The sequence below is a fragment of the Vombatus ursinus genome, unplaced genomic scaffold (genome assembly GCF_900497805.2).
Source record: "Vombatus ursinus unplaced genomic scaffold, bare-nosed wombat genome assembly UNPS02014770.1, whole genome shotgun sequence".
NCBI classification, from domain to species: domain Eukaryota; kingdom Metazoa; phylum Chordata; class Mammalia; order Diprotodontia; family Vombatidae; genus Vombatus; species Vombatus ursinus.
This window is the reverse complement of record NW_020954548.1, coordinates 34379609-34522144: the sequence shown is the minus strand read 5'-3', so window position 1 is coordinate 34522144 and position 142536 is coordinate 34379609. Positions and strand designations below refer to the sequence as shown.

The 142536-nt window shown below is 41.3% G+C and overlaps 6 protein-coding genes and 1 long non-coding RNA gene across 24 annotated transcripts in view; 4 read left to right on the top strand and 3 right to left on the bottom strand.

Annotated features, from left to right (window-relative positions):
* The window catches only part of CRAMP1 (cramped chromatin regulator homolog 1), a 108846-nt gene extending 101606 nt beyond the window's left edge, over positions 1 to 7240 (top strand). For both annotated transcript variants that reach the window (XM_027862955.1, XM_027862954.1), the window contains exons 17-21: positions 824 to 904; positions 1764 to 1995; positions 2902 to 3066; positions 4446 to 4591; positions 6937 to 7240. In XM_027862955.1, coding sequence (XP_027718756.1) covers positions 824 to 904; positions 1764 to 1995; positions 2902 to 3066; positions 4446 to 4591; positions 6937 to 7101 — 789 coding nt within the window. In that variant the 3' untranslated portion in view covers positions 7102 to 7240. The remainder of the gene's footprint in view (positions 1 to 823; positions 905 to 1763; positions 1996 to 2901; positions 3067 to 4445; positions 4592 to 6936) is intronic.
* Positions 7241 to 14006: 6766 nt separating this feature from the next.
* JPT2 (Jupiter microtubule associated homolog 2) lies at positions 14007 to 28350 on the top strand. Its single transcript, XM_027862670.1, has 5 exons — positions 14007 to 14114; positions 20147 to 20295; positions 22813 to 22955; positions 24287 to 24335; positions 25089 to 28350. Exons 1-5 carry the CDS (start codon positions 14071 to 14073, stop codon positions 25277 to 25279), a joined length of 576 nt encoding a protein of 191 aa, XP_027718471.1. The 5' UTR covers positions 14007 to 14070; the 3' UTR covers positions 25280 to 28350.
* A 6855-nt stretch (positions 28351 to 35205) lies between these two features.
* On the top strand, positions 35206 to 119995 carry MAPK8IP3 (mitogen-activated protein kinase 8 interacting protein 3). Of its 14 annotated transcripts, none has more exons than XM_027862656.1 (32): positions 35206 to 35816; positions 54123 to 54243; positions 57789 to 57859; positions 58229 to 58320; positions 65144 to 65167; positions 71022 to 71070; positions 75765 to 76011; positions 76809 to 76911; positions 77318 to 77436; positions 86606 to 86617; positions 89865 to 89922; positions 90363 to 90515; positions 91594 to 91675; positions 93784 to 93935; positions 96056 to 96112; positions 96399 to 96569; positions 97801 to 97927; positions 98782 to 98877; positions 112424 to 112582; positions 113050 to 113215; positions 113832 to 114014; positions 114342 to 114531; positions 114949 to 115068; positions 115212 to 115292; positions 115541 to 115608; positions 115921 to 116069; positions 116253 to 116424; positions 116518 to 116631; positions 116994 to 117032; positions 117373 to 117552; positions 117716 to 117859; positions 118012 to 119995. In XM_027862656.1, exons 1-32 carry the CDS (start codon positions 35499 to 35501, stop codon positions 118131 to 118133), a joined length of 3939 nt encoding a protein of 1312 aa, XP_027718457.1. In that variant the 5' UTR covers positions 35206 to 35498; the 3' UTR covers positions 118134 to 119995. The 14 variants fall into 14 exon arrangements, with proteins under 14 accessions (XP_027718457.1, XP_027718465.1, XP_027718463.1 ...); XM_027862664.1 differs by having other exon boundaries at positions 71019 to 71070; positions 91594 to 91648; positions 93805 to 93935; XM_027862662.1 differs by having other exon boundaries at positions 71019 to 71070; positions 91594 to 91648; positions 93787 to 93935.
* A 102-nt stretch (positions 119996 to 120097) lies between these two features.
* Positions 120098 to 122096, bottom strand: NME3 (NME/NM23 nucleoside diphosphate kinase 3). The gene is made up of 5 exons (XM_027862953.1): positions 121950 to 122096; positions 121704 to 121834; positions 121480 to 121581; positions 121228 to 121340; positions 120098 to 121037 (listed from the first exon to the last, which is right to left on the bottom strand). The coding sequence occupies exons 1-5, from the start codon at positions 121993 to 121995 to the stop codon at positions 120920 to 120922; spliced, it is 510 nt and encodes a 169-aa protein (XP_027718754.1). The 5' UTR covers positions 121996 to 122096; the 3' UTR covers positions 120098 to 120919.
* Positions 122097 to 128317: 6221 nt separating this feature from the next.
* Positions 128318 to 130528, bottom strand: MRPS34 (mitochondrial ribosomal protein S34). Its single transcript, XM_027863028.1, has 3 exons — positions 130120 to 130528; positions 129215 to 129257; positions 128318 to 129072 (listed from the first exon to the last, which is right to left on the bottom strand). Exons 1-3 carry the CDS (start codon positions 130438 to 130440, stop codon positions 128795 to 128797), a joined length of 642 nt encoding a protein of 213 aa, XP_027718829.1. The 5' UTR covers positions 130441 to 130528; the 3' UTR covers positions 128318 to 128794.
* Positions 130529 to 130990: 462 nt separating this feature from the next.
* On the top strand, positions 130991 to 135769 carry LOC114043933. 3 transcript variants are annotated; one of them, XR_003569156.1, is made up of 3 exons: positions 130991 to 131374; positions 133666 to 133888; positions 135534 to 135769. It is a non-coding gene; the product is annotated as an uncharacterized LOC114043933 (long non-coding RNA). The 3 variants fall into 3 exon arrangements; XR_003569155.1 differs by having other exon boundaries at positions 130991 to 131895; XR_003569154.1 differs by having other exon boundaries at positions 130991 to 133888.
* Positions 135770 to 137201: 1432 nt separating this feature from the next.
* SPSB3 (splA/ryanodine receptor domain and SOCS box containing 3) overlaps positions 137202 to 142536 on the bottom strand; it is a 14891-nt gene continuing 9556 nt past the window's right edge. The window contains exons 3-7 of one of the 2 annotated variants that reach the window (XM_027863190.1): positions 140312 to 140489; positions 139256 to 139443; positions 139031 to 139133; positions 138575 to 138700; positions 137202 to 138165 (exon numbers count right to left, since the gene is read on the bottom strand). In XM_027863190.1, the coding sequence (XP_027718991.1) occupies positions 137831 to 138165; positions 138575 to 138700; positions 139031 to 139133; positions 139256 to 139443; positions 140312 to 140489 (930 nt within the window). In that variant the 3' untranslated portion in view covers positions 137202 to 137830. The remainder of the gene's footprint in view (positions 138166 to 138574; positions 138701 to 139030; positions 139134 to 139255; positions 139444 to 140311; positions 140490 to 142536) is intronic. The other variant, XM_027863191.1, reaches the window with a different exon arrangement.

Sequence of the window (142536 nt, the reverse complement as noted above, 5' to 3'; positions counted from 1 at the left end):
GAACCAGTGCCTTATTAGTACCCTAGTACTTTAAAGTATTAGAGCATAGTCTGAATGAGCACCCATCGAGAATGTTGCAAAATGTATTCTTATGTGGACAGGAAGTTGGACTGGATAACCTTCAAGGTCTCTTCTACTTCCTAAAATTAGATGATTTCCCACCCCTCCCCCTCTTTTGGCGGAGTAGAGCTATAAAACTCCTAAGACTCTCATTGCATACCATACAGGACCCAGGTAGTAGCTTCTGGAAAAGGTAAAACCTTTAAAAGGTGTAGGAGCCCCAACTTCCCTGCAGTCTAAGTCTGAACCCTGCTGTGAATGAGCTGATTTTTGGTGCTGGAAAAGAATTCTTTCATCTAAACAATCAGAGTAAAATATGAAGGAACCTGACAGTGTCTGACTTTGAAAGCAGTTTCAGGAGCTACCCCTCCAGATTGTGGAACTTTATCTTTCTCTGACTTTAGTTTTTAGAAAGCCACTTAAATGGTGAGACAACTTCTGCTATATAGGAATTGGTATATTTACCAGTGTTTCCTTGGAGTTCTGATTTCTGGTATGTAGCAGCCCATAGATCCAACTACGCTTCAAGTCAGAAAGTATTGACTTCATCACTTGCTAGTTCTGTGACTGTGGCTGTGTTGTTTTTTCTCTCAGAATAAGTTCCTTCATCTATAAGATGAGGAGGATACAATATGGACCTCACACAAAGTGGTTATGAAAATACCTCTAGCTTTTTGTGCTTTTCAAGCTATGATGTCCTATATATGTGAGCTGCTATTGAGTATAATTGGGAACCTTTCTGCTATCCCTTTTCTATTTCTAGGGTACAAGCAGTGGATGCCGTGTTCCTTTCATCAGTATCCCCACAAGGCCTGAACAGGAATCCATAACTCAAGGTTTTCAGGTAGAGTCCAAGCATTGTGCAGGTTTTGAACCAATGCCACTAAGCCAGAGTTCATCTCCCCAAGTATGTCAGACCTACAGTCCTTGTCTTCCAAGTACTTCCATGACCTTTGTCTGGCTAATGGTCCTAGTTTTATTGTCTCCTGGATAATTGTAGAACAGAGTTCACACAGTCTATCAGGGTTTGTCTCATTTGAAATTGTCATTTCCTTCTTTTCTCCGAATAGAGTTGTGACTGAATATCTCACCCCCATCTTAGAACCGCCCCTTTGCCAATGAAGTTGCCTCCCTTCTTGGTGACACCGGTAGAAGGCCTAGGTTTGGTTGACATTGGAGCGCTGGTTCCAAAGACCTTTTTATTGGCTCTGCTTTTTGGGAGCCTAAGTGTTCCAGCCTCACCTTTTGACTTCTTTGCTTTCACTGGTGGCTTAAGGCAAAGCAAGCTCTCTCTCAGAAGCTTTGCAATTCTGTAGAAAGATCTACAAGCCCTGAGTCCATATGCTGACTCTGTTGCTTTATTGCCAGTATGAGTGTAGGCAAGTCACTTGGCTTCTCTAGGCCTCAGTTTCTCCATCTGTAAGATTGCTTTGGACAAAAAGACCTTTCACTTCTAGCTCTAGATCCTGTGAACCTAAATTCACTGTAGTAGAGAGAAGCAAGTGAGTCTAGGTATAATTTTACTTTCCTTATGGGTCTTGAAATTAATAAATGAACACAACATAGGCTGGAGGTTTTTTCAGGATGTCTAAAGCATTTTTAGTCTTACAGCTGAGAATTAGGAATTTTTTTCTCCACATTACATATTCTTCAATTCTGTCTGACCCATTTCTGTGATAATTTTTGTATTTTTCTTCTTTCAGGGTTCATCTGTTCTATCCTTGTCTGAAATGTCCAAAGCCCCTCTTCAGAATGGCCTCTCTACTCCCCTTGCTCCATCTGAGGGATCCAGTACCCGGCTTTCTCCACCCAATGTTTCTGCTCTGCTAGACATTTCCCTTCCTGGACCCCCTGAGGATGTGTTATCTCAGGGAGAACCTTCAACTCAGATCAGTGACTCCATCATTGAGATTGCTATCAGTTCTGGCCAATATAGTAAGTAACACTTCTGTTCCTTGAAATCAGGAAAACCCTTGCTCCCTATTAAAAAGGAATATTATTGTTTAACAATAGGTAAGTCTCTGACTTCTTACCTGAGTCTTTCACAGATTTATTGAAAAGATATTTGTTCTTGAGAAGCCAGTAATTTAAATGAGAAAGAGAAAATCCTGCTAGATTCCCTTAGGGAAGCATTACTGTTAGAAAGTAGGGTGACCAGTGTGCTTGTTTTCCAGTGGCAACAGAAGATAGAATTGTCAGCGTTTAGATGTATTTAACCTGATTACTTTGTCTTTACTTGAGGAAGGAATTAGGAGATGGATTTAGAGGCACCTAGGGGGTGCAGTGGATGGAGTGCTGGGCCTGGAGTCAGGAAGACTTGAGTTCAGATTCCATCTCAAACACTTACTAGCTCTGTGGCCCTGGACAAGTCGCTTAATTTCTGTGTGCCCCAGTTTTTTCATCTGTAAAGTGGGGATGATAACAGCACGTACCTCCCAGGGTTATCATAGGGATCAAATGAGATAATAATATTTGTAAAGCTCTTAGCAAAGTGCCTGGCACATAGTAGTTGCTTAATAAATACTTAATCCAATTCATCCCACTGTGGTGTCAGTGGAGATGAAATTAATGCTTGGTGTTCTGCTGGACTTAGGTATTCTCCTAGATGTGTCAGCTAGAGAGTAGTATTTGCTAAAATAACCAAATGATATCTTCTTCTGAGCCTTGCAACTTCGCTTTGAAAGTTTGTACTACTGATTCTGTTAATACTGTTCATCTTGATTTGGAAGTTTATGCTGTTTTACATTATTGGACTTCAGCAAGTATGGCTAGCATAGTAAGGGTTAGATCAGATTTTTTTTCTTCTAACTGAAATTTTAATGATACGATATTCTTTTATAGGTGAAGGAGTCTCTCTTTCTCCAGCAAAATTGAATGGTAGTGACAGCTCCAAAAGTCTTCCATCCCCATCCAGCAGCCCTCAGCAGAATTGGATAGCTTCTCCCACTCATGATCCCCAGTGGTACCCCAATGATTCCACAGACTCTTCTCTCAGCAGCCTATTTGGTGAGTTTCTCTAATAGACTACAGTAAACTCAGGCCCTTGACCCCCACGAGAACATTTTTTCCTAAGAACAAGCATCTGAGCTAGAAGCTTCTCTTGTCTTCCATAGGTCATTTAGTTGATTAATGATCATTTGACATTGATTCTCTAGAAATTTTGAATGGATCAGGATAAATATTTCATGTAATGGCCTTTGCTCTACTCTGTATTTTAAGACCTCTTCCCTAGAACCTAGTGAGCTACTTAGCGCTCTGTGGTTCATGCTTTTACTCCTTAAAGAATTTGTTGTGAAGCAGGTCCCAGAGGTTCCTGTCCTTTCCAAAGACCTTTCCTTGCAGCCCCAGTGATGGCAGCTTTTATGGATAGAGCATGACTTTGGTCTCTTTTTTTGTAATCCTTTTTTTTCTGAATGATTTGTACTTTGTGATTTTTTTTTTTCTGAAATGAGCCTTCTAGTTTGTTTATAAAAGTATCATGTAACAGAATGAGTAGTTCATTTTACTTACAAGTTGTCCTCTGCATAGCTGGAACCCTGTTATTTGTCATCTGTATGCAGTTCTTGGCATGATTTAAATATTCAGTAAATCAGAGCTTGCTCTCCTCTACCCTGGTCTGTCAAACTAGATGATAGGATGTACAATGTTCATATATATATGACTAACAGAACAGAAATGGAATTTCCTGTTCTATTGCTCTACTTTACCTTGAGTTTAAATTGTATAAATATGCTTAGATGGCAGTACTCAACAGCCCCTGCTCCCAAATCAGATCCCAAAATAATCTTAAATTGGCCTCATGAGGTAGTTAGGTGGCATAGTGGATTTGGAGTCAGGAAGATGAAATGGGGACTCAGACACTCTCATTTAACTCTGGGCAAGTCTCTTAACTTCTCTTTGCCTCATTTTCCTCAACTGTAAAATGGGAATATTAATAGCACCTACCTCACAAGGTGGTTTTGACAATCAAATAAAAAAAAATTTGCAAATCTGTTAGCACAATGCTTGGCGCATAGTAGGCCCTTAATAAATGCTTCTTTGTTGGTTCCCACCCTCCCTTTCCCTTCCCTCCCTTCCTTCCTTCTCTCCCCCAAATTGATGAGAATTAGCATCCATGTCAGTCTTTGCTTTACAGTTCTTAAATAGAAAGTTCTGAATGATGAATAGGAACTGCTAGGATTCGAAATTAATTTGGAATTACACCTACCCTTCATTTTCCACTGATTGTACTGAACTGTACTGACCTGTGGTGATGGAAATGGTCCTGAATCTGAGTCAGGAATCAAGTGTACCAGTATATTGTTGCGTCAATATACTCTAATTTTCAGCGTGTTTTGGAAAAAATAGAGTTTAATAATTTTTATTTTCTTCTCTCCACTACGTAGCAAGTTTCATCTCACCGGAGAAAGGTCGGAAAATGCTGCCAACTCCGGTTGGGACTGCCAGTGGTACTTCCCTACTGGGCCCCAGCTTGCTGGATGGAAACTCTCGGGACTCATTTGCTTCCCGATCACTGGCTGATGTTGCAGAGGTATATTTTCATATGGTTGGGCTTTTTTTTTTTTCTTCACTATTTTTATTTAGTAGCCTTGCCTTGATCTTAAATACACCCTTCCCCACGATAGGGATTTATAAGATAAGGGTTTTATCTCTCGCAATCATACCTACGCCTATCATGATGTACTCTGCCCCACCCACTTGAGTCTGTTGTTCCTTCTACTCTGCAAGCTCCTACCCTCCCTGTAATCTGAGTCAGATGGAGTCAACTGGGAGTAGTTACAACTCTTACAAGCACTGACTGGATTATGTGCCGCTGGGAAAATTCCTGCCTCTGCCCTCTAATTTATATTCTCCCTTTCCCTTCAGATCTCCTCTTAGCCTTATCAAGGTGTAGTGCCCAGTGACTAACAGCTTGCCTGCCCCCTTTTTGTTTTGGAAAGGACCCAGGGAGTTGCACAGGATGAGCAGATATAGCAGATCTCATTACACTATCTTTCCCTCCAAACCCACCTTTTTTCCAAACTCTTCTTTATGTGAAAGGCATTATTTTTTCATTCACATAAATTCTCAATCTTGGTGTCATCTTTGACATCTCACTTTTCTTTATCCAACATAGCTGATCAGTTACCAGATTTTATAGTTTCTTCCTCCCAGTCTCTTGCATCTTTACTCTTTTCTTTACTCACACAGTCATCACCCTGGTTCAAATACTCATCATCTCTCTCTTCAAAATGGTGAGCAAAGTGATTTCCCTAAAGTACAGGTCCCATCATACCACTTTCCAACTCAGATTCCAGTGGCTCCTTCTTGACTATAGGAACAAATATAATTTCATCTCTATCTCATCTTTTTTAAATGTCTATTTTTGGCGTAATTTTATATCATGATTATTCATAAAACAACATGTATTTAATTTATAAATAAATACATACTTGGGGCTGCACACTCAAAAATTTTTACTGATGGGATATATGTTCAGAAAAGTTTGGAGACCATTGCTTTAATAGATTTTTTTTTTCCAGTTTGTAGTGGGTTTTATCTACTCTTGAAACTCCTGATATCTTCCTTTGTGGACAGATCCCACAGTTGAGCAACATGAAGGTCCTCACAGATGAAGTAGACTGTTAGAGCTAGATCACCAGTAGAACACCTTTATTTTCCAAATGAGGCAAAAGAGTCTAAGCTGTAAGAAAAACCATTGTTCATTGCCTTTGGAATAATTGAGCAGCATTTTGTTGTAGTGGGGAAAGTCCCTGATTTAATATCTAAAGACCTGGGATCATTTACTGATTCTGCTACTTAAGACTTACCTGAGCTCTTACAAGTCAGTTAATCTGTATTTCAGTCTCCCATCTGTATAAAATGAAGGAAATAGAATAGATGACTGTCAGGATCTCTTTCATCTCTGATCTTATGCTTCCCCTGGCAGGGTGACAGTAGGTTTACCTTATTTAAAAATGCGTCAGGTTTTGCAGAGGTGATAATTCCTGTTGCAGTGCTCTTCTTTGCCATAGAGTTCAGTGGGGCTGAAGCAAGCTATAAAGATATATAAATACTGCACAGATGCCCACTTAGCTCTTGCTGTGAGTTCATATCCTAAAATGATTCTGAATTGGTCTGTTAGAACTCTTGAAGCTTGATGCTCGGTTTTCCAACAAATACTTGGGCCTGTGCTAGGAGTTAGGGTCTTTACAGTAATATAAAGTCCATTCCCTTTCCCTGGAGAGCTTAAACTTAGTTTAAGAGGTAAGACAGACACACAAATAACTATAGTTGCCAATGGTAATATTGAGTAATTTAAACAAGAGTGATGACTTCATTTAGGGTTTATTCTTTCTCTACTCCTTGATAGTCATGTATTGAAACATTTGACAGTCTGGGAATATGTTCACATAACTTCATATGCCAGTTGCCAGGTCACTTTACAGATAATACATCCTAGCTAACTCTGCTTTACAAGAAACTGTGCAGAAGGTTAAAATATATGCAGTGCCTGCCTGGCACATAGTAGGCATTTAATAAATTCTTGTTGACTTGGTAGAGCTTTGAGGGAAGGGGAAATGATATCACTCAGTCTTTTATCATCTCCATATATTGGTAACAAAATAGGACTGAATTCAGTGGGGATATTTGGGACACAATCCTATTTTTCATGTAAGTCACCCAAATCTTGATGTTATTTTCTCCCACCTGACTAGGCCGAAATCTATTTCCATGACTAGATAGGTAAAGAAAGCCATGAAAGAAATTTTCATATTTATCCAGTGCTCCCAGAATTTAGTTGCCCCAGAGCTTAGGAAGGCCCTATATACTTAGAATTAAGTGATTCCCACTTATCTAACTTGCAGTATTTCCCTTCATTTCTGTGTCTTCTAGGTTGTGGATTCCCAACTGGTATGCATGATGAATGAAAACAGCATTGATTATATCTCCCGTTTCAATGACCTTGCCCAGGAATTGTCCATCACCGAGTCAAGTCGTCGGGAGGTCCTTTTTGATGGAGGTGGAGGTGGCCCTCCAGTGGGTGACCTCTCACAGTGATCGTGCTTAGCACAGTGGTGGCCACGATTCGGATGGATTGACGTTACAAATGGACAGAGTATAGTTGTTCCTCTGATTGTTGTGGGGGGAGATCCCAGTGTCCCATTCTCAATAAAGGCAGCATCTTCTAACATTTGAACAGCTGTGCATCCTGGAATCTGTAGTACACCCGGAAGTGATCACTGAACAGTATTAAAGATGAATTCCCATGAGAGGAGCTAGAGCTAGTGATGTGGTTGGAAAGAATCAGCATTAGTTCTCTGGAATGGCATGAGTTAAGACTGTTGGTAAGAGAATCCCCTTCTAAGGCACTTTGTGCCCGTATGTAATATTCTTAGTTCCACATCAAGATTGGGGTCCATAGGAAGATTAGTCTTACGTTAAAGCCTAAATTTGTTGTATTGAACATTCCAGTTGAAGGAGAAACTACAAGTTTTCTTTTTTAAAGAGAAGAAGTTGAGAGTGCCTTGGAATAGCCATTAAGTCCTGGAGAGTTTTAAGCCACGCTCACTGGTGGGAGGGCCCAAGTCATGACTGCCTTCCTCCAATTAATCCTTTGACATTCTGTTACTATGTCTATAAAGTGATGGGAGTTTGATAATCCATGATGCATTCCTTCTTCCCTGGGGAAGACAGCACAGCATCTCTTGGGCTCTCTGTGATTATAATTGCATTGCAGGACAGATGATAGTACAGATAAAGGCCTTATAGTACCTGGGGTAGCAGAGGGAGAAATATTGGTCTTAATAGATGTCAATTTGTTGCAAAGATTTTTCCTATCACCAGCTCTATTGAAATACCAAACCTCTCCTAATCCCTTAATTGTGGGTTTTGGCTGACTTAACAGGACAGGTAAAGAATCATGTCTTATGCCGATAACATTGATTTTTTTTTTTAACTTTTGAGAGAGAAAAAGATCTATCTTTTATTTTATGAATTAGGAACCATTAAGAAAGAAAACCCAATTAAGTTAGACTTTCTTCCCCCTCCCACTTGACTAGTTTCTTTAAGGGTGGTCCAAGGCATCATTTGCTCAGTTATAGATAAAGACCTCTGCCTATAAACTCTTGCACACTTGGTGGAATTGTGTTTGACATCTGAAAAGAAATCAGTGATCCTTAATAATTGGGTAATTTAGATGAAGTAATTTTTCGCTGTTAAAGTTTCTTCTGCTTTTGGTTGGCCTTCAGCATATGTTGTTCCCTTATCATAAACACACTTGGTCCTTCCTTACTTTTCCAGGGCCATTGAGCACCTCTCACTCTTGCCCAGTGTCTCTTTTCAGAGAATTCAAAAACAAGGGCTTATATTCATATAAGGTAGCTCCTTAGTTTATAAAAGCCATGTCCTTTGTAAAGAGAAGTCTTACAAATTTCTAGTCATCTTTACATAACAGGTAAACTTATTAAATCTATCCACAACTATCTTTACAGCCAGTTCTGCTTACACAACCTGTTTAGGCATCCATGTGATGAAGTTCAACATTGGCCACAGTTGTCATCTGTGGCTTTATCCACCTGACATATTTAACTTTAGGTTATTACCTACTTAGCCTATTGTCCAGTATTTTTATCTACTCTGCCATTAATTCTCACCTTTGTTGAAAGTAAGAGCAGCATTTCTTCCTCTCTGTAATATTCTTAGGCAGGGCCAGTAGCCTTCAAGGCTATCGTTAGCTACTTGTTAGGTCTGGTTTCTTCTCTCCCCAGTTGATTTATGACCCAGTTTTTGGACATATATAATCCATAGGTAGTTTGACCTAGATCAGTACCTGATAAGGGAGCACTTAAGGCTTTTTCAGGAGAAATAAAATGTTTGTTTTACTCCATTTAGAGAATTGTGGAATCCTACAAATTGAGATTATTTCATTTCAGCAATAAAAGGAAGACATTCTAATCCATAAGACAAGGATATTCAGGGTTACTAGATGGAGAACATTTCGTTTTCATGTTGTGGTTTCACTTTCTTGTCCCTGAAACACTTTCTCAGAGCTTTTATATGATACCTCATATAGTAGTATTATAGTAGCTTATGATTAAAGCTTTCGCTAGGTCTTAAGTAGCAGCACATAACTAAAAATAAAGGAGGAGGAATATGGCACAGTTAAATCAAGTGATGTGAGCAACTGTGGTTGTATAGTCTTTAAACCAACTTGACCAGTGTTCTGGGTTGATTCATCAGTCCTCCAAATTCATCAGAGCTGAGGAATATCTCCTGCCCTTGATATCTGACTTAGCCATGGGTTAAAACTCTACTGGCTGAGTTTGCATCAATATTAGTCTTCCTGAACTCTCTACTGTAATGCCATAGAAACCAAGGAGTCTTTCAGGAATATTGCTGGGATTAATGATCAAATGTGTCATGACCACATGACCAGCTGATAATACTTCTGACCTAGTTACCCAAAAGGAGCTCTGATATGCTAGGGCAAACAAATGGAAACTAACTAGTTGGTTTTAAATTAAAAGCAAAGAGGAAGAAAAATGTTGCAATAATCTTATTTAAAGACTCTAAAAGTCAGAAGTTCCTCCGTTTTGAGTCTCTGGAACAGACTCTACTTGCCACATGGAATTCAAGTAAATATCTTGTTGCTGCAAGTAATATCTTAGGTAGTTAGGGCAGTTGGAACAGGATGGAAAGAGAAAGCCATTTGTCAAATACCTGCCAAGTCTCCTTACTGGCGACAAACATGAAATACTATGAAGACCTTTGTTTTTTTCCTTTGGCAACAGGTCACGTGGATGCTTTTACTTAACATGATTAAGGGAAATTTCATAGTTTGTAGAAGAAAATCTATTTCTCCTAGCCTTATAAATATGTGTATAAAAATAGAAATCTTTCAGAGAATCAAAAGTAGATCAGGATATGTCAGAAAGTAGGAGAATTCTTTTGTTTCCATTCAAGTGGATTAGCCTTTCAATATGAACTTATGGCTATTTGCTGAAAGCTGATTTGAGCTGAAAGCAGATCAGTTCCTTAAAAGAATTCAGGACTGAGTAAGAAATTCTGGCTTTTACAAGATTGATATTCTTAGCCCCTCATCCATTTGTAGAGTATACAACGATGGGCATCTCCCGTTATATCTTTCAGAGAAACCAGAGGCAACTGAATGCTCATCCTTTAATATAGTGCTTACAATGAATGAGATATGCTGTAAACTGAGTCTGCTAGGTGTAGAATTTATTGTTCAAGGAGAAGAGTTAATTGAAAACAATTAGCTTACCAGTATTTCCTTGGTACCCCAAGTCTCCTGGGCCTAAGTATAGGAATTACCATTGTTTATGAGGCTACCCCATGATATAACTTCCAGATGGATGGTCTTTTAAAAACTACATCTTAAAACCAAATCACATTACTGAGCTCCAACTTGTTTTACAAAGAGATGTCTTTGTGTGCTGATGCTGGAAACCCCTGAGGAAGAAATTTAAATACATACTCGGATGCATTTCTAAGGGAATACTGCACTTTGGTGGTTTTTCTTTTCTTTTTTTTTTTTGTTTTGTTTTGTTTTTTGTTTTTTGTTTTTAAACAGCTACCCAAACCTTTATAGCTCTCCTAATTCCACAGTAATTTGTAAGTAACGTTAAGTAAATTAAACCTTGGAAGCACTACAGCAACCTGTTATCATCCATTACTGGAACAGGATAACTGGCTTTAGAGCTTATGGTTTGGCAGCAGAATTTATTGCTGTTTCTTTGAAAAATAGTTAAGCCATATCATCTAAGGTTTTTGGCTTGTTTGAGATGTGAATTTGTTTTATAGATTATAAATATACATATGCAGTGTATGTATAAAGCAGATTGCCTGTCCTTCCTGATTATTTTTTGTACCATATTGTAAATTATATTATTTATTCTTTACCAATTTTGGAAAAAAAAGGTGTTTTGGCTATTTAATATAATAAAAGCTGTTAAACTTCCTATGTTTAAATTTCCAGTTCAACTTGTAAATCTGTTTTTATTATTGTGCATAAATACATACTAATACTTGATCTAATAAGTGTCCTTTTCTGCTTGATTTTTCTGTTTTGATTTGCATTTTCCACCTGCAATGGATATAAGTTATTGTTATTACTTAAAATTTAGATTTCTGAAAGAGCTAGCTGCTAAAGGAAAATTACACCTAAACTTTTCTTAGGGAGGTAGTGAGGATCAAATGAGATAATATTTGTAAACTGCTTAGCACAGCATTTGACACATAGGCATTTAATAAATCCTCTCTCCCTTTCTTCTTTCCTTCTCCCTCTGTCCACATAGGGAGTCATACCCTTAGGACATTGCCAGTTTTCCTGACCTATGTCACACAGCCTGTGCAAAGTCCTTTCCTTCATTCCTTCCTTTCCTTCCCCCCCCCCCCCCCCGTCCACATGGAGAAATCATATCCTTACATATGGGTGCTCTGTCCAAGGAATATAAATTTTGATTACTTACACTTCACAAGATATCTTGAGATTTGGGGGCTAGATTTTTTTTTCTTTCCTACTTATTCTGTCTTTTTTTTTCCTCCAAAAAGTGGAACAATTTTGTCTCATGTAGTTTTCATTTATGATTTCTTGAAGTACAGTTCTGGAAAATCAATCTTTGATAAAGCCCTTGGGACTCAAATGGAGCTATTTGACTATGCCTTTAAACCCAAATCACTCTGGCTCTCACCGCCTAACAGATCCCAGCTTTGGGATTTGATGGGTGTGTGTGTGTGTGTGTCTGTGTCTGTGTCTGTGTCCAGGGCCATTGCCAGTCCTTACCTGTGTCTTGCTGCTGTACTTTGATGACTCTGAAGGAGAGAGTTAAGGCTGATGACTTTGTATATCCCTGCCTTATTTAAATCCAATTCATTTTTTTATTAATTTATTTTGATTTATCAACAATCACTTCCATATGCTCTCAAGTTCAAAATTTTTCTCCCCCTTCCTCCCCACCACCCTCCCCAAGATGGCAGACAATCTGATATAGGCTGTACATCTACATTAATATTAAACATTTTCACATTAGTGATGTTGTAAGTAAAAATTAAAACCAATAGGAGGAACCATCAGAAAGAGGAAACAAAACTCAACAGAAGAGGAAAAAAAAATAGCAGTTCAACTTCCATAGTTCTTTCTTTGAATATGGATAGCATCTTCCTCCACGAGGCTTCTGGAGATGTCTTAGATCCTTATATTGCCAGGAAGGGTTAAGTTTATCAATTGTCATCACACAACGTGGCTGCTACTGTGCACAACGTTTTCTAGGTTCTGCTCATATTCACCCAGCATATAGAGAACAGAAAGAGAGAGAGAGTGAGAGATTTATTCTAAAACTGTTGAGTCTGAGGCCAGATTTGAACTCAGGTGCCCCGACTCCAAGGCTAGTTCTCTATTCATTGTATCACCTATCTGCCCCCAACATCCTCACTTCTGTACCCTTATTCAAAGTTTTAATACAGGGTAAAATGAAGATCTAAAACAGAAATATAGAATTGAAAGTTGCTTCTAATGTAATTGCATTTTTTATTTTGTAAATAATAGTATGAATGCTTTTTGATCTTTAATCGGCCCAAAAATGTTTACTTAACACTGAAAATCTGTCCCCCTTTCAAAGAAAAACTGAGTGGTGAATAGTTTGTCACCAATTGCTCTGTAGATAAAAACAAAGGAAACAATTTAGTGCTGTGAGGCTGCAGTGAAATGAAATTCTACAATTGTAGCTGAATAGATAATATCTTGGAAAAGCTGACTAAAGATTTTCCTACCTTCCCATTCTCCCTTTCCGTTCTTAACTGGAAATGCCCAGGTGCTGCTACATCTATTAAATGCTTGTGTTGGGAAGAGAGTACCTTATACCTTAGGAACCAGAGGAGATAAGAATTAGGTAAGACCAGGTCTCTGAATTTAAACTTTGTCCAATAATGTAATACAATCACTTATTAAATGCCTATGTAATAATCCCTCCTTTCCAGGGAGTTATGGTTTTACTGGGAGATAAAAGCAAAAGGTAAAAGGGGGAGGGTGTGTGCAGGGAAGGAAAAAGATAATAGAAGCAAAGATCTAGTTGGGCTTTTTTTTTTTAATAGGAAAAAAGATAACAGCTTATGGCACTTCAAGGTTTGCAAAGTACATCACATATGTTCTCATCCTCACAACAGCCCTGAAAGGTAGGTATTATTAGCCCCATTTTACAGATGGGAAAACTGGGGAAAACAAAATTAAGTGATATACCAGGGGGTCACTCGGCAACTGTTTGAGGCAGGATTTGAACCGAAACCTTTCTGATTCCAGGTCCAGCACGGTGCACTTTGCCATCTCACTAGGTGAATTTTTGAGAAAATATTCATATCCTTTGACCAAGTTATCTATCACGTAATGGCTTTTGATCACATATTTCTGACATTTATTTATGTAACCCTTAAAAGATTTTTTTTTTTGGTAGAAATATTGTTTCCCAGTTACCGCTTTCCTTCTTCTAATTTTGTTCATGCAAAAGAAGAGCTTATATTCCAACCCACAGATGCGCATGTACAAGACCCACAGAAGTGTTGCTGGGGAATAATTATGGTGGCCCTCGAACTGAGTCTTGAAACTGATAACCAAGGCTTCCAAGACAAGGAGTTGAAGACAACTCTGGAGAAGGCTGGAAGAAGCCCGTGCTCCCCCGCAGAGCGGCGCTCGCCGCCCCGTCCTTCCTGGACTGGGCTGGGGTGGGCGGGAGCGGAGAGGGGATGTTAGAGATTCCCTCCCGCCGGAGGGAGGCGGGGGCGGGACGAGGGGCGGGGCGCTGAGCGACGATGGGCTCTGAGGCCCTGATTGGCGGCCGCGGCGCCCAATGGGCGGGCGACCAGCGGCCCCCCTCCTGCGGCGGTGGGTGGGAGCGGGAACAGTGCTGGTCCGCAGTGCGAGAGGAGCGCCGTAGCCGCCGCGGCTCCGCCACCACCGCCGCCGCCGCTTCCGCCGCCGCCGCTTCGGCTGCCACTGCCACCGCATCCGTTGTCACCATGTTCCAGGGGCGAGAGAACGAGGGCGGCAAGCCAAGTTCCAGGTGCGGCCGGCCGCGGGACGGGCCGAGGGAGAGACTGAGCCGAGCCGAGCCGAGCCGAGGCGGCGCCTGCCCGGCCAGCCGCCCACCCGGCCCGGGCCACGTTGAGGAAGGAAGCGAGGGGGGCGGGGCAGGCTGGCCCGGGGTGTACGGGGCCGAGAACGGGGTGATCGAACGGAGGGAGCGCTCTCGTGGGCTGAGGCCGGGGCGGGAAGAGGGGCCTGGGCAGGGACCCTTGGGGGTCCGGAGGAGGGAACAATTGGGGGCGGGGGAGAGGGAAACAATTGGAGGGAGCGCGGGGAAAGTGGGGGAGGGGAGATCTGCCGAGGGGAGGGAACGGGAGAGGAGAAGGTGGGTACCAGGGGGTGTGGCATCGGAGGTGTGAGGAGCCGCCGCCGGGCGGGGAGGGGGAGGAGGCGCGGATGGGCTTTGGGGCGTGTTGCGGCGCGTTGGGTGTTCCGAGAAGACTGGGTCAGGGTCTAAGAGGAGTACGGATTGCCCTGAGTGCAAAGGACCTTTACACTAAATGTGCTTATTAACCCATTTGGTTTCACGTACCAGTGTGGTGAAGCCTGTAGACCCTTTCTGAATGTTGCAATAAAATGTGTAAGATTACAAAGGAAGCTAATTATATTGAAATAGTTATTAAAAAAATTTTAAATCACAGAACCCGGGTTATAAACAACTACTTCACACCTAGCGTTGTATGCACCCTTAGATATTATTTAAACTGGGTTTCAGAAGCTTGGAAACCCTCCTTAGAAAGAGTTAACAGGTCAACTTTGGGCCATTCGTTTTAGAGTACAACAGTGATGAGCACCTTAGAAATGATGGCATTTTTTAACTCCTGATCTTAATTGAATTTCATGTTGAAATTAGGTATACAGGCAATGTGACCTAATAAATAGGATGTTGGATGTGATCTGTCTAGCTTAGGACAATAAATATAATAACCCTAAGATCACTTTCATTGTGCTCTAGGAAAATGATGTTTAAAGTTTTCCATCTATAAATTATACAAATGAAAAGCCCAAGGTAACATGAACTAAAAGAATCTTTGTTGAGACCAGAAAATTTCCCCAAGCTGAACATTCAGCTGAATATGCAGGGTTGTGGAAGTTTAGGGAAGAGTTGTGGTGCCAGGAGTCTTGGAAACAATGACAATGTTTGTGTACCAGCAGAGCTTAGGTGGCTTATGACTAAGCTCTTATTTCTCTTTTGTAGTTTCTCTCTTCGTGTATGTGGTATGGGCACATCTGTATAATCATCAATTTAGTTTGCTCTGCACTTATCAAGATGCTATTGAGTGCATAAATCTGGTTTGTAAAACTTTGTTTTGCCCATTTTGTCCTTTTCCTGAATATATGAGAGATGCCCTTATCAAATGTGTCCCATCACTTTGATTTTTGATTCAAAAAATAAAAATCTCTAAAACACTATTTGATAAGTTTTGGAAATAAATGTGTTGGTATTGCCTCATGAAGTCTTCCAGAGCTGCTTAATGGCTGAACTTGTTTGATAAATTTTCAATTATTTAGCTCAAATATGGAAATATTCTTTTATCTGTCTCCAGCGTACCGAGATCTTCTTTGCCCTGTAGCATAGTACATTAGAGTGGTACATTTCACACTTATAGTGGCTTTGTTTCATTTTGTTTTGCAAAAGGAAAATGCCCTCAGTTCATAGTTTCAAGAGAAGGCAAACCAGCATTTCTCTGCAGATTTATATTTGGGAGCAGAAAAGTGTCCTTCCTAAATTGTTATTGTTCTAGCTGAATGGTGAGGTCCCAACTTTAAGGGATTTTTGTAGATACTTGAGACTTGAATGTTTCCACCTTCTTGCTTTGAAGTGAATCAGTTTCCTTTATAATAGGTACTTACCTCTTAATTTTCATTAACATTAGTTGTCATCCTTTGTTTTTTCTAAAGGATTATGTTGCTTAAAGGGATTCTAAAAAGATTTTGTGTGGCATAATGATGTGGCCATCATTAATAATTAATCAAATCTTTCTTAAAGCTATAAAATGTACCTTTTGAAGAATTTGGTTTGGGTCTAGCTTCCTTTGCTGCTACCAGCATAGAGAAGGAAACACAATTTGCAGTCCACACTTGAGCTTAGTTTTCTCCCCAAATGTTGGAAGAGACTTGTGGAATTATAGGTATTGGTTTTTAAAAAGGAAAAAAATTTCTCATTATGAGTTACATTTGGATTTTTTATTCATCTATTTTTGCTCCATAATTTGAGTTGCTTTTTTTTGTTTTTTATTTTATCTTAAAATAAAATTTAAATATTTTATTTTTTAAAAAATGAATTCTACTAAGTATAGTTTTAAAAGTAGTGTATGAGTGAAAACAAAATAGCAAGTGTTTCACCCTTTTACATAAATCCAGAGAGCTTCTTAGCACATGAAAATCCTTTATCACCTTTCCTGCATAATGTCAGAGTGGTAATCTGATGGCAAATCTGATAGAATTAGGAACCTGAAAAGTTAAAAGAACAATTACTATGGATTTTATATTTTTATCTAAGTTTCTATTAGCTCCACAGACTGATTTGAAAACTAGAATTATCTGCTTGTACTAGGTTGCAGGAATTCTGTAATTATATAACATGTGTAGAACTTAAATTATTGGTTCTTCTTTTGCCTATTTGACTGAGTTGGCTTCTATCACTTTCTAGGCATTAGGAATTGACCAAGGATTTTTGAAGCTTGGGATATTTAGGATAATAATCTGTAGCCAAAATATTCTTTTATTTGTCTTTCAGCATTCTTTTTTTTTTTAAACTCAATTGCTTTTTCTACAGTGTTACTTTTTTTCTATGCTCAAGTTTTTAAAATAGGAGAGTCTTTATAAACATCCCTGTGCTTAAAATCAGCCACATTACTAGACTTAGTAACTGACATATAAATTGATGTTTCCTCTCCTTTAAAATTTCTTATTCTCAGTTCATGAAGTGAGCAAACATTTCTTTGAATGGTGGCTTTACCTTATTTTTTAAATGCTAGAGGAAGGAGAATATGCTTCTGTCACTTATTTATCCTTGAGAGAAGTGAATGTAATAATATTAACTTCTATATAGTGCTAAACTTTTACATATATTACCTCATTTGCCTCTTAGCAACCTGATAATGGAGGCAGGGGGTAATATTGTATAATCAGAAACTGAGATTCATAAGTTAAGTAACTTGTCCAGTCATTCAGTCAGTAAGCATTTATTAAGTGCCTTCTGTGTGCCAGACGCTATGCTAAGCACTAGTGATACAAAAGCAAAAAGACAATCCCCATCCTCACAATCAAATGGGGCAGTGAAAACATGCAAACAGCTATCTATGTACAAAGAAGCTATGTACAGCATAAATAAGAAGTAATCAAGGGAAAGAAAGTAAGTCACCATAATATATGACTGGAAACTTGTCTTCTCCCAGCCATCTTAGGGGAAGCATTTCTTGAATTACTGGAATTTTAATGGTTTTCAGTAATTAAGGGAGAGAGATGACTTCATAGGAAGTGGTGGGTTACTCTTGCAGTCAAGAAGAATTTTGAAGAAGAGCTAAAGGAAACCTTAGAGGGTTGGGCTAGAGGGGAACACACACAGACACACACACACATAATATATATATACATATACAAAATCTTTATTTTAATATACATTGTGTGTGTGTGTGTGTCTAAGTCAGTGAACAACAACAGAATGCTTTCATGCCAAGCATCATATAAACAGCATTTGATATGAAAGGCAGTGGGGAACTCCACTGAGTTGAGTTGAGAACAAGTCAGATGGTCCACATAGTGAATAAATATGTGACTTTAATCCCTGATTTTGAGTATTGCTTGAAAAAGAGAAAATTGAAAGTGAAGAGAGCTATAAAAAGATTTCAGTAACTCTGGCATGAGATGAAAGTGCCTGAATAGTTACTTGGTTATAGAGATGAATAAGAAGGGTTAGGTTCAAAAAGTAGTATAAACTTAATTGTTAAGTTTACAAATGGCCTCAATTAATTTAAAATGCACTGAATCCAAACCTGATGCTCTCTATATATAGTGAAATAGTGTTAAATTCGGTTCAACTTGGTGAATTTATTTCCTTTTCCTTTAGAAAGAGAACTGTCTGGGCCTAGGAATGTTAGACTTGCTGCATCTAGCCAAGGAAAATACATAAACTCTAGTTAAAACTAGAACTGTAGTGACTTATAAATGTTTGTTGGATTCAAAATAACGTATCCACCAAAGTACTTTATGTCTTGCAAGCCTTGTTTATAACAGGAAATTAAATCAAACCAAAAGTTTCCCCACTCTCTTAACCCCTTTTCCCCATCCCTTAATGCTTCCATCAAATCTTTCTCCAGGAAATGATAACTGCTAAATTGTAAACTTCAGCTTATGCTTTTGCCTGTTCTTTTACTCAAGCAGTCAGGGATACATTGGCATCATATCAAAAACCCTGGCACTACCAGCTGTTGTACTTGGCTTCTATTGTGTTTACTGACTGACCCATGTATATTGTCAAGTTGTGGTGTCTGGCAACCTTATTTTCTCTTTGCAAAGAAATGAGTCTGCCATACTATGTATCCTTGTTCTACAGATCTGAGAACTTCCTATTCCTTTGAATTAATAGTAAATTAGCTTCCTTTCTGCTGTTTTGTAAACAGAAATAACAAGGATATTAGAGGGGAAAAGTGTGAGGTTTCTCATTTACTTTGTTGTCAACTGCTAGATTGCATGAGAAAATAATTATGTTGCAGTGACCTAGTTCCTTAAAGTTATAATAAATGTGAAGCAATATCTAGATTTTACCCTTATAAAAATATATTGAGCTATTCTAAATATCATGTGAGGGGTTTAAAACCAGAATTGGCAAAGACATAGTGAAGAGAACATTGGATTTGGGAGTCCTAGGCACTACGTTCCAATTCAGCTCTACTTATTAACTGAGTGACCTTCAGTATTTAAACAAGCATATAAAAGGGCAAAAACCAATCTTTACCCTCGAGGATTGTACATTCTAATGGGGAGAGACAGCATGTAAATAACTAGGTAAAGAGAACTTTCAAGATATATACAGAATAGAAGAAGGTATCTGAAAGAAGAAAGCATAGACGGGAAGGGGAGTTAGGTTGTGGAGTGAGTCTTGAGGGAAGTCAGGGAAACAAAGGCATAAAGATGAGGATGCAGACCCTTCCAAGAATGGGACACTACTGTTGCAAAGGCCAAGAAAATGAGAGATGGAATGTGGTGTTTGAGAAACTGCAAGTGGAGGGGCAGCTCGGTGGTGCAGTGGATAGAGCTCCAGCCTTGGAGTCAGGAGGACCTAAGTTCAAATATGGCCTCAGAAACTTGACACTTACTAGCTGTGTGACCCTGGGCAAGTCACTTAACCCCAGGTGCCTCACCAAAAAAAAAAAAAAGAGAGAGAGAAACTGCAAGTAGACCAGAGTAGTTGAGTCAGTTTTTGGAAGGATCATGTTTAAAAAAGGCTGATAAAGGTAGGAAGGGACCAGGTTAAGAAGAGCTTTAAATGGCAAACAGTTTAGTTTTGACCCTAGAGGTCATCAGGAGCCATTGGAGTTTATTGAGCAGAGGCTGGGTGATATGATCAAAACTGTTTTCCAAAAATTACTTTGTCATAGATTGGGGAAGGAAGAGTCTTCAGGCAGGAAGACCAGGTAGGAAACTTATCACTGTAATCCTGGAGAGGTGATGAAGGCCTGTTATGAGTAGAAAGAACAGGACACATACCAGAAATGCTGAGAATGTAGAAATGACAAAATCTGGCCATTGATTTGGGTATGTGGAATGAGTGAGAGGGAAGACTAAAGGATGATAAAACTGATTTTTGTAGACCTGGGTGATTGGGAATGTGATTGATGGCCCTCAACAGTGATAGGGAATTTGGGAAGAGGAATGGAGGTTTTTGGGGGAAAGGTGATGAGCTCTGTCTTGTAGATTCATTTAAGATCCAAAATGATACAGTACTGGCCTTTCAGATAAAGCTAGAAGCTTTACTGTGACTCAGTGTGTCTTCTCTGTCCATAGGGTAATGAAACCCCCTGGAGGAGACTCAAGCAATCTCTTTGGAACTCCAGAAGAAGTTATTCCTTCAAGTAGACCAAATAGAATGGCATCTAATATCTTTGGAGCATCCAAGGAACCTCAGAATACACCCAAAAGGTCAAATCCTCCAGGTGAGATTCTCTTTTCAGCTCTCATCTTCTCCCCTCTCTTCACCTCCCCCCTCCAGTAGCTACTACCCTTTTCAATGACTACTTTGGTAACATTTTCTTTATTTTTCTTTTCCTTTTTTTTCCTTTTAAAATTGGATCTTCTGATATAGGACAGGTCTTATTTTTCAGGTTACTCAAGAAGAAAGGTCTCACTTTGTTTCCTATTCCCTCTTTGGCCTGGGAGCTCAAAAGTCTGATCTTCTTAAATAGTTACAGGTGAAGAAAAGGAATAGGAAAAATCTTTATCTTAGTTGTATTCTTGTCCCAGTGCCTAGATACTTAGAGTATTAGTCACCCCAAAGTGTTTCCCAATATCCAGAAATTAGAATTATTCTACTCTTACAGATTTAAGAGGTGGGGCCTGGGAATAAGTTAGATAATACAGCATATCAAGTAGAACCAGTACTAGAAGACCCTCTAAAACTGAGCCCAGACTGTTCCTTTAAGAACATGAAATTAAAGATTCAGTGAGCTGAACGTCGTTTTGGAAAATAGAAAAGTTTTGAGAAGGAAGTGTTATTTATGTGTCCTGCCTTAGGTTTTTGAATAGGGTTCATGTTTTTGTTGGTATCCAGCACTTAAGCACTCATGAATGTAGAGATTTAGTAGTACCAGGACTGACCTTACAGACTGTTTATATGAAAATATCACAGAATAATACGTTTCATTGAAGACTGCAACAAAATTTAAGCCACTTCAAGGTGAATGTACCTAGCTCATTTAACACTGATTTAATAGGATTATTGTTAGGTGCACTCCCTGGAGACTGTTCTGAGTTGCTTTGCAAGGCATAGCAGCTAACAGTCATTGTGACACAAGATTGAATAAAAAGCAAAACTTGGGATACAGAAAGATCTCAGTTGCATTAGGATTCTGTATCTCAACAGTAGAACTTCAACTTCACAGCATGGAAAAATGAATGAGGAATCATTATGCCTAGGGATTGGAAAACTTTTTGTTTTATTCATATATAGAAGATTTAGTTGTATCCAGGGATCATCTCTGCAAAAAGTCCCCCTTTGAATGTTTTTCCTATAGATTTTCCTTTGACAGTAATCCCTAGCAAAATGTCAAACTACCTCAAAAATAAGATGACTTTGGAACTTAGCCACCATTCCTTCAAGGCATTAAAGTGGGGTTTCCTCTCTTTAACTTTGATCTTGGGGCTACAGTTGTATCTCTTACTACTGTTCAGTACCCCTCCTCTGTAATGCATCATCTAGATCCTCACACACACAGAATATGCTTTATATTTTACCACAGTGTGAGGAATTTTAGAACATAAAGTGTAAAGGGAGGCACATTATAGATAGAGTCTAGTTTTGGGAAACAATATATTTCCTGTTTTTGTTCTTTTTACACTTCATTTCCAGATCAGGTAGACTTGTTCTCTTAATCTCTTGGTCTCTGGGGAATCATTAGTCCATGACTAATGGAAAGTACAGCTCCCTGGGGTTTAGACTAAAATCCACAACCAGACAGTTCCTAGTTTTGCTTAGCTAGTTCTGTATCTTCCTTGAATTCTGTACCCAGACATTTTTTAGTCTTTTCTATATTTCTGCCCTTTCCTTCCTCCCAACCTCTTGAATTCTGTTTTTTCTTTGTTTCTTTCCTATGAGATCAGAATGATAGCCCTAACTACCATAAATTTACATTTATAAAACTATATTCATATGAGAGTGATCATGTACCTTTTGGTTGTAGATGACTAATAGGCATACAGTTAAGGAGGAGTCTCAAGCCTCATTCTTTCTTCCTCTCCAGTTGCTACTTTCTGTTTGCTGCAATGTTACTTCTCAGCAGTATCCTTTGGCACAAAGAAGTCACTAATTGGAAGACCACAGGGTCTCAGTTACCCCTAGAATATAGTACAAACTACTCTTTTTAACATTTAAAGCCTGAATTTCACTTATTTGTTCATTTTTATTATATACTGCTCCCTTTTGTGCCCTCTGTGGTCTGGCCAAACAGGCCTTTTTGCTGTTCCTTGTATGTAAGAATTCACCCTCCACCTATATCCTTTGGCACAAGCTTTTCTTGCCTGGAACTCATTCCCTTTTCACCTTCACCTCTAGAGTTTAGTTTGGTATTAAATTCCTGAGAACCATCCTCTCTCTGGTTCAGAAGTTGTAACACCTTTTTGACTGAGACTATTTTCTGAAATGTTCACTTATATATGACATAGCCAGATAAATTACATTGATAGTCTTGAAAGGTAGAGGTAGTAATGGAAAGAGCACCAGACTGAGTCAGGAATTTTGGGTGTATCTCAGCTTCCAGTGCTACTAACTGTGTGACCTTGTCTCTTTGAGCCTCAGTTTCCGCTTCAAACTATGAACCCCCCATCATCTTGGGATCTTTGGAATGGGGATAATAGCCATTTTACTTTCTACCTCAGAAACTGGTTTTGAGTAAAGTGCTTTGCAACTATAAAACACCATTTAAACATGAGCTGTTCTGATGTGATTAATTCTGCAGGAGGCAAAGGAAGTGGTATCTTTGAAGAGCCTACTCCTGTGCAGGCTCGATATCGTTTGAATCCCCCTGGTGGGAAGACCAGTGACATCTTTGGGTCTCCAGTCACCATTACTGCGCCCTTAGCACACCCAAACAAGCCCAAGGTATGGACTTCTTGCATTCAGATAGCTGTGGCTGGAGACAAAAAAAAAAAAAGTTTCTGCCAGTAGATTCATTAAGGAGCTCTCAGGCATGGAGGATTGAGCTATCAGGAAGCAACAAGTTTAATATTTTCCTAGATGTAGCTATCAGTTATATAAAATTGTGACTCTTCCATCATTAGTCATCTGTCTTTTGATATCAAAGAAAATCTTGAAAACTGAAATCTTGAAAACAATGACTCTCTAAAAAGAAGTCTTAGTAGAGCCTTAATTTTGACCACAGAGAGTTTGAGCCTCAAAATACCATCAGTCTTTTAATTCTAATTGTAGTTGGAATAGTCATAATGTTAACAGATAAAAATTGAACTTACAGTAGAAAAAGTCAATTTTGAAAACATAAAATTGAAGCAACTGTTTCTTTCCACCAAGTCTCTAGCCTAAGAATTCCTTCTCTCTGCTCCTTACATTATATCTGTTTCTTAAAGAACGGCCAGCCTGAGTACTAGCTATCTGAAGTAGGAAGTAATACGAGCCATATATTTTTGACTCTAATATTCTAAGCTAAGTCTGTTCCCCATTAAGTTACTGGTAGCAATGTGTCCTTCTGCCTCAATATTTTACACTGAGAGATCATCTTGAAAATCTAGAGTTTGAAAGTGAAAAAGACTTTGGCCTTTGAAGATGCTGACTGAATCCATGTATGTGGCCTTCCTTTAGTGAGAGATCAAGTCATTGAAGTCAGTGATAGTTTTGCTAAGTCCCACAGCCTGTGATAAATTGACTTAGCCTTTCTTTTGGTTCTTTGTTCCAATTTGTCTGTGTTGGATAAGGCAGTTGGAACTCTGAGACTATCCTGTAGAAACCTAGAGAAAATTCTTGATGTTAACAAATTATTTTCTGTAGGACACTCCTACATACCTTCTCCAGACAACAAGGTGTATTCTGTAATCTTGAGTGCCTAGAGCAGCAAGCTCACTGCCATTGCCAAAACTGGTGGTTGTCTGGGCAGTCTTTACATCTTTGTGACTTGGCAGCCCAAAGATGGCCTCTGACAGAATAGAATGGAACTTGCAAGAAGGAGCCAGGTCAGAATTCCAGATAGTAAATTGTAGTGGAAGAGAAAAATTGAGTTAGCTTGGCCCCGCTGGAAAGATCCCTGCTGATGTGCTTCACCAGCTCTTCCACTCTTAACAGCTGTGTGAAGGGTAAAGCAGATAGGTATGAGTGTGTGTGTGGAATAAGCAGAGGCATAAGTTCCTGCTTGGCTTTGAAGAAAAGACTATGTATGGGTCCCCGGATGAAGTCTTGATATGACTCTGCTTGCCTTATTGCAGGATCATATTGTCTTATGTGAAGGTGAGGACACAAAATTGCAACTCAAAGGTGAGAAGATAATTTCTATTCCTTCTCTGTCTCATAAAAGGTGCATTCAGTACACATTTATACTGTATTTTCTTGTGCTTCAGTTCAGTGTTTTTATATTATGATATTATTGTTATTGTTATCATTGTTACTGTTCTGCCTTTTGGCATAATAACAGGAGAGGGATAACCCTAGCCAAAGATGCTAAGATTAATTAGTTAGAACCTACACGGGGATGTCATCTGGGCTGATGAGCTGGTCTTACTGTTGTACTTACAACAGTAAGTAAGAGTAAGTACTCTTACTTTGCTCTAGGTGACTCTGGGTATATACCTTGAATGTGAAAGAAACTGTTCTCTGTTTCTACCAAATCATTAAACTCAAAGAAGAACTGGTCTGTTTAGAGTAGAAAGCTGTTACAGGTAAGATTTTATCAAGTACCGTCAACTCAAAAATCACCAGGATAGGTAAATGTTTGCAATAATACCTGGGGGAACATCTCTTTAAACTGAGTTCCTTAAATAAACTTCCTGGTTATTCTAGTTCATCTGTTCCTTAGAGATGATTAAGGTCTCTGGAAAGTACTTTGAGCAGCTCCAAAACGGGGAAATGTAGTAGCCCAAGATAGTATTGGGAAAAACCTGCTGCTATCTTTTCTATGCCAGACCTCTTAGAAATAATTCTTATTCTCACCAGAGTCAAGTCTGAATTCTTGAATTCTGTATATAAGTATTTAATTCACTGTGTTAATGACATTTTGACCTTGTTACACAGCTACAGAGAATACACAATCTTCAAGAGAAGAACATGATGAGAAATGTGACAAAGGAAAAGAAGAACGAGCAAAGGAAACTGAGTCCAAACTCAAGATTGACAATCACGAGCCCAGGTTAGGCCCCAGGCCTCGCTCACACAACAAAGTCCTCAACCCACCAGGTGGCAAATCCAGCATCTCTTTCTACTAAAGGAAACTAATACCAGCATCTTCAGACTAGGAACTCTTCTGTTAGGGTGTCAAGGTTTATAGTTTCTAATTACTACAAGTTAGGATGGGGCAGGAAGGGGAGGGGTTGATGATTTATGTGTGAAGATTTTCATGTAGCTCGTTGTTCAAACTTGTCTTCTAGAAACAGCTAGAGCTACACAGGACCAGGGGACACAGAGCCTTTTAGAGAATAGAGAAAACAAATCTTATGGGAGCAATAAGAAATTCCCCAGTTTTGCATCCAAGAATTAGTTCCAAATATGAGGAAGTCTTTGATGAAGTAAAAGAAAGTGGGGAAAGAGTAGGATCTTCATGGGTACCAGGAACATCTGTGTTTTGGTGGGCAAATGTACATCTAGGGATGGTCCTTCAGCAGTAGCCATTGACAGTGTCACTAGGGGACTAAAAACTCATATGAATGATGTGTTGGACAGCTGCTAGAGGATGCTCCCCCTATCTTGTCTGGTAAAGGGATACAACCTGTGTTTCAGAAGGATAATAGATTCATTTAGCTCACAGAGTCCTTACGTTATAAAGTGATGATACAGGACCTTTACCTTTTCTGGGAGCACTACTAATATTTGAGAAAACAGGTGTCAAATCTGTGTCCTTTTAAGTTTGCATCCATGACGCATTGTTCTACAGACATCCTGTAGGCTTTTTGACCTTTTCCCCACAAAAGCCAGGAAAAGACTCACTAAGCTGCAACTTGAAAGGGATATTGGACTTGATTTGAACTCTTGCAAGTGCTTATCAGTCAAGCCAATTTTCCTTTTCCCTTGTTTGTAGATCTATTCTTAATGGCATATTTTTGAACCCACATCTTCCAGGGGCATCCGTACCTTCTGTCAGCTAGAAGCCCTTAGCCTGATCTTAGATCAAAAGGCCTGCCTTACATGAGAGAGTAAGTTGGATCTCTTATTTACTGGTTTTTAAAGTGAATAGTTTCTCCCTGCCATTCTCATAAGCCTTAAATGCCTTTGACTGCCTCTGCAGTTCACCAGTGGTGTGAACATTCTACTTTCACAAACCACAGTTCTTTTCTAAAGGTGGGGGAGTGGGGCCTTTCGGTCTTTCGTAAAGGCCTTATTAACCTATCCAATTTCTTTCCGATATTTTGGTTATTCAGATTTTTCTAAGACTTTTTTTTACTGTAATCAGTTGATGGAAGAGTAGAGAAAATCACTGAAAACCTTTACTTCTTCAAAATAAACATTTTGGACAATATTTAAAGAGCCTTTTTTAATACTTTTCAAATATCAGCCTCACAAACTGCTGATGACTTTGAACCATTTATGACACCTTAATTACAAAGGTACACTAAAGAGTAATTTATTACAAAGGTACACTAAAGAGTAAGCAGAAAATTCCCTTGTATGAGTGATTACTCATTTTGGGGAATCTCTGCAATCTTTTGCCCAGTAAAAATAGAAATGTTAGATATGGAAATTAACTCGATCTACTATCATTGGATAAAACAGGAGTTTTTCAAGTGGAGATAATAGACTGCAATTTTCTTGAAGCTATTCTAATCACATTTAACTATAGAATCATGTCCCTTTGATCCATTTAGGGAAAATGTTCCTCAGTCAGGTTAAATGACACTATATTTTACAATTCCATGTCTCTTGCATTTTGGAACATCTGTTACTACCATGCAAGTAGAGCAGATGAAGTTTCATGGTTTTATGATGGATATCTATAAGGTGAGCACCAAATTCTGGAAATATTGTTCTACTTAGAATATTTAGCAAACTGACACCTTGTATTAATATGTACCCTTTGTCCTCAATATTTAAGTGCCTGTAGGAAATTGCTGTTAAACACTCTTTATTTGGCAAATTAAGGGGAACTGGCACATGGGATTTGTTAGCCAAAGATTTTACCTCTTGAGGATTCCCTCATGATTTTGGAGATTGCTTTATAGCCAAGATAAGGTTGCTGTTTCCTGTGAGCCAGTACAGATAATACCCGGTTTAAATAATGGGCAGTGTTTTAGGATTTCAGAAGTCAGTTATTTGAAATGATATCATTTTTATGTAGAAACAATGTTGTACATGGTGATTAAATTCTTAGGCTAGATAACAGAAGGCTGTTTAACCCAGAATGTTGCTAAAACTATGGAAACCAATCACCATTTATAACAGTGTGTCTATGGGAAAACACATTTTAGGTGCTAGCTTATGGTGGCAAAAACATACCTCATTAAGCCATATCCCTGGCAATGATAATTCCCTTTTTCCACCTGAATTCTGAAGCTCTAAGCCACTAGTGGTAACTCCTAGAACAAGAATTCAGGTAGAATGGGGTGGTGAGCAACAAGGGTGAAGTATCCAGCGAGGAGGACAAGAAGTGTTCTAAATAGCAGCCGAAGGATAATGTTTTCCCTCCCCTTTTAACTTTTTTTTTCCCCTTGTTTCCTGATGTATCTTTTTGCTGTGGACCCTGAAACTGGGGGTAGAGGGGCTCTGGAAGGGTGGGGAATGAAAGGAGCCCACAAGAATGAGATTGGCTAGCAGGAAGAAGTATTAATGCATCTGTGCTCATTTGTATGTAAAGGAGGTACATATGTCTGGCATTTGTGTGTTGAACTACCTGTATTTGGAAGATCCAAAGACTCTTAGCATCCTACTCTCAGTCTCTTCTAAAATGCATTAAGAAATTAATTGTCCTTGTATTTTTTTTTATTATGCCTTAAAACTTGTTTTTTAAATGCAGTTGATGCCAACATTTTCTCTAGAACTACTTATATTTTACAGTGTAATTTTGATGGGGCATTTTCTTACTTTTGCAGGGCAGAAATGGGAATAACAGTTACATTTAACCTGGCAGTCATGTAGTCAAAATCTGTTTTTGTGTTTTCCTTGCCAGACCTTTCTTCAAAATTCCTGAATTCAAACCTTTTTTTTTTTTTTTGTTCTGATAAAATGGAGGTTGACATTTTTAGCTCACTAGGGGGTGTATATTTTTCTCTCAAAGGGAATTGTTCATTTTCACTTTTTCCCACAAACTGTACATTTATTAAACACCTTAACTTTTGAGTAGAATGAGCATGCCAATGTTTTTTCAACTGGTATTTTTAGTTAGTTACAAATTATTTCCCTTATTCATCCTTACTTTAAGAGTGTAATCTGTTTATTATGCTTTTTAACCTCTTGGTAACAGAAACTATTGAATTTACCCATGTGCTTACTTTGAAAATATTTAGTCTGGAATGACATTTATGGAATTAGGGAGGGGACTTAGTATGGTCCTCAGCTACTTGAGAACTTAGAGGAAGGGGGTACACTCCTTTCTTTTTTGCAGGAAAAAAAATTAGCTATAATGGGTTACCTGAAAGAGGCATCTCATGTCATAGATTAATTTTTTTTGTATCTGCCTAGCATTACTGCACTGATTAAATAATTAGTTTTTGCACACATAAAATTGAACAAATTCTTCCTTAGTCATAGCTGGTGTTTATAATACTCTTTTAAAAAAAGTTTGCAGAGTGTGTTCCTTTTCATTTGATCCTTCAAACCTCCCTGAGAGGATAGGAGCTACTGGTATGATCCCCTTTTACAGGTGAGGAACAGGCATAGAGAAGTTAAGAGATTTGCCCACAGTCACACAGGTGGCAGAAGTGGGTTTTGAATCTATGTCTTGAGTGACTCAAGTCCAGCCCTCTCCTGCACAAAACTAGCAGTATGTAGATTCAGAGGAATTCGCTGAAGTGTTAAATATTGCATAATTAGGTATTGAATAACAGAAATCAAAGGATAATTACTTGCTCTAATTATTGTACTTTGTTCAAGTATACAGTGATTCATTTAAAGTATACAGTGATTCATAGGGTGTGACTTGTATCCAGTCCTATTATTTTTGTTATGCTGAATCAGGCAAAATTTAAATGAAGCACATTTCTTCCTGTTTAATCATATACTTTTTATATTTACCTCATGCTTCTTACTGAGCCCAAGTATCATTCTTTCCAGTAGACTATTAATGAAGTATGATTGCTATTTTGTGTGTAATATTAGAATGGTGCTATATAAAAATTCAATTCTGTAAGAAAATGAGAAGGCACTTATTGGAGCTGAAGTGAATTTTGTTTTGAGAAAAGACATATACAGCATTAAAGGTGGGTATTTAATATTGGTCTCCACCCTCCTTGGCACATAAGTATCTTAGAATGTTTTAATAGGAATCACATAGGGGCAGCTAGGTGGCGCAGAGAATAAAGCACAGGCCCTGAAGTCAGGAGGACCTGAGTTCAAATGCGGCCTCAGACCAAACACTTGACACGTAGTAGCTGTGTGACTCTGGGCAAGTCACTTAACCCCAGTTGCCTAAAGAAAAAAAAATGGAATCTCATGTCAAATTGAGCATTTAGTTTTCCCTCAGGAATTAGCTTTCTAAATTTAGTTTTCTGAATTGTTAAGTTGTTATTTCACAATTGCAAAATAACTGGCTTTTGAGAATTGTCCTATAATTACTCCTCCTCAAAAATCTCATGGAGACATTACTGTTTCTACTATTGATCAGCTCAAATGAGCTGTAAGTATATGCTGTGATCTTGCTAATATTGTTAAGTGCTTAAATCTTATATGATAAACAGTTTAGTAATGCATATCTACATTTGGGGAGTTGGTTAACAACATTGATGATTAAAGTTTGAAATGGCCATACTCTATGCCTTTTGCATCCTCCTTAGGTGTTATCATCAGTCAGCAAGTATTTGCATATTTTGTACCAGGTGTGCTGCTAGGTACTGGGGATACAAGTACAAAGAAAGAAACAATCTCTACTCAAAAGGAGCTGAATTTCCACTTCTCTTAGAAAAGTTGGAGAGGGGAGCAGGAGATGAGCTATTTTTTTTTAATAGTGTAAGGTGGCATCTTAGTAAAGTTTACTTCTGCTTACACAAGAGGTGTCAAATATGAGATCCACAATACTGCCAGTGAGGCCAAACCAGATTAAAATGTCATTGGGAAAGAATTAACAAAATAAATAAAAACAATAAAACATAGATAACATAACATTTTTAAAATAAGCCCGGTACTGATTAGTGGGTCACACGCTGCCTCCTTTCTGAGTTTGACACCATTGCTTCACACACACACACACCCATCTCCAACACACTAAAGGTGGCAATACTAAATACTCTGTTCTTTTATCTCTTCTGTAGTCCTCCATGCATCAAAGAAAAGTTTAGGAAATACTTGTCCATATTTATTCATCAGCAAGTATGTTTTTCAAAATGTGTTGCCAAAAGTTCTATCCTTTGTCCAATTTTTCTTTCATTCTCTACGTGAATACATTTAAGTGCATTCTGTGAGTTAAACGTGGTACTAGTCATTGGGTACAAGTAAAAGGAAAGAAACGATCTACTCAAAAAGAGTCCAGTTTCCATTCCTTTTAAAAGGGGGGCAGAGTGAGCTAAGGTAGTAAAGCATAAAAAAGTTTTCTTAAAAAGTGTAAAGTGGCATCTTAGAATTAAATAATCTCTCTTGGCAGTTTCATTCACTCCAGTGTCCATGAACAATGGCTTGCTTTGTGACAGGCACTTTGCTAAATGCTGAAAAAAGAATGAAACAATCCTTATTCCCAAGGCATTAACATTTATTGGGGAAAAATATGTGTATATAAAACATAAAGAGAATAAATACACATCAATTGGGGAATGGCTGAGCAAGTTGTGGTATATGAATGTGATGGAATACTATTGTGCTCTAAGAAATGATGAACAGGCTGACTTCAGAAAAACCTGGAAAGACTTGTATGGTCTTATGCTGAGTGAAGTGAGCAGAACCAAGAGAACATTGTACACGGTAACAGCCACGTTGTGTGATGATTAATATTGATAAACTTAACCCTTCCCATCAATACAAGGATATAAGACATTTCCAGAGGCCTTGTGATGGAAAATGCTATCCACATCCAAAGAAAGAACTATGGAAGTCAAATTACTATTTTTTTTCTCTTCTGTTGAGTTTTGTTTCCTCTTTCTGATGGTTCCTCCTATTGGTTTTAATTTTTACTTACATCACTAATGTGAAAATATGTTTACTAGGAATGTAAATGTATAGCCTATATCAGATTGTCTGCCGTCTTGGGGAGGGTGGTGGGGAGGAAGGGGGAGAAAAATTTTGAACTCGAGCATATGGAAGTGATTATTGATAAATCAAAATAAATTAATAAAAAAATCCCAAAAAACAAAAAAGAATAAATGCAGAGTTGTTCAGGCAAGAGGGCACTAGTAGGAAGATCAGGAAAGGTTTCTGGTAGGTAGTGTTTGAGTTGTTTCTTGAATAAGAGGGGTTCTGAGGTAGAGGTGAGAAGGGAATATTTCAGGTGTAGGGGATAGGTAATGCAAGACAGAAGTTGGAGTACCATGTGTGAGAAACAGAAGGCCAGTTTGATTGGACTCTAAAATGCAGCAAAGGCAATAATGTGGATAGACTGGAGCCTGATAGTGAAGGGCTTTAAAAACCAAACAAAGGAATGTATTTTTTGTTAAAGGCAGTAGATGCTGGAGTTTGAGTAAGATAGTTGATGTGATTTGGACAGCGCTTAAGTGCTTACTATGGCCCTGCACTGCTCTAAGGACAAGATATAAAAAAGGCAAAAAAAACCCAAAAACCCAGTCCATGCTCCTAAAGAGCTCCCATGGTCTAAGGGGGAGAGACAACATGCAACATGTACAAACAAGATATATGTTTTGTATACATATACACATATACGCATATATGTAGTGAATTGGAGATAATCAACAGAGGGCAGGTGCTAATAATATTAGAGGAGATCAGGAAAATCTTCCTGTAGAAGATGGGATTTTAACTGGGCCTTGAAGAAAAGCAAGGAAGGCAGATGATAAAGAGGAAAAATGTTCCAGGCATGGAGATAGCCAGAGACAATGTCTGGAGTCAGGAGGAGTGTCTTCAAGGAATGATGTGGAGGCCAGTATCACTAAATCACAAAGTATTATGGGGGAGAAGGGGGGTAAGAAATGAGGCATAATAATCGAAAGGTAGGAGAAGGCCATATGATGAAGGGGGCTTTGCCAGAATTTTATGTTTGGTCCTTGAGTAGATTGTAGTCACTGAAGTTTATTAAATAAGGGGTGACATGGGCAGACCTAGGCTGTAGGAAGAGAAGTTGACAACTAAAGGGAGGATAGACTGGAGTAGAGAGATTTGAGGCAGGAAGACCAATGTGGAAGCTATTGCCATCAGTTCTATAAATGAGGGAATAAAGGCTTGCACTGGGGGTTGTGGCAGCGTCAGAAGCAAGAAGGGGGTGTATACGAGATACTGAAGACATAGAATCAAGATGACTTGATAGCTGATTGCATGTGGGGAGTGAGAAAAAGGGGTTGAGGTTGACAGTTGCAAGCCTGGGTGACTGGGAGTTTTGTTAATCACTGAGGAATGAGTTCAGATAAGTTAGCAACATCTCCCTAGGAGTTCACGTTTAGGATGGAGACTCGAGGACATTATGCGGCATGTGTAGCTAGAGGAGGATAGGAAGAAGTACCCAGACTCAGGCAGATAACTGTTGAAGAAAGCTCAATAAAAGGGAACTTCCTTTTTTGCCAATAAGCCCAGGCAGAGGACTGGTGGTGTCAGCATGGTAGAACGAGCTGTCACTGGTTCCCCACAAGCCCAATCAGGGAACAGTAACATTATCCCCAGGCAGATGACAATCCGTCTCTCTATGAAGAAGGGATGTCATCATGTGATCAGAACTACACATTGGTCGCTGAATTATTGCCAAACTTGTTTTTATGTTATCTTCATGGTTGCTGGATAGTTAGTGTGTATATTTTCCTGGTTTTGCTTTCTCCACTCAGTATCAATTCATGAAAGTTTTCACATATTTCTCTACATTCCTCATATTCATCATTTCTTATGATTCAATAGTATGCTGTTACATTCCTGTGACACATTGTTCAGCCAATCTCATTTGATAGGCTCCTAGAAGTTTCCAGGGTTTTTGCTACTACAAAATGTACTGCTATGAATATTCTCATATATGGGGCTTTTATTTTTGCCACTGACCTCCTTAGGTTATATGCTCAGTATTATGATCTGTATATGAATCAAGGGACATGAATAGTTTAGTAACTTGAACCACTTTTCTTGAATAATTAAAAAGATTTTCAGGGGCCATCTCCAAGTGTCCTGATCTTTATCTGGCCACTGGACCCAGTTGGCTCTGAAGGAGAAAGTGAGGCTGGTGACTTTGTACAGCCCTATCTTACTTAAATCCAATTTACTTGCCAGTCATGGTATCATTTTCCTGATGATTCATGGTCCTCTTTGAGAATGAAGGACAAGCCACAACCACAACAAAGAGTTTTCAAGAAGAGTTTTACCATTCACAGCTCTCCCATCTATCTGTACATTATTGTACCTGGCTTCTCACTGCCTTTACAACACTGGTATTTGTCTTTGGAAACTTGATGAGTGTGAGGTGAAACCTCAGCCTTTTTATTTGCATTTCTTGTATTAGTGACTTGGAACATTTTTTCCTTAAGTGGTTAGTGTGTAATTCTTTTGAAAATTTTTATTTTATACTTTTTGTGATCTGTCCTCGTTTGGTTATGAAGTCTCACACTAATTATACATTTGAAAGGTACTTCCTTCCAGTATCTCATTTTCTCCTGGTGATCTCATCAGCTTCTGTGGGTTTAATTATGACCTGAGTTCAGATGACTCCTAAATCTACACTTCCAACCCTAGTCTCCTGAACTCCAATCTTGTATTGCTAACTGCCTACCAAACACATTTTAATTAGATGTCCTGCAGGTATTTCAGACTCAACTTACCCAAAACAGAATTCATGTTCTGAAAAAACTTACTCCTTGCTTTCCTGGATGGACACCTCCATCCATCCAGTCATCCTGGTTTGAAACTTTGGAGTTACCCTCAACTCTTCTCCTTTACCTCATTGACGCAACAATTGCCAACTCTTATTAATTCTACCTCCAAAATATCTCTTAAATCTGGCTCTATCTTTTGACTCACACGACCACTATCCTAGTTCAGGCATTCATTACCTCTTATTGGGACTATTGCAATAGCCTCAGAATTGGACCCTCCCTTGTCTAGTTTCTTCCCTCCACTTCTTTTTTTAACCAGTCATCCAAACAGCATTCCTAAAACATAGGTTTGACCATGTCCCTTGGTTGGTTGGTGGTTGTCCTTCATTCTCAAAGAAGACCAAAATGACATTATTATGCTGGAGTCAAATTACAATGTGTCTTACTGTGGCTGATAAGATCAATACAAGGTCGGAATGTTCTACCACAGGTCTGGCACAAATAGTCCATGTGAACATTTGGGGTGGATTCTTTAAATTCGCACAAGTCGGGTTTCTTTTGAGCTACTTCCTTTCTGCTTTGCTCATACTGCACAGCACCTTCTCAGATGTGGGCACACCATGCTGAGGGGTCAATTCCTTACCTCTCCAGTGAACTCCAGGAGCACCTTACTACCTTTAGGATCAAATGCATTAGCATAAAAGAGCCCTTTACTACTTTGGGTTCAACCTGCCTTTCCTTTTCTGCCTCATCCCCCTCCTAGGCCACCTAAACTTTGCATACACACATACACTGCTCTGCACCATAACTGCTGAATTGTAAACCTAAGTATCTCGCCCCCTCTTCATTCTGTCTCTCTCTCCTGCCTCCTCTGTCTCTGTCTCTTTCCGCCCCGCGACCCCTCCCTCCGTCCCTCTCTATTTTCTCTCCCTTCTTTCTCTGTGTCTCTATCGATTCTGTGCTCAGGGGAGTCTGATCCAGATTCAGTGAATGGGAATAACGTTTCTAATGCTACCGGGAACGCCGGAAGTGCTCCGAAAAGACCTCAGGCTTCGATCCCAGGGAAAGCTGCTCCTTAAAGCAGCAGTGCGCACGCTCCCCTTTACCTTACGACTTCGGCTCCCCCTAGCGAGGATGTGTAAGCACACCCACAGACGGTTGCCTGGGAGACGTTCATTTCCCCTTTCTCCAGGGAGGCAGCAGGGGCTTCCGGGAGGTGGGGCGGGACTTCCGGCAAGTGAATGACTGGCAGAGCCGCGGAGGTGACAGGCAGAGCAGAGCGGCTGCAGCGGCCTCAGGGAAGCGGGGGAGCTGGGAGCAGACAGCCGAAAAGCAGTTCAGCCAGGCCCGGCCGGGAAGGCATCAGGCCGCGCTGGCGGCGGCAGCGGTAGCCACGATGATGGAGATCCAGATGGACGAGGGCGGAGGGGTGGTGGTGTACCAGGACGACTACTGCTCGGGCTCGGTGATGTCGGAGCGAGTGTCGGGCCTGGCGGGTTCCATCTACCGCGAGTTCGAGCGGCTCATCAGCTGCTACGACGAGGAGGTGGTGAAAGAGCTGATGCCGCTGGTGGTGAACGTGCTCGAGAACCTGGACTCGGTGCTCAGCGAGAACCAGGAGCACGAGGTGGAGCTCGAGCTGCTGCGCGAGGACAACGAGCAGCTGCTCACCCAGTACGAGCGGGAGAAGGCGCTGCGCAAGCAGGCCGAGGAGGTAGGCGGCGAGCCCGGGGCCGAGCGGCCGGCCAGGCCCGGCCCGGCCCGAGTGGGGCGGGGAGGGGGCAGGCGGGCGGGATGGGCCTCCTCCCCGCCCCGCCCCGGAAACCCTGCCTCTGACCCCTGGGCAGGCCGGGGTCCCTGCGGGCCTGCGTTCTCTTCCCACATCCCAGCATGGCACTCCTGCGGGCCTCCCCTTCCCCATCCCTCCCTCCATCCTATTTCGTTTCCAGGAACTCGGCTCCCCCCGCCTTCTCTCCCCCGAACCCCAAAACTCACCCTCTGGGAGCTCCTGCATCCTTCTCTTCGTCCCTACGGCCACACCCACAGAGGGAAAGGGAGAGGCATCCCTTCTTTGGGTGACCCTGGCCGAAAGACTCCATCTGAGAAGTCAGAGGTCACCCGGAATGTCCCCAGCGCTTAGCCCAGCCCCACGAGGAATGCCCAAGGTCACACACATCTTAGTGGCAGCTGCTCCTCGGGCCGTGATACCTAAATATAACCCTCATCCTTAAGAGCCATGCGTCTTTTCTCTGCCTAAATCAGATCCTGACCTGAGATCGGTTTTTGTTTGTTCCGACTGTTGCCCAAAGCCCGATCACTTCCCTTGACCAGCCTCTAACAGCTGCAGTCAGCCTTCCTTCTAAACAGATCCTCTTTGCAGCATGAAGCCGTCATTGGTAAAGGCTTTTTTCCCTTGTGTCCTTCTGTCCAGGATTCTTATGGTTTTGTGCAGAAGAATCACTTGGTAATTGCTTCCAACACTTAACGAGAGCCAAAAGCTCAGAAGCTTCTGTCGCATTCATTAGGTGAAACTGCTCTTGGCTTCTGTGTGTTTAAGGCTATTGCTGAGTTCATGCCTTGTTGGTAACTCTTCTGCCCTTTAAGTCACTACATTGGCCAGGTTGTAAGCATTTATAGAAAAACCTGGAAAATTCTAATGTGGGTGAGGGGGAGGAGGAAATAGAATTTTTCTGATCTGGAAATATTTTTACCCTGTAACTTGGAAAACTGCATGTGAACCAATTTAAACAGACATTCAGGCATAAGGAAGGAAGCTATATATTATGTAGAATGCCACTACTCTTAGCCGTGCATATATACATAGTATATATACGTATACATACCATGCTTATATACATAGGTGTTTTAGATAGAGGTAAGGTTCTTTATCAAACTCTTTGGCTGATAAATAGGAAGCTTCTAAACTCCTTTATGATAAATTTTGTTTTCCATGCTCTTGTTTGTCCACATAATGATCCTGATTTAAAGCAGAAATAAGAGAAAGAACTTGTGAATTTCTTAAACCATAGCTAGGATGTATTCTTAGTGAAATTTAAAGAATGTTTTGATAAACTAAAACTATAAAACAGCCCTCTGAATGAGCTTAATATACACTTACCATAGTGATAATGGTTTCATCCTTCAGTCAAGCAGGTATTCCTTAGTTGATAGTGATCCATCCATGTTTCTCTGAAATTGATGCTAATACTCAGACCTAATGACAATAGCTGATAAAGCATTGAACTCATTCTTTACAGGTAGAGATACTAAAGATTGTACATACATCATAAAATGTTAGAGTTGAAGGGACCTTAGATCATCTAGTCCATTTCCCTCATTTTACAGAGGCCCTAAAAAGTTTATGTAACCGGCCCAAGGTTATTACTAGTTAGTGGCTAAGCCTGAACTCGAACCTTAGTCTTCAGACTCCAAATTCAGGCTACTTCTCTTACATCACACTACCTCCAGTCAAAAGAAGAGTTATCTGTGAATGCAACAGCAAACTTCTGGTCCTGTGTTAAAGGAACTCACTGTTGTACCAAAATCTTATGTTTGTGTCAGTGTGCTCCATGCTTTATAGGTATCTAAAAACAAACCACTGTGTTTCAGTCAACCTGGTACCCTCAGTATTTCACCACTACCCTATATTTGAAAGAAAATAAATTATTCATTTAAGATATAATTTAAGAAATTTCTTAACTTTAAGGATAAGAATTAAGGGGAGAATAAGCAACCTACTGTGCTATACATAATAAGCAACCTACTATGCTATATATTATACAGTGTACTCTGCTCAGCACTTTATAAATATTAACTCATTTGATCCTCACAATAACCCTATGAAGCAGGTGATATTATGCTCATTTTATAATTGAGAAAACTGAGGCAGATAGAGGTTAAGCCACCTGCCCAGGGTCACACAGCTAATAAATGTATGAGACCGGATTTGAATTTAGGTCTTCTTGACTCCAGGCCCAGTGCTCAAGTACCACAGACTTGCCTCATAAAGTAACATTTTATTGTCAAACTTTACAATAAATAGACTGGGCAATCTTCCACAATATATGTAATTCTTTTGGGGGTGGGAAAGTGGAGTCAAGACTTTAAAAACTCTTTTCACGAAATCAGCAACTCTTGTACAACCTAAGGAGAGTTGCCAGGGACCCTAAAAGATCAAGTGACTTGCCTGGGGTCACAGAGCCAGTTAATGGAGTAGCTGGGCTTGGAGTCAGGGAGATCTGAGTTCAAATGCAGCCTTAGACACAGAGTTAAGTATCATTTAGCCTCTTTACTTCTGTTTCCTCATCTGTAAAAAAAGAAGATAATAATAGCATCTAGCCCCCTACGGTGGTTGTAGCTATATTTGTAAAGCATTGTATGAACCTTAAAGTGATATGTGAGTGTGGGTGTGTGTTTGTGTGTGTGGGTGTGTGGGTGTGTGCACGCGCACACGCGCTTATATGCTGAAATGATGATTATGGTGTATCAGAGTGAAGATTCCTGAATCCACTATACCTAGTTACTTCTCATGCAACTCACATGCAAACAAACATAGTTCTTTGTTCTTATAACCATTCCCAGATTGCTTCATGTGTGTAAATGTGGTTCCTAGGAGAATTCTAGTGGGTACCAACCATCTCCTAAGCTAAAAATGGTCAACCAGCTTCTTGTGGAGAAAGACTTAGAGAGGAAATTTTTTGTGCGACTGGGGATTGTATTGGCTTTATGGTTAATATTACTTTCATGTTGCTGAACACCTCCTCAGACTCAGAGAATCTCTAAACCAACGCTGGACCCTCCCCCAACTACAGCGCTCAAGAAGGCTTAGTCAGAGATGGGTAACTTGAGCTGCTTGCATGTTCCTGAGCTGGGAAGAGCCTTCAGTTTTTCAGAGCTCAGCCTTGGGCAATACAAGCAAATAGGCCTCTTTTCTACTTTCTACCTTTTAGTAAGTACAATTAAAGGAATTCAGAGATTGATCTGCCATCTAAGGGACAGGTTAGTAAGAAGGATGTGGCATTTAGGTGGCATTGTTTGTACTCTAGCCATATCCTCAGTTTTTATTCCTCTAAACTAAGAATAGTGATAACTGAAAAACAGTACAAAAGCTTACAAATTTAAATTAACTTTGTATGATCTTTGAAAGACAATTATTCACTGATTCCATTGTAAAAACAATAATTTCACAACTTTTTGAGTGTATATATACAAGATGCAGTTTTCCCTTTTGCCATTATTACATTGAGCATTTTTTAAATTGGCTATTTTGGGATGAAACCATTGAGATGCAGTGACTAGGGCTTTTGCCATTTGTCTCTTCAAATCAGCGCGCGCGCGCGCGTATACACACACACACACACACACACACAAGGGGTGCAGAAAAGTGAATTTCTTTAGAAAACTAAAACAGAAAAGCCCCCAAATCATTAGTGCATGGACAAGACCATTTTTTCTGAAAATGCAAACAATTTTTTTTATTAAGGTAAGTCACATGAATTCTTTTTTTTAATTAATTTATTTTGATTTATCAACAATCACTTCCATATGCTTTTGAGTTTAAAATTTTTCTCCCCCTTCCTCCCCACGACTTTCCCCAAGACGATGCACAATCTGATATAGGCTATACATATACATTCCTATTAAACATATTTTCACATTAGTGATGTTGTAAGAAAGAATTAGAACCAATAGGAGGAACCACCATAAAGAGGAAACAAAACTCAACAGAAGAGAGAAAAAAAATAGCAAATAGTATGTTTCAATCTGCATTCAAATTCCATAGCTCTTTCTTTGGATGTGGCTAGCATTTTCCATCACGAGGCCTTTGGAGATGTCTTAGATCCTTGTATTGCCGGGAAGGGTTAAGTTTATCAATATTAGTCATTGCACAACGTGGCTGTTAATGTGTGCAACGTTCTCTTGGTTCTGCTGACTTCACTCAGCATCAGACCATCCAAGTCTTTCCAGGTTTTTCTGAAGTCAGCCTGTTCATTATTTCTTAGAGTTCCATCACATTCATATACCACAACTTGTTCAGCCATTCTCCAATTGATGGGCATCCCCTCAATTTCCAATTCTTTGCCACCACAAAAAGAGCTGCTATGAATATTTTTGTACACATAGGTCCTTTTCCCATTTGTATGATCTCTTTGGGATATAGCCCTAGAAGTGCTATTGCTGGGTCAAAGGGTATGCACATTTTTATATAGCCCTTTGGGCATAGTTCTAAATTGCTCTCCAAAATGGTTGGATCATTTCACAACTCCACCAACAATGCATTGGAGTCAAATGAATTCTTGTATTCACTCATTCAAGTGTTTTGCTACCCTTATACTAAGGAAGCCTTTGTATGCATGTAATATGTAATATGTAATCCTTCCTGCTTAAATTTCAGTTCACTGCGTACTTGATGATTAGAGTCCACATACAAACGATCCAGTCTATATGCACTAAAAAATGATATAAATAATGATAACATTTTTATAGAGCCTGTACAGTCCTTTTAAAGCATAGAGGCTAAATCATAATCAACTCTTGGTTAGGCTTAGATCATCCATATTTTAGATTATCTGAACATTTTTTAGTGCAACAGCCAGTATTAACAGTGTATGTAACATTTATATACATAATCTGCCCCATCTCTAACAAGAGGCTGAAGGCCTAGGATCTCTGAAAGCTATATATTTTATAATCAGTCATTTGGAACCCACATTGATCATTGGATTTTTTTCAGAATTCTGTTTTCATTCATCTATACATCCATCCATGCATAAATGTATTAATTTTGCTATTAGAAATTGTATTGGTTCTATGGTTAAACAGAATATGGCCTTTGAAAAACCTAAAAAAATTTTTTTTTGTATATGTACATACATATGCACTTTGGTAGTCATTCTAGAATATTGTTCTTTCTTTGCCCTACATCAGCTCATAAAAGTCCTGTAATGTTTCTCTGAATTCTGTATATTCATTTCTTGTGTTTCAATATTATTCATTATATTCATATAGCACTTTATTTAACCCTTCCCCAATTGATAGGCACCTACTTTGATTATTGTTTTTTACTATTACAAAAAGTACTACTGTGAATATTTGGGTATTTGTGAGACCTTTCTACCATTGACCTTCTTTGGGGTATGTGCTTATATATCTTTGGGTCAACATATGAGAATTTTGGGGATTTTTCTTACATAATTCTACAGTTCCTGCAGCATTGATTTCTATCTTTTATCATCTTTGCCAATTTTCTGGGTATGAAGTAAAATGTCAGAGTTGTTTTCATTTGTATTTCTCATTATTAGTATTTTTTTCTAATATGGTCATCAGACAATATTCTTAGAAAAACTTTGAGTGGAAAGTGTCCATTTTTATTCTTGAGTCCAGAGAGGCTTAAAAGTGTTGTTGGCCATTGCTGCTGTTACTAAATGGAGAGAAGTCCTTAGGGCCTCATTGGTTAGAGATTAGAGTGGAAGTAACAAACTGTTGAATCTTTTATAACTTCAAATCAACAAATGTGTGTTTCTTGAGTCAGGTGATATGTACATGGACCACTGATGGACAGTGGGGGAATGTAAAGATGAACAATTCATGCTTCACTTTCTTAAGGAGCTTAGACACTGATTGAGAAGATTTTATGAACAATTGCTGAAGCATTTCTGATTTAATTGAGGCAGGTACTTCTGCTATCAAAGATTGTACCCACTTCTCTTTAGACCATCTCTTTATTTGAAGAAAAAAGATATACCATCTAGTAGCTAACCTTCTGGGGATGAACGTGACATATAATAGCCAAATAATAGTTGAAGACATATATTAGTAGTGTCAGAAGACGAGACATCGTTAATTACACCAAAACTAACTTTTAGGATACAGATCACTATGGTTTTCTGACCATTGTGCTTGAGCTAAACAAACCTCTGAAAATTCTAAGCCTTCTCCCACATTATCTTTTACTTTCAGGGGTAGACTTCCTTTCTCGACTTCAGTTTTATTCGATGAAGCCTTACCTTACTGAATGGAAGGTATAGAATCCCTTATTATCTTATTTCCAGCAACAAGCAGCTTTCTTTTTCTTCCTGACTGTGCTTCCCTAAGAAATGAGATTCCATCTGTGCTCCTGTGGGTGGGCTCATGAAGCTTGCTTTCCTAATGTGTCTATTTACATCAGCATGGCTTTCTGTTTTAAGAACATGAATTCTATAGGGCAAAGACCATATTTCTTTCGTTTCCTTCTATATAGATCATACTGTAGTATCACTCAGATAAGGAATATTGAGATAAGCCAATGTAGATTGTTAAGTTTGTTTCATTTGAGAATAATTTTTCATGGAAATCAATGTAAGTTCTATTTCTTGGCACATTTCAACCTGAATCTATACCAGGAAAAAAAAACAACAGTCTACTGAACTTAATCTTTTTCTGCTTCTGACTTCTACTCAAATGTATATATGATTTTATTACCGTGGGTACTCTTTTTACTGGTTTAAACCTACAGATTTGTTGTTGTTGTTGTTGTTTGTCTTCCTCCTGGAAGAAGGCTGTGACATCAGGGAGGTGATGCCATGACATGCAAGTGAATTGGATTTAAGTGAGAGAGGGCTGTGCAAAGTTACCAGCCTCACTTTCTCCTCCAGAGCTATCTGGGTCCAGTGGCGAGATATAGGTGGATCAGGATGACTGGAGATGACCCTGGATGCAATGAGAGACCGTAGTCTTTTTAAGCTAAGGTCTTTAACGGTTCTCAGTTTGACTGAGGCAGTACCCATTCAGTGATCAAGGCTAGGTAAGAAATGCAGAGAATAGCTTAGTCAAAACAAAACCAAACCCTACAGATTTAAATTTTTCCTCAGTGCTTATCCATGTCCTCCCCTAAATCCTCAACAATCCTCTAATAAATCCTCTAGATCTCTTGAAATCACATGAGTATCAATGGAACAAACCACTGATAGTTTCACTATATGACTGGCTAGCCTTTCCTTCTGGTATAAATTCAATGATGATATCCTTTACACTGCTTCTCCTGGCCAATTCTTCGTTGTTAATGTGTTAAGCCTTCAGAAACTTTGTTCTATGACATGCACCTATAGGTGATTACTGAAGACCACTCATGTTAAAAAGATAGGCTTTTGTTTCAAGGAGAAACTCAGTATTTTTAATAATAAACAAGATTTAAATAATATTTTAAGGTTTACAAAGTACTTTATATATATTAACATATTTGATCATTAAAAGCATTGTACAATTTCCTAAAGACAATTTAGCTTATTCTCTTTAGGTCTAAGCCAACTTATTGTCCATTTGCGTGCTTTTTCAGGTTATACATACTGTTGGACCAACTTCATGGATTGTCCGTTCAACTGCATGTCAGAGTCTTCAATAGGCATTTTTCATCCGCTTGGTCTCTCCTATGTGGATAGTTTGGCTGAACTCTTGAGTAATAATGGATCTCACTTAGAAAGCACAGCAGTGTTTCAGGGCTTTATCATGTCAGTACAAAATCATATCAAACAAATAATCTAGAGGGCCTCACCATCTATGGGGAATACTTCTTCCTTGTGAATTCTACAGCAATGGCAAACACCTCTGACAAACATTTGTCTACCTTTTTTGTGTATTCTTTGTGATCACTAATCACAGGGTGTTCATATGAGGTCATATTGTTATATCTTTCATAGAGTTTTATGTGATTTTGACATATGCATGGGAGACACCTTATTAGAGGAGAATCTTTAAGGTAGCAATTTGCTTTACTAAACCAGATTTTTAATAATAAAAAAATAGTAAGCACAGTGGGATTTTTGTGTTCTTAGCACCTTCCAGTCAGTTTGTATGACTATTCAGCTGCAGAATATCATTTGCAAAAAACTGCCTGCCTCCTTTTCATGCCTTCATCAAGGATGCCCTTGATGCATCTGTAGTTTAGGTGCATCATAAAGATTTTGTAGAGATGACAAAGCAGCATATGCACTGGTATTTATGGATATTTTTACAGTTACTATTTTTAGTGACTCTCCTCTCTGGATTTTTGTCACACTGCTTTCTCTTGGTTCTTCTCCTGTATGATCACTCTTGCAATCTCCCTAACTGTGGCTGTATCTAAAGACTGTCATGGACCTTTTTCTCTTCTCTCTCTGTACTCTTTCTCAGTTACCCCATCAGTTCCCATGGGCTTAATTATCATCTCAGAAATTACTCCTGGAGCTATATATTTAGCCATTGTCTCCTGAGCTCTAATCAGTCTCATATCACGAAGTGCTTGGACATTTTGGATTAGATGTCTATAGGCATTTCATACTCATGTATCTCTAAAACAGTTTTCATTATCTTTTTCCCTAAACCCCACCTCTTAATCCTATGATTTCTCTTTCTGTCAAGGGCACCACCATCCTCCCAGTCACTAAGTTTACAAGCGTAGAGTCATCCTTGAATCCTTATTGTCTGTCACCCCACATAGCCATTCACTTGCCAAGCCTTGTTGGTTTTGCTTCCATGACATTTCTTGTTGTAATCCCCTTCTCTCTATTTAGACAGCTGTGACCCTAATTTAAACTCTTATCACCTCTCACCTTGACTGTTGAATCATCTCTCGATTGGATTTCCTGATTGAAATCTCTACCCTCTCATATCCATCTGTCACACAGCTTCCAAAGTGATATTCCTAAAGCATAGATCTGATGAGGTCACATTCCTACTCAGTAAACCCCAGTAGCTCCCTTTTACATGTAGGATAAAATGCAAACTTCTCTCTCATTTGAAGCCTTTCACAACCTTTCTAGGCTGAGATTCTACCTTTTTAGACTCATTATACATTATTTCTACTCACAAACACTGTAGTCTAGCCAAACTGGCCTGCTTTTTGTTCCCCACTATGACACTCCAGCTCTTGCTTCTTTGTTTTAGGAAAGCACTCTCTCCTCACCTTTGCTCCTCAGAATTCCTAGTTGTGTACACAAGTGCCAGTGACTACTTGAGACATTTCTTGATCCCCTTGGATACTAATGCTCTCTGTCCAGAAATTATCTTATGTTCATTTTGTATGTAGTTTTTTTAATACTTCCTATCTCCCATAATAGTATGTGAGCTCTTCAAGTGAAGGAACTGTTGGATTTTTGTTTTTCTATCCCTAGCACTTTGGACTTAGGCAATTAATAAGTTTCTGTTGGTTGATAGTAATTTTTTGTAAATAATTTTTCCCTATTATTTCATATCATTTCTTCTCTCAGATACCTTGAGATAAGGTGCCTCCATATGCCTCAAAAGTGTATCACTTTCATCATAGACTTCCTCTGTATATACTTTTTCTTATCCAGCTGTTCTTCTCATTTTTATTTTCTTTAGTGATATTTTAATCTCCTCAGGTGGCATATTGTGGACTTTGATGTTAGAGTTCTCAAGTGGTAGCTAGCTCTAATGTCATTAATGGACAAAAGAATTTTTTTTTTTCCAAAAGAGATCAGAGCAACATAAGAGACTTTTGTTATAGAAATGTTGACAGGAAGGTGGCAGATTAGAGGCAGCCAATCTAAACTCTCGACATACCCATCCAGACAACTTTAAAATAATGTTTTAAGTAAAATTTTGAAGCAGCAGAACCAATAAAAGATCAGGGTGAGGCATTTTTCTGGCCTAGGCAAACTTAGGAGGTCCCCAGGACAAGTTAGTCATACCAAGGTAGAAGCCTGTTGGCCTCCACACATGGTGGCAGCGGTAGTAGCAGCAGGAGTTCTTAGCCCAGAGATGGTAAGGGGGTTAAACAACTGGTCAGAAAGAGATTACAGTGGACTGGCTGGCATTGCTGGCATTGCTTGACAACTATTGCCCATACAAAGTTTTGTGTTGCTGTTCCAAGGAGGAGAGGTGTGCTTGTGGTCAGTTACAAGGGAGTAGGAATCTGGGTCACAGTTCCAGGGTAAAGAGAGCGCTAGCACTTGTGGTTGTAGGGGAGCAGGGACCTTTCTTGGGTGAAGACCAGAGCACAGACCAGGAGAACAGTGACCATACTGCTCCCAGGATCACACCACCTTGGAAGTACCAAAAATTTATAGACCTCCAGAACTAGCTTTGAAAACAGCAGCACGAAAAAGCCTAAAGTTTGGGACAGTTCCTCCTCACTCCCAGGTGAGCAGAGCCAACTTTAGTGTAGAGTTGAGTTAAGAAATCGGCTAGAAAAATGAGCAAACAACAACAACAAATTTGACTGTAAAAAGCTACTACAGTGGCAGGGAAGACCAAGACATAAACTCAGAAGACAACAACAATGTGAAAACAGTTACAGACAAAATCTCAAAGAAAAATGTTAACTGAACCCAAGCAAAACAAGAATCCCTGAAAGAATTAAAGAAAATGCTAAGAATGGTAAAGGAAAAATTGGGAAAAGAAGTAAGAGTGATACAAAAAAATTATGAAAAAAGAATTAACAGCTTGGTAAAAGAGGCACAAAAAAATACTGAAGCTAACACCTTAAAAAGAATTGGCTTAATGGTAAAAGGGGCACAAAAATTCACTGAAGAAAAGAATTCATTAAAAAATAGAATTGGAGGGGCAGCTAGGTGGCACAGTGGATAGAGCTCTGGCCTTGGAATCAGAAGGACCTAAGTTCAAATGCAGCCTCAGACACTTGACACTTAACTAGCTATGTGACCTTGGGCAAGTCACTTAACCCCAATTGCTAGCCAATAAAATAAAATAAAATTGGCCAAGTGGAAAATGAGGTACAAAATCTCGCTGTAGAAAATAATTCCTTAGAAATTAGAATTGGCCAAGTGCAAGCTAATGACTCCATGAGAGTCATCACCCTTTGACCCAGCAATACCACTACTAGTTCTGTATCCCAAAGAGATCAGAGAAAAAGGAAAAGAATCTGTATGTACAAAAACATTTTAGTAGCTTTTTTTGTGGTGACAAAGAATTGGAAAAAGAGGGGATGCTCATTAATAGGGGAATGACTGAACATGCTGTGGCATGTGATTGTGATGGAGTACTGTTGAGCTATGGGAAATGATGAGAGGAAGGGCAGCTAGGTGGTACAGTGGATAGAGCACTGGCTCTGAAGTCAGGAGGACCTGAGTTCAAATCTTGTCTCAGACTAGACACTTGACACTTACTAGCTGTGTGACCCAGGGCAAGTCACTTAACCCCATTGCCTAGCAAAAACAAAAAGAAAAAGGAAATGATGAGAGGGATGGTTTCAGAAAAACATAGTAAGACCTATATGAACTGATGCACAGTAAAGTCAGAAATAGGAAATCATGATTTCACATGTATAATGTGCACAGTAACAGCAATGTTGTGGTAACAATCAAGTGTGAAAGACTTGGCTACTTTGACCAATACAGTGATCTAAGACAGTTCCAGAGGACTCAGGATGAAAAAAAAAACTGCTTTTCATCTCTAGAGAGAGAATTGATGAACTTTGAGTGCAAACTGAAGTATAATTTTCTCATTTTTTTTTTGGCAATATGGCTTATATAGAAATATGTTTTGCATGATTTCACATGTATACTTGATATCATATTGCCTGCCTACTAAGTGTGGTGGAGGGGGTGGGAGGAAGGGAGAGAATTTGGAACTCAGAATTTAAAAAGAGAAGAATGCAAAAAATAAATAATAAAATTGTAGAATTAAAAAAAAATGTTGACATATTCCATTTTTTTGTTTGTTATTTGTCCTTCCATTTCATACTTAAATGCCCTCAAGGTGATCTAGTGTAAGGTCTCTCCCCAACTTTTAAATAAATTTATGTTTCTCTCTTGCTTCTTGGATGGAGTTTTATGAGATTTATAATTTTTTTGCCAAACTTTCCTATGAGAGCATACAAATGAGTTTGTATACTAAACCAGTTGTTGCTGTTGGCTGCCACCTTTATCCACTAGCAAGATGAAGTGTTTGCTGGTCAAGGCTTTTTCTAAGTTTTTTCAATCTCATAGTGGCAGTTGATTTCCAAATTAAACTTCTTAGGAAGTCGTAATAGTCTTTGTTGGTGCTTAGTATTTTATCCATTTCCCATTTTTTAGCACCAACAACTTGTTTACATATGTCAGGCTGGAATTTCCTAAGTTAGGCCCCTTATCTTCCCATTTTTAGTTGTCTTATTTGGTCATCTTTTCTCTAACAAGTCATTGGTGGCTTCTAATCCCTTAACCCCTCAATTCTTTCTCAGGCTGTCTCCCCTGCCCTAGTTACTATCTCCTCTTTTCCCCAACTTGACCACTTGTTGAACCAATTCAATTCTATGAAGTCCTCCTCTCCTGAATCTCTAGCCCCTTTATCATTTTGTCAGTTGCAGCCTGCCTAGCCTCAGCCTTGCATAATTCCCATCATTGGGAAGGCATTTCTGCCTTCATTTCCCACACATGTTGCTGAGCAAAGGTGGAAAAAATCACGTACCTATTTTGATTGCGTACACTACAAATTTATGTTACACAAACTCAACTGGGCCCTCCCAGCTGCTAGGCAATCCTAATATAACTCCTTTATCTATTCATTTTCCCTTTCTCCATAGCAGCTCTTCCAAACCTTTTCATTCTTCCTTAAAGCTCTCATTATTCCTCCTCCCCCCCACTCTCTTAGGTGCAAAACTTGATTCATATTTTATAGAAAAAATTGAGGCCATTCTCTAAGAGCTCACTCTTCTCCCCTCTTTTTTCATCTTCTGTTACTCATATGCCTTCTGCCACTATCTTCTCCTTCACCCCTGCCTCAGTTGATGAAGAAGTGGTCCTTCTCCTCACATGCCAGGCCGTATTTGGTCATTGTGTGGACCCTGATTATCTCAGAATGAATGTAAATACCAGTTGTTTTTATTTTGCCCAGAAACCCAGAGAGTATCTCTCCCCTCCCCCTCCCCCATGGGATCATCTATCTATTTATTTGCTTACTTATTCCTTCACTGTTTGTTTTAAATTTTTCACTAGGTAAAGAGGCCATTCTCTGCCTCAATTCTTATTAAGCTTTAATCACTGAATGGGCTCAAACTGAGACTTGTTAAAGACCTTAGCTTGAAAAGCATCTGGCCACTGGACCCAGATGGCTCTGGAGGAGAATGTGAGGCCGGTGACTTTGCAGAGCCCTCCCTCACTTAAATCCAATTCACTTTGCATATCATGGCATCATCTTCCTGATGTCATGATCCTCTTTGAGAACAAAGGACAAACAACAACAAGGCCTTTTGTTCTGTATTTGTCTGTTCAGGGACACATTTTAGGAGTGCCATGGATAATCTGGAAAGTGACTACAGGCAGTGACCAGATTGGTGAAGGTTCTTATCATTATTTCATATGAGATTTGGTTGATGAAAATGGAGATGTTTAACCTGGAGAAGTGAAGACTACAGGGAAATTTGACAGCTGTCTACAAGTGTTTGAAGGACTGTTATACTAAAGAGATATTGGACTTGTTCTACTTTGCCCCAGAAGACTGGACTAGAAACAATGTGTGGAGTTGCAGCAGAGTAGATTTAAGCTGAATGTCAGTCAGTCAACAACCATTTATTAAGCATTTACTGTGTACCAGGCACAATGCTGACTGCTGGATGTAAGGGAAAACATCTAACCATTTGAGTCATCCCAAGGTGAAATGAGCTACCTTGGCAAATACAGGCTTTTCTAGAGCTTTTCAAGCAGTTTTGATGACCACTTATCAAGTTTGTTGTAGAGGGAGTTCTTGTTCAGGTATGGAACAGGCTAAGATGACGTTTGACATTCTTTCTAACTCAGATCCTGGGATTCTTCAATTCTCTGCATATCCCGATTCAAGTTTTCCTGCAGTGTCATATGTTGTTCTTGACTTTGTGGACATAACTCTCAATTGACTCCTGGTATCATATGTCATATTTGGAGATAAAATATACTTGCAAAAGGAAATGAGAAAACAAAATTTCTGGTGATGGAGTATGAACCTAGGTCTAAGATAGCACATGATTAGGGTAGAACTCAGAGGTGGGATTTGAAGAAAATTACATGTGTTCATATTAACGTTCCAACCCAAAATCATTCAGTCAGTTTACATTATTAAGCATTTTTTTTTGCTGAGTACCCAGGATACAAAGACAAAAATGAAATAGATCCTGCCTTAAGAGAAATCTCTCTTTTAATGAGGTAGATAACACGGGCACAGAAAAAAGACACCAGGTAACTTTTATTGGAAAGATACTAAACAGTGGTGGGTCTAAGAAAGTCCTCCTGCCGAAGGTTGACTCTTCAGTTGTTTGTTTGTTTGTTTGTTTTGACTAGGCAATGGGGTTAAGTGACTTGCCCAGGGTCACACAGCTAGTGTTAAGTGCCTGAGGCTGGATTTGAGCTCAGGTCCGCCTGACTCCAGGGCTGGTGCTCTATCCACTGCACCACCTAGCTGCCCCTCTTCATTTGATTCTTGAAGGAAACTTTATTTTTCAAAACTTTTTCTTCATGCCACTTGTATTTGTATGATTTTCCTTGGTTATGGAAGTATTTCCCCATCAATCTACCTGATTTCAGTTGTATCTGATATAATGAGTATAGGATTTATTTTTTTCTTTCTGAATACCCCTTTGTTTCCTGTCTATTCCCCAGCCCTTTTTATTCCCCCTCTTTCTCCCTTTGGAATTTTTTTTTTCATCCCACATCTTACCCTGAATGAGTCATCAGGTGAGAGCCCCAGAAGTCATTTTATCACAAGGATCTTTTAGAGGCTAATCCAGGAAAGATCTTTGGGGGAGAGAGAGATATAGATACACACAAATACACACATTTTTGTCCTAATTTATATTACATGTAATATATAACATATGTATGTACATATGCATAGGAGTGAGTGATTGAGGTTTTTAGAAATAATATGAAGTCATGGCAAGCATTGCTTTAATGAAGTAGTCAGGAAACCTGCTATGTCAAAAAGTGAACCGTTTATTTAACCCTTCATTGTCCCAGAAATTCTTCTGCTTCATTTCTAAAGGCTCTAACTTTTTTTTTGACTATATTATTGTTTTGTTTTGTTTTGTTTTTTAAGTTTTAATTTAGGACTATTCATTAGTACTTTTTTAATTTTGGAAATGTTTTATTTTCATCTCAGTTTTATATTGTTTTGCTTTTATTCAGAAATACATTTTATGAATTTGAACTCCAAAGCCACACCAGTATCCCTCTTACTTTGGTGTCTGAAGAACAGAAATGGTACATTTCATAGTACAATAGAAGCTAAGTGTTCTCTGTGGTTTTGATTTTTCCATTAATTCTGAATTGAGTAGTACTTGAAATTTTGATTAGGACAAAAGTAGGTAGTACCTAATTCAGATGTTTAATACAGTGAGATAACATCAGAATTTTGGGAAAATCTGAGACTCCTCATACCAGTTTCACTGAATAGGCAGAAGGCACCATGTTCTCAAAGTCTCTTAGGACATTGTGTTGCCTGATTAGAAAATATTAAGGTTATTCCATATTAATGTGCTATATAAAGTCATTTTTCTCCTTTTGAGGATAGTTGTTGTATGCTCCTGTATTATTCACGTAGAGTGAGAAAAGTATTCAACTCTTAATAACTCCTGAATTGTAATGCTTGAGTTCTAGTACCAGCTCTAATATAAACTTCCAAAGTGTGACATTAAGCCAGTCAGGCTTTCCTCGCTTAATTTTTTCATCTGTAAAATGTTGAGGTTATAATGTATGATTTCTTAAGTTGCTCAAGTTGTTGTAATAGAGCCCAAAATCTGAAGTCTCGCAATCTGCATATTCATTTAAATTTATTATTTATTTATTTTTCACATTCTTTTCTTTTTAAATTTTGAGTTCCAAAATCTGTCCCCTTCTCCTTCATCCATTGAGATGACAAGCAATATATCAGTTCTACATTTAAAATCATGCAAAACATATTTCCATATTAGACATATTGAAAAAAATGGCAAGAAAAAATAAAATGAGAAAATTATACTTCAGTTTGCATTCAAAGTGCATCAGTTCTCTCTCTAGAGATGGATAGCATTTTTTCCATACTGAGTCTTTTGGAACTGTTTTGGATCACTGTATTGGTCAGAGTAGCCAAGTCTTTTCACAGTCAATCATTATTACAGCATTGCTGTTTACTGTGCACAATGGATCTCCCACTTCTCAGTTCTTGTAGATCTTGCCATGTTTTTCTGAAACCATCCCCCTTGTCATTTCCGACAGCTCAATAGTACTCCATCACAAGCATGTGCCACGGCATGTTCAGCCATTCCCCAATTGATAAGCATCCCCTAGATTTCCAATTCTTTGCCACCACAAAAAGAGCTGCTGTAAATATTTTTGTACATGTAGGTCCTTTTCCTCTTTTTCTGATCTCTTTGGGATACAGGCCCAGTACTGGGATTGCTTGGTCAAAGGGTATGTACAGTTTTGGCTCTAGTTCCAAATTGTTCTCCAAAATTATTGGACCAGTTCATTACTCCATCAGCAATCCATTAGTGTACTTATTTTCCCTTGTCTAGCATTTCTCATTTCTAATGGGTGTGAGGTAGTACTTCAGAGTTGTCTTAATTTACCTTTCCCTAATCAATAGTGATTTAGAACATTTTTTCATATGACTATAGGTAGCTTTGATTTCTTCTTCTGAAAACTGCCTGTTCGTATCCTTTTGACCATCGATCAATTGGGGAGTGGCTCATATTTTTATAAATTTGACTCAGTTCTATATTTAGTATATATTTGAGAAATGAGGCCTTTATCAGAAAAACTTGCTATACAATTTTTTGATATTACTTCACTGTCTATAGTACCCTTTAGCAAACTGTAGTTTCCCTGATTATCTCTTTTAATTAGGTCTATTTTTGCTTTTCCTTTGTCTGAGATCATGATTGCTATCCCTGCTTTTTTTAGTTCAGCCGAAACATTAGATTCTACTCCAGCCCTTTATTTTAACTCTTTGTGTGTCTCTCTGTTTCAAGTACATTTCTTATAAACAACATATTGTTGGATTCTGGATTCTAATCCATTCTGCTAACTACTTCTGGTTTGTGGATGAGCTCGTCTATTCACAGTCAGTAATGGTTATTGTGTATTTCCCTCTAACTCATTTTCTTCTTTTCCTTTTCTCTCTTTTTATCCTGTATCTCATGTCTATTTTGCTTCTAACCACTGCCTCCCTTAATCTGCCTTCCCTTTTATCATCTTCCCTCCCCATCCCCATTTTCCTCTTATCTGCTTCCCCTCCTATTTCCCTCTTGGGTAAGTTACATTTCTATACACAACTAAGTGTGTATATGTAGTCTTCGCTCTTTGAACCAATTCTGGTAAATGAGGTTCAAGCATTGCCCACCACCTCTACCCCCGTTTTGTCCTCCATTATGAAAGCTCTTTGTTGTCTGACCCTTCTATGTGAGAAAATTTTCCCCATTCTGTTTCGCTCTTCTCCCTTCTCCCAGTGCATCCCTCTTTCTTATCCCTTCCCTTTTTTTAAAGATCATTCCAACATAATCAACTCACATCCATGTTCTCTATCTATGTAAAGTCCTTTTAACTGGCCTAATAATGATAAAAGTTTTTAGGAGTTTATCATCTTTCCATAACAGAATGTAAACAGGTTAACTTTATTGAGATCTTTATCATTACTCTTTCCTGTTTACCATTTTATGCTTCTCTTGAGTCTTGTGTTTAAAAGTCACAATTTCTATTTAGCTCTGGTATTTTCATTGGAAATACTTAAAAGTCCTCTATTTCATTAAATAACCATTTTTCTCCCTGAAGTTTTGCTGGGTAGGTTATTCTTAGTTGTAATCCTAGCTTCTTTGCCCTCCAGAATATCATATTCCAATCCCTCTACTCGTTTAATATGCAAGTCAGCCTGTTTATTTATTAGCTCTGAAACACAGAGCAAGTCACTTGTCTTCTCTGGGCCTATTTTTCCCTAACTTTAGCATGAGGGGATTGGATTAGATGATCTGTAATGTCCCTTACAATTCTAAATTCTATGAAACCTAGGTCCCCTCTAGTTCTAAGTGTTCATGATTTGTTATCTATGCATTATGTTACCTATGCCTGCTTACATGCTTCTCTCTTCCTTTAACTTGTAGAAGTTCATTGAGTTCGAAGATGCCTTGGAACAAGAAAAGAAAGATCTACAAATCCAGGTGGAACACTATGAGTTCCAGACTCGACAGCTAGAGCTAAAAGCCAAAAACTATGCAGATCAAAGTAAGTAACTAGTATGTATAATCCAATTGAGTCATTGTATGTTCTTTGCTCTAAGATTGCTTGAAGTAGATAATGTATTGAGATCTTTGAGGGGAAAAAAACTAGAGAAGAATAAATTCTATTCTTAATTCAGACAGCATCTTTTAATTTAGATGCTATTGCAGTTTTCTGGTTTAGATTAGTTTCTGTGCTTACAAAGTGTATAACCTACTTAAGCCCTTGCTACCTTGTTTTAATGGGAGCTTCTAGGTGCTTAGTAGATAGAGTGCCAGGCCTGACTTCAGGAACATTCCTCTTACTGAGTTCAAATTTGGCCTCAGACATTTATTAGCTGTGTGACCCTGAGCAAGTCACTTAACACTATTTGCCTCAGTTTCCTCCTCTGTAAAATGAACTGGAGAAGGAAGTGGCAAACTATTCCAAGTAGCTTTGCCAAGAAAATAACAAATGGGATCATGAAGAGTGAGACACAACTGAAAAACAACTGAACAACATCTTGTTTTATTCATTTTTTTTTTGGTGGATTACCTGGCTTCTTCAGTAATGAGATTAAGGAATGTTTACTCTTTCTTGATTTCAGACATTGTAACCAGCTATTAGAACTGCCACTTTACTGATATCAGAGAAGGCAGTCCTGCCTGATTTAGGGTAGGACCTGAAGACAGATTTGATGGATTTCAGAAGATCTGTGAATTTAGATGGGAAAAAATTTCATCTTTATTTTCTGTAACTTCTAACTGATATTGAGTATTTTATTTCCTTCAGTTGCAAATTTTTAAAAATATGTATTATTCTGAGAATGGGTTATAAGCATCCCCAGACTGCCAAAGGGATCTATGACACAAAAAAAGTTAACCCCTGGTCAAGGAGATTACAACACACTTAGTGAAGAGAGTTAGCAGAAAAGGTATTTTAACAGTATAGTAAGAAAAATTATTTTCCTTTGTTTTAAAATTTTCTGTCAAAAGTGACTGTAATGTTAAAAGTTATCCATTCCTATCTAATTATTCTTACCATGTATAAAACTAAATATTTTAAAGAACAGGGAGTGGTTGCTATAATTAGAATTTGCCGTGATCGGAACATTTTTTGTTACTTTGTCATATAATTTTGGAAAGCCACTTAAGTGGTGTATTTCTTTGAAAAGTTGAAATCAAATTGATGGTACAGTTGTCTGGAGATTTTTTTGGTCTTGACAACTCCTTCATGGTTCTTCAAACCAAGGTTATAAGCAGTTTGCAAATGCTAGTGGCTCAGAGAACTAACTAAATGGGGTCTTGATTAATAGGGTAATAGAGATTGGTGGTGCTAGTGGAAATGTAATAGGAATGTAGGGACAGCTTGGATATTCCCACAGAAAGAATTTCTATTTTTAAAGCCTGAGTATACAATATTTTAAAAACCCATTTTACCTATGTATATACCACCCTTTTTTACAATTATATAGAATCTTAGGTCCATGTAGTATTGATTCACTGATGTACTTTTAATCTACAGGAATATCCTTCTGGTTGTTTTTTTTTTTTGATACCTTGTTTTCTATATCTGTAAAGGCTTGCCTATTTTGTCAGTGTCATATCTCTAGATCTCTAGAATTTCTTAGCCCTTTATCCACCAATCCTCCTATGTATCTCGCTCAGAATGCTGTTGAGAAATAGACACATTCATAAACCAATGGTGATAGTTTAAGACAACATAACTTCTGCCCTTGTGTGATGTCCTTATTTCTTCTCTTATTCTTTCTTCAATGAATGAAAAAAAAAATATTGAAAAAACATTTATTAAGCACTTACCTTGTGCCAAGTATCATGCTGAGCACTGAGGATACAAACAGAAAAATGAGGCAGCCCCTACTCTCAAGGAGCTAACATTGCAATAGAAAGAAACAAAAAAAGAAACAATGCATAACGGGGGATAGGGGATACAGCTGCAGTGTAGATAAAAAGGTCCACCAGTCTTTAGGGTACAAGAGGCAAGATGGATGGCAAAGCTCAGGTGTCCCTTGATGGGACAGAACGGTGATCTGTAGGGCATAGGTATGGTTGCAATGCAGATGGTAAGTCTCCAGGATCTTCATCTTACCAGAAAGATGACTGTTCCTACTCGTGCAAGTGGTGTATGCAGTCATGTCTTACTTACAATAGAGGCCCAACATATAACTCTTGGGAATGGTTATTAGGAGGGGGTAGTTGGGAGTGGGGCCCATGGGTCAGGGTTAAGTGGGAAGAGTCCTTGTCTAGCCAGGATGGGGAAGAGGACGTTTTCAGGTAGGTTGAGGGAAGAATTTGCCTCATCCCCTGTTTTGCTGAACCCTCTTCTTGACCACCCCCCTATTCTTTCTCTTTCTCATCTGTATTCCCTTTTCTTCCTCATCCTCCCATTTGTTATAGTCATTCAAGGGCGTTTCTCAGAGCTAGTGCCCTAGTGTCGTTCAGGGATAAAAAGATTGTTGATTGCAACATGATGTAATGGACTTAGACCAAGATTTCTCATTAGAAGACCTGGTTCTGCCACTTACCAGCTTTGTGACCTAGTGCAAGCCATTTCACTCTCATAGCTCTTTCTTTACATAGAGCTAATACTCTTTCACCAGAGTCCCAATCCAGCATTGCGTTCTGGCGTGGAAGTGACCACAGGTTTTTTTACAGTTGTTCCAGTGGCCATTTCAAAGTATAAAAATAATGTTTGTATTATCTGTCTTATTAACTTATTGTGAGGAAGAGCTTCCTAAATCATGAAGCAGTATTTCATTTGAGGAAAATACTTTGTAAATTGTAAAGCAACATATAAACACAAGCAATTGTCATTATAATAACCATTTTGAATTGCTTAAGGAAAAAGTCAAACTGTTTCTGTTTTCAGTTTTTTGTTTTTTAAGTAACTGAAATCAAATGAAATAAAAGTCTCTGCTCCCTGGATCAGAGGTGTCAAACCCAGACCTCTAAACCAGATTAAAATGTAATTGCAAAATACTTAACAAAATAAATAAAAATATAATACAACATAGATAATGTTAATTTGTGGTTTTCTAAGTCAATATGTATCCTGCAGGAATCTCTTTCCATTTGAGTTTGACACCACTGCCCTGGATTGTCCCTATACATTTCCTGTCCATCCCTTTTCCTTATTTATGGGAAAGGGTCTGTTAATTAACTTAGACTGGTGTGTTAACTCTCTGCTAGTTGTTGAATTAAAACTAAGACTGAGATGCCCATAGCCAAAGTCCTATCAGTGGGATCATCCACTTGGAGAAAGTTAACTACCTTCTTCAGACTTTTTTTTGTTAGAACCCCTTGCTAAGTAATGAGGGCTTTGTCAAGAATTACTTATAAGACCACTTATGTACTTAGGAATTGCTTATGATACTACCTGTCAGCGAAAGGGCCTTACATAGACCTTTCTATTTCCTGTTAGGCTTGAACACTCATGCCCGGCATCAGTAGCCCCTGGCTCTAGGTACCAGCTTTGGGAGGTTATCAAAAGGGGAGAAAGGAGCAAGTAACAAACAGATTATGTAATTGACCAACAATGGTTATGTTGTCTAGTTTCTCGACTGGAGGAGCGTGAGTCAGAGATGAAGAAGGAATATAACGCCCTGCACCAGAGACACACAGAGGTATGTGCCCCATTTTGCTCTGTTCTAACAGCTCCCAACCTATACTTAAAAATCAATGATGAATAAGAGGCAAAAGAAGTTAAAATCTTCTAAGTAGAGTGATCTCCTTTTGTCTCTTCCAGTTTGCTAGATCTTCATTGCAATTGAATATTCAGTATCCTTTCTAGGGTTTACCTGGGTATTGTATTGTTATCCTTAAAAGTTTGTTCATCCCACTTTTGAATGATACTTATAATCTATTTTCACTGCATTCTTACCAGAAGCACCACAGAACCCAAAAATTCAGTTAGTTAGAGATAGGAAAGATAGAGAAGCAGATTAATTTACTGAGGTAATGTCTTTACTTATGAGTATTTACTTTTTCCACAGATGATCCAGACTTATGTAGAACACATTGAACGATCCAAGATGCAACAGGTTGGGGGAAATAGCCAAACAGAAGGCAGTCTACCTGGGAGAAGGTATGATAAGAAGATTGAATATTAGTATACTCTCATTTTTTATCACAGTAGATACCATGTAGAGAATTATAAAAACAAGAAAACTATTCAGGAAAGTTCTGTGTCCTTCCAAATCAAGGAGAATAGAATCCACTTGGATGATGTAGCCATGGATGGAGAACAGACATGGATTCAGAGCTTTCCTGAGACTCTAAGAAATATTGTGTGTAGATCTGATTACTTTGCTTTACATGTTAGGAAGGTTTTCCATTTGAGTGTGGAGGACCAGGGAAAAGTTAATATGAAGGAAAAATACCTATGCTACCATTATGAATATTAAGCTGAAATGCTTGTAAGACCAGAAACGGTCAACAATGACACTTTGATTTCAGTAGTTTCGTACTTCTGAGTCCTGAGTTTGATCAGTTTAATACTCTTCACCAACGTGGGAAACTTTCAACCTGGAGGCTACATGTGGCCTTAATAAAAGAATTTGTTCTGTGAAGTTTGAATTCAGTCAAAGGGCTGCACTTGGGGACCTAGAGGGCCACATGTGGAGGCCACAGGTTTTCCACCCCTGCCTTAGCCTGTAGGTGCTGACATTACTTGGAAAGTAGAAGCCAGTCTGAGATTTGGCTTCATCTTCTTTGCTTTACCAATCTTAGTGAAGCTAGAAAATTGACTCCCAAAGTGAAAAATAGTACATGCACTTCATCTAGATATTTGCCAATGCAAGGGAGTGGCCCTGGGGAAGACCAAAGAACTTTTAAGAGTTCCCTTCTCTACAAACTCCTTTAGTTTGATAAGGAACATCTATCCTAAGCTTTATATGCAGGCCCCTTAAAGTTGATTTAAATTGTGTTTCTGTATTTTATACAGATGTAACCTTTGTGTCACCCCAAAAAGTTGGGAACAGGGTACTTAGATGCCTGTGCTTCAGTTTGTATAACTGAAATTAGAGTCCTCTGATGTATTTTTTTACTGAATATTATTTTTATGTTTAGATGTTTTATTGATGTTCTTTTTTTTACATCATTGTCACTTCTCAGTGATTCCCCTTCAACCCAATAAAACTCTCCCTTGTAACAAATAAGTACAGACATACAAGAAAAATCAACACCCTGTCCAGATTATAGGAATTAGAGCTTAAAGGGAAAACAGAAGTCATCTTGTCCAACTTTTGTTTTACAAAGGAAGAAAGTGAAGCTCAAAAAAGGTAAATGATTTGCCCAAGGTCACTCGGATAACACATAGCAAAGCTGGCATAAATAAATAGCCAGTGTTTAAGAAATATCAATAGGGGGGCAGCTAGGTGGCACAGTGGATAGAGCGCTGGCCTTGAAGTCAGGAGGACTTGAGTTCAAATCCAGTCTCAGACACTTGACACTTAACTAGCTGTGTGACCCTGGGCAAGTCACTTAACCCTGATTGCCTCACCAAAAAAAAAAAAAGAATTATCAGTAGGAAAATTCAGGATTGGTATTTATATTTAGATATAGGTTTACCCTTCATAGCAGAGAATGGAGACCTGCAACTATTGTTGATGCTTTTAATTAGTATAATAGAGCAGAGGACTTTTTGTCACCTAGTTATATTAGGTCTATTTAAACAGAGAGACTGAGAGAAGATAGGCGTTTCATGTTTTCTTTCTGATTGATCAGGTTTTATTTGTAATAAAATACCCAGCTAATATCCAGTTAACTGCATTTCATGCAAATTTTGTGTAGAAAAACTGAACAGGGACAGTGCAAAATGAGGCTGGTGGAGTTTTGTTGCTTTCAACATCTGAGTGTGTGCTGGGCTTTTGGCCAGCTTCCTGGGAGCTGTGACATTCCATCTCCATCAAACATGTTCTTTCCCTGCCAATCCTCCCAGGAGGGAAAAAGACCTTGGAGACTGAAAAAAGAGAGCCAAGTGTTGGCCTGAAGCAGATTTTTTCCTAATTTAGCTCAGTAGTCAGGCAGGGTTGATCTACAATCTCAGGCACTATGGGCAGAGCTGCATGGTATTGAGGTGTTCTCAGTTTGCCACTGTGCCCCTCAAAATATCAGACAACCATTTATAATGAAAATATCAAAATCGTAAGGTCATAGTTTTAGAGCTAGAAAGGGCCACAGAGGCTATCGAATTCATCCTCCTCTTTTTTGAGGAAACTGAGCCCCCCAGAAATAAAATGACTCGCCCAAGGTCACATAGATAACGAGTAGCAAAAGTGGGTTTGGACCCTGGTAATTCTAAATCCATTAATTTTTCCAGTTTGCCATGCTGCCTCTCTATCAGAATTGTCTTGGACCAAAGCCCATTCTCTGAAATGTCATCCATCAATTTCTGGGAAACTTTAGTCTCTCAATTCATTCCTCTCTGGTCCAAAGTGGTATTATTTACTGCAGGATAAGGCTTGCCTTGTTGAGAGGTTGTCCTTGAGCCTTGCTGCTGTAGGAGTATATAGAATTTGAAATCAGGTTATAGTCCAGGGGCCTGCTGCACTGATATATTTCATATAGACTAGTACAAGATAAAGATATTGGCACTAAGCAGTGCCAGTTCTATAGACTGCACTCTTTCTGTTCCCTTGGTTTTAGATGAAAGCTGGTTTGTTACCTATGAAACCAGCAATTCACAGGACACAGTGGAAGGAATGATTAGCTATTGAGTGAGACATTTGGAGAGGTTGGATTCAGGGTGATTGGAATTAGGGGGTCATCAGTGGGAGAAGAAGGGTGTTTAAACATTGACAGCTAGGATTTAGATTTCCTGCTATGGGAAGGATATGACGGTAAGAGTATGTTAGTCATTGAGGAATGAGTTTAGGTGGATTATCATTGTCCATAGGGATTCGGGCTGAGATGAAGTTGTGCCAGGACATCAGGCAGTTGAGTGTAGCTGGAAAGCAAGCTGGATGGGGCAAGGCAGCTTCTGTGGAGTTGTAGGAGTGTCAAGAAGGTATCTGTAGCATGATGGATTGGATGCTTAGGGAGACTAGAAAGCTCTTCTTCCTGGGCAAATGGAGGCAAAGCAACTGTTAGAGAGTTTTAGGAGGCCAAAGGATGTGCCTGGAGGGTACTGGCAGTGGGGGAGACCAGGAAAGGCTTCTTGAAAAAGGCAATGCTGGCTCTTTGTGGTGGCAAAGAATTGGACATTGAGAAGATGCCCATCAATTGGGGAATGGCTGAACAAGTTGTGGTGTATGAATGTGATGGAATACTGTTGTGCTATAAGAAATGATCAATAGGCTGACTTCAGAAAAACCTGGAAAGACTTGGATGGTCTGATGCTAAGTGAAGTGAGCAGAACCAGGAGAACATTGTACACAATAAGAACATTGTACACAATAACAGCCATGCTGTGTGATGACTAGTATTGATAAACTTAACCCTTCCCAGCAATACAAGGATCTAAGACACCTCCAAAGGCCTCGTGATGGAAAATGCTAGCCACATCCTGAGAAAGAACTGTGGAGTTTGAATGCAGATTGAAGCATACTATTTTCTATTTTTTTCTTCTGTTATGTTTTGTTTCTTCTTTCTGGTGGTTCCTCCTATTGGTTCTAATTCTTCCTTACAATATCACTAATGTGAAAATATGTTTAATAGGAATGTATATGTATAGCCTATATCAGATTGTGCGCCGTCTTGGGAAGGGTGGTAGGGAGAGAGGGGGAGAAAAATTTAAAACTCAAAAGTATGTGGAAATGATTGTTGATAAATCAAAATAAATTAATTTTAAAAAAAATAAAATAAGGGGGAGTCCAGTCCAAGGAGTGCAGCTCCTCCTCAAAAAAAAAAAAAGAAAGAAAGAAAGAAAGAAAAATGCAATGCTGGGGCTGTCATTGAAGGAAAAGTGAGATTCTCTGAAGTGGAGGTGAGAAAAATGTGCATTTCAGAGATGATGGACATCCATTGCAAAAGCATAAAGATGAGAGATGAAAGATAGATATTGCATATGAGTGTCATATATAGTTCAGCTGAATCATGAGGAGAAGTAATGTCAAATGAAGCTTCAAAGAGAGGATAGGACCAGATTGTGTGGTGTTTTAAAGACTAAAAGAGGTGGCTTCAACAGCAGTAGTCAGGAGCTGTCAGCCCAGAGACAGTAAAGGGGTCTGACAACCAGTTAGAAAGATATTATAGGGGACCCTTTGCTGGCACTGCTACCACTGATTGGCAACTCTATTGCCCATACACAGTTCTGGGTCACAGTTCAAAGGTGCAGAGAAAGGTTTGTGGTCTGTCACAAGGGAACAGGGGCCCTGGTCGCAGTTCCAAGGCAGAGAAGAGCACTAGAACTTGTGGCTACAGGGGATCAAGATCCATTCCTGGGTAAAGACCGGAGCACAGACCAGGAGAACAGTGTCCATACCTCTCCCAGGATCATACTACCTTGGAAGCACCAAAAACTTGCAGATCCCCAGAACTACCCCTGAAGACAGCAGCTTGAAAAAGCTGAAGCTTGGCACAGTTGGGGTTGGCTCCCCAACCCCAGGTGAGCATAGCCCAATTTTAACATTAAGTTCAAAGTCAAGAAATAGGCTGGGAAAATGAGCAGACAAAGAAAAATGGAACTTGATCATTAAAAGCTACTACAGTGGCAGGAAAGACCAAGACATAAACTAAGAAGAAAACAATGTGAAAACAGCTACAAGCAAAGCTTCAAAGAAAAATGCTAATTGGACCCAAGGCCAGTAAGAATTCCTAAAAGAGTTAAGGAAGGCGATGAGTGGTAGAGGAAAAATCGGGGAAAGAAATGAGAGTGATACAAGAAAAGTATAAAAAGAGAATTAGCAGCTTGGTAAAAGAGGCACAAAAAAATACTGAAGAAAATATTACTTTAAGAAATAGAATTCGTTTAATGGCAAAAGAGGTACAAAAATCCACTGGAGAAAAGAATTCCTTAAAAAGCAAAATTGGCAAGTGGAAAAAGAGGCAAAAAAAAGGCTCACCTTAATGATTAGAATGGGCAAGTGGAAGCTAATCACTTTATGAGACTTCAAGAAATCAAGAGAAACTGCCCTGGTATCTTAGATCCAGAATGTAAAATAGAAATTGAAATAATCCACCATTCATTTCCTGAAAGAGATCCCAAAATGAAAACTTTCAGGAATATTGTAGCCAAATTCAAAAGCTCCGAGATCAAGGAGAAAATATTGCATACAAAGGATCTAAGACAACTCCAAAAAAATCATTATAGAAAATGCTATCTACATCCATGGAATCTGAATGCAGATGGAAACATACTATCTGCTCTCCTTTTCTTTTGTTGTTTTATTTCTTCTTTCTTGTAGCTCTTCCCATTAGTTCTAATTCTTCTATACATCATGATTAATGTGAAAATATGCTTAATATGAATGTATAAGTCAAGTTTATATCAGATTATACACCGTCTTGGGGAGGCAGGTGGAGAGGGGGAGAAAATTTAAAGCTCAGTCTTATGGAAGTGAATGTTGAAAACTAAAAATAAATAAATTATTTAAAAAAAAAAAAAGAAATATTGCATATAGCCAGAAAGAGATGGTTCAGATATCATGGAGCCACAGTCTGGATCACACAAGATTTAGCAGCTTCCATGTTAAAGGAGTGGAGGGCTTGGAATATGATATTCTAGAGGACAAAGGAGCTAGGATTACAGTCAGCGTAAGAACAGACCTGATGGGCAACTAGGTGGCAAAATGGATAGAGTGCTGGGCCAGAAGTCATGAAGACTCATCTTCTTGAGTTCAAATCTAGCCTCAGACAGTGCTGTGTGACCCTGGGCAAGTCACTTAACCCTATTTACCTCAGTTTCCTTATCTGTAAAATCAGCTGGCAGACCACTCCAGTGTTTTTGCCAAGAAAACCCAAAATGAATTACAAAGAGTTGGACACAATTCAAATGACTGAAAAACAAGAACAGACCTGCACACATGCTCCCTAGAATAGGGATTGAGATTCAGAAAACATCAACTTTTTTCATTTTTGTTGACAGATTAGTTTTTAAAATTAATGGAAGGTAAACACATGTTGAGGTCAAGTTTACTTCTAGGAATTGAGGAGATTGTAACTAAGATAGAAGAAACTTTTTCCCCCAAATTCTCAATTTATTTATTTTATTTATTTCTATTTATTATTTTATATTATTTTCTTCTCTGACATTTTGTACCTTGGAAATTAAATCTGTAGTCCTCCACTGTATTCTTACTTTTAGCTCTTCTACCACCACTACAGGGTCCCACATCCTTTGTAGTGGTCCACTGCTGAAACTGGACATTTAATAGGACAATGACTTTTTGTTTTCACTCCATACTTTGCTGTCTGACTTGGTGGAGCTACAGAATAAAAGTTCGTGTGAACTGTGACTGTTTTGTTAGAAAATTTGTATTTGAAGAATGTGGACTTCCTTTTCCTGGAGGGGGTTGGGAGGGGTGTGTCTGTGTCTGTGTGTTTGTGTATGATCTGCACATATGTCTACATATACATCTACACATATTGCTACCTATTAGTATGAGCATGTGTTTTGCCTAAGTATTCACTCACATGAGTACATTTATGTATTTTCACCTGCTTTGAGTATGTATATGAGAGAAACCTATATGAAAGCTTACTGTGTATATTAAGAGAGTGTGTACAGTGTCTACATTTGTCTTCCAGAATATGTTTGTCTTGTCTTAGCATATGTCCATTTATGTAGAGGGTTGGTTGCGCAGAGTAGGGTACCTGGGCTTGGAGACATTGCTGAACAGTTTTTTGTCATTGTTAGCACATGTTTAAATGTGTTTGCATGCCTTTAGCTCTCTAATGATTGTTTTCTTGTCTTGCTTTCTGTGCCTTGCTGCTATATGTGGGCTGTTGTTTTTGTCACTTCGCTGCAGTCCTCGCCAGTCATGGAGGAAAAGGTAAAGCCCATAACAGTGTTTCTTTACTGTAGTTCTGAGGAATGGAGATGAGGGATTGTGTTTCATATTGACTATGGTGTGGAGTGCTATTGGATAATCCTTCTTGAATACAGATGGACCATTACTCTTTGAATGGACCAGATCATGGCAGCAGTTTCTTGATCTTTGTGGAGCTAGAAAACAGTAATTTGCACCTTCTGAAAGGTATATGAAGTAGCAGGGTGGTTAAGCAGTACCAAATTATGTTGAACTCTTCATTGCTTTACACAGAGACAGAATTCCTGCTTCCTGCTTTTTTAGCAGGTGCACTGTTTACAAAGGAGAGACTGGACACAAAATTCTGGTTCTTAATTTACATAAGGAATAAGCCAAGAGTTTGTCCTTTTCTTAAAGTCAGGAATCACTGATGGTTATTGCTGCTCATAAAACATTTTGCCAACAATGTGTATTAGACCCTGAACAGGTTATAAAATTATCCACTCACTGTTGATTGGACTGCAGTCTTGATTGATCTCTCCTGGTGTTTGTTATCTGATTCTCAGTGATCCTGTCAGTAAGTAACATTTATTAAATACACACCTTGGAGCCCTGGCCTAGGTTGTATAGAGAAAGAAAAAGACAATCCCTGCTCTCAAACTGAATGCACTCAAATGAAAACACCTTGACTTTTTCTGCTATTTGTGGAAATGAACCTCTACCCCCAATCCCTGGCTTTCCATCACCACCTCTAACAGCCCCTGGGTTACATTTACTTGTGTCCCTAAGGCTTGAGATTCCATTATATTAATTTCACACAAGGTTACTGAAGGAAATATTTGTAATGCCTCTGATGAAGGTCCCTGGAGAGGTATTCCATGTACAGGAACTATGTTCTATACATTCTACTTAGAGCCTAATGAAGGAAGGATGTGTGTAATGGAGAGTTGTGTAAGGGAATCCCAGATGGAGCAGACAGGAAATGTCAGGCACATCTTCTCTGCTTCTTGGGTAATGCTTCTAACATGCTGATGGTTGGTTTTATTTATCTTCCAGAATAAGTGACTGCTATTTGTATTTTTGTACTGTCTCCACCTAGCCTCTCAAAGTTTTGCTGATTTGCAGTGGGGCCCAGCTGTCTCAGTGATAGCTGAATAGATATGTCTGACTTTTGTCAGGAATAGTTTATTTGTAGAATGAGATCTTAGAAGCTGGGATCCTCCTGATCTTTTTATGATTCTTCAGTTACACTGCTTTGGGACTTTCCCCCTCTTATTATCTTGTTTCCTTAACCTTGACAAAGGATATGAGAGTGAAGAAGTATATAGAGTGAAGAGTATTAATTACTTAAATAATAATGAGTTAGTCTTTGTATTATCCTTTAAGGTTGTTAAGTGCTTTACCCACATTGTCTCATTTGATTCACATATTACCCTTATTAGTAGCTCCTGTTCTTTTTCCCTTATTACATAAAAGGAAACTTAAGTGTAGAAGGTTTCAATGACCTGCCACATGTCACTCAGCTAATGAACATCTGAGGTGTCATTTAAATCCACTTCTTCCTGATTCCAAATCCAGTACATTCTTTACTAAGAAACGCCATGAGATTGTCCGCAGAAAATATTACAATATGAATAGAATACACTTAAAATCTGCTTGCTAAAAAAACATCCATTCATTTGACATTTATTAGCTCCCTACCAATGGCAAGGTACTGTGTTAGGAGCTCAAGATACAAAAATGAAAAAATGACGTATCCTCTACCCTTGAGAAACTTACAGTCCAATTTGAGGAATTAAAAATATACCCAAGGGGCAGCTAAGTGGTGCAGTAGATAGAGTACCAGCCCTGGAGTCAGGAGGACCTGAGTTCAAATCCGGCTCCAGACACGTGATACTCACTAGCTATGTGACCCTGGGCAAGTCACTTAACCCCAATTGCCACACACATACACACAATATATATATAGATATAGATATACCCAAATAGGTAGAATACAATTTTAAAATAATAGAGGTTTAATAGAATATAAGATTTTTAAAATAAGAAAGGTTTAACAGAAGCATAAGAGATTCAGAAGGAAAGGAACTTATCAGGGAAGGCCTTAGGGGAAAAAGAGAGCCTGAGTTATACCGTGAAGTAAGGGAATAACTTCAATGAGCGAGTCCTATTCAAAAATGAGGAAAGCTCAAGCAAAGGTAAGTAAGCAGTGGCCTAGAACAGGATTGAAGACTGGCTCCTAACGTGGAAAAAAGTAGTATGAAATAAGGCTAGCAGCTACTACTGAAGTAAGTCATCTACTGAAAAGTTTGGCTTTCATTTCAGTTTCGTTCAAATTGTTTTGAAAGCGCAACGAAAGGGATTGGAGAGGGGAAAGACCAAAAGCAGAGAGGCCAGTGAGGAGGCTATTACAGTGGACCAAGAAAGTAAGAGGTAATGAGGACTTGGCCTAGTATAAGCAAATTGGCAAGGTTTCTGGATTGAAAATGATCAATTTAGTTTTGGCCAAGTTCAATTTGATAGGTCATTGAAGATGTCCACCAAGCAATTAGAAATTTTAAATTGGAGCTCAAGAAAAAGATAAGAGTGGAGATATAAAATTTGGAAGTCATCCATGTAAAAATGATCATTAAAGCTGTTGAAGTGGATAAGACAGTGGAAGAGGAGGAAGATGATTTAGGGAGAACAGAAAGGGAGCAAGGACAGTATTCCTTGCACTTAAAAAATGAGAGCAAGTAGATGAACCAGCAAAGATGACCAAGAGGGAGGAAGAGAACTCAAAAAGAGCTGTTTCTCAGAAAGCAAAAACAGAAAAAGAGAGTTTCAAGAAGTAGGAGGTTATTCACCTTCAAATACGGCAGAAAAATCAAAGAGTGTGCAGACTAAGAAAAGACTCTTGGAGTTTGCAGGAAAGAATGTTTAGAAAGAATGGTTTCAGTAGAATGGGGGGTGCAGCTAAGTGGTGCAGTGGATAGAGCACCAGCCCTGGAGTCAGGAGGACCTGAGTTCCAATCCAGCCTCGGACACATAACACTCACTAGCTGTGTGACCCTGGGCCAGTCACTTAACCCCATTGCCTAGCCAAAAAAAAAAAATGGAAGGGAACACAAGTTGAATTTCAGGGGTTTGTAGAGTTGTAACTGAGAAAGTAGAGGCATAACAATAATCTTTTTAGAAGTTTGACAGTGTAAAGAAAAAATGTCAGCTTCAGGTTGCAGAATCAAGGGAAGGTTCCTAAGATAAGAAAGACTTAAGCATGTTTTTTTTTTTAAATATCCCTCCATTAAAAATCATTTTTAACATTCATTTTTAAAAATTTTGAGTTCCAATTTGTCTCCCTCCCTCCCTTTCTTCCCCCCTCCCTGAGACAGTAGGCAATTTGATAGAGAGAATACATATGCAGTCATGTAAAACATAACTTAAACATGTTTGTAAGCTATGGGGAAGGAGAAAATGGGTTAAGTCATAGAGGGACTTTGATATTTGGAGGACAAATGAGGTTACTTTCTGGGGATGGGTCCAGAGTTGGAAGACTGAGAAGGGAGAAAGGAAAGGAAAGGGGAGGGGAAAGTTTGAAACAACGTCTGAGGGAATTATTAATAGGGGATGAGTAAAAGGATTGCTATGTACCTATTGGGTCATAGTTGAGATTAGGTCACACAGGACCTATGATTTGATAACTCCATCTAGCAACACTTGATGCCTTTGCAATAGCTACAAAAAACATAGAATGGTGACTGTTACCTAGAATTGGGAATTAAGACTGGGAAGGTCAAGGGAATGAGCTAATCATAGGTGAAGAGGCAATCATTGAAATGGTTCATCATCATGTCACAGCTGTTAAGAGGGGGAAGGGTGGAAGGGAAGTGAAGCTACAAGAGATGTGATGTACTAGGAGAACAGAAAGGAATTAAGGGACCATAGGATCTTTAGGAGTGATACATGGAGAAAGGTAGAAGGACCAAAAACTGTGGTGGTATAGAAAAATTAGAGCAGGCTATATATAGAGTTCCATTCTTGTGACAGTTGGGATGACCTCAGCCATCATAGGACAAACTCAGTTTCAAGAGAGCATTTCTTCCTTGAAGGAAGACTAGAAGCCCAACCAAATTAGATTCATCGTGAATGAAGTCTTACATTTTAATCTTATGGTTCTGAATTATCATGCATCCTTTCAACAGTTTATTGGCCTAAATCTATCTCGATCCTTCTTACATTCACATATACACATGCTGCCTATTCTAATCCATTAGGCCCTTGAATCATGGACTCTTTACAGCAAACCCCCTATATATACCTTCCCTCCCTCAATTCACCCTTCTTATAGCTTCTAAGACAGTCTTTTCCTCCATCTCCTTCCAGGATCCAGCTGAACTACCTTATTCCTTAGGGCTCCCAAACTGTTTCCTTTATTATATTCACCAGAATGGAACTTGACCATCCAGGCCTTCATTCACAAGTCTCTCTCTAATTAAATTTAAAAACATTTATTTAGCACCAGCATGTTGAAAGTGCTCCTTCTATTATGCTTTTGACCTCTGGTCAGAACCTTTCAGTACATATCAAGGGATTAGAAGGAAATTCACTTCTTTAGATTATACACACTTTGTTTCTGAAGAAATAGGCTTGGCTTCAGCATTGTTGAATGTAGTATACAAGGTTGTTTTTAATTTAGTGCCTAAGTAGCACCTGAAGCATTATTGTCTTGAGCATATTTAAGAATTATCATTATTTTTTGGGAAGCTCCATTTCCCATGGTGGAAAAGCAAGCTGGAGAGATGAAATGGCTTATGTTCATCCCAAGATGGTGCCAGAGCTAGGGCTCAAACCAAGGTGACCTCAACCAAGCCTCTAGGCACTCCCCACCGCAGGCTCTGCTCAAATTCACAAGATGAGTTGGTGGGTAGGGATGAAAAGGATTGAGGAGTTTTGTGTGTACTTGGCATCATGCCCCACAGAACAGATTCTTTTTTTTTTTTTAACTATAACAGTTTCTGCACACTGTACTTCCTGGACCTTCCTACCCCACTGAAGGTATAGGTAGAATAAAGTTATCCAGTTTTCAGTGTTAATACTTTGTGATAATAGAGGGAGCAGTGAGTAGATGTATGAGCAAGAAAACAATGCCTTTGATAGAATTTGAAAGATAGGAATGTCACAATAAAAAGAAGGAGCAGTGGCATTGATGTGCCAGGGAGGGCCAGTGTGGTAGAGCTGGATTTAGAGTCAGGAAGACCTGGGTTCAAATACCGCTTTCCACGCTGCCTGTGTGACTAGGGCAAGTTACTCAGCCTCTTCCTGCCTGTGTCCTCATCTGCACAATGAGGATCACAATATCTATAGTACCTACTTCACAGATTATTGTAAGTGCTTAGATGAGGCAAGATACAGAAAATATTCTGTAACTCTTCAAGTGCTAAATAAAGAACAGCTACTAATGCATTAGCTGTTCTTCATTCATCATTTGTAAATGAATTCACTGTTTAAAAGAGTTTATAAATTGGAAGAAGTAACTTTCCCAGAAAATGAGAAATTTGGAAACAGTGAATAATACTTAAGGTTGGGTGAATTTGGCAGAATGTAGACATAAAAGATTTTACAAGTCTTTGTAGTCAATTTCTTACTCCCTGAGTTAACAGAGGTACTTATTTCTGGGCATAGGAGAAATATATTGTTAGTTTATATGATACTTTATAACTTCCAAAGCTTTGTAAAAATGTCAGCTATTATTATTACCATTCGTTATTTGTGGCAACATCATATACGTCTGTGAAAAAGAAAATTTACATTTTTAATTATTATTTTATGCTTTATAAACCAGCAATCTAACCACCAGCCTATTTGGTTTTTTTTTTTCTCTTCTCCTGTGTTTCAGCAGGAAGGAGCGCCCAACCTCTCTGAATGTCTTCCCCCTTGCAGATGGAATGGTACGTGGACAGATAGGGGGCAAGATCATCCCCACAGTGGACCACTGGCACCTGAGTGACCTCGGCCAGCTGCAGTCCAACTCCAGCTACAAGGTTTTATACACATGTCATGGAATAACGGTCTCCTCTTTCCCACTGTCAGTGGCATCCACATGTTCATAAAGATGGAGACCAACTTGTGTTCATAACCCTTTGCAGCTTCTCCCTTTTTCAGGTTGGATTAGACTCCTGAGCTGAACCATAGCAGAAAGGGGAGGGGAAGGGCCAGAGTGTGAGGATAAAAGAAAGGAGGGAGGATGTTGTTGTCCTAATCACTGCTTTCCTCTGATTCTTTCTTTTTGGTGGCTTCTATTTAGAGCTGCTTTCCTGAGGTTGGCCTTATTGTAGCTGGTGTTATGGTATGGATTTTTGGCATCCAGCAGGTATTTTGATGTTTAGAATAGCACTGATCTAACAGTAAGTTCAACTGCCTCCACTTCCCACACCCCAAACTAATGTTCCATGTCAGGCTATTGGCTAAGAGAAGAATAGAGTTAATTCTATGCTCTTATGGAGCAGGCCATTATGCATTCCAACTTGAACTACACCTTGGAGAGCATTTTACCTTCCTTGTAGCAGATTCCAGCAGCTCATTTTCTAATTAGATATGTTGCATGCATCTGGGGCTGGCACATGAGCTGGGGTATTAGGAATTGGAAAGACATTATCTTCTCTTTCATATTCTACCCTTGCTATGCTAACTTCCCATGCCAGAACCTGGATTTGGGAGACTGGAATCCCCATAGGCAGGTACCTGTTGAACCCATTTCTGAATGTAGATAACAATCCATACCCCAATAAAAACAGACCTTTTAACTTTTCAGTGTAAAAATTGCAAAGTTATGTTACTGAATAACACTAGTCATTCAGTGGTTGCTAGTTTTGATGTGTAAGCTGTGAGAGTTGAATTGCAAAGCATGCCTTGTGCCATGTTCATCAGGGAGTCAAGGATGTTATTTTGTAGCAGGTGCTGACTTGTAGCAGATGGCACTGAGGCAAGGTTATAGAAACCCTGGTGAAGCATGTTTCTTAGAAGTTATATCTGGGGCATCCTGTAAAAACCAAGAACTCATAGATTCTATCTGATTGAGTAGGGCACGGCTGATATCTAATGAGTTTGAGATGAAGAGAGCTTATGACAGTCTCCTTTCAGACTGTCCTTTTATCCTCTTAGTTTTCAGTTTGGCTGTGGAATGTTTTTGCACCCTGCAAATTCTTTAGAAAAGCTATTGCATCATCATCTTCTGTTTCTGCTTTGTGCTAGGTGTTGAGCATGTCTCTGAGATTATTATGGATTTGATAAGGCACATGCATACATACATACACACACAAAGTAATGTATACATCACAGTAATGTGATACTATTATTCAGGCAGAGAGGGCAGCAAAATAAGGGAATGAAACAGAATTTTAGTATCCTAGGTTCAATACTGGTTGTGTCATGGACTGATTAGTCATTTCAGGCTTATTTTTGTGTATGTGTGTGCCTCATTGGTAGAATGGGCTTCATGGAGGTGACTCACCTAATAGATAGATGTGTGGTGAACTGAACTGAATTGAAGGTATATTGGACGAGCGGTCAGCAAAGTAGCTAGAAAGCTTTGTGGTGTGCATGCTTTCCCCTGCAGTAGCAACAAGGATCCATAACATGTCTCTTAGACACTTCTCATTGCTTTTTTGTTCTCTGGCATTCTTTCTTTGTCCTGAATTTCCACCTGAAATAGTCTTCCATTCATTATTTAAGTAGTGTTGAAGTTTGGCTCCACAGATTTGTTTTATTTAATTTTAATTTTTTTTCAATGTTATTATGTTTAAGTTTTATTTGTTCTTTTGATTTCATGCATTAGGTTTTGATGTTTTTTTGTTTGTTTTTTTTAACTCCTTAATGTGTTTTGTTGTTCTTTATGTACTGTATTTTCAGTGTTTTAACCAAACAGTTGTGACTACTCATGGTGAGAAATGACTGCTAAGAATTTTGGTCCTTTGCAATGCATTTTGGAGGCCACTGCTACACACATTGATGTTTAGGAGGTTGAGAGGTTTGACTTTAGGTAAGTGGTGGCCAAGGAGAGTGTCCTTTGGGTAAGTGGTGGCTCTTTAGGATAATAGTGAGTTTTAATGGCATCTGGGAGGTTTCTTTGTAAACAAGAGTCCCCACAGTTTACTAAAATGGTAAGCCACGTTTACCAAGAGTCCCTTGATTGTCTACACTGTAAATTGGTGGGTTATGAAGAGGCTGTGAAAAATGTCGCCTTTGGGAACAGAGCTGATAAGGATCAGCTGAGAGAAACTTGACTGAATGTGCAGACTTTCCATCATGTGCATCACTTCTCTCACCCTATTCAATGGAGTTCCTCCTTGTCCTACCTCCTCCATTCTTATCTTCCCCATGTGTCAACAGCTGTAGCAAGCATGGCAGAATGAGTGGGAGGAGAGATGTTCCTGTCCCAATATCAGCAGCAAAACATGGGGTGGCCAGGAAATATGGGAGTCGGTGAGGTTGATGTGAAGACTTAGTCATTCAGTAATTGTTTTGGTACTGGTGATTTGTTTTTTTTTTCCATTTTGCGGAAAGAGCATTTTTTCATATGGTGCTAAAACCACAGAAAACAAATCTAAAATATTAACACAAAACTACTTCAAAGGGAGGGGGCAGAGTTCAGAATTTTAATCGAGATCTCCTAAACACAGATCAAAGATACCTGTTAGACAAAGCCAGCAAGTGAAATCTTAGGAGGAACATCTGTCCTGCCTCTGATTTACTACATGACTTAAGCTCTGGTAGCTTTCAGGTAGTGAGAGAAAAATGCAGGGTGGTTCACTTTTAAAGAAATCTCTCAACCACTTAAGATCATCTGAAGCTGAAAGTTTATCTCCAAGCTGACTTCCAGTCCATTCAGAACTTTTACCTAAGAAATTCCTAGACAAGAGAATTTATTATGGTTTTTAAAACCTCTGAAGGAGACTACCATGTTTTTACCTCTCCCAGTTTATAAAAACTTTCACTTTTAGGAAATTCTCCTTAATGGCTTATCTCATAAATGACATCTCCCCTCTTCTCTAGAAATGACCGTAATCTGAGTCCATGTACTTAGGTCAGTTATGTATTTTATGCCCCAGAGGCAAGCAGCTGCTTTCTTTGTAAACTTCAATTGGAGAATACTTTATAGATACTGACAAGGAAGAATAGGTATGCAGATCCAGACAGGTTACTGTTGAGAGAATGAAGTTGGTTACTGTAAGAATAAAGAGGTTTTATCCAGATTGTATATAATACTAGTTAACAGATGTGTGATTTTTCAAAATTACAATGATGAGCAAAAATTTGGTTTATGAACCTGTATATGGTATTGAAGTTTTCCTCTATCTTAAATTCATTAAGAAGAGAAATTAACATGTATTATCTCTCCTAAGTATTCATATAAAATGGCATTTAAAAAATAAAATTCTTAGGATAAATTGCTAATTACAGTTTGGGTTTTTTGAAAATCAGTTTTTTCATAATAGTTTTAGTCATGTCTCATTCCGTAAAAATAGAATTGTACTGTATTTAAATCAGCAGTGATTTCTGGAGCCTAGTGTTTAGAGAGGAATGGGATATTAGAATTTAGATCTTAATTAGCTTTTTTGACTTTAAGGAATACTTTTTGTCTTTAGTATAACAAATCATGGCCAAAAGACTAAGGTACACATTTTGAGGTTGTGAGGTTATATAGTATCCCAAGATACTGACTGAAAATGAAGATAGGCTCTTTTCCTATTGGGAAATTTCAGAAGTCTCCTAAGTATTTATAGTTACCCTAGTTAAGGAGGTGAAACTTAACTAGTCTTTATGTAATCATCTAATAATATTCTTCCTGCTTCAGTGGTTACAGTGCTATGGTAATATGGTTTCCAGAAAAATCCATTTATCTACTCAGGTCAACCTTCTCCCCTCCATTTGGTTACTTTTCTCCCATACTGGACTACAATTTGATTCTGATACCTGGCTGCAAAGGGTTGCATTGCCATTTTTCATGCAGTGTTCATCTTCATCACATTCTGAATTGTTGGTTGTGTTGTGGAACAGTGACATTGAATGCCAAGTCCCAAACCGCTGAAATGCAGGTAGCATCCATAACTGAGAAAAGCTGTTTTCTAATACTGCATCTTCTCGTTTCTGAGAGGCATTAGCTAAGCAGGAGCAGGTACTACTCCTTTTGAATCACCTAAGTATAGTTAACAACTCAGGGAAATAAAGATATGTAACATCTTAAATAAGACATAAAACAGCTTATATAAAAGTATCTTCCTCTGTTATAGTCCATGGTGATGTAGGACTGAAGACATCCTTGTGTTCCTTCCCAAGGAATGTCTCTTCCTAGAGCAAATAAAGCCTTTTTTATGTCATGTTAGACCTCAAAATGTTTAATTGCTATCCTGAGAGTCGAAGAGGAAGATGGGATTTTGGGACTCCACATGAAGAGAACTTGGTAGTTCAGCCAAATTTAGGACCCCACAGCCACTGTGGCTGTCTACTATGTAGCCTTTAGTTGGTGACTAAGAAGTCTGATGCTAACTGTGATACCAAAAGGCAGTGACCAAATCAAACATCTGGAAAGTAATAGAAACACATAAAAGTACTTCCTGTCTTCCTCCTCTGTCCTCTGTCCTAGTGTCCACATGATGAGATGTCTGAATCAGGTCAGTCTTCTGCTGCTGCCACACCCAGCACCACTGGCACCAAGTCCAATACACCAACATCCTCAGTGCCCTCTGCTGCTGTCACCCCCCTGAATGAGAGTCTGCAGCCCTTAGGGGACTATGGCCTTGGAGCAAAGAACAGCAAACGCACGAGAGAGAAACGCAACAGTCGCAACATGGAAGTCCAGGTCACCCAAGAAATGAGGAATGTCAGCATAGGTACTGTAGTCTCCTGACTCAACCATGTGCAGCCTGGGGAAGGGCATAAGCAACAGGCACCTTCTATGCCTGAGGATCAAGTCTGTATTCTTTAGAAGCCCAGCACTGAAGGAGAGCTTTGTATAGTCTTGTGGCTTGTATAGGTTTTGGCTTGTGCAGACTATTCTTATTCAGGAGGCATCTTTCATTCTCATACAAGTCTGCAATCTAATTAATAAGCAAAAAGGAAGATGGGGCATTTTCTACTAAAATTTAACTACAAAAATAATGACACAATTCACTCGATTGCTCAATCAAATCTTTCTTGGTTATCCAGCAATATCCAACAATATACCTTTGAATATTTTTTTTTTTGGTGACACAATTGGGGTTAAGTGACTTGCCCAGAGTCACACAGCTAACGAGTGTTATGTGTCTGAGGCCAGATTTGAGCTCAGGTCCTCTTGACTCCAGGGCCGGTGCTCTATCCACTATGCCACCCAGCTGACCCACCTTTGAATATCTTTGCATGCATCATAAGTGCAAACAGGGCTTATACTGCACATTTTCCCCTATTAAGTGACTTCTAGGAATGCAAATAACATTTCTCTCATTCCTCTCTCTTCCATACACATATATGTTTGTTAGGTCTTTCTCTTCTGTTGGCCAACTTGGAAAAATTCTTTCTTGATAATCCCTGCCCCAGCAAGTGATCCAGGATGTTCTCTCTTGAAATTTCTTAGAGTAATCTTGTGGTGAGGGTCCTTTATCTCAGTAATTAAATATGAATCACAGATTTTCCTCTTGTCTTCTTATAGGGATGGGCAGTAGTGATGAATGGTCTGATGTTCAAGACATCATTGATTCCACACCAGAACTAGACATGTGCCAGGAACCTCGATTGGAACGTACTGGAAATAGGTACAATAACTCTCCTCTAGATCTCCACCCTTTTCCAGGCTTAAGTGGGATGACTTTTTGCTTATACTTTCCTCGTGGGAAACTGCATGTCCTAATGAATTAGATAAATAGACCGAGAATTGGATACTACTACTAATCCTTGGTGAATTCAGTCAAAGCTATTCCCCTCCTTTGTCTTAGCTTTTCTTTGCCTAATGAGATAATTAGTTTTCACACCACTGTATCTCACTGTCTCTGAGTGGGAGACATCTCCTATTATGTCTCTCTTTTATGTCTATAACCTGAAAGAACAATGTTGGTCATTTAATGGGAGTTATACAAGGCATTTAATAAACCTATAATAGTGTTCCATAGCAGTATTGCAAACTAACCTGTTGCGTGCACATGCATTTTTTTCTCCCTACAGTCCAACCCAAGGAATTGTTAACAAGGCCTTTGGCATCAACACTGATTCCCTATATCATGAGTTGTCTACAGCAGGTTCTGAAGTTATTGGGGATGTGGATGAAGGTGCAGACCTACTAGGTAAAAGTTGTTCTTCATGACTGTATGATGCAGTTTTTCATGTAAAATAGACCTTTCAGCAGCCCTATAGTAAGAACATTTTTGGAGGAGTAGACTTGGAGTAAAAGTTGTAGCCAGCAACCTGAAACAGATCCCCTTTTGTCCACCCCACAGTTCCCCTTGATACCAGTGAAATGCCTGGAGGATAAGAAATTTTGGGTATATTCAGTGTGCTATGCTTCTCATAAGAAAAGGTATTAGAAAAGACATCCCCCAAATATTATCAGACTTATTTTAATTTCCATGTCACCATAATTTCTAAGATGGACTGAGAACATCTGTTTAGAAAGTTTCTTGTTTAAAGTTTCTTGCTCAGTCCTTCCTTCTGTGCTAAAAAACAAATACCTTCAAAATAAGCATGGAATTTTTCTGACATATTTTCTAGAGTCATCTACTATTTGAGGCAGATAAACCAGCATTGATCATAAATGTTATTAAGAGCCAAAAGGTTTATATCCTCTGTGATCCTAATTATGAGTGTCACATTTCAATGCATCATTGAATTTAGTCTGTAAAGGCTTGTGTGTTTTCAGTCCATGCTGTCTTAGAATTGACTTCCCTCTCTGCCTCTTCTGGTCGATAAGATGGGTGAGATCCAGAATGTTTTCCCATCTGCCCATAGCAAATCCTGGTTTGTTGACCTTCAGAGATACAAGTTGATGTTCACTTGAATAATTATGTACTTTGATCTCTTTCTGCTGGCCAGGAGCATTAAAGAGATTGGCGTTTTCCTTCTACATGATCTAATTCACATGGTTTATGGCCCAAGAAAACTGTTGCTACTGGTTTCCCATTTAAATGTGTCTTAAGCAACCATTCTCTGATGAGTCCAGCTAATTAATTTGTAAATATATTCTTTAGTTTGGTATCTGCTACCTGTGATACCTTTGTTGTGCCTCATCTGCTCATTGTTAGTGTATTTTTTTCTAAGGCATGAAGTGAAGTGACCTGACTTCTTACAATTTCAAGGCAGAGTCTCCCTGCTGTGGGCAGTTCTTACCTAATGTACTTGATGCCATCCTGCCTTAGTGTTGTTCAGGGTGTCCTTAAACTATGTTATGGCTTCATATTCAACCCCTTTTTACTGTTATTGGTTGTTCCCTTAGATGCTTAGACATTTGTGGTTTAACAGATCCAGCAATGAGGTGCATATTTCTGATCTGAATTCAGAGAGGCTGATCGTACAGTTGGCTATAGTGTCCTCCTAGTCTTCATAGATATTGCCATAAACTGAAGATCAGTTGGCCTCCTTAGTTTGGTATTGTTCCAGATTTTTTCAGCCTGTGTGTCTACTTCATAGCCTTCTTAAAAGGCAGTGTATCTGCACTTGCTGTCTGGTGGGGAACATATATAGATAGATTTCTGTAGTGCTCAGTACTACAACTGCAACCTACCTGAAGGGACTGTTTGGGCCTGAAATTATAATTGTTTTTCTGTCTAGGCTTAATTAACACCAAGGAAAAGTGGAATTTCTTTTTACTTCAAATATTTGAACATTTACTCTTTTAAAAACCATTTTTTTTTTATTTTAAAAAATTTTGTTATGGAAAGAATATACTTAAACTGTGTTTGTGTCATTCCACATTTCCCTTCCAGTATTTCTTAATCACTATTTACATTTGGTTTCATTCTTCAAACATAGCAAATTACTGAACTTTTTTTTTTTTGAGAGGACAGTTTGTCATCTGAGGTAGTGGTCATGAGACTTTATGAAAAATTATGTCTCAAAGTAGACAGAGAAAGAAGAGATTTAGCAACTCTAGACAATATAGTAATGATATGTTAACTACTTTCAGTTAAAGATATTTTATTAAGGTATTCCCTGGACTTGCATTGAGTTATGCCTTCAGTGCATCATTATGATGACCCTGGGTTTGCCATGGGTATGCTAGTGGGCTGTGACCTCTAGCTCTGTACACTGCCAGAAAGGCTTTGAGTTTAGACATAATGACAGACTGTATGTCTATTGTAAGAGTATCTGCCTAGCCTAGGTGAGAGAAGATTTATCATCATGTTTGTTTTGAGGTGATTATTTGAATGCAGTAACTCACAAAGACTTCTTCTAAAGCATAATGACTTTATCAATGGAGGGAGTACCCATATTGACAAAATGACAAATTCTTGGAGTATTGAATTGTAACTAAGTTAATTTTTTGGATTTTATTATTAAACACCTTAACTTTTGTCTTCCTACCATTTTAAATGATTAAGTTGGCAGACCCACTGAACCTAACTGCAGTGTATCTCTCTGACTTGTCTTGACTCATTGTTTGGGGACATCATCCTATAGTACAGTACTATTCTTCAGCCCTTCTGTCCTTTTCTGTGTCTCTTTGCTCTTGTTACCAGAGCCATCCACAATGTAGAGAGTGAGAGTATCCTCTCTAAGGTGCTGGCTATCGTTTCACTTTATCCCACCAAATGCTGCCCCAAACCTTCTTTCCCCTAAAACTGTGAGCTGAGTACTTTGGTGCAGGAGAAGGATTTCTTTTGGCAAATTTCCTGAAATGAAATGTTTTGTTTATTCTTTATCTTGTGATTACTGTCTTCTTTGATTTATTTTGTCATATGAACAATCTTCACTTCCCTATCTGTAAAACATGAAGGACAGTAATAAAGAAGAAAGGACGTTGGAAACCATATACATAGTGAGTGCCATGTTCTTCAAAGTAAGCTGTCAAAATCTAAAAAAAAGGAATGATGTTACTGAATACTTGAGCAAGCAACTTTTTTGAGAAAAGCAGCCCTATTTCTATGAGGGAAAATCATGTCTGATCACTCACTACTGGAGTAAAGATATAGATGAGGATAACTTGTAGATATGATTTCCATTGCTTTTCAAATGGCCTTTCATAAGGTTAATTCAGACTCTTAAAATAATTGAGTCACCCTAGGATTGTAGGGCATTTTCTAAGAGATAGGGAAAGGTAAGAGGGATGGGGAATTACCCAGTGAGGAAACTCCCTCTATCCAAATGCAGGTTGATATCTTCTCTGTATAGTTTTAGTTATCAAGAGCACTGAACATTTATAGGACTTGTCCAGGGCTATACAGGCAGCATGTATCAGATACATACACTAGGATGTATCAGAGATGAGACCTGAGTCCTGGCATTCCTGGCTTTGAGACTATCTCTCTCTCTGCCGAGTCATGCTGTCTCTGTTACAGAGACAGGAAATAAAGGAAGGTGAAAGCAAGTATATACCTGGAATAGTGTATACAGTGAGATTACCCAAGGGATCAGTGCTGGGGTCAATCTTACTTAGAATTTTTAATTTTTATAAATGGACTGGAAAGGAAAGTGCTAAGGAAACCTTCAAATCAGCAGGTAATATTAGGTTTTTCAGGTTAATGAAATACCCTGCTGGTGGCGTTCTGGAAAAACCTATGACCTCTAAGTGACTCCCATTTCACAGGTAAAGTTAGACTTGTTGTTGAAACTTGGCTGTCCCAGCATCTGGGAAGGTAGCCCAAGGCACTTGAAAATGTTGGACTGTGTCTAAATAGTGGGTGCACCAAGAGCAGGGGCTAAGAGTCACTAGTAGTTTGTAGGCAGGTATGTTTAAAAAGAGTTCACAGAAACTCTTGCCTGCAGCTCTCTTGAGCTTTTTGTGGCTTACCTTTAGCTTTTTCTCTGTTCCTGCCCCTGGTCTGTCCTCACAAGACCTCAGGATTAATCTCTTGACACTTTTGTGTTAAGGGTCTGAACTATGAAGACTTTATCAAGCTGATATTGCCCCTTACTGTGACACACCTGGTTTGCTCCATTTTAATAAACTTCCCCCTCCCTGATCTCTCAGGCCCCAGAGCTTGTTTGCTATGCTTCTGGCATAGCAGAAGTGAATCATAACTAGAAAAGGCCAACTTGTGGAGGCAAGTTGTGCCAGTGAAGGAGCATCCCCACGGGCTACAAAAACAGAAGTGTTGGTGCCTTCTCTTACCCCACATGAGTGAGCTCTCCTAAGGAAATGTCAATGCTTATCAGTAGTCTTGACCAACTTCTAGCCCAAATACAGTTATAACTGAAGTTCTGCCATTGACCAAATAAGAAGTGAGGTTCTGATGCCAGAGATAATATTCTGGGAGATAATATTCATTGCTACACACAGCTCGTGCTAGCAGATGTCAGAGCTTTAGGGAATTTGTGAAGCCCCACAAGACTTCCACCAGTAAATTGGTCAAGTGCAAGAGAAGCATGGCTCAATGGTAGAATATGTTAGTACCTTCAGAGTGATAAGACAGGATGCCCTTATGAACCAATTCAGGGAAGAATTTATTATGAGCTCTATTCAAGGTTTCAGTAGCCATGGCCTTCTAGGGTATTTTAACAAGCTTTGACATAGAAATTAACCTCTCTCTGATTGAGCCTCAGGCCATGTACCTTGGGTACCCAAGCTACAAGTGGCCTCCTACACAAGATTTAAGAAAGCCAATAAGTTAGGTGAGGTGAGGTGTGGCTCTGATTTGACCCCATTGTCCCCGTCCCATCCCCCAGACACAACTCTCTGAGCTACCTTATCCAAGTGGTCAAGCTAATAATCCCTAACCATTTGCCAGGTATTGGCTCTACATTAATGCAGCCTTGAGCAACTTCATAGACCTTACACTGTCCCGGGGTGAGGCAGTCATACCTCTGATCAAGACCATGGACATGTATATGCTTCATTTTGGCCTAGTGACTCAAAAGATCCACTTGCTACAGGTTTGAGTGGACTATTAAGGAACTTTAATCCCTGGACTTTGCTAGTGTCCTCCTTATTCCTGGTGGTACATAAAATCCATTGGTTAGGACTGCATGAGCGATATACTCAACAGATATTTATTAAGCATCTTCTGTGTACATGGTTGAATACAAATATAAAAATGAAACAATCCCTGCCCTCAAAGAGCTTATATTATGCTATATTTACATCACCTGGCATTTCAAGCAAATGACCTTTAGCTCAGGTTAACACTTCTAGCCCTTCTGGCATACCACTCTGTTGACTGTCCTTGGAAACTCCCTTGCCCAAGCCTAGCCTCAAGCTACCAAGCTAGTACCAAAACATTATAGTATGCCAAAATAGTTTGCCTTTGGGAGTTTGATCTACTTACACATTATGATTATGACAACATCAAAGGTTTTATCCTTTTTCTGCCTTCTCCTATATACTCTATGAAGCAAAGGTCAACCACACTGAATTACCCCATCTGGAACAGAATTGTTGATAATAAAAATCTGTATTCAAGACTTAACACCTGAAGTGAACATGGCATTCCATCATTGTGCTGTCTGATCATCAGAAACTGGAACATCTCCAACTGGCCAAAAAAAAAACCTGAGCACATGATAAGTTGAGTAGGCCCTGTTGTCTAGCTACTTCGGTTTTCAACTCATTTTTGTCTCAGGCTGGTAGCAGAGTGGTTTAGTGCACAGTTGTAGAATGTTACTGATGAAGGGTGTCCTCTCTTCCCTCTTCCACTGTCCATCCTAGGGCCTTGGTAGCCAGATTGATTCAACTGACAGGAAACATTTATTGGCAACAGTAAGCAGATGGACATGACTGCCTTATTCTCCCTCTTTGGATGAGGTGTCCACCACCAAATGGCCTTGAGAGAATCTCTTTCTCTTAGATATCTTCTAGATCCATGACCTCCCTGATCATATCATTTAAAATGATATAGTTTATCTCACCTTTTGAACCATACTTTCATATTTTATTAAACTGGAGCTCCTTGAGAGCAGGGATTTTTGTGGTTGTGGTGGTGGTGGTGGTAGTGGTAGTGGTATGTTAGTTTGGTTAGTTTTTTGCCTTTCTTGGTATCCCCAGTGTTTAGCACAGTGCCTAGCACAGAATAGTTGCTTAATAATTGTTGACTGAATTTACAGGCCTAAGTACACCTCTCCACAGCACACTACTCCTTTAATCCTGACTTTTAAGCTATAGGCCTTTGAATGAGTGTCCCTATAGATTTTTTAACATCTGTAATCAATCAACAAGTATTTATTAAGTAGCTTCTGTAGTCTCTAGGGATTCAAGTACAAAGAATGAAACAATCTTTCCTACAACGAGCTTGCGTTCTAAAGGGAAAGACAGCAACTACATATAAAAATAAATATATGCAACTTAAATAGAAAATAAAATACAAATATATATGTGTGTGTGTGCATATATATATAGGCATATGTATAACAAGGTTAAATATAGAGTAGTATGAGAGAAGACACTAGTTATTGGGAGGAGCAAGAAAGGCTGTATATAGGAGACAGTGCCTGAGCTGCATCCTAAAGGAAAAAGAGGCACTCTGAGGTAGAAGTAAGGTGGTGGTTGTTGTTTGTCCTTTGTTCTAGAAAAGGATCATGACATCAGGAAGGTGATGTCATGACTTGCAAGTGAATTGGATTTAAATGAGGGAGGTCTGTGCAAAGTCACCAGCTTCACTTTCTCCTCCGGAGCCATCTGGGCCCAGTGGCATGATATAGATCAGGACAACTGGAGATGCAGTGGGAGACCTTGACCTTTTTAAGCTCAGGTCTTTCAGGTCTCAGTTTGATAGAGGCAGTGCCCATTCAGTGATTAAGGCTAGGAAGGAATTGAGGCAAAGAGTGGCCTCTTTTACCTAGTCCAAAAAAAAAAAATCAATTTGGGTGGGGAAGACTGTCTGGATTTCTGACCAAAACAGCAACAGTTGCTATTTACGTTCACTCTGAGCCGTCAGGGCCCAAACAATGACCAGGTGGGGCTTGGGCTGGGCTCTCTGTTGGCCAATCAATGAGAGCCAGAGTGGTTTTGGTTTAAGGCATGGGCCTTAAGAAAAAAATAAACCCCAAGATATCTTGCAAGGTTTCAGCAATAAAAATTTACATTCCTTGTATATGTAGAGCCTATATCAGATTGCACAGCATCTTGGGGAGGGAAGAGGAGAAAATTTAAAACTCAAAAGCTTATGGAAGTGAATGCTGAAAACTAAAAATAAATTAATTAAAATTTTTTTAAAATTTTGCATAGACTAAAAAAAAACCCAACAATTTCAGATGAGGTTACCATATTGTTTTTTTTTTCTTGATTATTTAACTTTGTTACAAGAGACCTCTCACTGAGTGGGGATAATATATAAATGTTTTTTAATGTAAAACAAAACACATTAATAAAACTTTTTTTAAAAAATGTACATTCCTTTGGACAGAGCACCTGCAGGTAAGGGTATTATACCCTATATGGGCAGACGAAGGAGGAGAGGAGAGGACAGGAGAGAATTTCTGTAAGAGTACAGTTTGGGTTCATTGTTGAAATGAAACAAAGACACGCTGGTAGGTCTTTCAACAGTTAACAAAGTTTATTTAGCCATAACGTATATGATCAACAAAGAGCAAATAGTGCTTGGCTCAGATAGATTCAGTACTCCCTCGCCTCCTTATGGAAACATGTCTAGTCAGCCTTGTTGCCTTCATGGGGAAAACCCATGTCACAAGGAGAAATCATGGATCACTTGAAACTCCATTTTAAATCTCCTCTGTTAAATCTTTACGGACCCCTCTAGCTGAAATTGGTCTCTTCCACCTCCCAAATACTTTATTTATTGTCCATGTAGTACAGTTTACCAGTTAAATAGATACTGTCTTGTTACTTCATGTTATTAATCTAATAAGCTTCTTGAGGTCAAGGGGGTTGCCTTCTCTGTTTCTTGTATCCCTTCATAGCACCCAGCACTGTGTTCTGTGGGCCCAGAGTAGGTGCTCAGTAAGTACTTGCTAATTGGTCAATTACTGACATGATGGAAAAACATATCTTCTCAAGGTTTGAGTTTCCTTTATTATTTTCCCTCTTCTGCTGAATCCTTTATACGAGAAATAAGGAGAGTTGCTCTATTTGCAACTACTTTGAGCTTTAAAGTTAGGTAGCCCTTATACCTCTTTATTTGTCTTTTAGATGTCTATGCAGTTATTAGGCAGAAAGCAAAGACATTTGTCAAATCCACACCTCCTAGGAAGGAGAGTAACAATTTTGCGGAAAGGCCTGTATTAATCAAGCCCTCCTACAGAAGCGACCTTTATCTTTCCAGTGTGGGAAGATGCAAAGAGATCTTTAACTACATTTTTCCACTTTTTTTTTTAGCCTAATTCTGCAGATAAAAAGTATAAGCAGTAACTCCAAACTCCTCCTTCCCTGTAGCCTTTCTTTGAGCACTGCTCTGGAGATTGGATCAGATGATCTCCAAGGTTCCTTCCAGTCCTAAAATTCTAGGATTCTTCTTGTTCTCCCTCCCAAGTAACTATTTATATCGTACCCCACCCCACCTCCTTATCCCCCAACTATTGCCTTCCCTGTGTTTCTTTGCTTAGAACTAGGGGACAAATGTTATCGAGTGTGGGGTAGGAATTTCTCTTCCATTACTTCCAATTGCCTATAGGCAATTGGATTCTTTTTATTTCAAAATGAAGAAATGGATTAACAAATGTTATTGGTAAGTTACTGATTTCTCATCCCAATAAGGATCATAGGTCTAGAGTTTAAAAGGACATTAGCAACCATCTAATCCAACTTAGTTTCACAAACAAGGAAACTGAGGCCCAGAGAGGTACAGTGACTTGGCCAAGGTCAGACAGGTGACTGAGCAGCATTTGGACCCTCAGGTGCACTGACTGTAGAGACAATGCTCTTTCCACTGTATTATGCTGCTTCTCAACATTTTACAAGGCCCCAAACCTTGGCAGTGCTGTGAGAAAAACTGCGCCCCAGAGCTCTTCACAGGTCATCGAGAGGACCCCCTCAGACCATGGTCAGAAGAAATCAGAGGAAAGTGGGAGCAGGCCTTCAACGGCAGAATAAAATGGAATAGGAAATGAACAACTCAGTTCCTCTGGTGGTATTTGAAAGCCTAGCTTCTGGATTGCTAAAGCCATTTAGCTCTTATTTCCCTGTCAGATCTTTACCTTTGTATTTCTGCCCCTGGGTAGCCTTATGACATCAAGATAGACTAGACAGTCCTTTTCCTTACTCTTCATACCCTTTACCATTGAAATGACTGAATCATTGTTAATTTTTCTTTAATAAAAACTTTTTATTTTGTTGGTTTCAGTCACCGATTGACCTTTTTGTCACTTCCTTTTCCCCTTGTCTCTCTGTGCTTCGCTGGACATGGCCCATAGGGGAGTTCTCAGGTGTGTATCTCTCCTGTTCAGTGTCCTTTGTATTTTGGGTTCCTTTCTCCCACCTGTTGAATTCAGATAGAATGATATGGTATACACATGTGATACTCCCTTGCTGTTTCCAAATTCCTGTTGACTTTGGGGCCTTTGTCCCACATCCTTGCTTTTTGCTTACTCTCCTACAGCTTAGTAAGCTGCCTTGGTTTGCTCTCCCACATCCATTGGTGCTATTCCTCAGGTTTAACCAGATCTACTGTGTTAATTATCCCTCTGCTATTAAGGTAGAAATTCCCTGTTTAGACTACTAATCTGTCATGGTAATGGAATAATGGGGTATGCCTTACTTTAGGTGCATTAAACTTAGCAAAAGATTTTTGAAAGTTCACCTAATTTCCTGGATTCCTCTCTTAGCCTAGATTAGGGAATTCCCTCAGAAGGCAAGTACCCTGTAATAAAAGCAGTCAGGCCTTAGGAGGATCATAGTCCCTGCCTGTGGTGTCCTATGATATAGTTACTTACCCAGACGTTTTAGAAGTCCTTCTTCCCAAATAAGACAGAAGGTGCTCTGATTGCCTGCTTTTTTTGTTGTAGTCCAGCTCATTCTTTGCTTTGTTGGCAGGAAGATGCCAACTCCTTGCCTTCCTATAAAGAAAATCCTGGGCCTCCAAAGTCTGTTGCTAAAGAATGCTAACAGCTAGCATGTACATCTCTCCCTGGTTCAGAATTGTTTCTGACTGTCTAAAAATGGCCTAAGCAACTCAGAAATTTTGATGTACTGTAACCTATTAATTTCATTTCTAACTCTCCCTTAGACTTTTCCCTGCTTCACATGACTAGTAGTTTTTGGTATAGTGAAGAAGGGAACAAATGTATTGACTTCTTCCTAAATCACAAAAATCAACACCTTGACAAGTCAGGGATAAGGATCTAACATTCCCCCCCACCCCCATCCTGTTTTTCATCCTCTCCTTCCCATCCCCTCCTCTATGATCCTTTTCCAAAATGAAGTAACCCATGAGCATTGTGACTCACTGCTTGGTTTTCAATTTATGATGGATGTTTAATGGCTGCTTGTTTTTTCTTCCTTCCTTTCTTTCCCTTTCTTCCTCCCCGTTTCCCCAACTCCTTCCTTTGGGATTGGGACGGCTCTCATAGTGCGGGATGATTTTTTTGGTAAGGCAAAGGCCACATTTAAGTGTATGTTTTTTCCAGTTTCTGGCTTTTCCTCTTCACCCAACATCTTGTCATGCTCCATGGGGTTTTGTGGTTTGGGTTTTGCATGGAAATGGTGTAGTAGTGGTGGTGGTGGTGCCTTTGGGGAGATAGTCTGCAGTCTGGGCTGCACGTCTCTGGTGTGGGGTTCTTTCCCCATGTGCGTGTCTGCTCTGCTGCTTGAGTGTCCTCTTTTTCTCTAGCTGTGCTTGGAGTAAGCTGTTCAGAGAAGCCTCTTCTCCAGACTATCTCTCCCCTTTGCCTTATTTTCATAATGGCTGAGGCAGTCTCTGTAGGCTCCCCACCCTGACTCTCCTTCATATCTCCTGGAGACTCTGTACTGTACTGTCCTTTCATCTTTGCCTGAGGCTGGATGGGACAGGGCATTTCAAGTCTCTTGCTAAGAGGAGACCAGCTCTAAAGATCTCTGATCCTTCACTGACTCAGGAAAATGCCCTGTTCTTATATGCACTCTCTTAATACTATTGGATGCTATGGCCTGGGGCCTGCTCTTTGTTTTGCAAAGACAGAGGCAATGCCATTACTTCCTTGGCAGAGGAGGTCAGAATGGAGATACTAGGGACTCTTAAATATAAAGCATTATTTTTTTTATTCGAGTTTTTTCTTTTTTCCTTTTTGGATGGGGTTGGAGAAGTGGGGGGAAGTGACTAGAAGGACTGAGGCTGAAACAAGGTGTTTTTTTTTTTTCCTATGCAGTCTGGATTTGGTTATTCCACTGTCCTTTCCCAGAGAATTGGTCTTAGTACATTTATTTTGTGCTGCCGTCAAATACCTCCAGAATTAGGAGCAGTCTTGTTTTAGTCTCTGTTCCTAAAGAGCTCAAGAGTCTTTCATACCACCTAGTGGAGAAGACCATAAGCAGCCCCACCTCTAGTCCCCTCGTTTTTCTGGGAACCATGCAGAGGGAGAGATTTCACCCTCCTCCCTTCCTGCCATCCCCATCTACTTTTATTAGACTGTCTAAAAGGCTATGGTCCCTGCACTGTTGTAGGATTGTGTCTTCCCCTTTTCCTCTGGTCTGGGGGTGAACACACACTCTGCAGTGTGGAGGCAATCTGTTGAAATTCAGTGGCACTTTTTCTCAATTTTTTCCCCCATAGCTTGGGCTGCTTCTAGCCAGTCTGGAGAGCTGCATTTGCCATCCCGTGTCCATCCCATCTCCTGGGGAAGGGTTCTTTGTGCTGTGTTGTCCTCTCTATCCTCTTGTCACCATAGCACCAACTTCCATTCTCTTGGGGAACTGGGGACTTTTTTGTGCTTGTTTATTAAAAATTTAAATTTTTAAAAAGCCCCTGTGAGCGATAATGCCTATGAAACAGGGGTTGGGGCAGAGGCATAGGTTTAAATTCAAGTTCAGTGCCTAATCCCGTCCAACAGTCTCTGTTCTAATATAAAATAGTTTCTTTAAATCCAGACTGATGGATGCTACCCTGCGTTTCCTAGGATCCCATCTCCAAAGGAATTTTTACCTACTTCCCAGTGCCCTTTGGCTTCCTCCCTTTCAGGGTCTCCTTCCTCAGTCCTCGGTATTTTATTTTTATTCTCTCAGTTCTCATTCCAAAAGTGTTGGAACCTCTTGTCAAATGTTTGAGCTGTCTGGTCAGAGGACCTGTGGGACGGCTAAGGCTCATTGTAGCCAGGAGAGATTACTCAATTCCTCAGAGGTTCTCTAGCGCTTATTAGAGATTCAAACTGTGAGTCCCTAGGAAAATCCCTGGAAGGAGCATCCAAGAAGTGGGTGGTTAGCTCTGCAGGGCCATGTGTCTGATCCCTAAAACAGTGAATTAGGGGAGGCTTCAGAAGGACACCCAGGAGGAAGGAATCCTAGTTACTGTTTCTACCGAAGTTTGCTCCAAGTATCCTTCCTCACCAGTGGGTGATGACTTTGAATCTTTCTTTGAAGGACATTCTAAATACAGCCAAGGAGTGGCTGTCCACTGGGAATGGGACTAACAAGTAAATACTTATTTTCTACTGAGGGAGTCACAACTAGGCATGGTTGAAACTTCCTTACTTTTTGTTTCAGGCATGGGCAAAGAAGTGGGAAATCTATTGCTAGAGAATTCACAACTCCTGGAGACCAAGTAAGAGACCAGTGCACCTTCTTAAATCTCACTTTGGTGTTCTAGAGTGTTTCAATAATTCTCTTACCAGGACCTGGGGTCCCTGGTTTGAGCATACCTCCCCAGTCCTGTCCCATCTCACAAGCAGTCAGCTTGTGACACCTGGGAATGGTTGGCAGTTTATGTATTCTATTGTTCCTAACCAGACAGCTGCCCGTTTTAAACCCAGACTCAACCAGCCTTCCACATCCCTGGAACTCCCAGATTCACTGATGTTCCTTGTTGTCTTTATTTAAGAAGGAACTTAGATACAAGCTTTATAAGTTGTTTCTTTAGCTTGGCCACTGACTGTAACTCATATACTTATTTAGCTGCAAAATGAACTGGCCTTTCTTTGAAGCTTTTTATGTACTCTGGAAGTAATTCCACATACTTTTTCTTATATTGTTGCTTTTTTAAAGAAATGCTTTGAATGTGGTGAAGAATGATCTGATTGCCAAGGTGGACCAGTTGTCTGGGGAGCAGGAGGTACTGAAGGGAGAATTGGAAGCCACAAAGCAGGCCAAAGCCAAAATGGAGACCAGAGTCAAGGAGCTAGAAGAGGAACTCAAACGGTAAGGGATGGCAGGTGTCAGCTGGTTGGGAGGAAATGTTTGAAGAGTCATTGAACTAAGATACGAGAAGGACCAGGAATCTTTCTCCAGCTTGACTTCTCTGATAATCCTCTTTATTTTAGGAATCTGCTTAAAGAGAAAATGAATAGTTGCTACTTTGTCTTCCTTTTCCTCAACTTCACAGGGCCTTTTGCTGCTCTTGTTCTTCCTCATAGTTAAAATCCTCACCATTTCATTGTTCCCCTCTTGAGCAGCATTTAACACAGTGCTGAACACATAGCAGGTGCTCAATGCATTTGTGTTGACTTGACTGTACCAGTCTTCTTTCATGCCTCTTCCAGTATGCCTTAGTATCTCTTAATTTCATCATGTGAAAGTAAGACCTTTCCAACCTTTACTCTATTTCCTCAGATAATGAGTTAGTTACCTCTGCCACTACTCTTGTATTTTCTCATTAACTCCCTTGTAACTATATTCTTTCATCTACATTCTGCTGAGATCACTTTCTTCTCATTAAGTCTAAGGAAAGGCCTGTACTCCTAAGGCTGAATCCCACCTGGAGACATTGGCATGGGCTGAATTAGGGCCTGGCTGAAGAGGTCTCTTTCTAGGCTCATAATTCCTGGATTCTGGTTTTTTTTTAATATAATATAAATATAAATAAATAAAAACAGATATATAAAAAATATATTTTTCAGTTCCTGTTCCCCTTTTTTCAGTTTAGAGAGGATGAAAAGGGATCCCTTAGAACACACTGTGGTGTTGATCTGTGGTACCTTTTTCTCTCTCTCTGCTAGGATTTAAGGACCCCATTTGGCATTTTGGGGGATGTACTAGGTCTTGGTTGTGACTTGCTCCCATGCATTTCCACAGAAGCAGTATCCCTTTGTGTCTCTCTTTTCTAAATTGAGTTCCGTTACCATTCATCTCCCCTGAAAGTGTGCCATGGAAGACTTTATACAATGAATAGTGAGAAATGGAACTAAAGGTACTTCTTGGACTCCCTTTTCTCTACCAAACCTTCACAGTCAGTGTCCCAAACTTATCTACCACCTGTATTTGACTTTTTTCTTCGTAGAGTGAAGTCTGAGGCCATCATCGCACGACGTGAACCCAAAGAAGAGGTGGAGGATGTAAGCAGCTATCTCTGTACAGAATTGGTATATTTCATTATTAAAATGCCTGGGAATGGGTGGTAATGGGTATGTTTGTTTTCTCCATACGTTCATTTTTCCATTAGTTCTGTCCATCTCCTCACCTGCTTCCTCTTGTAATGTCCACATCAAGTCCTCAATCTGTAATGTCTCCTGCCAAATGCCGCAATGACTTTCTGACTAAAGCCAAAACTTAGTTTTTGATTATGTCTCAAAATATGACTTTCCTGCCCCCAAAAGCCGGGTAAATTCAAGGAACTATGGCTTTCCCCATTTAGCCACTGTGCCAGATGGTATTTACAATGACAAGTGATGTCGTTGTCAATGTAATTTTATATAGCACTATTAAGTAAGCAAGAATATTGATGTGGGCCATGCTCAGTAACTTCTTGGGCTTTGGACCCAATTATATAAGGGTCCTTTACCCAATAGTGTGTTTGTTGAAACACCAGCAGTGTTCCTCTTCTGTACCCTAGAAGCTCCATGTTTCTTTCATTCCTAGCTAAGGAGTTTGTCTTCAATATTAGAGCCACTTTAGTTCCCTAGATGTTGAGGTCTTCATTCTTTCCTGTGAAAAGGCCCAGATACTAAAAGGGGCAGATTCCATGAGATAATTCTCGGGACGCCAAATGGAGATTTTGTGACACTGAAGTAGATATGTCAGTAGATTGAGTATTAATTGACCTCACCAAAGACCTTCCTTCTTTAGATACCTTTCCTTCCAAAAGGTGAAAATGGTGAACTGACTAAAATAGTAACCACCTAGGAGAAAGCTAGGAGGTATGTATAGCCTAGATGAACCTAGGGATAGGAAGGGGGACTAGCTTCTCTTCTTGTTACCTGCATCACTTAATTTTGCCATAGTCTAATAGTTAAAAATGAGGAGGAGAAATTGAGGTTCACTAAAGTTCATTCCAGATGCAATTTGGACAGGTTATTTTTTTGGTTAAGGGGAATCTTCTTGGCCCAGGACTTTTGGGGTTTTGTTGATCTTCATGTTTATGTTTCATTTTCCTTTTCTTCTGTGAAAAGATGTATGTGAGAAGGAGCAATCCTAGTTACATATTGAGTAAAGGTTTCCTCCCAGAGAAATCGAACCAGTAGTTGTAAATCCTCTAGTTGGAGCAGCCATCCTAGGTAGACAGAGACATTTTAGGTCCCCTTCCCTCATTTGGCAGCAGAATTACTGAAGAAACTCAATGCAGCAACAAAATCAAACATTGTTGAGTGGCAGCGTATCACATGGTCAGTGGGAAGCATAGCTAGGGTCCGTGCTGGGTGTTTTGTCTGTTTTCATTGACAATCACTATTATTTCCTTCCTAGCAAACCCCCTAGCATTTTAGGAGCCTAGGTTATATTGCGGGATATATAGTCCCATTCCATATTGATGAGTAGTACTATTTCTGTTTATTGCTTTGATCTTTCCCAGATCCTACATGAACCCCTTTCTGGACCCTATGTGAACCTACAGGACTTAAATCTATAACTTTCCCTAAAGTGCCTTATTTTCTAATATCTGTTTAGCTACTAATTTCCTGCTTGGAACTTTTTGGACCCATGTTTTTTACAATGTGAGGCAGTTGTTTGGAGAAAAAGATACCTATTTTGTGTCATAAATTGAAAGGGACCTCAAAGATCATCTAGTCTGACTCATAATTGAGCTGGAACACCCTCTACAGTATATCCAATCAGTAGTCGTCATCTAGCCTCTGTTCGGAGACTTCTTTGGGCTCCCTCCACCACTTCCCTAGGGGAAGATCCAGAATTTGATAATGAAAAGATGAACTTGGCTCTTGAAATTCCTATAGCCAAGTGACAGAATTCCTATCCCTTTCCATTTCCTGGTATTCTCATTTTTAATTCCCTCCTCCCTCCCATGAATTAGCTCATTGCACTTGCTGAAGATCCATGGGAGATCTGCATTGGGTCCAAGCTGTTCCTTGACAGTCTAACTCCTTGTCCTATGCACTGTGGCTAACAGTATGGTGGCTAGAGTAGCTTTAAAGCTAACAAAGGTACAGCACAAATCCAGAAGAAGCTAACAATGTGTTTATAAACTCCTACTTGTTTCTATACTAACTTCAACCCCTTCCCTCTCTCATTGGCTGAACAGCAGTGCTCCTCCCCTCTGCAGGACAACATTCCCATTGCCCAGCGTCGTCGTTTCACCCGTGTAGAGATGGCCCGTGTCCTTATGGAACGTAACCAGTATAAAGAGAGGCTGATGGAGCTTCAGGAAGCCGTGAGGTGGACAGAGATGATCAGGTAACGCTAATGAGCCTAAGACAGTGCTAAGAATAGGATATGCTATCCAGAAATGCACAGAGACTATTGGATCTCCATCTATCCTTCTGTAGCTCTCCATCTTCCTCCCTCCTTCCCATCCATGTTTCTTAGTTCATTTTCATCTTAAGGTGCCTGTAATTATGGATCTTGAGTAATCAGAGCTTGTTTACTATGTTCATGTTGTATCATGTGGATTCTTCAGCACTGGGAAGAGAGACTGCATCCTGTTTTATTAGTGCTGTCACTTAATACCTAGTGAAATGCTTTGGCTTCAAGAAGCCTTTATTAATAAGTAACAGAATTGGATCATAAAGTAAACTTCAGTCTTGCCTTCTGTCTTTCCTCCCCTCGCATCCTGTAATTGAAGATAAGTTAAATTGATTGGGAGCCAAGAAAGATCTTGGCTGTAGCTTTGTGCTATACTCAGAGTCAGTGGGAGTCTTAGAAAGAATTGACTTCTGTCTTGATTCTCTCTTGATGTTGGGCTCAGGCTGGATCTGCATAAGGAATCTTCCTTAGCTTGAGCCCTCCAATAAAAGGGAAAGTTACTTTCCTTGGGGTTGGTTGATCCATAAGCCCTAATAGCCCGAGACAAGACCTTTAATGTAGTTTCCTTACTTGGCCCAAGGCCTAAATCACTGTAGCTGACAAAAGAAAGGAAAAACTGAATGAGTCAGTGTCCTGTCCTAGATGGAGTTTAGGGAAGGCCTTAGTCTTTGCATGAAATAAATTTAGTGACAAGACCTCACTTATGTAGGCAGAGGAAGACACCTGGAAACCGTACCCTGGAATTTTTCCCTTATGAGTGATTTTGCTTCTTAACTTCACCGCCATTATTCCCTTCTAGACAACGAAGAAAAGAGGAAGGAGTGTGTTCCCAGAGTCCTTTCTTACCTGGCTTCTCTCTTTTTAAAAAATTTTTAAATTTTTATTTTCAGTTCCAAAATCTCTCCTTCCCTGCACTACCTCCTTCAGCCATTGAGAAGGCAAGAAATACAATACCCGTAATATAAATGAAGTCAAACCTATTTCCACATTAGCCATAATATTAGAAAAAGAAAAAAAAGCACTTCTGTCTGCACTGAGTCCATCACTTCTCTCTCTAATTGTTGTTATTGGTGTTGTTCAGTCATTTCAGTGTTGTTCAATTTTTCATGACCTCATTTGGGATTTTCTTGGGAAAGAAACTGGAGTGGTTTGCCATTTCCTTCTCCGGCTCATTTTACAGATGAGGAAACTGAGGCAAACAAGGTGAAGTGACTTGCCCAGGGTCACACAGCTAGGAAGTGTCTGAGGCCAGATTTGAACTCAAGAAAGTGGCAGTCTATCTACTGTGCCACCTAACCGTTCCTCTCTCTTTAGAAATGGATAGAATTTTTCATCATGGATCCTTTGAAATTGTTGTGGATCATTGTATGGATCAAAGTAGCCAAGTCTTTCGTGATTATCATAACCACATTTCTGTTACTGTGTACAATCTCCTCCTAGCTCTGCTCACATTGCTTCAGATCACTTCATGTAAATCTTCCCTGGGTTCTCTTTGATGCCAAGGATGTTGAGCATTGATGTCCTGCTTATTTATGTACCACACTACAGAGCTGCCTCAGGAGAAGCAGCACGGTGTAATGAGAAGAACACTAGTCTGAAATCAGGAAGCCCAAGATGTAGTCTTTGATCTGCTATCACCAATCAGTAAACACTGATGCCTTAATGAACAGTTTCCTGTAGCTGGCATGGCTGTTCCACAGTCTTCTCTTCATACCTGGAACCGTTGTGCCACTGATTGGAAGACAGCCTGCATCACAGTCCACAGGAGCTCTTCTGTCTGCGTTGCCTTTTTCCCAAGGCTTCCCCACTCCCTGGATGTTTATTACTAAATTAAACTTTGAAATAGGAGCCAGCAGGGGGTAGAAAAGAAAGGGGAAAGGAATAACTCCTATTCTCTGGAAGTGTATAGGCTTCACTGAAGCATACGTGTACCCCACCCTGCATTGGCTTTTTGTAGCTAGAGGTGAAGCTAATAGAAGAGGTAGAATTATCTTCTTTTAGTTTTGGTGAGTGCCCAAGATGAATAGTTCTCTGTCTTTTTTTCTCTACAGGGCATCCCGAGAACACCCATCTGTCCAAGAGAAGAAGAAATCAACCATCTGGCAATTGTGAGTCCTTGGGGGCACAAAGCAGGGCAGTGTAAATGGAATGAGCCTTCATGGCAGTCAGGAAAGCCAGTTTCTAATCCTGCATTACCGCATTGGGCAAGTCGCTTCTCTTTACTAGGTTTTAGTTTCATTTGTAAAAGGAGGCTCAACTTTTGAGTTCTTCTAGTTCTAAAATTCTATGACTGTGGAGAAAGGACTGATGAATGGGGAATAGGTAATATGATAGATTCAGATGCTAACATTTTCCCCCATGCCTGTCTTATCTGCCCCGTATCTCTGTTTATAGCTTCAGCCGCCTCTTCAGCTCTTCCTCCAGCCCACCTCCTGCAAAGAGGTCTTATCCATCAGTAAACATCCACTACAAGTCACCCACCACAGCTGGATTCAGCCAGCGCCGAAGCCATACCATGTGCCAGATCTCAGCTGGCAGCCGCACCTTGGAATTTTTCCCCGATGAGTGAGTTTACTTCTTGACAGCTTCACCTCCTTTATTCTCTTTTAGATAGCTAAGAAGAGAGACAGGAGTGTTCCCATAGCCCTTTTTTTCTCTTTAATGCCAAGAATGTTGAGCATTAATGCTTAATTATTTGCCTGCCTCTTTACATACCTGCCCCAGGGGAAGCTACACAGTGTAAGGAGAGGAAGGAACACTAGCCTGAAGTCTGGAGACCTGAGTTCTTGTCCAGGATCTGCTAGCAATCAATCAGTCGGTCAGTCAGTCAGCATTAAGTACCTACTGTACCTCAGGCACTGTTAGGTGCCAGGAAATACAAAGACAAAAGTGAATTGGTCCCTGCCCTTGGGGAAGACACAAGTACGTATAGTATATACAAAGTCTATACAAAAGTACAGGGTAATAGAGTAAGGGAAGGCGTTAGCAGTAAGGCAGCATAGACTTATTGTTTGGTTAATTGTCTAGACTTAAGAAAGTGGTGGAGAAAATGTTAATACTGTAGATTATGCTGAAAAATATGGCATGCATACATTTTCCCCCAGAGAGCCAGTTGTCAAACATCTACCCCCACACACCCATGTTGGGCCCAACCCTTAGGAGACACAATTTCAAACTTAGTTATCTTAACGACTGAGTGAAATACAGCATGACCTATAGAAGGTTAGGGTTCTATGGCACTCATTGATTCATTTATTCATTTTGTTTGACAAGCATTTATTAAATGCCTACTTTGTGCTTTGGATGGCCTATTATATATTGGAAAGAGCCAGGCATCAGAAGGCTATCAGAAAGTGGAGCATTTGTACTCAGTACTCAATTAGGAGCCAGTTCCTTGTTCTGGGTTGTAGGATTTTGTCCCTGACTGAATTTCAGGAAAAGGTTTCAAACCCATCTCTGACATGAGGTTTCTGCAAACTTTCACCTCGATAAACCCTCATAGTCCATCATCTTCTTTTCAGAAGAGTAAGCCCTTTCTGTTTCTTCTTCCAGAGCAGTACTGAGGGTTTTTAGGCCAGACCTTTTACACAGGACAGAGCTTCACATTAGGATGAAAGCATCAAGCTTCTATTCCCCACCCTTAAATTACTCCTAATTCAGTAATCTGAGTATTTTATTTCCACATTGGCTGCTGGTAGCTGACCAGTTCATTCCTTTCCTTCAGACCTACTTCTCAACCCTCTGCCTTGATTTCTAACCATAGATTGAGAAGTACAATTGTCACTTCCCTTCTCAGTGACTGCACATCCTCAGCCCGGAGGGAACAGAAGCGTGAACAATACCGACAAGTCCGAGAACACGTACGCAATGATGATGGGAGACTGCAGGCCTGTGGCTGGAGCCTTCCTGCCAAGTATAAGCAGGTAATCCTCCTCACTCCCCTTTACACGTTACACATATCTTTGCACAAATACCAACTTATATTCCACTGCAGAGAATCTACCTACCCACAGCCTGCTCTAGAAATACCACCCTGGCTTAAGGAAGAGAATGTCAGAGGCAGAGCTCCCTTCAGGTCCACAAATACTTCATTATTGGACTGGCTTTAGCCTGAACCAATATACAAAAGAAGCAATCAGCTACTAGTTAATCTATTCTACTTTGGAGATAGGGAAAATCACGGAAGGCTATATTGTGTGTAGGGGCATTGAAATTGTTAACCTGGCTAACCCTGGTCCATGTCCTGGTCTGGATGCTCAGCAGTCCTTCCTCCTTTTCTTTCCACTGTTTAGACCTTCAGCCCCATGCAACTCCTATTTCCCATCATCTGTTGGAAGCCTAATGCTGCCCATATAATAATTTCACCCTCAAACTTCTCTGGGTCTTTACAATTTACTTTACTTTTCAGTTAGATTATCCTAAATGGTTACATCAGCTTAGATTCTGAATCTCCCAGGAAATAGATAAAGCTGGAGAGAAGGAAGTTGCCTGGGGCTGAAAACCAAAACAGTAGAGGAAATGCACAGTGTTAAGAGAACAATGAAGTGGGGAAGCTCACTGTCAGGCCTGAGCTTTGCTGTAGGCCAGATCCTTTTGTATCTGGCCCCAAAATTGAGTTTCTTTCACCTTCTTAATTGCTTGGATGTGTCTGAACATCTTAGAGAAAGAGAACAGATATATTGTCCCAAGATTTGAGTTAGCCCAGCCTTAGGGGAGGGGTTTCACACTTTCCTAATTCCCTCCATCTTTTTTTTTTTTTTTTTTTTTTTTTTTGCAGTTGAGTCCCAATGGAGGTCAAGAAGATACCAGAATGAAGAATGTTCCTGTGCCTGTGTACTGCCGCCCACTAGTAGAAAAAGACCCTACCATGAAAGTAAGTGGCCCAGTTCAGCTGCAGGAAAGGGATAGGACTATAAGAGCCCTTATCTTGGAGTTTTTTCTCTTTCCTGAGATCTTTAGCACCAAAATCAAAATGGCAAAATCTGAGAGTTGAGAAGGATCAGTACTTCTGAGGCTATCTAGTCTACACTGGTCCTGTACAAGAATCCCCTTCTCAACATACCTAAAAAATAGTCATCAAGCCTTTGCTTAAAGACTTCCTGTAGGAAGGAATACACTGTCTTCTTAAGGTAGTGCATTCCAAGTCTAGATAGCTCTGTGAGGAAGTCTGTCTTTCTTCAAGCCTTAATTTGCATTTTCTTCCATTTGCTCCTAGTTTTGCACTCTGCGATCTAGTAGAACTAGTTTAACCCTCCTTCAGTATTAAAGCTCATCAGATGCTTGAAAATAAGCTACTATGTTGAACCCTGAGTCTTATGTCCAGGATAACATCCCTAAATCATTCTATCAATCATCATAGTATGAACTGATTGTGAAGACATTTGCTATTCTGAGGGCCCCCCTCTGAATGCTCCCCAGCTTATCATTCCTGAAATATGGTAGACTGTGCCTCCTCATCTTGTATGTGTGAGACTTGTTTTTGGAAGCCAAATATTAGACGATGTTTCTCCCTATTAAATTTCATTTTAGTAGATTAGGCCTAGTATTATAGCCTATTTAGATCTTTGGGGATCTTTCATCAAAAGTATAAGTTCTCCCTCCCTCTGCAAATTTGATGAGAATCCTGCCTGTGCCTCTGGCCATATCATAGATACAACTATTAAATGTCACCGGGCCAGGCACAGAAACCTGGCAACCTACTAGTTATCAAATCAGCTCTAAATTCACCTAGGATTATTATCTAGCCAGCCCACAGCTCCATATTTTCTATAGAAATTGCACTGAGAGACTTTGACAAATGCTTTACACCAATCAAAGTAAACAATACAAATAGTACCTCCAGTCCACCAGTCATCTTCAGCCATTCACTGGATTTTTGACTGCACAGATGTGAGTGCTCTATCCAGTGACGCCAACCCAGATCTCTAGGTTCCCTTTCAGTCTTTGTGGCTTTTGTCTACAGCCTCCTAAAATTCCTCCACAAAGGGTCCACCCAGCATGCCTGAGAACCTACCGATAGGGCTCTTTCCACTGTGTGGATGCCTGCCATGGCAATGGCAGAGATATTTCTGGACTTGATGCAATAAGCAGAATATCATTCAAAAACAGGAGCATCTGAGTTACTTCTCCAAGTGAGGCATTTGGGGTTAAGTGACTTGCCCAGGGTCACACAGCTAGTTAAGTGTCAAGTGTCTGAGGCCAGATTTGAACTCAGGTCCTCCTGACTCCAAGGCCAGAACTCTATCCACTGCACCGCCTAGCTGCCCGGAACATCCTTCTTGACAGTATTAAACAAACAGGGCCTTTAAGGTGGTATTTTGCACTACCAAATTAAATGCTCTTTTATAATTAGACAGTAAGCACAGTGGAATATTACCTTATTACACCTTTTAGTCAACTAGGTGATTATAAGTATGTGGTCTTCTGTAGAATATCATTTGCAAAATCTACTTGTTCCCTTCTCATATCTTTATCAAGTATGCCCTCAATGCATATATAGATTATTCTCACTAAAATTTCCTAGAGACAGGAAAATAGGCAAAGACTGCTATATTGACAGGCATCCTTCCTTTAGATACCTTGAGAAGGAATTCCTCAGCATCCCCAGAATTATATAACCTCTGTCCTAGATCGCATGTGTCCTTTTGGTTTTTCCCATCCTAGTTTTTTTTTTGGTGCCATTTTTGCTTCTCCATGAAGAATCATTAATGGAAAGAAAATTGCCATTAAATGTTTTATAGATCTTTTCCCTTTTCTTGTATGTTTTTGTCCACCCAATTTCATCCTTAAATGATTTTGGAATGGTTTTGTTTAGATGAGTCTCTTACCATGCTTTTTATAATCCTATTTTCCCCCACCACCACTTCTTGATTTTTTATGACATAACCTTCCACCATTCTCTTCTGGAAGATGGCATGGAGGCCAGGATTTATTGGCTGAGACAGTTTTTAGGTTCTTTTAATTTTCTAACTATAGTAGTTGATTTGCATTTATTAATTAGAAAATGTCAGTAATCTGTTCCCATGGTTGCCTTTTTATCCATTCCTCTTTTTTGGCATTTGTAGCTTTAACTTGGGGGTATGACCAGTCATCTCCTCAGGCAGCTTTCCCCTTTTCTCCTCATTTGTAATTTTTTCTTCTTTGTGTATTCAGAACTTCATTCTTTTTTTTAAAAAATTTATTAATTTTTAGTTTTCAACATTCACCTTTATAGGACTTTGAATTTTAAATTTTCTCCCCTTCCTTTCCCTTCCATAGGCCATACATCTACAATCATGTTAAACATATTTCCACATTAGTCATGTTGTAAAGAAGAATTAGAACCAAAGAGAAATTTAAAAAAGAAAGAAAAGAAAAATAGTATGCTTCAATCTGAATTCCGACTCCACGGTTCTTTCTTTGGATATGGATAGCATTTTTCATCATGAGTCTTTTGGAATTATCTTTGATCATTGCATTGCTGAGAAGATCTAAGTCTGTCAAAGTTGGTCATCGCACAGTGTGGTTGTTACTGTGTATAATGTTCTCCTGGGTTCTGTTCACTTCACTCAGCATCAGTTCATGCAAGTCTTTCCAGATTTTTCTGAACTTTATACTTGAGGGCTTCCTATCACTCTTAAGATGACTTCATGCATTTTAGTCCTTGGGGTCCTCCATCCTCTCTCTAAATCCTCTAAAATCTCCTTTATTTTATTTTCATATATATATATATATGCATGTGTGTACATGCATACATACATACATGCACAGAAGATCACAAAGAAAATTATATATGAAAACAGTGGCCATTTCATTCCACTTACTTTTTCAAAAAAATATATAATAAATTCCACGCTTTACTTTCAAAACTCCTGTTTGTGCTTCCTTTGAACTTCCTTCTCTTTTCTGCTATGTGTTTTTAAAAATGTTTCAGTGGCCTTTTTTTTTTTTTTTTTTTTGGTCTCATTGTTACTTAATCTCTCCCTCTCAATGCCCCACAATTAAAAACAGAGAAGGAAAAAAACCCTTGTAACAAAGAAGCATACTTAACCAAAACAAATTCCCATATTGTCCACGTCCAAAAACTTTTATCTCTTTCTGCACCTTGAGTACATCACCTGTCTGTCAGGAGACAGGTAACATGGGCACATGATTGGTCATTGCTTTGATTAGAGTTCTTAGTTTTTCAAAGTTGTTTTTATTCATATTGTTGTTGTCCTTGTATAAATTGTTCTGTTTCTGCTTATTTGACTCTTCATCTGTTCCAACTTCTCAAGAATCTCTAAAATCATTTCTTTTATCATTTCTTATAACAAAATAATCTATTACATTTATATGATACAATTATATATTATAATTCTATTACACTTCTTTTCTTTTCCTCTTAGTCCTCACTTCATGATCAAGAAATTTGTTTTGATTGGGTGAAACTGGTGGTGTGGTTGGGGAGGCTGTAAGTAGGACAAAGGTTAAGCTTTACTTGGAGGGCGCATGCCTAACAGGCTCGTGAACACTAGCTTGTCCACCTCCAGGCGGAGTTAAGACACCGTTTTCTGAACATACATGTATGAAGAATAGGGAGAGAACATACCGAGGGGAACATGTGGTGTGCGTTTTGGGAAGTCTCTGGCCTGTGCTGACTTCTCCCAATGACAGTCAGCTAGGAGGCACTTGCAGCCGGGAATAGGGATATAAGGTTTGCTCTCACTAATGTAGGGTGTGTGTGCTAGTCTTGAGTTCCACACCCACTTCCTGGAAGCGTATTAAAGGTTTCAACTGCTTCACTCAAAAGAAAAAAAAAGTTTGTTTTGCTTACCATTATTCCTTCCCCAATTATCAAATTTTACACAACTATAACTTTTAATAGTGCAAATTTAAATACATGCAACCACTGCAGACGATTCATTGTTCACACTAATTAAGACCTGGGTATTCATCAGTTGGAAACAAAATAATGATGTTGTTGTTGATGACCATGATGGTTAATGATAATAATAGCTAACATTTGTATAGTGTTGCTTAAAGTGTCAAACACTTTACAATTATGATCATTTGATCTTCACAACAACCCTGGAGGTAGATACTATTATTATCTGCATTTTACAAATGAGGAAGCTGAGGCAGACCAAGGTTAAATGACTTTCCTAGGGTCAAGAGTCTGAGGCTGCATTTGAACTCAGGTCTTCATGACTCTAGATTTGGCATTCTATCCACTGTACCACCTAAGTAATAGAGAATAAATCCAAATATGTCACATAGTCTTTTAGGAATAGTGTCAAGAATACTGGAGCTCATGATGAACTGAGTCTGGTGAGGAATGCTAAGAACAACCAACAGGTTTGGGGGGGAGGGGGAATTGGGATACTGAGGAAAGAGAGAGGATGAAAGAAAAAGGATAGGAGCTGGGGTACATTTGGTATGAGAAAGGATGAGAGGTGAATAGAACTGCTCAATTCTCATTTTGCTTCTTTTTTCCGCTAAAGAAAATGATCTTTATATTGAAAAGGGCAAAGAAAATGGGTAATAAGGAGCTGATATCCAAGATAAGTAGGGAGATAGTAAGAGCAGACCTAGCTACCTTTAAGGTGTTCAAGTCAAGGTCCAGAAGGGGAGACTCCTCAGATGGGGAAGTCTTTCTTTCTTCACTTTTCCCTCTGGTTCTAATTGATCTGAATAATTTTCATTTATGATTTCTTGTAATTTAATCATAATTTTCAGGGAGTCAGTGATTCTTAGGTTATTTATCCTTGCCCTATTTTCCCGATTAATTGTTTTTGGTAACATATCATATTTTCTTCATTCTTTTTAGTGTTTTTATTTGTTTTAATATTTCTTGTCCCGTTGAGTCATCGATTTCTAATTTTCAAGGATTCTATTACTTGGACTAGGTTTACCACTTTCTAATCTAAGCTGTTTATTCTTTCCTCCAGCATTTTTATTTCATTTGTTGTGTATTGCTTCATTATACTTGTGGAAAATCCATTTTTCCTGTAAGTCTATGCTTGCAGTTGTTATGCAGTTGTCTCCTGAGTTGGGTTTTTTGGGCATATTTGGGTTTAGAAAATTCTTCATTGAGGTTTATTGAGTTTTCCCATCTTCTCCAGCCTTAGTTCTTGAATTAGGTCTTTGTGCCAGAGCCATGCCCCATCTCTTACTGTGCCTTTAAGGTAATTCTTGCTTGGTCAGACCTGAGTCTCCCTGTACCTGCACTGACCTACAGCTACTGGAATTAGGCTGCCCTGGATCTTCAGAGTTCTCTCAAACATCCCAAAACCAAGTGCTAGGGACCTTGGAGCCGTGAGGTGTCATGGTTTGAGAGCTACCAAGCCAGCATTAATCTCTACAGATCCCACTCACTTCATAGGTCCTTCCTATAGGATTCCATCAGTCTCGGGGTTTTCTCATGAATCCTTCTGTTCTTGCTACTTCCATAAAGGCTCCAGGTGTCTCTGATCATCTCTAGGTATGCTGGAGTCTACTGGTCTGCTAGCTGATTTGCCTTCATTGGCACTGGCTTTGCTGGCAGCCTTCTATCCTATTGCCTGTTCCTGTTCTGGCTGACCTTGTGTGTCGTTCAGGGGTATGAGGAGTCACAGTAGTTGCTCATTGGATTTTTTTTTTTTTTTCATCATTTCTCGATCATAATGGTGCAGATTTTTAGGCTTTTGCTAAAGAGGGGGCTGATCTGCCTGCCTCTGTTCAGGTAGCCATCTTGTCTGGAAGTGTCTAAAATCTGTGTTCTGGAAATTTAGAGAACATCTCAAGGTGTTTCTGGCTTTTCCTTCCCTGGCACAAATTCTAAGATAGAGTGGCTAGTTGTCTGTGTGTTCCTAGTTCTGTAGGCTGGCAAGATATCTAATCCAGAAAAGTAATTCCTCTTAATTAGTGCCTTCATCCTTTGGAGGCTGTCAAAAATACATGCACAATGGGCAGCTACTTGGCACAGTGGATAGAACGCCGGACCTGGAGTTAGGAGGACCTCAGTTCAAATCCGGCCTCACTTACTAGCTATGTGACCCTAGCAAGTCATTTAACCCCAATTGCCTCAGAAGGAATACGTGCAAAAAAATTCATAGCATTACTCTCTGTGTTAGTTAAAAGTTAAAAATTAAATGAGTACACAGCTGGTGGTGTATGAATACAAAGGATTATTTTGCCATAAACAGTTATAAATAATTGAGTTATAAAACAGTTATAAATAACAGTTACAAAAAATTGAGAGCTCCATGGAAAAGTGCAGATGCAGTAATGCTGAGTGAAGAAAGTAGAATTAAAAGAATGGTATACACAATGACTACAGTAAAAAGCAATAAAATTCAGGCAAATAAAATAGATAATGATTCCCCATAATTAAAGCATACACCCTTCCCATTGACAAATAGTAAGTGGCAGAAGTGGAAAATGAAATATAATGTCAGTTGTACTCATCTGGCAGCAGGGAAGACTATATTGTATTGCATGGAACGTCATTTGGGGGTTTGTTGATTCAAACCAAACTGTACCCGTGGAAGGCACTTCACATGTATTATCACGTTTGATCTTCGCAACAACCCTTTGAGATAGGTCCTTATTTTATTTTTAATTTTTTTTAATTAAAATTTATTTCATTTTCAAAGATCAGCCTTCTCTCCCTCCCACTTCTCTTCACCCAACCTCCATTGAGAAAACATGAAAAACAAAGTCCTTGTTACATAACATATATAGTCAAGCAAAACAAAATTTCTCATTGTTCATGTCTAAAAACAGTATGTCTCAGTCTGTACTTTGAGACCATTACCTCTCTGTCAGAAGATGGGCCATCATGTTTCATGATGAATTCTCAAGAATCATGATTGGCCATTGTGCTGATTGTCATTCCCAAGGTTTTGTTTTGTTTTGTTTTTTAATATAAATATATAGATATTATTTATATGTGTGTATATGTATTTGTTTTAATCAGCCAAGATCTGCCTTCTCATCCTCCTACCCCAACCCCTTCTCCTCATTGAGAATACACACACACACACGCATACACACACACACACACACAAAACAAAACAAAAAAACATTGCAAACATGTATAATCATAACAAATTTCCAGCATTGGGGTTTTTTGGGGTTTTTTTTGTTTTGTTTTGTTTTTTTGATGAGGCATTTGGGGTTAAGTGACGTGCCTAGAGTCACACAGCTAGTGAGTGTTATGTGTCTGAGACCGAATTTGAATTCAGGTCCTCCTGAATCCAGGACCAGTGCTGTATCCACTGTGCCACCTAGCTGCCCCCCAACATTGGTTATTTCTTAAAAAATATTTGTCTCATTCTGCATTCTGAGATGAGGAGGTGGGTAGCCTGTTTCCTCATTAGTCCTCTGCTGTCCTGGTTAGTCATTACACTGATATGAGTTCAGCACAATAGTGTTCCATCATATTTATATGCAGTAGCTTGTTTGTTCATCCCCCAGTTTATGGACATCCCCTCAGATTCCCATTTTTTGCCACATCTAAAAGAGCTGTAGATATTTTTGCACATCCATAGAATTTGTTTCGCTTATGAGTAATCCCTTTCTTAATCTACCCTCTCTTTAGTTTCACCTTCCCACTTTTACCCTTTCCTTCCTGTTTCCTTGAGTAAAGTGTATTTCTGGGCCCAACTCTGTGTGTGTGTGTGTATTCTTCCTTTTTTTGACTTGTTCAAATGAGAGTACAGTTCAAGTATTAGTCACTTCCCCCATCCTCACACTCTCTTCCTTGTTTATATAGATGTCTACTTATGCACCCTCATTATGTGAGATAATTCTCCTTAACCTTCCTTTCCTTCCTACCCCTAACAGGGTATTACTCTTCCCTCCCTTTCCATTCTTTTCTTAAGATCATCAAGACATAACAAAAACACTCCCAGGCTCTGGACTTCCCCAGTGGACTCCCATGATAGAGTTCAGAGGGAACACATATCATCTCCCTATATTTGAATGTAAGCAGTTTATCTTTGTTTAATCCTTTATCATTGTTCATCTATGTTTACCTGATTTTATATTTCTCTTCACTCTTGTGTTTGAACTTCAAAGTTTCTCCACAACACTGGTCTTTTCATCAGGAATGCTTGGAAATCCTCCATTTCCTTAAAGAACCATTTTTTTAATCCTGTAGCATTATGCTTAGTTTTTCTGGGTAAATTGTTCTTAGCTGTAAGCCCATATCCTTTGCTTTCTGGAATATCATATCCTAGGCCCTTGGTTCCTTCACAGTGGTAGCTGCTAAATCATCTGTGATCCTCACCATAGCTCCTCAGTATTTTTCTTTCTCTCTGGCTGCTTGCAGAATTTTTTCTTTGACCTAGAAGCTCTGAATTTTGGCTGTAATGTTCCTGGGAGTTTGCATTTTGGGATTTCTTTCAGGAGTTGATTCTCTGTATCTCTACCTTGCCGTCTGCTTCTAGTAGATGTGGGTAGTTTTCTTTTTAAGATTTCTTGAAACAGAATGTCCAGGTTCTTTTTTTGGTTATGGTGTTCATGAAGATAATCCAATGGTTCTTAAATTTTTTCCTCCACACTCTGTTTTGCAGGTCAGTTGTCTTTGCTATGATATACCTTACCCCATTTTATTTTTCCGAGTTAGTTTCAGTGAATGTAAATCTATATTGGAATCTTTGGAGATCTGACTTTAGGTGAAAAGTCTGATGTTAATGGAACATTCAAAGGTGGAGAATGGGCTTAATTTAGTCCAGTGAGGTAGTCAGACACTGCCCCAAGAGATGTTATGAGCTCTCTAGAACATCAGACTGTGATCCCAGATAAGGAAGCTAGGTGTTGGAGGCAGTCAAATCTGAGATCAGATCCTTCCCCCGATACTTAGCAGCTGTGGGACCCTGGGCAAGCTGCTTAATCCTTCTTTATCCTCAGTTCCCTCATCTGTAAAAGGGGGATAATAATAATACTTAACTCATAGAGTAGTTGTAAGAATCAGGTGAGATGGTGTACGTGAAGCACTTCACAAACCTTTAAGCATGATATATAGTTCAGCTGTTATTATTAATCCAAACATGTAGAGACTGGTCACTTCGATTCAGTTATTAAGTGCCTACTATGTGCTAGATATTGGGGGTAGAGAAACAAAAAAAAAAAACGAGAGAATCACAGAATCCCAGGGACTCCTCGGACAGCCCCAAGTCCACTCTGTTTGTATTCCCAACACTTAGCAGAGTGCTTGACACATAGTAAGCACTTGACAAATACTTTTTCATTCATTTATTCATGACCACCACTGCCCGCCTTTTTACCTATCCTGTTATTTTTTTTAATAAGACATACTCTTCCAGAACCATATTTATAGTCATAGTTACAGACCTTGTATATAGACCATGGTTATAGACCTATTCCACGAAGTCTCAGAAATGCATGGAGTATCAGATTTGCCTCCTCACCTTAGGTTCTCCCATTTACTCTACTTGCTACCTCTACTTTGTACATTTGTGTATAGACAGCTGAGACCATGGGTATCATTGCACTTTGAGAATATCTGTTACTTCATTTGGGCAGAAAAATAAACATCACACACTCCCTACAGGTTGCTACCAAAAATTCTCCCTGTTCTCCACACTTTTTGGAAGCAAGATCCTCAGTGATTTGTCCGTGTTAATAACTTTATCTTAAATTTCATCGTTACTTATAACTCTCTGACCATATTATCTTCCTGTGCTTCACTAGGATGCCCAGTCCCTCCAACCTCTCAGTCTATGAATAGCCCTGTTCTGGCCTCATTTTCCTTTCTTCATAAGTCAACCACTTCAACTCCTTTCCTTCTTATCTTTTTGTTGTTCACACTTTGCCAAATTCTAACCTTGAGGTCCCTCACCAAATACCTTCTCTGGTGCTATTTTCATGCTTTAGTGATCTATAAATTTATGTTATGTATTCTCCATTGGGCTCTCACTGCTGCACAGTAATTCTTTTATTCTTTTTACATTTAACTAATTCTCCAAAGCAGTGATTCTAAACAAGTTTTATCACCCTTTCTCCCCCTCCCTTTCAGCAGAGGACCTTACCTCTTACTTTTCCTGAGAAAATAGAGTCAATATAACATGAACTCCTTTTTTCCCTACCAAGCCCATAACGCTTCTGTGTGATTCTTCATCCTTTCTGAGGAAAATGTACAGTTCCCTGTCCTTGTTAAGAACAACTCATCAGTTTATGCCATTGATCCCATCCCTGTCCTCTTCCAGGATCTTATCCCGCCCTTAACCAATTTCCCTTCCTCCCCCCATATCTGTACTATATCAGGAGGAACTGGCTATTTATTCTCATCATCTGCATTTCCTTGTCTCTCATTTCTAAACCCCTTGCAACCGAGTTGCAAGTTTTTTACAAGGTTGCCAACTATCTTATGACTGTGAAATCTAATAGCATTTTCTCAGCTTAACCCTACTTGTCTCTGCAGCTTTTGATACTATCAACTTTCCTTCTTCCTACTCTTTTTCTCTCTTTACTTGCCTTTTCCTGTTCTATACTTGTGTTTTTCTTCCCTAGCTAACTACTTCTAAATTTCCTTTGCCTGGATTATCATCCATTATCCATCCCTTAAGTGTCCCCCCAAGAGCTGTGTCCTGAGCCCTCTTCTTTCTCTCTGTGTACTCCCTTTGGTGTCCAACATAGCTCCCACTTCCTATTTGAAACTTTTCTTTCTTTTTTTTTTTTAATAATTAATTAATTTTTAGGTTTTCACATTCACTTCCAATTGAGGGGATGCCCATCAATTGGGGAATGGCTGAACAAGTTGTGGTATATCCATGTAATAGAATACTATTGTGCTATAAGAAATGATGAGCAGGCAGACGTCAGAAAAACCTGGAAAGACTTGTATGGACTGATGCTGAGTGAAGTGAACAGAACCAGTAGCAGCCATGTTGTTCAATGACTAACTTTGATAGACCTAGCCCTTCTCAGCAATACAAGGATCTAAGATACCTCCATAAGTCTCATGATGGAAAATGCTACCACATCCAAAGAAAGAACTATGGAGTTTGAATGCAGATCGAAGCATACCATTTGCTCTTTTTTTCCTTCTGTTTTGTTTTGTTTCCTCTTTCTTGTGGTTCCTTCTGTTGGTTCTAATTCTTCCTTACAACATGACTAATGTGAAAATGTTTAATAGGAATGTATATGTATAGCCTATATCAGATTGTCTTGGGGAGGGAGGTGGAGAAGGAGGGGGAGAAAAATTTAAAACTCAAAAGCTCATGGAAATAATTGTTGATAAATCAAAATAAATTAATTAATTAAAAAAAAAAGCATTTACTTTCATGACATTTTGAGTTTTACGTTTTCTCCCCTTCCCTTTCCTCCCCTCTCCCCCAAGACAGCATGCAATCTGATGTGGGCTGTATTTACATATTCATATTAAACATTTTCACATTAGTCATGATCTAAAGAATTAGAACTATGGGAGGAACCACAAGAAAGAAGAAACAAAACAAAACAACAAAAGAAAAGGAGACCAAATAGTATGTTTCCATCTGTATTCAGACTCCTCTAAGTTCTTTCTCTGGATGTGGATAGCATTCTCCATCATGAGTTTTTTGGAATTGTCTTAGATCTTTGCATTGCTGAGAAGAGGTAAGTCTATCAAAGTCAGTCATCACACAGTATTGCTGTTACTATGTACAATATTCTGGTTCTGCTGTCTTCACTCTGAATCAGTTTATGTAAGTCTTTCCAGGTTTTTCTGAAGTCCACCTACTCATCATTTCTTATAGCACAATAGTATTCCATTACATTTATATACCACAGCTTATTCAGCCATTCCCCAATTGATGGGCATCCCCTCAATTTCCAATTCTTTGCCACCACAAAAGGAGCTGCTGTAAATATTTTTGTACATGTGGGTCCTTTTCCTGTTTTTATGATCTCTTTGGGATACAGGCCTAGAAGTGATATTGCTGGGTCAAAGGATATGCACAGTTTTATAGTTCTTTGGGCATAATTTGAAACTTTTCTTGATCCCTCAAGTATTAGTACTTTCTGACACCTTAAGTTATCTTGTGTCTCCTTAACTATGTATATAAAATATATTCCTCTAGAAAAATGAAAACTTTTTAAGGGTGGGGACTGAAGATATGATTACTTAGCTTCTGGCAGTGATTTTTCAAAAATCATGATGATTGGCAGAAGTCACAATCTGAACTAGAGGGAAGAGGGGAGGAAACAAGAATTTATTAAGTGCCTGTTGTGTACCAGGCACTGTGCTTAGCACTTTACAGTGATCTCATTTGATCCTCACAACAACCCTGGGAGTATAGATACCATTATTATCCTAATTTTATTGGTGAGGAAATGGTGAGGAAACGTTTTCCCTAAAAAAGGGGAAGAGAATAGAGTATAAAAATTATAGGTCAAATGGCTGGACTTGGCTGGCAAAAGTCTAGAAAATTTTTTTAAGTTTTTTTTTTCAATCAGCAAAAATTCACCTTCTCCCTTCCACCCCCTCCCCTAATTGAGAAAGAAAAAAAAACACCTGTTACAAATATGTATAGTCATAAGTTGTTTGTCTTCATAATGTTGTTGTTGTATATATGGCTTTCCAGGTCCTTCTCACTTCAGCTCCAACAAGTCTTCCCAGACTTTTTTGGCAGACTTCTGAAGCTGTTCTTTGTGTGTCTTCCTATTCTGACCTGGGCTGGAAAAATAACTTTTTTTTTTCTTGGATATCCCAATCGGGATTTGTTCTAATACATTTTCTAGGTGTGTTTGGAGGATTTCAGGGGAGGACGGGGGTCTCACTGTACTTCCTGCTACTCTGCCCATCTTGGCTCTATCCCAAAGTTCTAGAACATATTAAAGAAATAGTTGATGAATAGAAAATATCTTGACAGGCTAGAACATTTAGCTGGGAATTTTACATAGATTTATATAAAGTTGTATACTTGGGTTCAGAAGAATCACCTTCAATGCAAGATGGGGAAGGATGAATGTCAAGCTCAGAATGAGGTAACAGTGGGACATGACACATTCATCGTAGGCTGTGTTAAGACAGGAATCATGACTGTGCCAAACTACATATGGAATAGCATGTTCAATTTTGAGTGACACATTTTAGGAATAGCCTTAATAAGCTGGAGGCATCCAGCAGAGGACAGCAAAACTGGTCAGAGACTTTGCGTTCAAGAAGAGGGGGATGATTAGCTTGGAAAAATGACTCTAAGTGGGGATATGATAACCCTCTTCAAGTGTCTGAAGAACTGTCATGTGGAAGAGGAATTAGATTTGTTGTGGAAGGCCCCAGAGGAAAAGTGTACAGAAGGGGCAAAGGGGCAGATGGGGCTTTTTAATGACTAGAGGATGCCTTGGTTTTTAATGTGTTTCCTCGCACTGGAGGTCTGAAGCAAGCATTGGATTAACTTGTTTATTTATCTTCTCCTTTCTCAGGCGCCAAGCCTTAGCATCTTTCCCTTTTCTATTCACTCTCCCTCCAGCTATGGTGTGCAGCTGGGGTCAACCTGAGTGGTTGGAAGCCAAATGAAGAAGATTCTGGGAATGGAACCAAGCCGTCTTTGGGTCGTGACCCTCTGACCTGTGACCGTGAGGTAGAAGGAGAAAACAAGAGTAATCACACATCTCCAGAAAAGAAAAAGGTCAGGACAACAAAATTTGCTTCTGTCCCCTTTTTGTACATATGTGAACTAGAATTAGTTCCCATGCTTCTCATTAACCACCTGTGAGGTAGTCAGTTGACCTGTAATTTCTTTGCTGGGTGCTAGAGAGCTAACAGTCTGCTTTGGAAGAGCTTTTAATTCTTGATTTGAGGGCCCTCTGGGTTTCCAGCCATCAAAGCTAGTTCTTTCGTCCTGCTTCTTGGGGGAGGTCAAGTGTGTGAAGGGGTGGGACATGTGGCAATAGGAGGACTGAGCCAGAAGGCTTGTGGGCAGGTATAAGGTTAAGATAGATCACATGAGGGCTGATGAATCTCCCAAAGGTGGCGAGCTGTGAGTGGTCATCCTTGTCTATCTTTGGTCTAATAACTTCATCTTTTTTCTGCTGTTTCCTGTTTTGCCTGCAATGGCATCTGGAGCTCTGAGCAACTTCTGTATGTGCTCTACAGGGAAAGGAGCTGCATGAGATGGATGCAACGTCAAGTCGAGTCTGGATTCTCACTAGCACCCTGACCACAAGTAAAGTGGTGATCATTGATGCCAACCAGCCAGGCACAGTGGTGGACCAGTTTACTGTTTGCAATGCCCACGTTCTCTGCATTTCCAGTATTCCTGGTAGGTACAAAAGTTCCCCTGGATAAAGCCTAGCTGGGGAATTAGTCCCTCACCTTTCCCTTGGCAGAGTTGACTCTCCTCTCCCACCCTCCAGCCTGTCACTCAAAGCTAAGCCAATCAGCACTTTCCTTCCTTCCCTCAGACAATTTGTCACCTTTATCCTCTGTTCTTGAGAACCAGAAACCAGAGTCTTAGTAAGACCTTGGACTAAGTCCACAAGCAAAGTCAACCCCTTATAGAAGCCAGAGGCTTCCCATTACTTCTCCCTCCTATTGAGAGACTTAGTAGATCTCATAACTTCCTTGTGAGCTGAATGGGAGCAATTTCAGTGGTCACACCTTAAGTGTCTGGGGGGAGAAAGGTGGTGCAAGTTGGCAAAGGGCCAGGCTGGGACCTTGGGGATATGATTCAAAGGATTTGTCAGCTCATTAACATAGGAAGTTGAATCTCTAGTAGAGGGGTGTCTCCCTGGGCAAAGGCAGTAGGGCATTGGTGGGGATGGGGGCTGAAGGTGGGGAGTGGGAATATAACTTTAGAGCACATGTGATGGGATGTGAGATTTGCCCACAGAATATGACAAGTGGCTGAGTTGCTATTGGCAATCTCCCCCCTTCAGCGGCAAGTGACACTGACTATCCCCCTGGTGAGATCTTCCTGGAGGGTGATATGAACCCCGAGGATTCAGGGGCTGATGGGGTCCTAGCTGGGATCACATTGGTGGGTTGTGCCACCCGATGTAATGTGCCACGAAGCAACTGTTCCTCTCGTGGAGACACCCCTGTTTTGGACAAAGGGCAGGGTGAGTCACAGGGTCTGGATTTATTGTGCATGTTCAAACTCTTGGCTTTTCATTATAGAGCTTTCGGGTCCCTGGGGATGGAGGCCAGCCAAAGCAGCAGTCTCCTCTTCAGCTTCTCTTATAGCTCTAGGGGACCAATTGGAATCCTCCATGCTTCACAGACTAAAACTCTGATGCCTGTGTCATGGTTCTTCCCTCCTACTCCTCCCCTCTCCTCGCTCCCTGACCTTCGCTCCATATTTGTCCCCTTTTCTCAGAAAGTATTCCACCTCTAATGACTGTTCCTCCATCTTCCCTGACACTCGCACTTGCGATTGCTTTCTTTAGGTGAGGTAGCCACTGTCAGCAATGGGAAGATCAATCAGTCTCAGTCCACAGAGGAAGCAACAGAAGCCACTGAGGTGCCGGAACCAGGACCCAGTGAAGTTGAGGTGGCCTCAGTCCGGCCTGGAACCCTCACTGAGCATGTCTTCACTGATCCAGCCCCAACCCCGACTGTCAGCAGCCAGCCAAGCAGGTGGGGATCCTGCAGGTCTGCCAAAGACTGGCAGCAGCTCCGAAGGAAAGCTGGGTTCCCTTCTCTGCTGAGAGATTGGAAGGTTGAGCCATGTGACAGCTCTGTCCTGGCGGAGCAGCGAAGAGCTGGAGAGCTAGGCTTATCTCCTTGGGAATGGCACATTGAATAGGGCTTTGGCCATCAGGGCAATAACCGGGGGTGGGGGGGGGGGGAGACTTGAGGGAACCACGAGCTTAAGTTGAAGGGGGCGGAGCTTTGTGATACAGCATCAGTGGGGGATCAGTATATCATGATGAGGCTCTACCTAGTACACTAATCTAGCTCAGCTTCAAGGGCCTGGCCCCTTTTCCTAGGGGAACTCTGAGGTTTTCCTCAAAACTACAAGTCTACTCTACAAACTCTTCATTGTCTTTTTAGTGAGAATGGGCCAAAGGTGGACCCCAGCACCGCACAGCAAGAACAGGAAGCAGCTGGGGACCCCAGTGTAGCAGGCACCAGTGCTGCTCCCACCATGTGGCTGGGAGCACAGAACGGTTGGTATGTCCTATTGTTGGGGTATGGGGCAGAACACAGGCAGTGACGTGTCTGCAGAAAAAGCTGCCGTGGAGGTAAACTGGAGCGGGGAGCAAGCTTGGAGACTGAAGTCATTCACTCTTCTGCCCACCTTTTCCCCCTTGCAGGCTCTATGTGCACTCAGCAGTGGCCAACTGGAAAAAGTGTCTGCATTCCATCAAGCTAAAGGACTCCGTTCTGAGCCTGGTGTAAGTATATTCCAGGGAAGCAGAGTAAACAGGTTGGCTGGGGGTGGCAGGGGACTGCCGTTGGAGCGTAGGTGTCCAGAGTCACCCTTTCCTCTGGCCTGAGCCAGGCTGTGTTCTGCTTAAGGAGCAGTGAAAAGCAGGAAGAAGCAGGGCTTCCTTCTACATCCCTCTGTCGGGTCAGAATTGGTACCACTATCGCCAAGATTGGTTGGGTCCAGGCTCTTGATTAACTGAGGTTTCTCTTGCAGGCATGTAAAAGGCCGGGTGCTGGTAGCATTAGCAGATGGGACGTTGGCCATCTTTCACCGTGGGGAAGGTGAGGCCAGGGATGGGAACAGGGTTATTGGTCCTGGACTTAACAGGGACAAAGGTGCCCTGACCCTTTCCCTGCCTCTCTGGGAGGTGATGAGTCCAAGGCCCTGGGTAAGTTACAAAATGGCCACCGTGGAATCTCTTCCCCACCTTCAGTCAGTACCTGTTTTAAGCATGGTGGTCTTTGGAGGTTGATGGAAACCTTGTCCTATGCATTATCAACTGATCCAGCCCCTCCTCTCAGACTGTATGTAATGGGAGCAGCTGCTAGGCTCTTTGGCCTTATCAGTCTCTGAGCCTTGGGATTTCTCTCCAGATGGCCAGTGGGACCTCAGCAACTACCATCTAATGGACCTGGGCCACCCACACCACTCCATTCGGTGCATGGCTGTTGTCTATGATCGGGTCTGGTGTGGCTATAAGAACAAGGTCCATGTCATCCAGCCGAAAACAATGCAGATAGAGGTGAGCAGCCAGCACTGGGGTTTGTGGGGAGCCCAAGCTCCCAGGAGGAGCTCTCTCTGTAACTGACCTTTAGGGGAGTCAGAAGAGTGAACTCATAAGGACTCCTTATGCTCCTTGATACATACATGCATAGAAGATTAGTCTGACCACAGGAGACCAACCCGTGCTGTATTTGTACTACAGAAGTCATTTGATGCACATCCACGACGAGAGAGTCAGGTGCGGCAGCTGGCATGGATTGGCGACGGCGTGTGGGTGTCCATTCGCTTGGATTCTACACTGCGGCTGTACCATGCCCACACCCATCAGCACCTGCAGGATGTTGACATTGAACCTTATGTTAGCAAGATGCTGGGTGAGACACTTGGGCTGGCCTGAGGGAGGGGCTGCTGTAACTTCCAAAGAAGTGCCTCGCCTAACTGATTCTGCCCTTCTCTCTGACACTCAGGCACTGGCAAATTGGGCTTCTCCTTCGTGCGCATCACAGCTCTTCTTATCGCAGGCAACCGTCTCTGGGTGGGCACAGGCAATGGTGTTGTCATCTCAATCCCATTAACTGAAAGTAAGTGGTCTTGGGGCCTGGGCCTGAGGCACTGTTGACTCCAGGAGGCAGGGCTGGACACAGCTTTGTCTGCAGAGGGTTGATAACTCCACACTCCTATGCTGTGGCACATGGACAGCTGCAACTGTCCAGTGGCCTTGGGACCTCCCCTGCTGTCTGACCATCAAAACTATGCTAAACCCAAGGTCTCTCTCTGGTGCTCTAATGGGAAGGCAGAAATGGGCCTTCAGGTCCCCAGTAATCCTGTCCCTATTCCTGATCTCACCTTCCCACAGTGCAGAGCAGCAGCCTATAGTTGCTGCCTGGGTGATTTGATCCTTTCTTGCTTTCCATAACAACTTCTCTTTCTCCTTTTTACATAGCGGTAGTCCTGCACCGTGGCCAGCTTCTGGGGCTCCGTGGTAAGTCCAACCCCAAATCGAGGCAGAGGTTTCTGTCTAGAAAGCAGGGTGCAGAGCAGCTTTCATCATTAAATGGGATGGATAAGCCTAATATAGCCTTTCCCAGCCCAAGTAACCTTTTCTTTTTCAGTCGTCTGGTTCTGGGAATGGCCTGGCCTGGGACACAGGCCTGAATCATGGGCTGGGGCATGCCATCAACAATCCATGCTAGCTGCTGCACCAGACTCTTCCACCTTTCCACCCTGGGTGACTAGGTCACACTGAACCTCTCTTCTTGAACCCCTGGGCCTTGTGTCCCTGGAGGAAGAAGACTTATCCCATCTTCTGTCTCTTTCTTCAGCCAACAAGACATCCCCTACATCAGGGGAGGGACCTCGACCTGGTGGCATCATCCATGTGTATGGAGATGACAGTAGTGACAGGTCAGCCAGCAGCTTCATCCCTTATTGTTCCATGGCACAGGCCCAGCTGTGCTTCCATGGCCACCGGGATGCTGTCAAGTTTTTTGTCTCTGTGCCAGGTAAGAAGGCCATACCTTTCTCACAGGTACACAGCCCCAGTCCAGATTTCTTTCCCTGACCTATTCCAAGAGCCTTCTTTCCTGAGTCACTGTACTGCATCTGCCACCTAGCCTTAGGAAGGGAACTCTGAATGTTCCCCTGAAGCCCACTCTGCTTTCACAGGGAACGTACTCGCGACCCTCAATGGTAGTGTGCTGGACAGCCCCTCAGAAAACCCTGGCCCTGCAGCCTCGGACCCTGAGGGCCAGAAGTTGAAGAATGTGCTTGTGTTAAGTGGTGGTGAAGGCTACATTGACTTCCGGATCGGTGAGTAGGTGGCCCTGCTGTAGAGGGTATTCTGCTTAAGCTGGTTTCCTTTTCTGCGTTTGCCCCAGCCAGGACCCCTTCCTCAGGGACAGACCCAGGCTGTTCTGGGCACCAAGTACTCTTCTTTATAGGCCTTCCTACCTTTTCTGCAGGTGATGGAGAAGATGATGAATCAGAAGAGAATGCAGGGGATGTGAATCAGGTGAAACCCATGTTGTCCAAGGCCGAGAGGAGCCACATCATTGTGTGGCAGGTCTCCTACATTCCTGAGTGAGAGCCTGCTTCCTGCTGGCTACCCCATCCCTCCTGCCTGAATGCCAAGGTGTACATACAGAACTCCTGCCCTCCTCCCACTGCCAGGGATGCAGCCAGCCCCTCCAGGAGGCCCAAGCACCTGCCTGCCCTTTTTCTAACCTCTCAATTTGCAGCTTTCACCATAGGACTGGAGGCTTCTCAAGCTGGTGGGGAGGATGTGGCAGACTTGGCAAAAAGAAAGGAGGAATGGAGAATACTAGAGCAAGGTGGGGGAGTGTGGACAATTGGACAGGGGCAGTAGGATCCTAGGGGCCAACCTGAGCCAGAGAAGGAGCTGGAAGCTTGTGGCAGACTGTCTTGCATGAATGGGGGGCACCGGGTTCTGGGCTGAATAGCAGACAACCCAGGGAACCTACTAGGGCACGTTTTCATCTGGGCTTTTGTCCACCAAACCACACTTGCAGGCAGTGGGGGAGGTTACGTCAATGAACTCCTCCACTTTGAGCCTTCTCTCCTCCTCTCCTGCCCCACCTCTATTCCATTTAGAATTTCTGTGCATGTTAGGGGCCTAGGCTTCTGGCCCCTGCTAAGAGAAATAGCCTAGGAGTGGGTCAGCACTGCCTTAAGGGGCACTGGTGGTCATATGACCTGTTAATCCTGAGGCTTAGGAGCCATCCTCCTCCACATAAAGAGGAGATGTCTGCCCTGGCCTTTGGCTCCCCATACATGCTCAACTGGAAACCTAATGGTGAGCCAGGTCTCTTATGCCCTCCCACAGGCCACTGAGCATGAGGTGACCTGCATTCTGGGGCCTCAAGTTGTGCAAGCCTCTTTTCCCTCCTGCCCTGACCGACCACACTTCAGCTTTACTGCATTCTAGCCCAGGCTCAGTGCTTACACTGTACCTGCCACCCTGCTCCCTTCAGGTTCCTCATTCCTCCTAGGGTTTCAGAAGGTGTAAAGTAGACACCAGTCCTGGACTGTCTCTCTCTCAGGGGTCAGCCTCTTGCCTTGAATCTCTGAAGGCAATAAAAGCATAGTGTGCCCAGGTGCTGTGTAAAGATGGCCTCCCAGAGCAGGAATGCCTATAGAGTCCACGCTCCCTGGCCACATTATTAAGTGCCTAGGGTTGGCCTGGGAGGTTTGCTGTCCTGGAGCAGATATCTGCTGCTGGGAGCTAGGAAAAGGAGCCATCTTGGGCCAGGCCCCAGTGGTGAGGGAAGGAAGATGGTTCCAAGGAAGCAGCTCAGCTGGGATGAGGTTTGGCTCCCAATGGGTTCTTGAGAAAGACAGTGGTGCCACTGGCCCATAGCCCTATGGCCTGCCAAAATAAACTGTAGTTCCACAGACTGTGCTTCAGTGGCCACCAGCCCTGGGGGATGACTAGAGTTGTACAGGCCTTACCTATGTCTTCCCCCCCCCCCGCCCCTCCCCCAGATCGGAGTTGCTGTTTAGGCCCCTGGGGATAAAGGATTGAGTTCCCAGCTGCCGATCTCATCCTTCCTAAAGCTGTACAGGGCAGCCTAAGCATCCCCCATCTGGCTCCACCATCCTCTAAGAGAAGCACACTATCAAGGGCAGCCCCAGGTCTAGAGCTCATCCCCTCCCCCTCAGTTGTGTGGCGCAAGGTGAAAGCTGACTGGCTTCTCCATTTCTCCCTGCCATCTTTCCACTGTGATGTATGTAAAGTTCATTGTATGTTACAAAAGGATTTCCAAGTGTCTTTGAAGGCCTGAACACTGCACAGTTAGCATTGAGACTGGTGTCCCTGTAAAGAGAGGGCAGTAGGAATAATCTCCCCAGGCTTTGGCCCTGCAACCGAACCATGTACCTGTTCTGTATGTAATAAATGTGTTAAATCATCCCTGAAGCCTTCTTTAACCATGGCCACCTGACTGTTTACTTCTGCATACCCCCTCACACCCTTTTATTTCATTTTAGCTGATCACCATAATGCCTGATCCCAAAATAAGATAGAAGAAAAAGGTTTTTACAGGATTTATTATTTTAAAAGCTGTTGCATTTCCTTTGTGCTATAAACATCCTGCCCAAGGGAAGGGAGAAGCTGCACCTCAAAGGGAAAGTTACTTCAATTCAGGTCCTGACCTGGCTACCAGAGCTGGATGATTCCCTCTGTTCATCCCGTCCACCCCAACCACCCAGGATGACCACGGTCACCGAGTTCCCTTGGCCTCCCAGGTTCGGTTTGAGGATTTCCAACCTACATACAGCTACCCTAAGAATGGCTGTCACTGCCAGGCTCGGGGAATGGTGCTGTTCTCCAAAGGCATTTCTGGGGTAGAGGAAGGACTCAACACCAAAACAATTCTGTTCTAGTTCTACTCACCACTAAACCTGCAGACAGATAAGAACCTGCTAGAGCAAGGTGTATTGAGTATATTTACCCAATGATTATTTTTGCCAAACACATCTCCTATTCCCCATCTCCCAAGGGAGCATAAGATGAAGCCAAATTCAACCACACCTCCACTGGCCTCAGTACCCCAAGTCGCCTGAGTTCAGCTCTCAGGTAAGTATCTCCCCATTCCCAGGTAATTGTTTTCACCAGGAAAAAGCCAACCCCTCCTCGCATCTTACCAAGAGGTACTTCTGAGAGGCAAGGCAACCTAGGAGCCAGCCTGGGGAAAATTTTCCTATGGAACGTTTTACTCGGGCCTCCGTTTGTAAACTAGGAGTTTAAGGTGAGGAATGGGTTTGATCATGAACCTGGAGGGAAGTTCAGGTGCATAAGCAATGCCCCTTTCTTCCCAGTCGTAACCCTAAGGAAGCTATCGCAGGGGCGAACTACTCATAGAGCCATCGATCGGCGCTGTCTTCCCAGCAGAGCAGTTCATCTGCACGGAACCAGAGGGCAATCTCGCGGCGGGCACTCTCCACTGAGTCACTGCCATGAATGACGTTTCTGTCAAGAAAGGACGAGAAGGAAAGCGCTAAAGGAAAAGGAGGCGACCGGGGTGAAGTCACACAAGCGTGTTCCCTGGGCTGGCAGATGCTAGCCCAGTGACCCCGTTCAGGGGTCGGGGGGAAACTGCAGGGGACACCATGACATGCGCAGCAGTAGTAGTAGCAGCAGCAGCAGCAAGCGCTCTTACTTGCCAACTTCAATACAGAAATCTCCTCGGATGGTGCCCGGGGAAGAGTCGGCAGGATTAGTTGCTCCTATGAGGGCCCGAGAAGAGCGCACCACATCCAGCCCCTGCCACACCTTCCGGATAGAACAGCGGGGGAGGGGAAGGTTTCAGTGGTCCCCAGGGCCGACCGTCCAGAACCGCGCCGGCCGGACAGCCGCCACCACGTGCTCGGCCCCACACCACCCCACCCCACCCCCGCCGGGCCGTCCTCACCATGGCAACCACGGGGCCCGAGCTCATGTACTTGACCAAGCGGCTGTAGAAGGGCCGGTCCCGCAGGGCGGAGTAGTGCTCCCTCAGGAGGTCCTCGGAGGCCTGCGAACAGAGGCGGCTCAGCTCCCCCGCAGCGCCGCATCCCCAAGCCTCCGAGGTCCGGCCGCGAGGGAGGCGGACGCAGCAAGGGGACTCCCTGCGGGGGAAGGACGGGCCCGGCTCACCTGCACCAGCTTCAGCCCCACCAGCTTGAAGCCCTTCTTCTCGAAGCGCCGGATGATCTCGCCCACAAGGCGCCGCTGGAAGCCATCGGGCTTGATAGCCAGGAAGGTCCGCTCATTCAGGCCGGTCCAGGCTGCGGAGAGGAGGGGATGGGGGAGGGGCGGGAAGAAGCGGCATCAGGAACCCCCGGGGCCGCCCCATCTCCAGCCTCGACCTCGCCTCGGCCCCTTCGCCCCGCCTCCACTTGCCTGAGGGGAAGATGTTGGCGAAGATGGTCAGCACCAGGCAGATCATGATGGCGACAGCGATGCAGAGGCGTCACCGGCGGGAGCCGGCGGGCACGAGCGTGGGCGCGAGCACTCCCGGGGCGGGAGGGCGAAGGTAAGAGTCCCCTCTTAAAGAGGCCGCGCCCCGCGTCACATGGCGCCCGTCGGCTTCCGTCCGCCGCTCCGGCTGGAAATCGCAGAGGACAGCAGCATGGTCGAGCCTCTCGTACTGAGGCCCCCTTTCCTCGTCGGCCTCCGTACCGGATCCTCTGCCCCGCCTCTCCCCACGTGGACGCTCCGGGAGTTGGATCTAGCCGATGGGGCTCCGTTGTCTTTGTTTCTGTGGGCACTTGACTCGCCTTCTCCCTCGCTCCGCCTACTCAGGAACACCCTCGGAGCGAGCGCGGCTCCAGGTCCAGTCCCGGGTTTTGTGGCCTCTATGGCCGCCCCTGGTCCCGGCTAAAATCTCGCCTTCCACTGGGAACCTTCTCTCTTGGGGTCACCTGCCTTGAAGCCTGTCTACACGTAACTGTAGCCTTCGGCTTGTTTCCGAACTTGGGCCGTGGGCCCGCCCTGCACGATGCCTGGCATATAGTAGGCAATTAATAAATGCTTGCTGACTAGGTGAATCACTTATTTTTCTCAGCCTGTTTCCTCTTTAGTGAAGATGAGGGGAGGCCAGCAGCCTTTTCCAAGGGCAGGGGTTGTGTCAGCTGGTTACTACAGTACTAGCAGTTTGGGCCAGAGCACACTTCACCCAGTTGTGACTTTAATCACCTGTAAACTGAGGGATCTGAACAAGATCATTTCTGTGGTTCCTAACACCTCCACCACCACCCCCAGGAGTTTGTTGTGGGGAAATTATCTTTGTTCTAACATTTATTAAATGCCTGCTCCTCAGCCTCGGGGAACGAAGAGCCTTTGCTCCTTGTCTCCCACTCACTGCTACCGGCCTCTCTCACCATCTGACCAGCAAACTGCCAGGTGCCCGGTGATGGGGAATATGGGACTGCCCAAGGGTGCCGTGGCACCAGCATTTGACCCTGTTCACCACCCTCTCCTCAAGACTTCCTCGATTTGGATTTCCCAAATAGCATCTTCTTCTGGTTTTCTTACCTGATTATCTATCTTTTGCTTTTGTTAAGTCGTTTTCAGTCATCTGACTCTCTGTGACCCCATTTGGGATTTTCTTGGCAAAGATGCCAGATTAGTTTGTCATTTCCTTCTCCAGTTTATTTTAAAGATGAGGAAATGGAGGCAAACAGGGTTATGTGACTTGCTCAGGGTCACACAGCTAGTGTCTAAAGTGTCCAGGCTTGAATTCATCAAGTCTGACTCTAGGCTCTTGCACACAGTCCAGTTAGCCACCTGGCTGCCCATCTCCTTTGCTAGTTTATCACATCCATCATATCCCCTAAATGTGGACGTTTCCCAAGGTTCTTTTCAAGGCCCTTTTCTCTTTTATCCCATTTTCTCATCCTTATCCTCTTCAGCCCTCCCCCTTCCATGTCTCACTCTAGTTCTGTTCACCCCTACCACTGTAACATCTTAAAACCCCTTCATTCTTCCATCTCACTCAGAGACCTAGCTTCCCTGGAAAGCCTCTACAACACTGACTAGACTTTGTTGTCATTTCTCTCCTCCCTCCCCCAACAACTACGAAATATTTCTTGTTGTCCCCTGCCAGTTCCAAACTTAGCTGCTATCAGTCAGCAATCTCTTCTACTTTAAGGTTCGTTCTATCCAAGTTTCTCAGCCCAGATCTTCTGGGGTATTAATATACATCCACCCACCAGGTCATCCTCTCTCCTTTCCCAAGCAGTTCAGAAGCTAGCTTATACTCCTCTTCTCTACTTTAAACTCAAGCCTTCATACTTTTCAACAACTTCAAAATACATGTTGATGTTCCTTCAAATTCCCTGACTTCCCAATTCCTCCATCTCAAAAGCCATGTATGATGTGTTCCTCCAGAACACTTCAGCCACAAAAAGACCACACATTCTCCCTATCACATATACTTCCATGTTCAAAAATTCTGAAATTCCTTTGGTTGATCATAATCTGTACCCTAAAAACTATTCTTGATCTTTCATTAGGACATTAAGGCAGCTAATTTGTGTAGATAGAGCACAGGGCCTGAAGTCAGGAAGATCTGAGTTTAAATACAGCCTCAGATCCTAGCTGGCTATGTGATCCTGGGAAAGTAATTTAACCTCAGTTTGTCTGTTTCCTCATCCTTAAAATGAGGATAAAATAGCAACTACTTCCTAGGGTTGTTATGAGGATCAAATGAGATAATTTTAAAGCATCTGGCACATGGTAAACACTGTATAAATGTTAGCTATTATTATTATCATCTGATGTCCATTTCCCTCAATATATTCTCAGGTCATCATCCCTGCTCTGATTTAACCATCTTTCCTCCTTTTTCCATCTCAACTCTACCCAGAAATCCTTGCTTCCTTGTCCTACTGACTCCCATGCCTTGCCAGTCTCCAACCCTGGATACTTACCATCTTCCCTCCACTCTTGCTCACGTGCTGATGAACAGAACTGAAGAAGTCACAAAATCAAGCTAACTGGAGTCAATACAAATTTGACATCTAATCCCAACTGGGCCTTTACTGTGGCAAGGCAATACTGTTAATTCTCCCTAATTGGTTTTCTGTCTCACAATAGCTCTTCCAAACTTTCTATCTTCAAGCCTTCCACATCTTCCCTTCGCATCCCACGCTCAGCTGAGGACTTTCATTGCGAGAACCCCTCTACATTTGCACTTGATCCCTTCCCTCCTCTCTTCCTCTCCAGAAGCCTGCATCTGAAATCATCCTCTCTCATGATCCAACCTCTCCCTATCAAGTAGTTCCTTCCTTCTTTCAAGTATCTTCAAGTGTCTCCCAAAAAATCCAACCTTCACTATGTACCTCACCATCTCCGGGAGCTATGGTCCTTTATCTCCTCCCTTTACCACCCAAATTCTTTGAACAAGCTGTCTATACTCACTGCCTTCCTCTCACTCCTTAACTCTTTACAATCTGGCTTCTGACCTCATCTCACTCAACTAAAACTTCTCTCCAGTGATCTCTTAATTGTCCATTCTAATGGTCTTCCACCCCATCCCACCCCTTCTTATCCTTCTTGACCTATATGCTAGCAGCATTTGACACTGTTAATTACCCTCTCTTGCTAGATGTTCAGTCCTCTCTGGATTTTCATGACACCATTTTGTGCTCCTTTGCTGACTCATCATCGAAACCTACACCATATCCCCTACTCCCAAAGTTCTATCCAAGGCCCTCTTTTTTTCTCCTTGTACACTCTCTTGGTAATCTCATCAGCTCTCATGGCTTTAACTATCATCTCTGTACAGAGACAAAGAGAGAGAAGGAAAATGTGTGTATATATGTATTGTATATATATTATACATATATATTTCCACTTCTCTATCTCTATTTCCAGTCACTTCTGAACTTTAGTCCTGAAGCAACACTAATTGCCCATTGGATATTTCAGACTAAATATTGTGAAGACATCTTTAAATCATCATAGCCAAAATAGGATTATCTTTTCCCAAGAACTCATCCTCTTCCAAACTCTCCTATTTCTGTCAAAGCCACCAGCATTCATTCAGTCTTCCCAGTTCATAACAGTTGGCATTATCCTAAACTCTTCACCCTCACCCCACATATCCAATCAGCTGTCACATCTTGACATTTCAACTTCCATTACATCTCTTGCATCTACTCCCTTCTCTCCACTCACACAGCTACCAGCTTAGTTCAGGCCCTCTTCACCTCTTGCCTAGATTATTGTTAACAGCCTCTTAGTTGGTTTTCCAGCCTCAAATCTATCACCACTCCAGTCTGCTTCCAAAGTAATCTTCTTTATGTGCAGAGGTGATCACTCTAACTTACGTTATTCCAGTCTCTGATAATGCGATCTTTTCCCACACCAAGGCCATCCCCTCTTCATTTAACATTCATTCCATCCCTATTTTCTTCAGCCAGCTCTCTAATTGTCAATTTTTCCTATCTCCTATCTCCATCTTCAAAAAACCTTAAAGACTACCTTCTCTTCCCTTTCAAACTCAAACTAATTTTAAAAAACTGTCTACATCTCCTTCCTCACTTTTCAACCCTGTGCAATCTGGCCTCTGACTTTGTCAAATGAAATTGCCTTCTCCAAAATTACCAGTGATCTCTTAGTTGCCAAATCTGACCACCGTTTCCTCAAATGCTCATTCTGTTTGACCTCTGGACTCCATCTGACACTGTTGACTACTCTGTTCCAGAGCAATCTCTCTTCTCCAGGTTTTTATGAACAGGTATTTATTGTTCTCTCTTGGTTCTCCTGATTACTCTTTAGTCTTCTTTGTTGGTTCAAGATCTAAATCATACCCTCTACAGTAACTGTAAATGCACCTCATTTGGCCCTCTTCTTTACTTTCTCACTTGGTGACCTCATCAACTTTCATGGGTTTTTCTTCTATATGCAGGTAAACTCCCAGATAACCCTAGTCTTTCTCCAGAGCTCCAGATGAACATCACAAGGCTTTTACTTCACTTAAGTCATCACTAGCTCAAGTCATCACTTTTCACCTGGACTACCAAAAGTTTTCCTGCCTCCAGCCTCTCCCCTATCTAATCCATCCTCCACACAGCTTCCAAAGTCATTTTCCTAATGGTCTGACAATGTCACTCTTCCTCAACAAACTCCAAGGATTTACTATTGTTTCACAACCTAATACCAAAATTTTCCAGCCTTGTACATTGTTCTCCTCCATACACTCTGCAGTACAGCCATACTTGCCTTCCTATTTCTTTTGCACTGGCTGTACCCCACACTCAGAATTCACTTCCTCCTTACCTTCACTTCTTAGAACCTCATTCCCCCTCCCCCTCCAAGATTCAGTTCATGCACACCTTGAACTTGAAGCCTTTTCTTACCCTTCCAGCTGCTGATATTCTCCCTCCCAAAATTACCTGGTATTTATTTTGTAGGCAGCTAAGTGGCATAGTAGGTAAGAGCATTGGACCTGTAGTTAGGAAGACCATAGTTTAAATCCTGCCTCAGACACTTACTAGCTATGGGCCAGTCATTTAACCTCTCAGCCTCAGTTTGCTCATCTGTAGAATGGAGATAATAGCACCTACATCCCAGAATCAAATGAGATAACTTGTGAAGCTAAAGCACTACATAAATGCTAGCTATGATTATATATTCATTATATTCACATTGTCTCCCTCAATAGACTAAAAGCTTTTGGGGAACACAGACTATTTCATTCTTTGTTCCCCAGTGCCTAGCTCTGTACCTGATTCATAGTAGGTGCTTTAACAAAACGCCTGTTGACTACTAGGCACCAAAGATACAAAAACAAAAATGAAAAGTCCTTGCCTCAAGCTTATATTCATGTACCCCACTTAACCATCTGCTGATCTGCCTGTTTTCAACTTCGTGGAACAGATGCCCTTGCCAGAATAAGCTCATCACTTCTAAACTCACAGTCAGGCTGCTGATTTAAGCTTTTTTATTGTCACCAACTCCCTCAGCCTCCTCTTCCTTGATTAGAGGGCTGACACTACCTACTGTATCTACTGCTCTGCCTGGTCTCAACTACATGAAACAAAATGTCCCCCTCCACCCATAGACTACCAGGTACCGTCTCCCCCTTTAGATGACATGATCTTTGAAGGCAGGAACTTTGTTGTTTTTCGCTCATGTCTGACTTTTCATGGGATCCTATTTGGGATTTTCTTTGCAAAAATACTGGAATGGTTTGCCTTTTCCTTCTCCAGCTAATTAAATATCTTGCCTGGGCATAGTGTCTTGAGGCTGGATTTGAACTTAGGTCTCCCTGACTCCAGGCATGAGGCTCTATCCACTAGCTGCTCAGGACAGGGACTATCTTTATACTAATTTTATCTCCAGTGCTTAGTATACTTCCTAACACATAGTAGGCGCTTTAACAAATGTTTACTGGATAGGATTTTGGAGACTATAAAGCACTATAGAAATATGCTATTATTACTATTACTATGCAGAAAATGAACATGAAGCTTTCAGTATCTTTCCCCTGTAACTTCCTTCATATAACCTGTCATATTATCCTGTACTTTATAACCCATCATCCTACACTGCTCTCATTCTAGCATTTATGAAAGTCATCTTCCCCAAGTGAGCCAGTCTAGTAGTTCCACAAATACCTGAGGGTTGGGCCAGGCTCAGCATTCAGCTAAATAGCTCAAGACAGTCACCAAAGGCCCTTCTTTCTCAACAGCTCACTAGTGAAAACTCAGCTTTCCCGTGTTTGGATCTTGATGATTTATGAACCAAATAAGCCAGGCAGCTAGAGTTTACCTTCCTTTATTTGTATTTGTACAGAACCAGGTTCTGGCTCCCAGTGAAAGGTAAAATGAAACAAAATAAAGGAAGCCCTAGGGTGGTTTTATCAACTTTATGCCTCTACCTGGACTACTCCTTGAAGAGTCAGATATTCAACTCAAGCACTATGGAGCACTTAAGGCACCTCTGCCTCTGTGGTCTCTCCCAAAGACACCTCTGACCCTTTCTAAGGGAATAAGAGGCCCAAATGAGCTGAACATTCGGTGGTGGTATGAGGAGGTATGGTGAAAGAGCATGGGCTTCACAAAATGCTAAATTTTACCACAACTTTTACAGAATTCCATGGGCTCAGATTAATCAGTGCATCACCAGAAATATAATATAAAACTGGTTTTCTAGGACATAAATTCTTTAAGTTCTTCATTAAAAAGAATGTTCCACAGGTAAATTCATTATGCACATGACCAAACAGTTCAGGGCCTTTATACTGGAGTGCCTTCTGCTTGGTTATTGGCATTTTGCTTTGGAAAAAAGATTCTTTTCTCCAAATCTATCATGGGCTCCTCAGCGCTGAGGTTTCCCTGCTTCTGTCGTTCTGCAAAGATCATGGCCCGGAATAAAGGAGGGTAAGGCACATATCGGACAGTTTCCTCTGACTTAGGGGTGAAGTTCGTAAAGGCTTCTTCTTCATGCTTGGGCACCAGCCTCCAATCGTGGTACATGACCTGGTCAATCTCCTTTTCTTGCCTCTCTGTCTTACCTGGGGAAAAATTGAAGCAAATGAGTGTCTACTGCTGGCACAGTCTTGCCATTATGAAGTAGGTGGTCTCTCCTCTCCCATGAACAAATACAAACACCAATAAGCAATCAGTCCCAGAACTCTAGCCCCCCACTTTCCTTACCTCGGAAGGTCAGGATCCCCCAGGCCTTTCCATGATCCAAATTCTAGAAAGCAATGACAAGGAGAGAGGGAGGTCAGGCAACCCATGGTATCATAATTAATTAAAATGGAATCACAGAATCTCCGATGTATGGAACCTCAGATATCACCTAATCTGACACATAAACAACAAGGAATTCCCTTTATGTGTCTACCTGTGGTTATCCAGCCTGTGCTTTAAGACTTCCAGTGATGGATTTCATTCACTTCCTCCAGAGGCTGCCCATTCCAGTTCTGAGCAGCTAACTATTAGGAAGGTTTTTTCTTCTGTTTTTTTTGGTGAGGCAGCTGGGGTTAAGTGACTTGCCCAGAGTCACACAACTAGAAAGGTACTTCTTATCATGAGCCAAAACCTGTTTCTCTCTGCAACTTCTACTCCTTGACCTTCATAATCTACCAATAAATCAGATACAAACTAGAATGTGACAAACAGGTTAAGATAGAAACTAATCTATGGTAAGTACAACAGAAATTTAAAAAACAAAACTGGGATCCTTCCCTCCCCCCAAATAAACCTGGCGTATTAAAAAGTCTGCTTTATTGAGGAAATGCAGAGACCAGGGTCGTACCCTGCTCTCCCACTGCCTGACTCACGGTGTGACCTTGGGGGAAAGCCCCTTCGCCCTCTGGACCCCAGCGCCCCATTTATAAAAGGCTTTTCCAGCTGGGACCCCGTGGCCCCAGTGGGGGGGGGGCTGGGAAGAGACCCCGTGGTCCGGGGGAAGGGCTGGGAAGAGACCCAGTCTCCCGGGGGGCGGGGCTGGGAAGGGACCCCGTGGTCCGGGGGAAGGGCTGGGAAGGGACCCCGTGGCCCCTGGGCGGGGCTGAGAAGGGACCCCGGGCGGGCGCGGGGGAGCACCCACGCACCGGCGCCGTGTAGTCGGCGCGCACGCGGGTGAGGCGCCAGTAGCAGGGCTCGTCGTGCTGCCACAGCCAGGACTTGCGCGTGACGAGGCGGCCCAGGCCGAAGAGCGGCAGGCGGCTGAGCAGCTGCAGGAGGCGGCTCTCACGCCGCACGTCGGCCCAGGCCTTCTCCGGGAGGCGGCGGCCAGTGTGCGGCCGCGTCATCGTCTCGTAGTCCAGGGCGAAGCGCTCCGAGTCCCGCGGCCGCGCCTTCAGCTCCCGGTAGGCGCGCACCTTGCGGGCCAGCTCCGCGATCAGCCGCGGCCGCACTTTCTTCCGCGCCATCGTGCCGACCCCGACCTCCCGTTTGCGCACCACGCTGAGGCCGCTCGGAGCGGGGAGATCACCTCAGCCCTCAGCCGGAGCCGAGGCACCGCCCACTAACGGCCCAGCGCCGGAAGGACCTGGTGTGTCCCCGGCATCCGGGGCCGGGCGGCGCGCGCCGGAAGGAAAATAGGTGGGGGGACGTTTGGGGAAGGGAGGCGACCTTGGCTGGGCGGCAGAGCCATGACTGTAATGATTCGGGGCCGCTACCTGAAGGGGCTGAGGGGCCTTAAAGGAAGGCGGAGGAGTGGAAGACTCAATGGTGGCTGGAGCGGAAGAGACGCGGAAAAGTCGAGGGGACGAACCGAAGGAACCCGGAAGGAGGAGCAAGGAGAGACATTACAGAGAGCCAGCCTACGGCTCTAGGAGAAAGCTGGCGGGTGGGGGCGGGGCCTGGGTCTGAAAGGCGGAACTCAAGGGGTGTGGCCGATGGGAGGCGGGGCCTGGTGGGCGGAAATCGAGAGGCGGGGGGCGAGGGGAGGAGATTGAAGGAGTGTTCCCCGGGGTGTGGGAAGGGAGCAGCCCTCTTGGCTGCTGTGGGCCGGTCCGAAGCGGTAGAGCTGCTGTAGAGCAGCTCGGGCTCGCCGAGGCAGGGCTGTGGCCGCCAATCACTAAGACGCCGGCCTGGGAAATCTCCGATTTGGAGCTCGACAGCCCAGCGAGCTCCAACGCCGAGGGCTCCGGTGACCCAGTAGACGCGAGAGCCGGCTCCAGAGGCCTCGGTCCCTCTTCAGGGCCCGTGGCTACTCCGGTGCGAGTCCGGCCTCGGGAAGGGGCGGGGAGAAAGGTGCAGGAGGAGCCAGGCGCTGCAAGAGCCGAGGCCCGGAGAAGGTCCGGGAACTGGAGCAGCAGAGACGGAAGGAGGCATCCGAGGCCCTCCGGAGCTGTGCACGGGGTCAGCAGGAGGCATTCGAACCTGATCAGAAGGAGCACTGGGATGGCTAGGGAACTTTGAAATTTGGAATAGAAAGTGGTGGCATCCTTCCCTTTCCCAGCTGGCTTTAATCATTAGGGAGCTTCTTAGGTGTGGGTCAGTGCTTGGAACGTAGGCATTTCGCTGGTATATGGAGCCTCCCGTGAAGAAACTGTTTCCTGTGCTTCGAAAAAGCAAAAATGAAGTGTGAGATTACATCCTATCAGGGAAACAACATGGGCACATGCATACCAAATGCAAAATGCAGATTAAATACAAGATACTTTCAGGATACGAAGAAGGCACTAGCAAAGTGGGGAGCAGAGCCACGTTGAAAGAGGTGGTTCTTGAGCTGAACCTTGAAGGCAGCTCGGGAATTCTGTTCCAGGCATGGAGTAAAGGCCCACATGTGCAGTGTCATCTGTGAGGAAGGGCTTGGAGGCCAGTTTGACCAGACTGGAGAGAGTTCAGGAAGGGCGATAACGTGTATCAAGGCTGGAATGGTGAGCTGGAGCCAGATTGGAGTGTTTTTTATCTTAGAAGTGAGAGGGAGTTTTTACTGGAGCTTTTGGAACATTTTAGACCTGTGCTTCTAGGAATATCATTTTGGCAGTTGTGAATGTTAGATTGGAAATAAAAGTCACTAGAGGAAGGGAGACCAATTAGGAATATATTTACTATAATAGTCTAGCCTAGACGTGACAAAGGACTCAGGTTGGTGGCAATGTGAGAGAGGAGAAAAAACCAATGCAAGAGTTGTGGAAATAGAATAAACAAGCCTTGACAATAGACTGAATGGGGTGGGGCTGGGGGTGTGAGAAGAGAGGACACATTGTGGATGATTCTGAGGTAGACTGAAAGATGGGTAGCACCCTCAATCAAAATAGAGAAATTTGGAAGAGGGGTGGATTTGGAGGAAAACTATAAATGGGTTCTGTTGTGGACATGTTGAATTTGAAATGCCTGTAAGACATTCAGGTAGAAATGTCCAGAGGCAGTTCTAGAGCTCAAGAGACAAAATACAGATCTAGGAATCCTCTTCGTAGAGGTAATTGAATTTATGGGAAAAAAGTATAAGACAAAGCCTACAAGGGGGAAGGAAATAGATGATGACCCAGCAAAGGAGATTGAAAAGGAATGGCCTGAGAGGAGAAAAGCAGCATCACTAAAACTCAGGTATAAGGATACATAGGATGCTGTAGTAGTCAGTAGTGTCGGATGCTGCAGAAAGGATGAAGACCAATAAAGGACATTAGATTTGGGAGGTAAAATATGTTAAGAAACAGCAGTTTCACTTGAATGGTGAAGTCAGAAGCCCAATTGAAAGGGGTTGAGTGAAGCAAAAAGTATAGGCATATATGCAGCCTTTTTTAGGAGTTTGGCTCTAAAAGGCAAGGAGATGGGATGATAGCTTGAAGAATTAACTGAGGTTTTTTAAAAGGATGGGAGAGACCTGGGCAAGTTCACAGGCAGCAGTTAAGGATCCTGGATAGGCAGAGATCAAAGACGGCATAGTAATCTGCCCAGGAAAACAGTCGTGATGGAGGTCACTTCATCAATATAGAATCAATGTTTTAGAACCTGTAGTATAAGTAAAGGAGGAAAGGATAGAGGGACTTAGAAATGTCGAGTAGGGGAAAGGCAAGAGCTCATGGTAACAGAAGGCTCTGTTTTGTCAGAGTCTGGGTCCAAGTCCTCTACAAATAGGGATGAGAGAGAGATGGGAGAGGGATGGTGTGGAAGGCTTGAGGAAAGATGAGGTTTAGAACACCACCTTGGAGAATTTGATAGACCATTAGGGAAGATGATCTGGTGTCCTTGTCATTGTGCCCCCCTGCCATTGTAAAGGTCATTTGCATCTCTGTAGCTCTATTTTAGGTCAGTATTCTTCTGGCTTATACTGTGGGCTCTAAAACATTCTATTCATAAAATTCTATACTGACTGCAATTCTTGAACCTTCAAATAAGAAGAAACAGGATGCAAGAAGGGTCTGTTTTCCACATTAATAACCTTTAATTAAAAGTAAAAATTTCCACAGAATGGTGAGAATGTTATGTACCAGAGCTGGGACTGGTGGCTGGGAAACCTTGTCATAGACAGGAGTCCTTCTCCACCTTCTCCTCACTTCTTCCATCAGGCCCCTTGTCAGCAAGGGTAGTGGGAGGAGGGTAAATCAGAGTGACTACCCAACTGAATTACAAGCGGCTGCTGTATCCGCTGGAGGTTCTGGGCAACTCAAAAGTGTTTTCTCCTTGTTTCTCCCAACCCCCAGTTATCCTAGAAGATGCTGGCTCCGATGTCTTAATAGGGGCTTTGAGGTCCCTAAAATGTGAGTATGTCATTGAGCCCCAGCCATGAGTCCGAAGTCTCAGCTGGAAGAGATCAGTGCCAGCCACCTGCCACAGCAGTGCTCTTCCTATACCTCAGAATCCAAGGCAGGAAATGCACTGTCTCCTCCCTCAGCAATAGTCCTGTTTCTACCATGAACGTCACAGGTAGGTTCTAGTTCTATCAGTACTGCCATGCAATTCTGGAGTCTTTTCTGACTCTAGTCGGGAACTAGAGTTTCTCAAAGGCCTCAATCTCAATGGCACAGGTGCTAGGCTCAAGGCCTATCGCCATACACATACATCTAAACCTGGGCTGGGGAGAAGTCACCCTCCGAATCAGAGGCTATTTAGTTTTTCTGGTCAGACTGAAAAAAAAAAAAGGGATTCAGGGGTGGGGAACCTGTGGCCTTCTAAATCCTTAAGTATGGCATTTTGACCGAATCCAAATTTTGCAGAACAAATCCAGATTTGGATTCAGTCATAAGACTGAACCTAAGGATTTAGAAGGCCACATGTGGCCTTAAGGCTGCAGTTCCCTATCCCCGGACTAGCTGATGTCTATCTCTTCCAGCTATAAACTGGTGGCTTTTAACCACTCACCCTCCCCTACTTGGGAATTTCCTTTTCACTGAATAATCCTCCTTGGGGGAAAAACAAAACAAAACTGGTGTCCCTTTAGAAAGAATGAAGGCACAGGTGAGCCTGGAGAAAAGGCATCCAGGATGGGCCTGGGTTACAATTTCAGCAGTAAAGGCAGCCTCTGGAGAGTGACCATCAAACTGGAAAGGGCCCTGAATGTCAGGCTGGAGTACAGAGATTGTTGGTAGCGTACTCCAGGAACTTGGAGGTAAAGGGGAAGAAGGTGGGTGGTTAGGTCGTTTGGGCTGGAGGCTTCAACACAGGGTCTCTCATTTTTGGCAACTGGTCTATACGTGGCCACAAATGACTAAACTAACGTTTATCAGCAAGAAAGAAGAGTTGTCAAGGTCATTGATACACACTATTGACTGTATTGAAGGCAAATATTTTCAAGAAAAAATTAGACTTGACATAAACAAGACCCGAGTTTTCTTATTGTCCTTCCTCACTTCAGAGGGTTCTACCACCTACTAGCTAGTTTCTTTTGGTTGCAGGGTCATTCCACTGCTTGCTCTGTTCCTTGGATTGTACCTGAGAATACTGCTGGCCAGACTCACTACCACATTTATCAGTAGTAGTTCTTGCTTTGCTCAGTTCCAGAGGCTAAGGGGGCGCAGAGGAAAGCAGTAATTTAGCAGTATGCTTAGAGAGGTGGGAGACTTTCATTAGATTCCCTCAAGTCTTAGCCACTCCAGACTATCCACAGGCCACACAGGATTCTACACCAGGGGTAGCAACAGCAGTTTTCTCAGAAGGGTGGATGGGGAGAGGAAAAATGGACGAGCCAGAAAGACAAATAGTTTTTGCTCCCAGTCTGGTGTCCAGGAGGTGTTCAAGAGTCCAGCTCAAAGGTGGCTGTGACCCAAAAGGAGGTGGAACAGGTGAAGACCTGGCTACCAAAGGCCAAGGAGGTTGATTTCTGGCCCTAAGCAGCCTCGAGAGAGGCTTTTTCTCAGAGGGATGGCCTTGAGTCCTGGGCAGGGAGGGTACATCCTCTAATAATGGGAACAATGAACATCACCTACAAGGGATCAAATTGTCCTATCTGCAGTTGCTTCAAGTCTGTGATTATGTTATTAAAGTGCTTTCTAAGGGGTGCTGGGTTGGTAGGGCCCTGCCCCCTCCTCAGCCTGAACTTTTTGTCCCAGTATTTTCCTTTCCTCCTCCACAGCCTTGGTGCTACTGCAACTACAGAAGAACTGTGCTGCTGGTGCCCTCAAACAGGAGCCAAGCCAGTATTAACAAAGGCCACACAAGCAAGTGCCTCAATGCCTGCCCAGGGTGGGTCCAGGGGAGATCATTGCTATCCCTTCAGATTAACAGTTGTAGTAGTATACAGTAGATCAGAACTTTGGGTATTCTCATTTCCAGCCCTGATTTCATTAGTAAATAAACTTCTTTTCCCCATGTATAGTCTCATCTATACAATGAGTGCTGAAGACCTCAGGGCTCTGGTCTTATCTGTAAAAAAATAAATGACCTCCATCATACCTTCTCCAGATATAACCTTCAACCGTAGGAGTAGGAACATAAAAAATAAACTCTTTGTTCTGCGCTTTCCCCTGGGGGATTGAGTTCTCAAGGGAAGGTGAAAGATGACACCACCACCCCCCTCCCAGGCAGGAGGAGTTAAAAAGCTGGTGTCAGGTTACCCGATAAGGGGAGGGAAGGGGGTGTGGGCATTACTAACTTGTACGTGGTCTCTGGGCCACTTCAGGCATATGTACTTTGTACCACAGAGCAGGAACACCTGTCTGCTCAGTGACAATGCTGTGAAGAAAGATGATCTGATTCAGGTCTGAAGAGTCATCCCCACCCTTTCCTGTTGGGTCTACCTCTTAACACTAATTAATCCTGACCTTTACTGGATTTGAGCACTGAACTATAGGGTTGAGGGGGAGAGCTACAGATCCCCTCCTACCCTTTTTGGGTCTAAAGCTGAACATAACAGTAGACCCAAATGAAGGGGGAGAACTTTATATGGTTCAGGACTTTGGTGGAGGGCGCAGTAAAGGAGAGACAGCAGCAGCAGCCTCAAAGACCAGGGCTGGCATGCCATATTCCTAGTGGTAACCATAAGAAGTGGCAAGACCCACATAGGTAAAAATCCCTCCTCATCTCCCAGCTTTTAGGGAGCCTTAGCACCGAAACTGGCTTTTTCTTGGTGCCTTAACTGCTCACCATTAAGGTGAAGATGTAAAGGTGCCAGTCAGAACAAAGCCATGGGAAGCGAGGGTAACGGTGTCCAGTGCAGAAACTGGGGATGGGAAGAAACATGAAAGGGGCATCAAAGCAAGGGATGTAATTAAGGAATGAAGTGGGAAGTATCAGCAAAGCTGAACAAGGCTGTTTATTAGTGGGAGAGTTAGATGAGTAACGTGACAGCTAAGCCTGACAACACCTGGTGGCCACTCTGCTGTGCCAAGATTTTTTGTTTTAAATGAAGAGTTCCCTGAAGATGTTAGAACTCTTAAAATTTTACAATTTCCAGCCTGGATAGGATGCACCTACAATTTTAATAAGCAAAATTAGAGACTCTGGTAATTCATGTGATCTTAGCAAGATTACTGTGTCCTTTGCAGTTCACTGAAGGACCCTTAGCTCTCCAGAGGCACAAGGCCATAATTCTGGTTTTGGTTCTGCCACTAAAAATCACTTCCTTCAAGCTTCAGTTTTCTTATCAGTAAAATGGGTCTAATTCCCTACCCAAGTGCATCACAAGGTAAAGGGAGTACTTTTAAAATCAGGGTAGACTGAAGCTTTGATAACCCCTTAGCCCTTAAACATCACACAACCATGGGCCTAATCATGGGCCCATTTACTTTTGTAGCATCTATAATTCAATATAAACTATTTTAACTTTATTACAGTGATTTGATACAGTCTCTGATACAGGAGCAGAAGCTGACACAACATGCAAAGCAGGTTTTTTAAAAAAAAATTCTAGATCCTAGATTTGAAGCCCCAAGGGGTGGAGGGGGAACACAGACACACATCTTAATAATAGCCAGGCTTTTCTCCTCACCCCTTTTAGCGGCACATTTGAGAAAGGCTGAGGCTAGGCTGCAGCATTACCCTCCCCTCCCTGAGGCAGGAGTGATCACACACTGCCCCCAGAGGGAGGCAGTAGCACTGCAATCACCACCACTCTAAAGAGGACCCGGAATGACCCCTGGGCTAAGTCCAGAATAAGGGCTCAGGGAGCCTTGCTGTGATCATCCCTTTCTGAGCTGACAGGTTCATGGCACAGTCTTCCAGTCCAGGTGAGGAGCAGGTGCCGTGAACTAAACTAGTTCCTGAATGAGGGGAGTATCTTGGCAGATTCCAACCAGCAGAGCTGGCCCCGAAGACGGGGATGGGCAACCTCCCCTCCCAACCTTCCCTCTTGTCCCAAAAGTGTGTGGAGGAAAGGGAAAAGAAAGAGAAGCCACCCCAAGCCCAACAAGGCAGTTTTCATTGGAAAATAAGTTAAGTCCGTCGACACCTCTTCCTTTGACACGGCTTGGCCTCTGGGCTCCCCGAGCACGCTGCCACCTTGGGTGATGGTGACGGCAGGGGGTTACAGTTCATGCTCAGGACCCAGCCCAGTTTGTTGTGCAGCACCTGCTTGAGGCCAGGGGGCAGAGGCAATCCTTCCAGTGTGTCCCCAGAGTCAGGCAGCAGTTGGCGCAGGCGGTAGCAACACAGATACTGCAGGGAAGTGAGGCTGGCACAAGATCGGATCACCTTCATGCTGCTCTTAGCGGCAGTGGAGCAAACCATGGGGTAGAATTTCTTGTTCTGCAGTTTGGTGGCAGCAACTCCTGGCAGGAGACACGATGTGAATGGAGGTGTCAGGGGAGCCGCTGACCTCTAGCGTCTATGTGGGTGGAACAAACTCAAGGGTAACCAGGCCTAATCTACATAGCCCATGGTGAAACAGACCAGGATCCAAGCATCTTGAGGGAGTAGAGACTGAAGATCAGAGAGTGACTCAGAAACCCTAACCCTAACCCCTTTCCTTCCCTGGGCCGGTCTTTTTACTACCAAAACTGAGTACAGATGCAAGGATTCCAGATTCCTCTGATCACTCGAGTTGGCCATGCCCTTTCTAAGGGCTCCAGAGCCAACAGCTTATTCTCAACAGGTGCCTTCAGGCCATCCTCATATAGCTACTTACTCTCGTTAAAGACATTCTATTTTGTAACTTGGGCCTTTAGCTCCCACCCTTACCTATGCATTTCCTGTTTTTGAAGAAGGTCAGTGTGCCATGCCAAGTGTCTAGGTGAACCCCGATGATGGAGCCCTGGCCAAACCGTGATGAGAAGCTCATCTTGTCACCCTTGTGATGGAGAAGTCCTGAAACAGCAGCCCCAAAGCAGGGAAAACTAGATTTGGTGGATCTTGTAGTTTAGTGTAAGACAGGCTCCACTTCTAATATAATCCACTTTTTCTAGCCCTGCCTGTTGAATGCTAGAAGGAGACAGCATAATCTTGCCTACAATCTGACTCCTTTCTCCCCACCCCCACCCCAGGCTACCTACCCTGAGATTTCGGTCACCTATAGCCATAAAACCTCCAACCCCAATCAGTCTTGTAAAATAAGCAGCAGCCAGAAGTTTTCCCCTCCCTGAGCCACAGCAACAAGCAGCTTTTTCTTTGTATTCTCATCAGTCCTCCCATGCTCACCTGTGTAGGAGAGGCCCCAACTGTCTTCATCCTTGCCCAGCAAGCTGCAGAATGTATGGCGGTACTTGTCCAGATTTACATCTGATGTCCCAATGCCAACCATCTACCAATAATGGGGGGGGGGGGGGAGAGAGAAGGGAAGGAATAGCACTAAGCCGTGAGAGGTGGTCTGTGGCTAGTAACCTTGTTCTAGAACAGTGTCCCCCTGGATGCCCCTAAATATACCATATCAGTGCCATAGACTGGAGAAGTCATCTTAATCTCCCAAAAATGCTGGCCTTCACATAGCTCCTTGTTCCCTCGTATGGCTGCTGTGCCACAGCTATACTCCATGTGAAAATTGACTTTGCGGTTGTCACAGCTTAGCAGAGTGGCTGTCGATTTGTTCAGATCATCCCATACCCAGTCAAAATCTGTATTGAAGGAGGAAGAGGCTGTAATTTGGGACAGGCAAAAGGAAGCCAACCCCACAACACACCCAACTCCAAACCTGACATTTCCGTCATTACTGACACAATCAGCTAGTGAGACTGATGCTAACAGGGCAAGGAGGAGGCCCAATAAAACAAGCAAGAGCAGGCTCACGCTGACGTCAGAGGAATGAGAACTGCTCCCAAGGCCCAATGCAGAACACACCCCCCCCACCCCCCGCCCCCGGCCGAGTGCTTGCTTGGCCTAGCCCAGCCACAGCAAATTCTGGTCCAGTAAAGAATTGTGTCCTGTTATGCTACTGATGTGTCCTCACAGCTCCCCTTCATTTAAGATTTAGTCTCAATCCAGAAAAACAAGGCAAACAAAAGCAAACCCAGGCCCATGGACAAACTAGATGACCATAAACATTCCCTGTAAATTTTTAACCTCAGTTCTATGTTCTGTGTTGGGTACTGAACTCCAAGTGTATGTGTTCCCTGCTCCTTATAAAAGGGTAGGCTGAACTTGACCACTCTGCTCTCCTTCTAAAAGAGGCAGTTGTTATAATTACATTTGATAACGCCAACTATCCCCATCCCTATCCCACCCCTGAGCATCTTCCTAGGGCTGTCCAATACTGGGGAAAAAAGACAAGTGGAAGAGGCTTCTACAAAACCAGCTAATTCCCAAATGATCCCCATTGGCCTAGATGCCAAGTGCCAGCAATACTAAGCTAACTACCACCTGAGTTCAGGCGCCTCCTGGCTCTGGAGCCCTTAGAAACAACCAATAGGCCCAAGAAAATTATGGGTAACAGCTAATGAGCTTTAGCCATCAACCATCCCCACAGGAATCACGGAGGCTCCTTACAGTCATCTTCCTCGCCACACTGGCAGTCCCTGCTTCGATGGCTGGTGTGGAGGCTGGCACAGTACGGAGTTTCGCTTTGGCTCTCACAGTCGCAGTAGGATTCCCCAGTTACAGGCACAGCACTCGGGATGGATGGTGGCAGGGAGGGGAATTCTGCTTCTGAGTCTGAGTCACTGTGCTGTCAAACAAAAAGACAAGGGTAGAGTCAGGTCATTAACTTGTCCAAAATTCAGGCACAGTGATGGCATGAAGGTGGCAAAGTATGAGAAAAGGAGCACAAAAGACAACAAAGCCATTACCAGGATCCCTCCCCACCCTTCTAACTAGTTAAGACGTCTTTGCAGTAGAGGAGGCAGCTTTGGGAACATGTTACCATCACTACTGGAGCAAAGAACACTGTACTTCCTTCCTCTCCTTCTGGAGAAGAAACTTGGGGCACCTGGTACAGGCCAGTCCCACACAGGTACACACACCACATGGAAAAAGCTTCACTCTCCCCTCTTTGTGTAGCACATACATATGAGTGCTTACACTTTTTGGTATATAAAGATTCCCTGTGTGGCCTGCCCTACCTGAAAAGCCCACCTCTTATGGGCTTACCTGAAAAGGTGAACTATTAGATCATAAACATTAATAAACAAGCTCTCTGACCTTACACTTTCATACAGATTCTAAGCTGCTGGACTAACCTCCAAACCGAGCAACTTCCAGCTTTCATTCCATTCACTGCCTTCACTTTACAGTACCAAATTTGACTGGGGTGAATGCAAGGTAGATAAGCACTAGCTTAATAAAGGAACTGCCCTGTGACTGAAGGTACTCAGGAAGTCAGAACCCTGCTCTAGGGCTTTGTCACAATCCATAGATAGTTCCTGTATATTCAGAAACATAGTAGTTATTACTGAGATGCTATAGGGGATTTCAGGCAATATTTATTGATTAATCATTACACATAGCACAAGCCACCTGCCTATTCTGGAAATTGCTGAGGGTTCCTCTTGTCACAAGTGTATTATTATCAGTGGTTGCAGAATCAGGGGTGTCTGATGACCAAAAATTCCATGGCTGCAAATCCTAGGAGTCAATTTCATGACTCATCAAAAATGAGAAATACTACCTGCTTATGCTTCAGTGACAAGGGAAATGCAAGTGAGCAGTCCTCTGAGTGGGCAAAGCCAGTGGACTATACAGTACCAGCCACACTGTCAACTTCTTCCTCCCTACCAATTATTTTCATGAACAACATGGTCGCCCAATCGAAGTCCCTACATTAGAGATCAGGATAAAGTTCTCTAAGTGAGCAGAGTTACAAGGGAAAAGCTAAGTGTTGTAAAAACAAAAAATATAAACAAAAATTTTAATGCAAGGAAAATTCATTTATAACTAGGCAGTTGGCTGAGATGCTGGAGGGAAGCCACAACTCTTCAACAGAGTTGAAATCAAATAATCCACTAAAAGAGCACTTCTGCTACACACGACTTGTGCCACTTAAGGTCTAAGTCTTGGTTTTCTCTTTTATAAGAAGAGATTGTTCATCTAGATCTCTACAGTCCCTTCAAACTCCACATCCTATAACCTTACCACTAAAGGAATGGTTATGAGAAAGGAATATAGGGGGTGTACCGAGGAGAAAGACAGGAAAACAGTGCCAACTGAGCCACTAGCCACAAATGGTGAACACCAGGAATACAGAACATGTAGAACACAATGGCAGGGTAAAAGTATCAACAGTCAGAAAAGTCATCAAGTCTGGAAATGATCTGGACCAATCACAGGGGTCTGATGATGGGAGTGTTCCTAAGAAGGTCTCACACGTCTTGATCCAGACATTTATTAGAGCACTTATTATATGCAAGACATCTTCTACAATGCCTTTTCATGAAATAAAGGTAACTCTGAGCCACTGAAACCTATCCCAGCAGAACACTCATATCCTACCAAGTAGAGCTATCCTTTGCAGACCAACCTAGCTAAGTGTGGAAAGGCTCATCTTCAGGATTAAGGGTACAAAGTGATAAATGTTTTTAATCAATTCATAAAGCCACAGTATAGGTGGTACTACAGTCTGCACCAGTGGAGATTCAAAATTTTGAAATACTGAAAGTCTATGAAAACAAAGGCTACAGGGGAGTAACACCTCCTCTCAGACAAAATTTACTTGTCCCCCATCCACCCACCTACCTAATATTCCCCAACATGAATCCCTGTTCTTTAGGAATCTCTAT

Bases quoted from the DNA above. Each gene is read 5' to 3' on its own strand.
- JPT2 (XM_027862670.1), top strand. From the start codon at position 14,071: ATGTTCCAGGGGCGAGAGAACGAGGGCGGCAAGCCAAGTTCCAG. The intron at 20,296-22,812 runs GTGAGATTCTCT...TTAATTCTGCAG, and splicing joins CAAAAGGTCAAATCCTCCAG to GAGGCAAAGGAAGTGGTATC. The intron at 24,336-25,088 runs GTGAGAAGATAA...CTTGTTACACAG, and splicing joins CACAAAATTGCAACTCAAAG to CTACAGAGAATACACAATCT.
- MAPK8IP3 (XM_027862668.1), top strand. From the start codon at position 35,499: ATGATGGAGATCCAGATGGACGAGGGCGGAGGGGTGGTGGTGTACCAG. The intron at 117,033-117,372 runs GTAAGTCCAACC...CTCTTTCTTCAG, and splicing joins CCAGCTTCTGGGGCTCCGTG to CCAACAAGACATCCCCTACA. The intron at 117,553-117,715 runs GTAAGAAGGCCA...CTGCTTTCACAG, and splicing joins GTTTTTTGTCTCTGTGCCAG to GGAACGTACTCGCGACCCTC.
- NME3 (XM_027862953.1), bottom strand. From the start codon at position 121,995: ATGATCTGCCTGGTGCTGACCATCTTCGCCAACATCTTCCCCTCAG. The intron at 121,835-121,949 runs GCAAGTGGAGGC...TCCTCTCCGCAG, and splicing joins CGCCAACATCTTCCCCTCAG to CCTGGACCGGCCTGAATGAG. The intron at 121,582-121,703 runs GTGAGCCGGGCC...CTCTGTTCGCAG, and splicing joins TGGGGCTGAAGCTGGTGCAG to GCCTCCGAGGACCTCCTGAG.
- MRPS34 (XM_027863028.1), bottom strand. From the start codon at position 130,440: ATGGCGCGGAAGAAAGTGCGGCCGCGGCTGATCGCGGAGCTGGCCCGC. The intron at 129,258-130,119 runs GTGCGTGGGTGC...ATTGCTTTCTAG, and splicing joins GCGCCGACTACACGGCGCCG to AATTTGGATCATGGAAAGGC. The intron at 129,073-129,214 runs GTAAGGAAAGTG...ATTTTTCCCCAG, and splicing joins GGGGATCCTGACCTTCCGAG to GTAAGACAGAGAGGCAAGAA.